The 142236-nt window shown below is 46.6% G+C and overlaps 3 protein-coding genes across 16 annotated transcripts in view; all 3 read left to right on the top strand.

Moving 5' to 3' along the window:
* Positions 1–8943, top strand: part of RABGEF1 (RAB guanine nucleotide exchange factor 1) — a 42929-nt gene extending 33986 nt beyond the window's left edge. For 7 of the 9 annotated variants that reach the window (XM_007485672.3, XM_007485670.2, XM_056819696.1 and 4 more), the window contains 6 exons: positions 582–748; positions 2163–2244; positions 2977–3109; positions 4510–4601; positions 5768–6024; positions 6936–8943. In XM_007485672.3, coding sequence (XP_007485734.1) covers positions 582–748; positions 2163–2244; positions 2977–3109; positions 4510–4601; positions 5768–6024; positions 6936–7334 — 1130 coding nt within the window. In that variant the 3' untranslated portion in view covers positions 7335–8943. Of the gene's footprint in view, positions 1–578; positions 749–2162; positions 2245–2976; positions 3110–4509; positions 4602–5767; positions 6025–6935 lie in introns of all 9 variants that reach the window. The other 2 variants (XM_016429265.2, XM_056819695.1) reach the window with 1 other exon arrangement.
* A 966-nt stretch (positions 8944–9909) lies between these two features.
* Positions 9910–52132, top strand: TMEM248 (transmembrane protein 248). 6 transcript variants are annotated; one of them, XM_056819699.1, is made up of 10 exons: positions 16788–17279; positions 18106–18181; positions 21599–21717; positions 28069–28121; positions 38176–38368; positions 42548–42833; positions 44694–44844; positions 45728–45911; positions 48103–48246; positions 49408–52132. In XM_056819699.1, exons 5-10 carry the CDS (start codon positions 38201–38203, stop codon positions 49426–49428), a joined length of 954 nt encoding a protein of 317 aa, XP_056675677.1. In that variant the 5' UTR covers positions 16788–17279; positions 18106–18181; positions 21599–21717; positions 28069–28121; positions 38176–38200; the 3' UTR covers positions 49429–52132. The 6 variants fall into 6 exon arrangements, with proteins under 6 accessions (XP_056675678.1, XP_016284753.1, XP_007485730.1 ...); XM_016429268.2 differs by having other exon boundaries at positions 16813–17113; XM_016429267.2 differs by lacking the exon at positions 21599–21717 and having other exon boundaries at positions 16702–17113.
* A 29133-nt stretch (positions 52133–81265) lies between these two features.
* LRRC75A (leucine rich repeat containing 75A) lies at positions 81266–138868 on the top strand. Its single transcript, XM_056819693.1, has 2 exons — positions 81266–82159; positions 135792–138868. The coding sequence occupies exons 1-2, from the start codon at positions 81875–81877 to the stop codon at positions 135939–135941; spliced, it is 435 nt and encodes a 144-aa protein (XP_056675671.1). The 5' UTR covers positions 81266–81874; the 3' UTR covers positions 135942–138868.
* Positions 138869–142236: the final 3368 nt, after the last annotated feature.

The raw sequence follows: 142236 nt of genomic DNA, 5'->3' as shown, positions 1-142236 counted from the left end.
CACTCAAGACCTCTGTAGTTGAAATTCAATTTCTTATTTTTGGTCAGCTGTATGTACGGTGGAGTGGGATGGATAGATGGACACTGAGAGAGGCCAGGGTGGCCCAATCATTTCTTAAACTACCCATAATTCTCTCTGGGACTTATGCACATCTGCCCATTGTCAGTTTGCCCATGGACTACTTTGTGAACTCCTGGGGGACTTTTGAACAACATATGCCTTCCAAATCCTCAGTGGCGTTTCTGAGTTAGTGATTAAAGGCACCAGGCAGAGCACCACAGTGATTTCTGCAGTGAGCAGCATGAGCTTAGTTTGCCCATAGTGGGGCCAGAGCACACACAGGGTCCAGCAGCAGTTTGTTCTTGACTTTGAACACTTCAAACTGTGTGTTCTGTAAGAACTTGGTCTTCATGACTTGTGGAAGCTCAGCTTGGTTTGGGTGAGTTATCTGATGTGTAGACATAAAACAGTCTTAATTCCATCCTAACCTGGATCATAAATAACTCCAGGGACCTTAAATTACAGGCCTTGAAACCATGGTTTCACATGAGAAGCCTGATGATGTTTGTTCTTCCCAGCAGAGATTCAAGAGGCAAAAGCCGCAAGCCCTTCCATAAACCGGCAGGCCAGCCTGGAGACGGACAGGGTGTCCAAGGAGTTCATAGAATTTCTCAAGACCTTCCATAAAACAGGCCAAGAGATCTATAAGCAGACTAAGATGTTTTTGGAAGCTATGCATCAAAAAAGGGTACGTGGCCAGGACTCACAATCGGGCACATCAGGTGTTGGAACTAGAAGGTCCCTCATCTTTCAGATGAAGATGCCACACATCAAACCAGAGGCAAAGTGAGAGGTGGAACCCTAGAATTCTTTGGCTTCTCCCCTTTTTGTCTGGAGTTAGCAGAGAAGTCGTGGGGCAGTGGGATGTTTATGCAGCCAACTCTGGACAGATCTCTGTGGCCCTTCCATCTGCTTTCTCTAGGCTGGTCTTGTGTTTGCAGAGTCTGACAGAGTCTTGGTTTGTGGCAGGCCAGGAGCAACAAAGCAAGGCTTTCTTTATGGCCTTCTTTCCATCATACCCATTGGAAAATTCAGCAGAACAATCAGCCCTTAGGGATAGAGTTTGAAAGTACTGGGGAGACCACTTGGCCCAGATCCTTCTTCTTATAGGAGAAGGCATGTGTGCTCAAGGTCACCCACGGAATTCATTGCAGAACCAAAAAAGAGTTCCCAGGATTCTTGGCTTCCAGCCCCAAGCTTGCTCCATTCCTAAGAATGTACTGGCTGAAGGAGAATGCCTTGAAGCGAAGAGACACTGCAGACAGGAACTGATTCACTTTGAGGTCTCCCACTAAGGACCCAGGAGCTTAGTGCTGTGAGGGAAGGGATGGAGCAAAAAGGGAGATGGCCCTGGCTCTCCTTACCCCCTGCACTGATCAGCCTGGTTTAGGGTGCTCAGGAAATGAAAAGGAGCTTATCCAAGCCCTCAAATCCTTCTGCAAAGCCCTGCCCAGGCTGCCCCCAGACCTGGAATTGGGTGCCTCTTGGAGTCCCTCACACCTTCCTAGGCTCAGTTCTAAGACTGCTACCTCCTTCCCTCCCTCCCTTTCTCCCTCTGAAGGCTGTTCCAGTTTTTATTATCACTCCCACCCCCAATTGTTGTCTTTGTACTCAGTTTGCATGGAGCCTATAGTTTATCTGTGAATGGGGTGCAGTTTACTCCCTTTCCTGTCTGTTTCCCCAGCATTTGGCAGGTGTCTGGCACCCAGGAGTCACTGAGCAAATAATTGTTCAGTTTTTCCATTTAGCCTTTGGCATGTCTCACTACCCAGAGAACAGACAATGGTCTGGCTCCCCTAAGTTTTGTCTGATTGGATGGCCCCACTTTGGTTTACCTCCCCATGAGCTGGTACATGCCTTTTCTGGAACATTCCTGTGTCCTGCTTTCCCTTAGAGTCTGAGGCCACAAGGCACAGGCTGTTACAGGAAGCCTTGATTATACCCAGACTGTCAGAGCAGCCACGTCCATCTCTGGAGACAGTGCTGAGAGGACAGCTTGGCTTGGCTTTGCTGAAGGAGCAGTTGTCAGAGGCTTCTGGGAATTCCTAGACTCACTGTCAGCACAGCCAGGGCTCATTGTATCTCATTGGCCTCTGTTGTAGGAATTTAGTATTGAGGAGCAGTCTGAGTGCACTCAGGACTTCTACCAGCATGTGGCTGAGAGACTCCAGACCCGGGGGAAAGGTAAGAGATCTGCTTCTGTCTCTGTCCTTCCACATTAGCCAGGACCGGGATGCTGGGAGACTCCACCATATGGGGCAGTTTTTCCCTGGCAGCTACCAGATCTGATTCCTGCTCAAGTGGAAATGGTGGTTGCTTTCTAGGGTCAGTATCAGACCTCTTAGTCCTCGAGGCATCAACAAATAAACTCAGCCCAGGACAACTGGATTTATTGTTTGGTCCAAGAAAGGACGACTCTCAAAGCAGTGCATCCAGGCTATGAAATCTGTTGAACCAGTGAATACTTAGAATATGTGACTTTCCATCAAGTATGCACACAGTCCGGTGGACTTTTGCTCCAGAGAAATGAGAGGAAGACCCCTGGGCTCCATGGGGGACAGCTGGGATGGGAGTTCAGGGCACCCATCCCAGTTATTGATAGGTTTTGAGTATACCCTCCAAGTAGACTTTGTATCCCAAGTTCATCTCTTTCTAATCCCATAAACCAACAGGCCAAGCCAGGAATAGACTCACTCTAAAAGTCAGTGCTAAGAGTTCAAATCATTTGAAAAAGGAAAGTCCACACATATGTATGTGTGCATGTATACATATGACTGTCAGATTTCTCCTTCAGATTTAATACTCCTTCATCTTGACAGTAGGTTGGTGATATCATGGCATTTGGGGGGGATGCTAACCAAAAGCCCCTCACTGCCCTGGGGATCTCTAATCAATGTAGACGTGTGTATTTCTCAGTGCCCCCAGAGAAGATGGAGAAAGCAATGGACCAGATTGAGAAATATATCATGACACGCCTGTATAAGCATGTGTTTTGTCCTGAAACTACTGACGATGAGAAGAAGGATCTTGCTGTTCAAAAGCGGATCAGGTGTGTGTTTCCTTGTTCTTATCTGAGTAAAAAATCTGAGATGGGTGGTGGAGGGAACAGAGGCTCTTAGAATGACTTAGAAGTTAGGAGGGAAAGCAGCAAAACAGCAGGCTCCTTTTTCCTGCCCTGGGTCCACTGTAAGGGAAAACATTAGAGGCTTAATACTTTTTTAATTGAATTTTATTTTTTTTCAATTACATGTAGCATTTTTAACAGTTGCATTGACATTTTGCAATTCAGATTCTCTCTCTCCCTTCCCTCCCCAAGGAGGTAAATAGTCTGATGTAGGTTATATCAAGACTTTCATGTAATACTTATTTTCATATTCCCCGTGTTGTAACTGAAGACATATATCACATATACAATAAAAACCTCCTGAAGGATATAAAATGAAGGATAGTGTGCTTTGATCTGCAATCCTATTTCTGGCTTACTATTGAAGGAATTCTGAAGGCCAGTAATAGCGATGATGGAAAACTAAATCCACCTGATCCTCAGTATCCCCTAACTAACACAAAGACCTATTGAAGTTTCGTCATATGCTTAACACTCTCCTCTGAATAAGGTACTTCAGTGTCCTGTTTCTTTGTCTTAAGCCCAGAAATCTTCCTCCAATGGCTGCCCTACTCCCAACAACTTAGAATGGAAACACAGAATGTAGAGCTGGGAAGGCTCTTTCTTAGAGATCATCAGGGCCATGGGTCTGTGAACTGCTTGGGAACTATTAGCATCATTACATTTCAACATAGCTGATCTCCTTACTCATCCCATGGACTTTATTTTACACACTAAAAACCATTACTCTGATAAGAGATCCATAAGCTTCACTGGACTGGCTGCCAAAGAGGGCCGTGGCAGAGAACAGATGAAGAACCTCCAATTTAGTCCAACCTCTGCATTTTATAAGAGGAGGAATTAAGGCCCCCAGAGTCCCAAGGACATGCCTGATGTCAGCATGTTGCTAGTAGGAAGCAGAATTGGCTTTAGCATCTGTTTTCTGAGTGCTGAGCCTGCATTCTCTCAGTTAACTGGGATCAGACCCATTTCATCGCCTCTGCCATCACTGGGGATGGAGAACAGGAGACCTCTCTCCTTTGTATAAGCCTTTACAAATGGCTCTGAAGGATGACTTCATTTCATCTCATAAATGTTCACTTTTATCATTCTCGTGGCAGGCATTTGCACCCTGATGAGAACACTGGTTGGCCAGATAACAAATAATTATTGAGCACCTACACTGTTTGCAACTCTGGATTTGATTCATGTTTTGCCTAATTAGACAATTTTGCTCCTTACTTTCCATTAACTGAACAAACTAGCAAGCTTCATGGCCCCCATAGGTACTTGGGAAATTTCTTCACTGGCCTGGTAAATTTTCATTAATTTCTTGCTTTTTCTAGAGCCTTGCACTGGGTCACTCCACAGATGCTTTGTGTTCCTGTTAATGAAGAAATCCCGGAAGTCTCAGATATGGTAGTGAAAGCGATTACAGGTCAGTAAAAGATAAAAGGTCTGGCTTGGCGGGAGGGTCCTTTCGAGGTTGCTGTTTGTTGTAGAACTGGAGTGATTCACATTCTTCCTTTTAGGAAGGGAGGCCTGAGTTGAATGCTAGCTATTATTTAAGTGCAGATTGCCTTGGCAAACAGGGGTGCAGTGACTCTGACCATGAGGAAGGGATGCCCAGTCCTGATCTTAGGCCTGAAATGCCCACTCCTTGTCTGTTGAACTAAACAGCTGGTAAATGTGGATTCCCAATGTGACCAGGGCACTCATGCTGCTCAACCTCTGGCACATACCCAGGGACAATGTACCATGTGTCAAGGCCATCTTCACAGGTGCAAATCCTGTTCCTTGTCCTTCATCAGGAGGATGGGCACTTGGCATCCTTTTTTCCAGTAGTGACTATGGTTATGGTAAGCCATCTCCAGCCTTTCTCAGCCCTTTTAATGTATCAGTCTCCTGAGTGTAGGATTGAACTTGTGATCTTAGTTTCCTTGCCAACACCATGATCCAGACCACCAAGTTCTCCAATCAGTCCAGCCTTCTAAAAGTCAAAGCCCTCTTCCTTTCCTGTTATTTGTCATACACAATAATATTTGTGTTGTGGAATTTAAGTTCATAGTGAAGAAAAGGAAAAAACTCATCTCAAATCACATTTTCAGTTTTGTAGACCACATAGTGACATACATGCTCCATGGGGCTCTGCCAGTTTAGATCTGAATGGGTAGATTACTGACAAAGGATTTTATGTGGCAGTTGGGTTGACTGCCCTTTTTATGTAGAAGCTGTGTGTAAATTGAAAAGTTGTCCAATATGATGTGGGCTGGTAGGCTGGGGAGAGGGTAACCTAACAAATGAGCCCTCCCTGTGTAGGTGGTGTTACTTCCCCTTCGTCTGGGGGCTGTGCACTTTACATTCTGAGAGTCAGAAGGCATTGGAAGAGCCCCTTAGATAAAGGGATTCCCCTTAACAACAATGAGCTCTAACTGGCCATTCATTCTCCTAAAGCAGAGAATTAAAGAATTCTCTCCTAACGTGTCTGTTTGACAAGTTGAGATTTTCCTTTACTTGACTTTGTTTAAAGTGGGTGTCCTGGTGTCGAGATGTAAATCATGTGGGGAGCTCTTGACTGAAGACCGCATCTTTTCTGCTCCGTAGACATTATCGAGATGGACTCAAAGCGTGTTCCCCGGGACAAGCTGGCCTGCATCACCAAATGTAGCAAACACATCTTCAATGCTATTAAGATCACCAAGAATGAGCCAGCATCTGCCGACGACTTCTTACCCACCCTCATCTACATCGTTCTGAAAGGCAACCCCCCACGCCTTCAGTCGAATATCCAGTACATCACCCGCTTCTGTAATCCAAGCCGCCTGATGACTGGAGAGGACGGCTACTACTTTACCAACTTGGTGGGTGTTTGGCTCAGCTGGTTTCCTTGGTATTGTAGACTGGGCTGGGCACTTAGTCCACTAGAGGGCCCCTGTAAGCTGGGAGTAAACCCCAGCCACCTCTCCTGGGAAGTCCATGACTGTCCAGGCCTCTCTGGACCAATAGGTTGCCACTAAATATAACTAAATAGTTTACCACTAGATAATAGCAAATCACTCCTAGGCCTGAGGCTCAGTTAGCATTCTCCAGGCAGAAGCCAGCAAGTGGCAGCATTTGTACCGAATATTGCTGCACAGAAGATGGCGGCCCTTGTTGGTTCTAATTCTCCGTGTCAGTAGAAGCTTCTTCCACCTCCAGCCACACTTCTTTATCCAGGATTTCGCCAGAGTTCATGTGTTTATTAGCATGTTCCTTAATCCCCAGGTAGGCCAGCCTAGCCTGGTGCTCCCAAATTCACTTTATTTCCCGAGACATTCATTGAGGTTGTGATTCTTAAGTTGAGGGGCCCATGTTCCAACAACACATAGGGCAAGCCTGGAACTTCAGTTTAAGGAAAATGGAGGTCACTTTTTTCATGATCTTCAAGGCACAATTTGAGCAGAGACTGCTTAAAAAAATACCCATTGAGAGTTGGAAGGAGGTGAACGTATTTTCAGCCACTGAGATCCCCATTGGTTTGGTTATTAATGATTCTATTAACAGTTCAATTTGTTTCCATCTCTATATGCTTCTATATAGGCCACGTGGGCAAAGTGGGCCTTGGAGAGTCTGTATTTCTACACTCTGCAGGCAAAGGTCCAATGAGTGGCTTCCACTCATTCTTCCAGCATTATGGGGCCTTTCCATGGCAGCCTTGTCCCTGGGCACTCTGGGCCTGTCCAGGCCACTGGCTTGTCTCCTGGGCTCACAGTCATTCTCTCTCCTTCCACAGTGCTGTGCAGTGGCTTTCATTGAGAAACTGGATGCCCAGTCTTTGAATTTAAGTCAAGAAGATTTCGATCGCTACATGTCTGGCCAGAGCTCTCCCAAGAAGCCAGAGTCTGAGCCCTGGGCTCCAGATGCGTGCCTCGGGGTGCAGCAGATGTATAAGAACTTGGATCTTCTCTCTCAACTGAACGAGCGGCAGGAAAGGCTCATGAGCCAAGCCAAGAAACTCGAAAAAGACCTCATCGACTGGACAGATGGAATTGCTAAAGAAGTTCAAGATATCGTGGAGAAGTACCCCCTGGAAATCAAGCCCCCGAGCCAGCCTTTAGCAGCGATTGACTCTGAAAATGTGGAAAATGACAAACTGCCCCCACCCTTGCAACCGCAGGTCTATGCGGGATGAGAGACACTGACGGGAGGATTGGCTGGGACCTAGGCCCGAGTTAGGCTGTTACTTCTGCTGACCGGAAGCCAGCGTAGGAAGACATACTTAGGAGGAAGGGTTAAAGAATACATGTCTCAAGGTACAGGTGGGGGAGGGTTAATGTGTAATAAATACTATTTATTTTAGTTATTGAAATAGGTTCCTAGGAGGCTTTGGTGTGTTTTTTTTTAACTGAACCTGCCTTTTCTACACAAAGCCACTGTCATTTTTAAGAAACACTAGCATCATTAACAGGTTTTCCTTCATGCTTCCTCCAGGGCATGCACGGTGGTTTGGTTTGGGTTCAATCATTACTTTCCATGTAAGAAGACTAGTGCAAGGTCATGTGTGTTCAAGAGGGCACTTAATGGTACTGCTGTCCCCAGCTTTGCGATGACTGTGATTATAAAGAGGGAGCCTCTATTGAGGAGTCAATGTGTAGAATTGTAAATATGTAAAGAAAATCGGTATTCTGCTGCGCATGGCAACGTGTGAGTTTTTGTTTTTGGTGAAAAATGATCTTTGATTGTCTGCCTTTTGAATGGTTTTTGGTGAGCCCTTTGAAATGAGCCCAGCAGAACGGAGAGGTTCGGGCGTCCGAGGAGGGTCCGGTCGGGTCCTGCACTGACCTCGCTATTCTGGCAGCCAGGAGGGTCACACCCAGACTAGACCGTATGGAGGCAGCCACCTCCTCGTCTCCTGCCATGCCATTGTTCAGTACCAAGCCCGGAACTCGGAACCGTTTAGTATGCGTTTCCCTTGCTCGGGGCAGCTGGGAGTAAGGCACGGAATGCTGTGCAGATGGGGATGCTAGGAGAGGAAAGTAGTGCTGGCAGGGAGATGTTTGGCCCTGGGGCCAAAGTGGCGTGGGCTCTGCCTGCCTGGAGAGAACACATTCCGTCGTCAGTCTGTCTGGCCGTGCCTGGCATTTGGGCCTGCACGCCCCGCTCTGAATGAGAAAGCAAAGACCTCGGCCTCCGTGCCAGCCACTGGCACTAACCACAGATGGCACCTTCTGGGCACTGTGTGTCTTCACCTGACAGTTGGCTCTTTTCTGAAACTATGAGCCCCCCCCCCCCATGGAGGCAAGTATTCCAGGGGAACGTTTTCTAACTTTTCCAGGTAAACCTCACCCCAACTTAGCTGTGCACCTGTCCGCCAGGTGACCTTCTGGAGCCCGGACGCGTCCCCATCAGTTAACAGCGACCCCCTTGTTCTCCCACAAAGCCTCCCAGTGGAGCTCCCAAGTTTGCCCAGCAGGGGTTGCCGGGAGGCGGCTGTTCCTCACCCCACAAGCACACTTTATTCTCTCGTTTAACCTTGTCCCAACAAGGACGGCTCCCTGTCTGTGCTAGGAAGGTGCGGGTGACTCGGGGCCGCTGGAGGGGGGCTCGTGCCTGCCGCTGCTCTTGGGTAATCCATGACCCCGATGACTCTTCTTTTCCTTTGGGCTGTTCGTTTCCTCTGCAGTCTTAGGTGCTAATCCAGGTACACGTGACAGTGTCTCACTTGCCCATAAATGTACCAACTTCTTCTGGCTGTATACTGCTTCTGTGGAATAAAGATCTGTCCATCACCCTCTCCTGAAGGCTAACGTCTTTCAGTGTCTTTCTCGCCTGTCGAAAAAGTGGGTTAGGATCTGGATTCATTTCAGACGCATCTGCCCCTTCTTATACCTTCTACCTCACTGCTTGGCTAATGACAGAGGGCTACCATGAGGGCAACTGCCTCATCTTTGGATTCCTGGCTCCTCCTTTCTCCCTTTTCCATTCCAGCTTCCAGAAGGTTGCCAAAATCATCTTCCTACAGCACAAGTGTGACCATGTTGTTCCTCTGATCACGAACCTTCAATGGTTCCCTATTACCTTAGGATAAAATACAAATTCCTTCTGTTAATATTGAAAACGATTCACAATCTGGCTCCAGCCTTACCTTCTTAGGTTTATTTCACAATTTCCTTCCCCAGTCACAGTGGACCATTTGCAAACTATCAAACTCAGTTCTGTCTCTTGTTGGTGGGATGCTCTCATTCCTCCTCTTTGCCTCTTCAGGTCCTTCAGCCTCCTTCAAAGCTCAGCTAGGGGGCTGCCTCTTACAGGAAGCCTTTCTTAATCCCCCATGTTGCTCCAGTAATCATGAGGGTGCTGAATCACCTCTGAACTGGATTGGAACCAGATGGCAGGCTGTGGTACAGCACCTCGAACAGACTTGTATTATTGTATCGCTGTCCATCTTCTTAGCACGGTTCCTGGCCCGTACTAGCTGCTAAATAAATGCTTATTGATTGCTTATATAACCTGCAAACCAATAAAAGTGCATCACCTCCGTGATTCTCATGCCCTTCTCAAGGAATAATCATTTACAGACAGCACACAGGAGCAGCCATCAAGCATGTGATAAGCGGCACCACCCACAGGTGCCACTCTATGGATTCAGCAATTCCTATGGTACACAGAATTTTTAGGAGTTTGTTTTGAAAAGGAATCCACTTATGAAAGCAGTTGCTGGGTATTGCCCATCACTGTTGCCAAAACAGAATGTGAGCTGTTAAGTTAGAACCACCCCTTTTCTGAAAAGGAGCCGAGATGCTGACGGCCATGGGGTGGTTCTAGGTATCCCTTTGCTGCCCTCTTATGCCAGAACTGTTCCTAGGAGTCGACATGGAATAACGGTGCTTAATCAAAGTCTATGAAGTAAGAAGAAATCTAGTTTCCTGCATTGGGAGGGCAGCCAGAGACTGGTAAGCATCTTTAGAAGCAGGTAAAGGGGGGCACCTGGGTTTATAGCTGTCCTGAGATATTTCCTAGCTGTGTGACCCTGGTCAAGTCACTTAACCCCAGCTGCCTAGCCCTTACAGCTTTTCTGCCTTGGAATATTTAGCATCAATTCTAAGATAGTAGATAAGAATTTTTTTAAGCAAGTAAAGGGACTCTAGAAATATATTAATTATTAATTATAATGACAGAATAATTATATTATTGTAATATTACTAATTATTACATAAATTAAATAATACTTATTAAAGATGTACTTACATATAAACCTATCACTGTAATGGCACTGACTGGTATTGACAGCCCTGGGTAGGACCCACAAGGAGTGTTGGGCACTGGGTGTTGCTTACTCCTAACTGAGCTCTCAGGGCAACAAGGCAATCCTTTACCCTCTTTTTAATGAATTCTCTCTTTCCATGTCCAGAAAAGCTGTTCCAGACCTCTTTTCTTTTCAGGCTTCTCCTACCCATCCTCTGAATCGAGGACTTCACTTCATACTTTGCAGAGAAAACAGGGGCTAGTCACTGTGGGCTTCCTCTTCTCTACAGTTCATCCCCTTTTCTCTTTTCCTCTAGTATTTAAGGAAATGATCTTGTATTTGCCTTTGCCAAGGCCAGACCACTACCCACACCCTTGATCCCATCCTCTCTGATTTTCTCTAGCAAATAGCACCTTCCATACCCCAATCATTCTCTCCAATCTTCAATCTCTCCATATCTACTGGGTCCTTCTGCCTTCATACATGCCCGAGTCTCCCCATCTTGAAAAAATTCTCCCTAGATTCTAGCATTCCCTTAAGTTATTGCCCTGTATTTCTCCTCCCTTTCATGGCCAAACTCCTAGAAAAAAGCTGTCCAGTCCCCTTTACCTCCACTTCCTCATCCCTTTCTTTTTAACCCTTTGCAGTCTGCCTTCTGAGCTCATCACTCATCTGAAACTGCCCTCTCAAATTACTGATGATTTCCTAATTCCCAAATCAGATGAGATTTTTTCAGCCTTCATTGTCTCTAGGGCTGTTGACCACCCTCTCCTGTGTTCTCTCCTCTGGGTTTTCATGACTCCCTTCTGCTTCTCCTACATGTCTGAGTCATCATCCTTGTCAGCCCCGTATTATTATGGGTGTACCCCAAGACTCTGTCCTAGGCCTTCTTCTTTCTCTGCTCTTCTCAGTTGGGTATCTTATCAGCTCCCATGGATTTAATGATCATCTCTCCATAGATGACTTCACAGCTCCAGTCCTAAACCTCTCTTAACCTCTAGTCACACCTCTCCATCTTCCCAGTAAATATTGCAAACTGGGTGCCTCACAGGAATCTCAACCTCAGCATATCCCAAACTGAACTCAGTTGGCTTTTCCCTCAATATCCACCCCTCTTCCAAATTTCCCTTTCACTCAAGGGCACTATTGCTCTTCCAGCCATCCAGGTTCACACCATCATCCTCAGCGCCTCACTCTCCTTCACCCCTACATCTCTAATCAGTTGGAAAATTATGTTTCTACCACCACAATATTCCTCTCGTCTCCTCTCCACTCACAACAGCCACCACCCTGGTTTAAGCCTCATTGCCTCTCACCTGGGCTATTTCAGTAGCTGATTTCCCAACCTCAACTCTCACCTCCACCCGAAGCCACCGGACAACTGGAGCTGCTCAAAGGAATTTCCTTAAGTGCAGATCTGATCATCACTTCCAAATCAAGAAACTTCAATGGCTCCCCATTACCTTTGGGATCAAAAAAGAAACCCTCAGTCTGGCTTTTGAGCAACCTAGCCCAAATCCCCCTTTCCAACTTTATCAATCAATCCTCCTGCAGATAGATGGCCCAATGGATAGAGTGCTGGGCTTGGAGTTTGGAAGACCCTTAGACACTAGCCGTGTGACCCTAAGCAAGTCATTACCTCTTCCTGCCCCAATTTCCTCAATTATAAAATGAAAGTAATAATAGCACCTACCTCCTTGGGTGGTTGTAAAGATCTAGTGAGATCTATTTGTAAAACCTGGCACATAATAGGCACTTGATAAATTCTTGTTTCCTTTTTTCCTCTCCTTTGTACTCTAGCACGACTCACTTTCTTACTGGTCCTAATACAGGAAACACTCTCATTTCTGTCCCCTGTGCCTGGATTCTGCTCCTTCCTTACCTGTTTGATAGAATCCTTCGCTTCCTTCAGAATTTAGCTACACCACCACCTTCCACAGAAAGCCTTTCTGGATTGGATTGCCGCCAAGTGACCCTCCAAATACCTGGCATTTCCTTTGTATAGACCTACCCAAGTACACGCCTCCCTTCTTAGAATGTACATTTCTTCAAGGCAATGACTTTCATCTTTAAACATGGCATCCCTGTTGGGCAGCTCCCTTCTTGGTGCATGGTAGTCACTTAATGAATACTCGCTATTGGATCGATTGACCTCTATGGGACACTCCCTGCAGTAAAAACCATTTAAAAAGCTTCTCCAGCTAAGACAAGTCCATTGGTAAGGTAAGCACCAATTAGACTATTTGTGAATTTAAACTTAATTGATCAAGCAGGGTTGGGCTGAATTCTAGAGACGGGCAGGATACGATTCCCCGCCTCCAGAAGTTTATGCTCTAGTGAGAAAGGCAAGACAGAGGTGGAAAAAGTCAAATCATTCAAGAAATACTATGAAACCATCATTGGAAATGTTCCAAGGTAAGGAAGGGCTACGTGATGCGTAGTTTGGAGGAAAGCTAGATAGGACCTACGATGCCTGGCAAAGCTGTCTGGAGGAAGTGAGATTTGATCTTAGCCTTCAAAAAAGAGGCAGGATTTGGAGTTACATTCCTGGAAGGACAAGCCACTGACCATCAGAACCCAAGACCTTAGAGATCATCCAGTCAACCTCATTTACAGAGGGAGAAACTGGTAGTATGGCAGTCAGAATTTAAACCTAGGTCCTTTGACTCCAAAACCAGTGTTATTTTTGTTGCCCCATAAAACACGCCTTAGTGTGTAATTATTCGGTTCAGATAAGTGTTTTTCACCTTGCCTTCTTACGTCCTTGGATGCATGGCTTGATCTTGGCTCTTCAGTGCCCAGCTCAGTAATGCACACAAGCTATTGCTTTTTTATCATCAGGTAATTATGTCCGCTCCTACATCAAATCTGATTTTATCATGTAAAATTAATTTGCTAGGTTTGATTCTGTGTACTCCCCAATAGGAAAAAAAAACAAAACCTCCAGCTGAGAGCCTGAAAGGTGATTGTTTCCGTCACAAAAATGCCCTCCTTTGTAGCTACTTCCCCATGAAGTGCATCGCCATGATTCGGGGAGGATGAGCCGACCACCGGAAAGAAATCTGAATTTTGGAACCTTATAGGGTAGACGTTTCCTGCTGCCCCTTTAAATCAGAACCAGGCCGATGCATTTCAGAGAGGAGTTTATCATTAACTACCTTCCCGAACAAAAAGAGCTGGTCGAACAAAGAAAGTTAGACCTACCGTGACCAGGGAGCCTTACCAATGGAAGATGGATTGGAAATGAAGATAAGGCAACTCTTGAATGAATGGGTAAGTGGGGAGGAGGGGGTCATAAATCGATCGATGGGGACTTGTCACGGATATGTTCACGATCTTGGACAAATCTCCCACTTCTCTCTGGAAGACCCCAAGGAGGTGGGATGGGGTGTAGCTTCGCTTCTAGCAGCACCCAGACTAAAAGTCTATTCACAAGGGCCAGGGTTCTTTGAAAGTCAGTACTGGGGGAGGGAGAGGAGAGGCAGCTAAGCAGCTCAAGGGCTGGTAGGGGTAGAGTACCAAGCCTAGAGTTGGGAGGACTTGGGTTCAAATATGACCTCAGATACTTTGTAGCTGTATGATCCTGGGCAAGTCACTTAACCCTAGTTGCCTAGCCCTTGCCTCTCTCTTGTTTTAGAATTGATACCAAGACATAGGTATGGGTTAAAGAAAAATGCGGTATAGGAATAGGAAGTCTATCCTTTGGGGGTTTTTTTTAAACACTTACCTTCCATCTCAGAACCAATACTAAGTATTGGCAGAAAAGCAGTAAGGGCTAAGCAATGGGGATTAGCTAAGAAGTGTCCGAGGACCTTGGAAGAAAGCCCTTTGGAGAGATGTTTGAAGGAGGTGGGAAAAGACTTTCTCCTTCAATTACTGAGAAGAATGAGGTCTTACATAATTTTCCATCCATCCAGTCAATCATAAGCATCAATGAGGTAATCAATCAACAAATACTTATAAAGTGCCCACTATATGCTGCAACACCAAGACAAAAAATCCCCCCAAGTCCCTGCTCTCGCGAGACTTATCAAGCACCTACTATGTGCCAGACACAACCTCTGCCTCTCAAGATAAATGATTGAGACACAAAGGGCAATATGGACAAATGTTGTACCTGCAAGATCTAAGGATAAGGGAAGCATTTATGACCAAACTAAGACAGAGAGGATCGTGGGAAGGAGCCTGGACCATTTTGATTACATGAAATTCAAAAGAGTTTGCCCAAACAAAACAAATGCAGCCAAAATTAGAAGATAAATCAGAAACTGGGGGGGGGGGGGGGATTTAACAGCATGTTTCTCTGATAAAAACCTCATTTCTCAAGTATGTAAATATAAAAGATACGAGCCATTCCCCAACTGATAAATGGTCAAAGGATATGAACCAGGCAGTTTTCAGAAGAACTCAAAGCTAACGATTGTCATATAAAAATGCTCTAAATCACTATTAATGAGAGAAATGAAAACTAAACCAACTCTGAGATGCCCCTCACACGATGAGCTTGGCTAACATGACAGAAAAGGAAAAGAAACAGACTCAGCAAGATGAAATGGTTGACTCTGGATCACACAGTATTTGACAGATGGAATTCAAACCCAGATTTCTCTTTCTGTAAAATGGGGATAATCATAACATCCAGGTCCTAGCATTGTTGTGAAGATCAAATGAAATAAATAAATATATATATTAATAATATAAAAAACAAAGTGCTTAGGAGCACATTACCTGGCACACAGTAGGTGCTAAATAAATATTATCTTCCTGACTCCATGTCCAGAAATAGTTTCTGCGCAAGAAAAATAAAAATGTAATGAAGGAAATGTAAAGAAAGGGAAAAAAAGTTAAAGGCAGGAAGGAAGGGAGATTCTGCAGGTGAAATGAACAGATAGTTGGTCTCAGGACTCAGGAAGAAAAGCCAGGTTCAAGTCCCATCCCGGATATTTAATGGCTGGGCACCCCGGGGCAAGTTAGTTCACCCCTCTGTGTCCCAGGCAACTCTCTCAGACTGGGACTTAGAGTGGAGGGAACCACTTTTCAAAGGATGAGTTCATTCCTTCAAGCAGATGTCTCTTCAGCCCATGAATAAACAACAAAAAAATTATTCAATCAAATAAATAAATTTATTAAGCCCCTTCTATGGGCCACGCTACAAAAAGAGGCAAAAGACAATTCCTGCCCTCAGAGTTTGCAGTCTAATGGGGGAGTCCACAAGCAAAGAGGGATGAACAAACCAGCTTTATACAGCATAAATAGTAAATAATTAACAGAAGGAAGGCCCCGGAAGAGACTTCTTGTAGAAGATGGGCTTCAAGGAGATGAGAGAAATCTGGGAATTCTCTGGGAAGTGGGGCAGCGAAGGCACCATTTTCAGCTGTGGAGTGCCTTTCCCTTTACTCTGATGAAATCACAGATTTGGTCCAAAACAAACAAACAAAAAACCTAGTTGGGCCAAGAGCTGGCAAACAGAGGAAAGTCTCCAGGGGGAGGGCAGGGATGAGAAAGAATTGCCCAAGAGGAGGGAACAAACGTTTTCTTTTAAAGTCTTTACTTTTATTAAGCTGCGCTTTATTAAGTCAACCCCCGGGGGGAGGGTGCCTGACACACAGTCAGTGTTTAATGCATGCTTGCTCCCTTCCCCTTCCCACTTAATTCTTTTGTTCCTCCAAAAATCTTCTGAGGGCTCTACTATTATTGCCTTCGCCTCTTCACAGAGGCACTAACGTCTGGACTTGGACCACCAACACTCCACTTATTTACTTTGCTGCTCTGTGAGACCCTGGGTTAGTCACTGCCCCTCTACCTCATTTTCCTCATCTATAAAATGGGTATAATAATAGCACCTCCCTCCCAGGGTTGTAGTGAGGAGGAAATGGGGTCATTGCAAAGTGCTTATCACAGTGCCTGGAATATAGTAAGTGGTATATAAAGGTTAGCTGCTACTTACTGCTTAGTAAGTGCTCTCTAAATATTTGCTATTATTATTACTATTACTACTACTACCACTACCTCCCAGAATGGTTGTGACAATCTAATAATAGTAGGTGCTATATAAATGTTTGCATTATTATTATTATTATTATTATTATTGCTGCTACTACTACCACCACCTCCCTGGGTGGATGTGAGGACCAACCGAGTTCTTCTTAGCGCATGGCACACAGTAGGTGCTTAATAAATGCTTATTTGGAAATGATTGAGAGAACTGGACGAGCCCGTGAAGGCAGCCGGCAAGGCTGCATCTATCCATTAAGCGTCAGGGCGGTTAGCTGAGGTGTCTTCCCTCCAAGGCGAGGAAACCGCTCAGTAGCTCCGCCCCCGGATTCGCCAGGTTCTCCGCCATTGGCTAGAGCGTCTCTCTACCCCGCTCCTCTCCGCCTCGTCCTGCCCCGCCGGCTCCACGGGGACCGAGGAGTCTTGTCTCCGCCCGGCCGCCGTCGGGGCCGGCAGGGGTCGGGGGTCACGACGGCGTGGTTACCCGGAAACTGCTGCGGCCCAGAAGCCGGAGCCGGAGCGGCGGCGTCTGGGGCGTAGGCGGCTGCCGCGGCCTGGGCCTGTCAGCGTCCCGGGAGTGGGGAGCGATAGGCAGGAGCGGGCCGGGGAGAGAATGGTGCAGAGCGGCCCTGCGCCGGCGCCCGCCCCGCTGCCTCCGCCGCTGCTGCTGTGTGTAAACGCGGCCCGTTAGTGGAGCCTCCAGCCCGGGCCACCAGCCAGCCAGCGGAGGGGTGAGCGCCCGGGCCCGGGGAGTGGGGGCGGCGCGCGCCTGGAGATCCCTCCCCTCCTCCCTCTCCCTCTCTGCTTGAAGGAAGAGCTGGAGTTGGACACGTGTCTCCTCTCCAGAGGTGGGGGGGACCCCAACCCCCTCCACCTGCCTCCCTTTCTCACTTGAAGGTAAAATGAGGTTAGGGAGGGGGCTGCTCTCCCCCTTGGGTTTGGTTACGTGGCGTTTACATGACCCAGAAGCCTCGAGGGCTGACCCCCATCCCCATCCCGTGTCTGTCCTATGCCGTGGGCGGGCTGCCGGGACCCTCCGGGCCCAGAGAGTCAGGCGGGTCGGCGAGGAGTCCCCTCCCCTCAGGGCCCTTCTTTCAAAGGCTGGGGGTGACCGGAGCAGACTGGAGGGAAAGGGGAGATCCTCTTTGGGTCTGGGCTCATTTTCCCTCTTGATAAGTCACTCGCCTAGAGAAGGGGCTGGAGAAGAAGGTAACTTCGAGTACAGCTGCAGGTGCAAGGGACCAGGAGTTGCCTAGATGGGGAACCTGCGTCCACTCACCTCCATTCTCCCTGGCCCGAGGCAAAACTACCTTTTGGTTCTAAGGTCCAAAAGAATCCTTTCCTAGCTATGAGACCCTGGGCACGTCACTTAACCCCAATTGTCCAGCCCCTAACTTTTTCTGCCTTGCAACCGATATAGATTCTAAGACAGAAGATTCGGGCTTTTTGGTTTTTTTAAAGGAGCAAAAGAAGAGAGATAGAGAGAGAATCCCAGGGCTGCCCTAACCCCTGGGCTCTGTGGATGACATAATGAAAACTTTTTCTAAAGCGGGTGCAATCCCGTGGTCTCATCACCAAGCTAGGTCCCAGGCATCCATTGTAATGGCCCAAGGCCCTGCCCATCTTTCTGGTGGCCAGGCTGTTTCATGGCCAGAAGAGGGATTGGTTGCCAGGAGGCAGCTTCTATCTCAGCTTTGGTGTTGGTTTTGGACCTCCTTTGCAGACGCCTTCAGAGAAGATCACAAGTTCCTCTTGAGAGACTTAATCCCCTGGACTGGGTCACTACTTGGATTTCAGAGGTGAGCCAGTGTTTGTGTGGGAAAGAAAGCTGCTGCTTGTGGTGATGTGGATTTGCTTAACTGGGTGGCCATGGGTCCAGTCCTCCCCTCCTGCCCCCCCAGTTTTCTCCCAAAGGTCAACAAAAAATGAGGATTTGATGGGTCTTAGGTGCCTGAGGCCTAGACACTTGTGTGGTCTGCTAGAGCTCACATTTCTTTCTGTGACTTTATAGGGCAAGAAATGACCTGATTTGCATTCTGTTCCCAGGCACCTCTTCTGTGGTTCATGCTAATGCATGATTAAGCAATGGGCTGCTAATCTTTTTAAACAGTGCAGCCTAGTCCACATCATGCACCCTTTTAGCCATCATATCTATACATTTTACTGCAAATAATAGTAAAAACTTTTGGAGGCACATATCTGTACGCCATGAGAAGAGCAGCCCTCCCATCAATTCTCCTTTGTAAAGGGCACACTTCTGAGGCAGCGGATCATAGGTGGCCACTCTGCACTTGCTTCCCCTTGCCCTGCATGAGATTTGAGAATGGTAGCTCTCCAGGCCAGATCCCTTCAGCTCAGAAGTCTGGGAGTAGAGGGGCCCATAGGCTACATGCCTTTCTGTGGAATGGTGAGACTATTCCCTTCTAAACAGTGGCCTGCAGTTGGTATTTTATAAATCTCTGAGTTCTTTTGAGTCCTTATTAAGTAGCAAATGTTGGGAAGTAGTACTTAAGCTGGTTTTAAGGATGATGAAAAAGATAGCAGATTGCTGACCACTCTTCTAATGATCAGGAAATTTAATTTGATCTCTTGGCGAGTCAGCTGCAGTATTTGTGTTTAGGTCAACAGAGTGAAAATATGGCCATCTATATAGTACCTACCCCCAAGGGTTTGAAAAGTTTGTTATCATCTACAGAACAATAATTTAGCTAGTGGCCTTGACCTTCCCAGGGCTATTTATCTCGACTGGTACTTGGAGGTTCTTTGAAATTAAGAGCACCTTCTAATTGTTTATGATCACAATAATGCCTGATGTAGGAAGTCTGTTTCCAGGCTCTGCTGGCTTTTCAGTGTCCAACCCGCCTGCTTCTTTTCGCTGCTTTATTTTTTGGAACCCAGAGTTCCTTTTCCACATTCTTTCCTTCAGATTTTTGCTTGTGGTTCAGTTTGGGTGTTAGTTGGGGTCTCAAACAGGCTCATAATTCTCATTAAACCGTTTTGGGATGAGCCTTCAGCCGGCTCTTCTGCTCACTACTGTAGCATTGGCCTTGTGGTCAGCATCCCTTAATAGATTATGTTAAATGATCTCAGCTGGCATTCTCTTCATCAAGCGATCATTAAATAACCGGCACATTCTTTTAGCATTTTCATTCCTTTAAAAAAGATGGGAATTTGACCAATCTTGGGTGCCCGAGGCCTAGACACTTGTGTGGTCTGCCAGATCTGACATTTCTTTGTAGTGACTTTATAGGGTAAGAAATGACCACCTGATTTACATTCTCTTCCCAGGCACCTCTCCTGTGGTTCATGCTAACACATGATTAAGCAGTGGGCTGCTGATCTTTAATAACAGTGCAGCCTTGGCCACATCATACACTATTTTAGCAGACAAATAAGCTTTTTTAAAATGGAGTCCTTGAAATTCCACAACAGAAGTTTCTTGCCACGTTTGCTGACCTTTCTCACCCTGTTGTCCTACTTAGAGGCAGCAGCTCCCCCTGCTAAGTTCCAAAACATTGGAGGCGCCTGTCTTCAAATATTTGGGACTTTACAGCCCTGGCAGAACTTGTAAGTGGGACTGTCGCGAGGCCCCAGAAGGTGCTCTGTTCTTTACACTTGACAGAATTTATAGGATTAAAGGATAGATGAAAGGGAACCCCAAGGTCATCTTGGCCAGACCTCTCATTTTGTAGATGACTTCTGAGGACAGGCAGCTAACAAGTGGCAAAGCCAGGCTTCTAACCTAGGACTTGTAACCCATGATGCTGTGCCCCTTCCAATCTGTCATAGGTTCAGAGCTGGATGGGACCTCAGAGGTCTTTGAGGCTAATCCCCTCATTTTACAGATGAGGAAAGCAGGGGTGGGGGCAGGCAGCCTAAGAGTTGGAGTCTTCCAGAGGCAATATGTATTTGATCCTTGTCACTTGTTTCTACCCACGATGGCACAGGGCCAAGGTTGTGCTTTACCTAGCACAAATGGTTTGAGGGTCGTAGGGTTCTTTGGACCTTCAGGATCGTCTTGGCCAACACCCTCCTTTTTACAAATAGGTAAACTGAGGCCAGAGAACACTTGCTCAACCTGCAAAATAAACACTGTTAAGTGGATCCATGTGTGGTTCCTGGCCCATCATGTGGAATACCTGGGGGCAATAGTAACACTTTATCTTCCTCCCACCCTTGTACCAAGCCTAAGGGGTCCAGTGAGTCACACATTACAGCCATACCTATTAATCAGTTGGAGGCTGAATTAGACTTTGGAGATTCTATATTTAGAGGCGCATTTTCCAGCCCTGGTAGTGTGTGCAAATGGAAGGGTTTGGGCACAAATAGACATTGCACTTAGTAACCAATTTCCCTTCTCCTATTTTCCAGTTCCCACTTGGACCAGGCTGGGGAGAAGTTGACAGTGAAATGTAACTTCTCTGAAGGCAGGGGCTATTTTCACCTCTCCCTTTTGCCCCAGCGCCTACTATAGCACAGGGCCTTGCCTAGCAAGCACAGACGAGGTGATTCAAAAGCCTGGTGGGTTGGATCTACTTGTGTTGCCCAGGGAGGATGTGTTTGTTCTTTGTGGGACTGCCTGGAGAGAGGTCATGATGTCTGTCTTTGGAGTGCATTGTTTTCTCCTTATATCCATTAAAGGAGAATTCCTTGCTCCAGCCTGGGGTGGGAGAGCCAACTCTGTATTCAGATTGTAGAGAAGTTATTAAACTGTGAAATTACCTTTACCTCCTCTCATGGGTCCTGCATAATGACCTGTTCTCTTTTCACTGAGTTCTTTGACTTCCGCATCTTGAACTGATGGACTGAAGTTATAGAGCCTCCTTGGCAAGTTCAAGTGCCCAAAGGGCAAATTCAGGCTGGCTGTGAGCCCCTGATTACTGGAGAGAGTTGAGGGAGAAAGTGCTTGCTTTGGGGGGCTGGACAAGGGAGGGAGGGGCATGCAAAAAATGTCTTTGGGTGCTGGGAAGAGGGGGAGCCAGAGTAGCTCCCTGAGTGCTGGCTCTGCACCTGTGCCATGTTTTTGCCGTTGCTGTTCTAGAGAAAGTTGAATTATCTTGAGATTACCTGCCCTCTTCCTTTGATTTACGTGCAGTGTTATTTCAGCTGTGAAGGGACCAAGAAGGCCTTCATTTCTTTCTTTTGGCATTTTATTGCCAGCACAGGATAGTGGCATAACCAACTTTAAAACCATTTTTTCCTTTTTTTTTCTTGAGACATATGAAGATCGGCCTTTGGCTAGAGCAGTGATTTATTTTTTAAACTACCTGTATACACTAAAGCAGTGATGTCTGTCTTTGGAGTGCAAGTGCCCAAACTGCAACCCTCATCACATGTGAGTCCTGCCCCAGTGCCGTCCCCTACCCCAGACAGGGGAAGGAGGAAGCACTCTTATTGGGCTGTTGGGCAGAGGGGTGGGTGAGGAATGTCCTCAGGCATGGTGAAGAGGGGGAAGGGAGCAGCCCCCCTCCAGCATTCATGCCACAGGCTCAACAACTTGGCTCTAAAGTATTGTTGGGTTGCCAAATGATTCAAGAAGTAAGGACTAGGGCTTTTAGAACAAGAAGTTGTTTAAAATTCCTTGAGACTTTTTTTCTCAAGTTTTAAATCTACTAATGTGCAGTTTTGATGCCTCACTAGTGTAATTAATGACACTTGGGCCTGTTGTTTTCACTTAAAAAAAAAAGTGTGTTAAGCATGTGCTTATGAGTGAGCTGATTTCCCCTAAGAGTTGAGAAATCTTTAAGCTGAATGGCAGTTTTGTGACAGTTTGTAGTCAGGTGAGTTGTTTAAACTTATTTTGGTCTAGATCACTGAAAAGAAGGCAAGAAATCTGGATTCTGACCTTGACTTTATTGATGAGTAACCAGATGGCAAGTGACCTTGGGCAAGTCACTTAGCTCTTCCCCTCAGTATTGTTCTCTTTAAGATGAGGAGGTTGGCTATGCCCAGAGGGCACTAAAAGACTGTCTACCCTTTGATCCATCCACAGCACTGCTGGGTCCGTACCCCAAAGAGATAATGGGGAAAAAGACTTGTACAAAAATATTCATAGCTGTGCTTTGTGGTGGCAAGAAATTGGAAAATGAGGGGATGCCCTTCAATTTGGGGAATGGCTGAATAAACTGTGGTATATGTTGGTGATGGAATATTATTGTGCTAAAAGGAATAATAAAGTGGAGGAATTCCATGTGAACTGGAACAACCTCCAGGAAGTGATGCAGAGCGAGAGGATCAGAACCAGGAGAACACAGTACAGAGACTGATACATTGTGGTACAATCAAACGTAATAGACTCCTCCATTAGTGGTAATGCAGTGATCTTGAACAACCTGGAGGGATACAGGTGAAAAAACACTGTCCACATTCAGAGGAAAAATTGTGTGAGTGAAAACACCAAAGAAAATCAACTGCTCAATGGCATGGGTCGAAGGGGATATGATGGGGGATGTAGACTCTAAATGATCATCCTAGTGCAAACACCAACAACATGGAAATAGGTTCTGATCAAGGACACATGCAATACCCGGTGGAATTGCGTGTCAGCTATGGGAGGGGAGGGGAGAAGGGAGGGAGGAATAGAAAATGATTTTTGTAACCAAGGAATAATGTTTGAAATCAACCAAATAAAAAATAATTTTAAATAATTTAAAAAAAAAAGATGAGGTTGGACTAGAAGACTTCTAATCCAAGGCCCATTCCAGCTCTACAATTCCTGTGATTTCAAAATGAAAAATGCTTGGGAAGAGACTTGGGAAGAGATGTTTTTTAGTTGCATCTGACACTTCATGATCCCATGTGGAATTTCTTTGGCAGAAATGCTGGAGTGATTTGTCACTTTCTTCTCTAGCGTAGTATTTTACAGATGATGAAACTGAGGCAAACAGGATAAAGGGACTTGCTTAGGGTCACACAGTTAAGTGTCAGAGACTGGATTTGAACTCTGGACTTCTGACTCTAGGCCTGGTGCTTATCCACTGCATCACCTACTTCCTCTGAAAGATGAATTCCTCAATTCAGTTCAACACACATTCAGTAAACAAGCTGGGATTTGTCAGGAGAGTCACAAAATATGGAGCTCTTTAAAAAATTCCCAATTTTCATATTTCAAGTTAGACTCCAATATGTTAACAGAAATCCTAGTTACACTTAATTTAGAAGTATCGGGTTGACCCCTGTTGCCATCTTTCCTGAGGGTCTTTATTCTTCCATTTGGAGCCTTTCTTTAGTATCTTCGAATTTCTCCTCAGCTCCCTTCTGGTTTCTGAACATTCTCAAATCATTTCTTGGTTAGTTTGTTTCCCGTTACCCATTTTAGCATCACACTGACTTTCCTCCCCTTTGTTGTCATGTTTTTCAAAGAGGAATAGACTCCCTTCTGCCTTCATTTCCTTACCGTACATTCCAAGCTTAACTCCTTGCAATCTGAATCCCATCTCCTGTCACATCATTAGAATTTCATGTTTGAAGGCTCATGTGGCTTCTTGCTAGCTATATCCAGAGACTTTGTTTTAGTGACCATTTTCCTTAACCTTTTAGCAGCATCTGACTGCCAGCTTCATGAAACTCTTCTCCTTCCTCCTATGACATTCCTCTCCTGAATATTCTTTTGCCTCTGACCTTTGCTTTTGACCATTGCTTGGCCAATCCTAGAATTTTAGGTCAGGAAGGGACTACAGCAGTCATTTAGTCTTGTCCTAAGGAATGATGACTTCTGCCCCTAAATCGATTTGGGACCACCGGTGACAGGGAACTCAGTCATAATCCCTTTCTTTTGGACCTGCTCTGTGACCTTGCCATCTGGGGACACTGAGGGCCCCATAGAGAAGGAGGGACTGAGGTGGGATTCATATCCAAAGTCTTCTTATTCCAAGGCCAGTGTTCTATCCATTACCCTGTGATGGCCCTTATTATCCCCTGGAAGTAGCCCACTCCACTTTGGGACAGCTTTAATTGTTAGGAAGATTTTCCTTGTATTGAACAGAAATCTGCCTCCCTGTAACATACACCTTTCTGTCCTGGGTTGTTCTCTGGAGATCAGCAAGGGGAAAAGTATAATGAGCCAGGAGACCTGAGTTTGAATCTCATCTCAGAAGATTCACAAGGCACTGAGAGTACACAGGACCTCAAAGTCCCTGTCTATAACATGGGGATAATATTTTAATTACATTTATATTACCTTTCCAAGTTCTTATAAAGAAAGCAAATATTTTTATTCACATCCAGAGGAAGAACTGTGGAAGTAGAAACCCAGAAGAAAAACAACTGCTTGATCGCATGGGTTGATGGGGATATGATTGGGGATGTAGACTCTAAACCATCACCCTGATGCAAATAGCAATACTATGGAAATGGGTCTTGATCCATGACATATGTAAAACCCCGGGAAATTGCTCATTGGCTATGGGGGAGGGGAGGAAAAGAACATGAATCATGGAAAAATATTTTAAATCAATTAAATAAAAATTTTCAATTCTTAAAAAAAAGAAAGCAAATATTTTGCCAACTCTAAAGCAGTATATAAATGTAAGTTGAGTTTATAAGCAGGACAAATTTTTTTCTTTATCATGATATTTGAAGACGTCAGTCGTGTGTTCACACTCTACCCTCTCCTCATCTTTTCCAGATTAATCACCCCAAATTTTTTCAACCAGTAATAATGACAATTGACAGTTACATTATTAGTGAGTCATTAGATATTTATTAAGAGTCTATTATGTCCCAGGCAGCTAGGTGATGCAGTGGATAGAGAGCCAACCCTGGAGTCAGGAAGACTCATCTTCCCAAGTTCAAATCAGGCCTCAGAAACTAGCAGTGTGACCTCGGCCAAGTCACTTGACCCTGTTTGTCTTAGTTCTTCATCTCTAAAATAAGCTCAGGAAGGAAATGGCAAACCACTCCAGTATCTCAGCCAAGAAAATACCAACAACCAGACACAACTGAAAAACAAATGTGCCCAGCTCTGTGCCAGTGCTGGAAATACAAAAAAAAAAGGTTAAAGACAGCCTCTCTTCTCAAGCAGTTTACAATCTAATAGGGGCAACATCAAGTAGCAAATATGTACAAATGAGCTCATTAAAGATCAATAGGAAAGAACCAAGAAAGGAAAGGCACTAGAATGAAAAGAGTTTGAAAGGCTTCCTGTGGAAGATGGGGTGTTGGAATTCAAAGGAAGCCAGGAGGTGAAGATGAAGAGGGAAAGTGTTCCAGGGTCAAGTGGTGAGGCTCTTGTTTGTAGAACAGCCAGGAGGCCGATGTCCCTGGGATCAAAGAATAAGGTGTCAAACCTGGAAAGGGAAGAGGGGGCCATGTTATGAAGGACTTTGGAGACCAAGCAGAGTATTTTGTTTGGTCTTGGAGGCAAAAGGAAGTCTCTGGAATTTATTGAGTAGGGGATGACCTGGTTAGATCTGTACTTTAGGAAAATCACTAGTGACTGAATTGAAGATGGATTAGATGGAGCCACTTGAGGCAGATAGACCCTGCCCCTGGGCTAGGGCCGTAATCCAGGCATGAGGTGATGAGGGTGGAGACAGCATCAGAAGAGAGAAGGGTATATTCAAGAGATGCTGCAAAGCTTGGCTATGGGGATGAGAGATAGTGAGGAGTCATAGGGAACCCCAAGTTTACTAGCCTGAAGAACTGGGAGGATGGAGTCCTGTGGGCCCCTCCCTGGCTGGCCACATCCTACTTGGGTTGCCTGCCTCCGAAGAATGGGGTAGTGGGACCAAAGGAGGGCTAAGGCCCTTTCTGGATCTAGCAATCTGATCTTGGTGCTTAATTGATGTTTGAGGATCAATTGGATTGACTCATCCAGGAGTAACTCCTGTTGGGCTTGTCATCCCCTTAAGCTCACTAGGTCTTTCCCGTCAGATAAACTCCAGTTTAGCTGTGGTAGCAAAGAGTACAAGGGAGAAGGAGCCCTGACCGGCTTCAGATCCTGCCTCTGATGCTTTCTGCCAATGAGACTTCCTGAATTTCAGTCTCTTCATCCATAAAGTGAAGGAGTTCGACTAAATAATGTCTGAGAATCTGTGGTCTTAGCATTCTGCAATTGTATAGTCAATTTAAAAAACTCAAGTTCAGGACATAAATTTACACACATAATTTCCTTCTTTCTCTTGATATATATGTGTGTATATATACACATATATGTATGTATATTATATAAATTTACACATACACATTTATACATTTCATTTCATCCTATTAAGCTTCAGCCCTCTCACAATAAAGTGTCTTGATCATTGTAGATCCTCATTCTGCTATAATTCTTCCAGGCTTTATGTCATTGCATATTTGATAAACATGCCCATTGATGCCTTAAATACATATTTTTCATAAAAAGTGTTAAATTGACTCGCATGCCACAGGGTTTTAGGAAAATCTCTTTGACAACAATGTAGAGGGCTGGTGTGGCAGAGAGATTGAGGAGAAGGAGACAGCAGCTATTGGGGGACAGGGGAGCTCATGAAGACCTTAGCTAGGATGGAGGCCCCATGTGAGTATGTTTGAGATGTGGCAGTAGAATAGACAAGAATTTGTCCCTACAGACTCTACTGAAGACTTCTCATTTTCGTCAATCCATTAGTCAATCCTTTTTGAGCCTGGTTGTTCAGTCATGTCCTGGTACACTTCCTTATGCTATCATCTGGTCCCCAGCTTTCCATCTTGTCTGCAAGGATGTTAAGGGAGACTTTATCATGGGTCTGTCAGGTCCATGCCTACTTAATCTGTGACAATCCTAGTTTATTATTTGTCAGAAATGGAAATGGGGCTAATCTGATATGATTGCTCTTAGTGGCTGCATCCTCTCTTTCCAAGTCCTCCTTGTCTCCTCTTAAATAATTCATCTCACAGGGATTTTGCCAGGAACTGAAGTTCAGTTCTCTAATCTGGTTTAAAAGACCCACCTCAGAATCATTGGCTCAGGAGGAGCTAGAAGTGACCTCAATGGTGATCTAGGCATGATTCTCATTTTATAGAGAAGAGGCAAGGTTCAGTGACTTGCCCAAGGTGACCCAGGTTAAAAGGGCTGAGATTCAAACCTAGATCCTTTGATTCCAGATGTAGGATTCTTCCCATAATATGCTGCCTTCTCAAGAAAATTAGTGCAACATTCACTCATTGGCCCTTCACCATACCTATCTCCTGTTCCCTGCAAGGTCACAGCAGTCGCATCCATGAGCTATTTTCAGTAACTTGGGATGTCATTTGTCCAGCTTAGGTGACTTTTTGCAAAAAGCGCTTTAAAAAAAATAATTGTCATTTCCCCCAAATTCCCACCTTCACCAAACTCTTTGTAGTGAAGAGAACCAAGCAAACTCATTTCTTGTTGGTGATTGCAAACTTTCCCCAGATGTAGTCCCCTGTACCTCTGTTGAGAGGAGGAACATCTTCAGAAGTCAAAATGGATGCTTGTATTAACCTGAATTTTAATCTTATTTAGTGCAGGCTTCCTTTTTGTGCCTGGGGTCATTATGTCTCTGCTCTCAGTTCATCCTTCCTCATTCTGCTTTTAGTTTGCGTAGCTTTAGGAGCATTTCTCCTCTTGGTTTCAGACAGGGTATTTTTACGTGTTTCTCTTCGATGTTATTCAGCCATTCTCCTGGCTCTAGAGATGTGAATGCTTCCTTATCTCTGTTTTCACTTTGCTAATAATCTTTTTTTGTTCTCTTCTTACCAGTCTGAAGAGATTCCTCCTTGCTGAAGAAAACCAGAACTGATTCAGGAGTCGAAGTAAGTTCTTCTTTTCCTTTATCATCCATTCTCACCTTTCTTTGTTCTTACTTACTGCTTGCTGCAAAGCTTTTTAAAAGTCCCTTTATCTTTGGAATTGATTATATAGCTCAGCATCTCTCAGGCCTTTGGGGTGTTATGCCCACAATTGAGGCCTTCCATTGTGACTAGGAATAGCAATTGAGCAGAAACATCTGATGAAGGCAGTGACCCCTTCTGCCTCTGTCCTCACTGACATCCCCCTCCCTACACCTGCCACAAGGAGGGACCCAGGTTCTGTTATCTATTCTACATTGGTCGTTCAGCTTCCTGTTAGTGTCCTGTCGTCTATATGTTGTTAGAGTCCTGGGATCCATTCCTAGGTTGACCTCTTGACATGGCATTAGTGTTTCCTGTGTCCCTCGTGAGTGTCCTTTTTTATGGAACACTACCAATGTTTTTAAGCCATTCCATAGTCAGTGGGCAGGCATCTGCTTTTCCCCAATTCTTTGTGCCTGGGAAGATTGCTGTGTTTGCTCAGTTGTAGGATTGCTGGGTCCAGGGCATGTGGCCAATGTAGTCTTTGTTTCCAGAAAGTCAAGTTCTCTTCAGAGTGATTGGACTAATTCATAGGTCCATCCTGAGCCACTATTCTCGTTTTAAACAAACTTTTATTGACCTCTTTGTTTTGAAATCATTTTCCGGTGTATCCCCACCCCCACCCCTTCCTGGAGGAGGTTCAGCAAGATGAATTTATGTCAGCAAAGACCAGACAAGCTATGGGTGTTTGATACATGTTATCCTCCACCTTTGAAGAGAAGGAGGGGAGAGGGTTCTCCTGTCTATTCTTTTTGGATCATTGCATTGGTGGGGTTCTTTCCATTTGTATTGGTGTTGTCAACATGTAGGTTGTGGTTTTTCTGGTCCTCCTGCTTCACTTTGTATCAGTTCATATCAGTCTTTCTATTCTTCTCTGTATTCATCTAGTCATTGTTTCTTACAGCACAGGAATATTCCTGTACCAAAGTTTGTTTAGGCAGCTGATGATACAGTGGATAGAGCACCTGGCCTGGCATTAAGAAGCCCCGAGTTCAAATCTGGCCTCAGTCATGTACTCTAGCTGTATGACCTTTAGGAAGTCAGTGAACTTCACCTGCCTCAGTTTTCTCCTCTCCCAGGGTTGTTAGAAGAATCAGATGAGATGGCACTTGTAAAGTGTTTTACATAGTGCCTGACTCATAGTAAATGTTATACAAATGCGTTTTTTCCCTTCCCTGTCACTCTTCATTCTTCAGGCAGTGGGCATCTGCCTTGTTACTACTAGTTCCTTGCCTACTACAAGAAGTGTCACGGTGAATATTGTAATGGGGGAGGCTTCATTTTTGTTTTTGATCTCCTTGGGGGGGGTATCTGAATGAATGAACTAATAAGTTCTTTATGCCAGGCACTGTGCCACCAAAGCAAACAAAGAAAAAGCAGAATAGTCTGACTTCTGTTCTTTAGAAGATGGGAAAAGGAGGTCAGAGATAGAAGGAACTGAGGCCTTAGAGATGGGAGGACCATGCTGGTCTCATTCCAGGTAGGCTGAGATGAAGGTTTACATGTTTAAATACATGGCCCTACTGGTCCAATCCACAGTCCTACAGGTGGAAGAACATGCAGGTTTGGGAATGGCCAGGAAGGAGTGGAATCTTTGTATTGGTCACTTTATTAGCTTAATACAAATAATTTTTCAGAGTGATTGAACAACTAGAAAGAAAATTTCTTTGGGGACTTGATTGCCTTCCTGTTTGCCCTCAGTCACTTGCCCATGCTTCCTTCCACAGTGCATTCTCATCTTTAAGCTGAGAGTTCTAAGCTCTGTGGTCAGCCTCATCTCTGGGTATCTACCCCACAGACACAGGTGATCATTTTGTTCCTGAGAACCTTCCCTCCTGAATGCCCGTTGTCACCTTGAGTTATTCCTGAAGCAGTTCTTCTCCCTATCACCTTCCTTCCCCATCTCTATGGGTACCAGGATTCATGCTATTTCCCAGGCTTAGTAGTTGGGGTCTGCTCCTTCTTTCCCTTCCATGTTTCAAAACTACCCATTGCAGTGGCATCACCCATTCCTTTGAAATACCTTGTGGATCTTCCCCTTCAGTCTCCTGGGCTAGGCCCTTCTTACCCCAAACTTGAATAATTCTGGTCATGGACATTAATGGGTTGTGTGACCCTTGGCTAGTCCCTGACTCTGAGTCTTATTTTCCTCATCTGGATTTCCTCTAAGGGAACTTGGGACTTTAAATCTGTAACCCAGTAGTCCTATGAATGCTGAGCTAGTCTCCCTGACTTCAAACCCTCTGTGATCCCTACCCCTGTCTTGTATCCTGCATTCTTCATGTCCCATTCCTGCTCAAGGACTCACAGTGACTTTCTTGTTTTCTAAATCCAGCCTGACCATTGATCCAATCTTATTCCCTCTGGATCCCAATGGGGGTCCTTTCCCCTTACTGTCTGTTCCATGTGTTGTGTTCACTCCAACCTCAGTGCCTTTGTTCTTTCTGTCTCCTCCCGTTCTTTCCCAGGCCCTTGCCTGAGATGCCCTCCCTCTTTTCTCCAGTTGTCTCCATTTTGCCTGTTTTTCAAGATCCAGGAAGTCCCCCTTTTCTGTGAAGCTTTCCACAACAGTGGCCGCCTACCTCCATGATTGCTCTCTCTTTTCTGTAACTCTTCGGGCACCAGCTGCCTTCACTGTTCTGTTTTGTATCTTCTTAGCTATTGTCTATTTTCTTCTAATCATCCCTTTTGTTATTAAATCTGTATGATTCTTTAAAGGTCAGGGGTTGGGGGCAGTGTTATTTTTTTTTCTTGTTTCTCCAAATAGATTGTGAACTCATAGACAGAGACTTTTCTTTTGTGCCCCCTGGTGCCTTGCAATGTGCCAGATATACAGTTTAGAACTGGAGTAGACTTCAGGTCTTCTAGTCCATCTTTTCTTTCCCCCTACCCTTTGTGGAGGAGGGAATAGTCCACAGTCATGAAGGGACTTAGGTGGGATTTCTCCCCAGCTTCTCAGACCTACCCAGTCTAATCTAACTTTCTTTCACCTACATGTTTAGTGATTCTATCTTGGATTTGATTATGAGTACTAGGTTGTTCTTCCTTTATTTTCCCCTCTGTAAAGTCTCGGGCATCAGACAAGGATCATTCTCTTGTTCCCTTGTAGGAATGTTAGAAGGGAGCATTGGATAGCTCCTGCTGGCCAACACTCTAGGAACCTTTCCAGAATAGCCCTGTTCCTTCCTGAGAGTATGAAGAGAGGTTTTTGAAGTTTTTTAACCCTTACTTTCTGCCTTAGAATCAATACTGTGTAAGCAGAAGAGTGGTAAGGATTAGGCAATTGGGGTTAAGTGACTTGTCCAGGGTCATATATCTAGGAAGTGTCTGAGGTCACATTTGAACCCAGGACCTGCCATCTCTAGACCTAACTCTCTATCCACTTAGCCACCTCGCTGCCCTTGAAGGGAAACTTTTATGTGGGTTTGAGTCCTGGCTTTGCCACTGGCCAGCTGGATGATCACAGCCCGTCCCTCCACCTTTTGGAGCTCACTTTTCTCCTCGGTGCATTGGGGACGATGGAAAGGGGCAGCAGAAACATGAGCCTCTCCTCTATGTTCTCTGGTGCACTTGGAGCTGTACTGACCTTAGGAAGCCCCACATAAATGTACTGTCCACTACCATCTGAGCTGTTCTTGCCTTCTGAGCACATGGCCCGGCAGGCAGGCAGGCAGGCAGGCTGGCAGGCAGGCAGGCAGGCAGGCAGGCAGGCTGGCAGGCAGGCAGGCAGGCAGGCAGGCAGGCAGGCTGGCAGGCAGGCAGGCAGGCAGGCAGGCAGGCAGGCAGGCAGGCAGGCTGGCTGGCTGGCTGGCAGGCAGGCAGGCAGGCAGGCAGGCTGGCAGGCAGGCAGGCAGGCAGGCAGGCAGGCAGGCAGGCAGGCAGGCTGGCTGGCTGGCAGGCAGGCAGGCAGGCAGGCAGGCAGGCAGGCAGGCTGGCAGGCAGGCAGGCAGGCAGGCAGGCTGGCAGGCAGGCAGGCAGGCAGGCAGGCAGGCTGGCAGGCAGGCAGGCAGGCTGGCAGGCAGGCAGGCTGGCTTCCTTTGATGGCTTCCGCCTGTAGAGGTGCAGAACCCTCTTTGGCTTGTTTCAGAAATGCTTGGGCTGGTCACCAGCTTAGAGAGCTCTCTTCTCAATAGGACTCTACAGAGGATTCCCCTCCTTGGGATTATCACTTAGGCTCCTGGAGAAGAACCTCTCATTTGGAATTGTGAGGCATAGCTCATTTTCCCATTCCAGACGGGTAAATAAGGGCTTTGGTGCCTCACAAAGGGCCCCACGGCCAGTCTCTATATAGAGGGCTTCAAACACCATAAAAATCTACGACTCCCAGGCTCTGAAGGTAGAATGTGTCCTCAGGATGGGATAAGACCTCCTTGGGAAGGGAGCTGCCATGCAGATGACACCTGCCGTGAGAGTGAAGTCAGGTGACTTGTCCAGAATTAATTACACAGAGTAGCCGAGGCAAAACTGGAATCCAAGACTTCTGGACTCTAAGGTTAGCCCTTGGGAGACAGCACCACAATACCTTTTGGAGTGCATCTACACTAATGAATACAGACCAAAGTAATCATCAGATGGGGTTGTATTTCCTATGTTAAGATTTTCATTCTTTGAATTGCCTTGCACATAGGAGGCACTCAATATTCTTAATCAATAAGCATTTATTGAATGCCTTCTGTGTGCAAGGAACTGTGCTGGAGATCAGAAGAAAAAAGTGAGGCTAGTCCTTACTCCCAGAGCTTCTGGTCTAGAGGAGGACACAGCCTGTACAGAAATAGGTCCCCAAATAAAGGTACATAGAGACAAAATCAGTGGGTGGGGTGGGGGGATTGACATCATCTGAAGGAATAAAGAAAGGCTCCATGCCATGTGATAGTTGATTCTGTTTCTTGAATTAACCTTAAGCTTCTGCCTTAACTTGCTGTAAGAAATCAGAAGGTGAAGGACACCTTCTTTAGGATCCTTAGATTAGGGTTTTAGTGACACTTCTGGCTTTTATCTCCCATTTATTCCCAAATGTGCTGGCTTGATCCAGACATTCTTTGAGGTACCTTCCAGTTTCCAATCTACAAACATGATCCCAGAATGAAGTGACCACCTAATAAGTGCCGGTGTCAGGGCTGAGATGGGGATCCTCCATCTGCTCAGACTTGCTGGGAGGCCTGGTATTTGCTGTGTGCCTGGAGTTCTAGAAGTGATATGTGGCTCTAACTGGCAAAGCTTTCTCCAGGCAGGAACTGCTTTAAGGTCATTAGGAAATCCTGAGTGTGTCATGACAGGCTGCTTCAGAACCCTCTCTCCTTGACGAAGTCAGTCTAATCCGGAATTGTGACCCCTCCAGAGTGCTCCTTTTCTGTCCAGTCCTAGTTAATGAAGGAAATGAACTAGATTGAGGACAGGAAGATCAGCTGGGAGCCTGTCTGCTTGCTCCTTGTGTCCTTGTTTACTTGGTTTCTTAGGAGAGTGGAGTTCAAGCGAGTAGGACTGATTGGCCTGCAACTTTAAGTTATCCCTAGCTTCACTCTTCGTTACCTAATTTCCATTTGATTCTTGCTTTTTGTTGAACTGACATTATGCTCCAGGCTCCATGGGAAATATATACTTGACAATCCTATGATTTCACGACTTCTTCTATGAACCCCCTTTGTGCAAAGGAGCCCCAACTTATAGGAAATGTTGCAGCCCACATCAGCTGAGGAGGTACAAGCTACCTGATTCTACAGTAATCATTTCTTTATTGTTGCCTTCTGTTTTTGTGCCATAGCCCTTTCTCCTTTGGCTCAGTGGATGGAGCACCAGGCCTAGAGTAGGGAGGACCTAGGTTCAGATCTGGCCTCAGACAACCTAATTGTGTGGCCCTGGTCAAGTCACTTAACCCTGTTTACCTCTGTTTTTTTCTCATCTATAAAATGAGCTGGAGAAGGAAAATAGTAAACCAGTCCAGTATTTTTACCAAGAAAACCCCAAATGAGGTTACCAAGACATGACTCAAACAACCAAACAACTACCCCCTTTCTCCTTAATACCTCCATTAATACCTTTTATTATAGAAGAAAATTACTTCATAAATCAATCATCAATCAAGTCAATGGACTGGGCAACTGTACTTCATCTCCTTTGAATTCTAAAATTCTATTCTTTGAGCATTTCTTTTCACTGGCTGCCTTCCCCTCCCAAAGAGAAAAAATCTCAACAACCACCCACAAACAATATTAATTTTTATTCAAGACATGTAGTAAAATTTTATCACACCAGTACAGAACTTCAAGTTAAATAATAGGTTTATTGGAGGAGGCCCACCTCACAATAAAGCTGGACCCTGGTCCCAACTGGTCAGAACCAGAGACCCCGAGCCTTAGGAGATGGCCGTTTTTATAAGAGAGAAGTCTTAGGACATTGTGATAGTGACACAAAAATAGAAAAAGATGCTAAAATCTTTCACATAGGTGGTACTTAATTAGTGGTGCAACTACTGATTAAGCAAGTGATTGTAAAAGATCACTTTGGGTGGTAACTTATGGCTATTATTATTGCTGACCTTTTAAAGGCCTTTTCTCTCTTGGTGTCTTTTACTGGAGTCAGCAGTTTAGAGAAATAGGAGGGGCCCTCCTCCTGTGTGTCCATCTTGGGCTTTCACCCAAAGCAGGCCTCCACCCCTTCACCATCTTGTGTTTGGGCTTGGTAGTACCTTTTGGTTATAAGGCCTAAGGTCCAAAGGATGTAAACAAGATTTGATACCACTCTAAACTGTAACTGTCTTAGCTAATCCATATACTTTTTTATAAAGCAAATATATCACTTTGGCTATTCACTCAAAACTAATGATTATGTTATTAAAATAATCAGAAAGGCTAATACTACTATAATAATAAAAAGAGAGGGTTTTAACGCTCACAGACATCAATTGCTGAGGCAAAAGTCAGTCATTGCTTGGTTGCAGAGGAAAAGAGTTTAGTTAGGGAAACATTTAAATTTGATGCTTCCAGGATAAATTTGCAAAGGATCAGTGATTCGCTGTAAGCTTCTGGGATAGCTGGTCTAGCTCTGATTTCATTTTGTTTAAAATTTAGTGTCACATATTGACATGTTCCCAAATGGCACTAAGCGATAAGCGACTGACTCTGGATAGACCTCTGAAATCTAATTGGCAGCTTAGTTTGTAGAGTCTCTTTTTTACAAAGGAGGGACTAGAGTCTCGTGCTGGTGAGGGGACTTGTCCAAGGTTAACACTAGTAGGCATACACCCCAAGGAGGTCAAAGACAGAAGGAAAGTCCCATGTGTACAGAAATACTTAGAGCAACCCTTCTTAGAGTAACAAAGAACTAGGAAATGATGCCTCCCCCAAATTGTTTTTTTTTCCCCAGTTTTCTTTAGTCTTGAGATGCTTGAATAACTCATGATCACAGGTTCAGGTGGTGAACTTCTTGCCTCTCTGTATTCATTACAGAAGGAGGTAGGGCCCCTTTGTTATGCAAGAACCAGCTCAGCTAAGTGGCAGATTGCACACTAGTCTGTACCAGCCTCCACCTGCTCGTATCATCTCTGCCTCTTCCTTCCCTCTTCTATATCAGACTAACCTCAGACTGGCTTCCAGTTAAGGCCATGCTTTTGTACCCTCTGGTTTCACTTACAGGTGTTCTATCTTCCTTTCAAAACTCCTTCAATCCTAACCTTTAAAATAGTTTTTTATTAGTCAAGAGAATTTTGTTGTTTTTTTTAATTCTGTTTTAATTTAATTTAATTTAATTTTCTGTTTTGATGCCTTTTGTTTTTATATCATAATTTCTGAACCCATCTCCTCCACACAGGGAGCCACCACCCCTGTAACAAAGATTAAAAAAGAAAGAAAACAGTTCAGAAAAACCAGCATTTAACAACCTCTCTCTGAAACAGTTCAGAAAAACCAGCATTTAACAACCTCTCAATAACTCACAAATAATCTTTATTTAAGACATTACTTGCCAAAGCAAAAATCGGACTATTAACCAATATCCCTGCCTGGGCATCCCCAAAAGAGGAGCAGGAATATTTGGCTTTTCTTAGTACAGTAAAGGGTGGTTTGGTGTTTGGGAGTGGTTCTAGACTATGAGCAGAATGTTGTGGACATTTAAACTAGTGATGGACAAGAGTGATCATCTCCTTGAACGTAGGAATAAGCCTTGTGGCCCTTTTACTATCTGGTAGTGTCTTACACAGAATAAGTAGTCAGTTATAGTTTGGATGGATGTGTGAATGAATGAATGAATTCAGTGCTTGCCTTACCGATTATTGACTAAACTTACCTTCTTACACCAGTCAGGCACTAGGTATATTATAAGCCTCTCAGGCTTGCTCATAGACCTCTGCCTTCCCTCCTCGTGGCTGCTCCTTTACTTTGTACCCCAAACAGCTTTGGCAGTGGTGTGTGGGATACATTTCTTTAGTAGGGAGGTTCCTCTTTATTGCAGGGTCCACAGTAGAAACTGAGGCCTAGGTGATGGTGGTGACCAACAGGAATGAAAAGGAAGAAGAATTAGGTAAATGGAAGAGAGATTTCAAAGGCCAACAGTGGGTTGGGATGGAGAGGAAGTAAGGAATTATGGATGACTAAGTTTTTGTGACTGGAAGAGAATAGGAGGGCACACAATTTTCAATTAGATTGCTAGTGCCTTTCTGTTTTTTATCATGGGCCTTATCTGCTAAGAACATTCAGCAGTACACTGAAAGTGAACCTACCACAGCCACACAGCTGGCAGGATCTCTTTCTAGAGAGGTTTGAATTTTATTGAAGAACCGTTGAGGTCTTGTCATCAAACAGCATATTTTCTCCCTGTCAGCACAGTTTGGCCACCTGGTGTGGATCTTTGAATTCTGAGAGCAGAATTGGAAATCTTGATCTACCAACAGAAACTATTGCTTTGTAGCCTTTGATCATTCCTGCAGTGGTAAAAATGTGTGCATTTGAACCCTCTGCAATCTTGTCCTGGTTCTCCTATGCACTGAGAACAACCCAGGCCTCTTGAATTTGGACTTTCTATTTCATAATATGCCAAACGGTAGTTACTGTCCCTTAAGGAAGGGTGGATGGTGGCTTCAGGGGCGGGAATGGGGAGAGAAAGAGAGAGGGAGACGGAGACAGAGACGGAGGGAGAGAGCTTGTGCATGCACACAGAGATGATAGATTTTTCTGTATCATTGTGTCTCCCCCCCCCCCCCCAGACTTAAAGTCTACCAGTTGGCAGCTGGCCTCCCCATGGGGTTTTGTCAGGGTAGCAAGAATATATTATTTAGTTTCCCTTAATGGAAACTTGCACGATCTGGGCCTTCTCATCCAGTCGAGGTCGTATTGTATTTACATTGGGGCTCAAGTTGCGGTTTTTTATGAAGACTATGCCATTGCTTATCCAGGTGAAGAGCTTGGTTCATTGGTCTGAATGAGGGCTCCCCTTCCCTCCAAAGAGAAATCTCTTTGAAAGAAAAAAATATGTATGAATAGATAGCTGTAGAATACTATAGCATTATAGATATTATTCTATATATTGAAAAATAACACTGATTTATAGACCAGTGATCATATATTTAGAGCCTCCGGGACCTTAGAGGTCATTTAATACAACCTCATTTAAAGATAAGAAAACTCAGGCTGAGCAGCTAGTGATGGAGACAAGACTCACACCCAGAACCTTCTCCCTCACACTGTGCAGATATATTAGGTTTTACACAGACCAGACTTTGTATGAAAGTGCAGCCTATATTTTCAGCCATAGAATAATTATTTTGGTGGGTGGAAATTTTGGTGGCAAAAGAAACCAGACACCTCTTATTTTGAAGATGTTTAATTCATGTCACCATGCATTTTGTATTGCACCAGTTGGCCAGCCCCTTTTCAAATGAGTTGGTCACATTTCTGTTTCGGGAGTGAGAAGCTTTTTTGATAGGAGATAAAATGACCTTTTGAGATGGTTTGATTTTCTTAAAAGTCTTTTCTCTTCTCTGCAGTGTATTCTCCCTTCAGGTGGAACTAATGAGAATAATGTTTACCATCAACCCCTTGGAGAACCTGAAGGCCCACATCAGCAGTCGCCCTCCACTGGTCGTCTTTATGGTCAGCGTGAGTGCCATGGCCATTGCTTTCTTGACCCTCGGCTATTTCTTTAAAATAAAGGAGATCAAGTCACCAGAAATGGCAGAGGTAAGAGAATACTTTAGATTCTTCTCTACTTGACACTAGCTAGGCTTTGTGGGAAGGGTTTGAAAAGTAGCCACTTTGGATGACACCTCTTTTTTTTTAATCCCTTACTTTCTGTCTTAGAATTAATACTAATATTGATGCTAAGTCAGAAGAGCGGTAAGGCTAGGCAATGAAGGTTAAGTGACTTGTCCAGGCTCACAGCTAGGAAGTATCTATGGCCATATTTGAACCCAGGACCTCCTCTCTCTGAGCCATGCTCTCTATCTACTATGTTACTCGGTTACTCTTGGATGGCATCTTAATTGAACTTTTTATCCCTAAGGAAGCCTCATTATATAAGTGTAATACCAACAAAGAGGTTCTTCTCCTTTTCCCCTTGCCAGAAAAATATTTCATTATGCTAGATAAAGAATGGTTAACTGAACTTATACAAAACAGTCATTGTGACAGGCTGGTAAAAAAATTGGAAGGCTTTTAATCTTTCCATGCCCCCATATGAAATAACAGAGGAGTAGCTAGCCTGCCTTAGTGAAGGGAATCCAAATGATGGAAGCTCCCTCCACTGATTAAATCACAGCTTTGTTCTCCTCCCTGACAGCAGAGTTCATGACTGCTTCCAGAGAAATGCTTTGGGGCATTAAGCAACTTCCACTTGGTATTAGCATCAAGAATATCAGGGATTGTAGCTGAGAGCTCCAGGCTTGGCCTTCCTTGGGTCAAGGCAGACTGAGAAAACTAAGGCCATTTGAACTTTTGGGACCATGCCCTGCTTTGGGGATTGCAAGTAGAAAGGTTGTTGCACTATTGCCCTATAAGTGTACTTTTTAAATCAAGAAAACAATCCTTCTCCCTTGATTATTACAAAGAAGGAAACCCAGTGACTTACCCAAGGTCATATAGACAATAAGTATAAGAATTAGACTTCAAACTCAGGTCTCTGACTCCAGATTCCTCTGCTCTCAATCAGTCCAGCCTGTTCAATAGTTTTTAGAGAAGGCTTATTCAACTTCAGAGGAAATTTACTGAGTTTTCTAAATTAAATAAGTTTTGAAAAATAAAATCCATTTGAAATACATTTACTTCTTATTGTTTTATACCTCATTGTTTATACTGGATACAGCTTTCTAATGGATTAAGTGACCTAGAAAGTGCTTCTTTAATATATGTAAGGACTTCTGGGTAAACATGGCTACAGTTTAGACATAAGAATCTACCTGTCCTCATCACCTACAGATATAGACTATTTCTTTAATATATGTAAACAAATCTCTGACTCAGTTTCCTTTAAAAACCAGTTGTCTCTTAAGCTGTATTCTTTGAATATGAAAAAAAGCCATGGACTGCAAAGACTTTGTAATGAAGAGGAGGGAGAGTCACCTTGGCTTGTATCGTCAGGATCCTGACTTCCTGGTGCCAAATGAGGTTCTAGATTCTTATTATAGTCAGCTTGTGTTGATGGTGATGATATTGTAGGGGATCAGAAGGAAGTAAGATAAATCAGTTCTCTGCAGTGTTTTAATCAAAAGTGTTTCAGCCATATCTACCATGAAATCTTTTCCCAGCACACTCTTAAGAGGAATTTTTAACTAGTTGGAGTTGTTTCTCTTCTTCCCTGTGATGGGAATCCTATCAACCTTGACCAAAAAGAAAACAGGCAGGGTCTGGGGGAGGAAGAGAACTGCAGAGCCTGGATTAGTTATAGATTGGAAAACTCACCCTGGAGGAATCTACACACTGGCTACAATTCACTAGGGATTTTCACAATTAAAGAGTTATGAACTCTTTAGAGGAAATTTAGAGGGAATTCCAAGGTTTTTCAGGTTTTAGGTATAGGTAATTGTGTTCCCAAATGGCCTGGAGCCATCATTTCTTCATCAGTTCAATTCAGTTCAACCAGCATTTGTTAAGCTGTTTGTGTGTATAAGGCCCTGTGTTGAAACATATAAGTTGGTAGCTTTTATTCCCAACTTCAGTCAGATCTAGCTGGTATATTCATTAGGGGCAGCCATGTTTAACTGGAGCTTCTTTCATCAAATCCATGGAGATCCAGTAACTGAAGTTAGGAAGAGAACAGTAAGAAGGTTAAATGCCCCATCATTTTGTCTTAGAGGAGAGCCAGCTGCTTTTGGTAAATTAGTGCCATGTAGAAGAAAATAAGCAAACTGTTCAAATGGGAATTATCACAGTAAGCAAGATGTCTTATTTTGGAGGTCAACATCGAGCTTCTGTTAAAATTAATATAGGGCTTGTGTCGTTTTCAAAATTAAGCCTGGATAGGACCCTTTATTGTGCATGTGTTTGGAAACCCTCAAGATCTTGAAGTCATTGGAATTTGTAGAGGGGCATCTAGGTAGCACAATGGAGAGAGTGCCAACATGAGAGGTCCTGCCTTCATATTTGGCTGTAGACACTGCCTAGTTGTATGGTCCTAGACAATTTCCTTAACCCCCATTGCCTAGCCCTTCATGCTCTCCTGCCTTGGAACTGATACTGAGCATTGATGCTAAGACAGAAGGTAAGGGTTTAAAAGAAGGAGAACAACTTATAGAATTTAAATGGTGTCCCTCTTCATGATTATAGTCCAGAGTCCGTTGTGGGGAGGGGAGGTAGACCCAGGTAAACAGTGTTGGTGTAAACACCAAAACTGTAAGGATAATTTTTAGTGTTTTGACTTAAAATCTAAATAAGTGGTCGCTATGGGAAATTCCCAAGTCAGCTGGGGATTTATGGAGATTTTAATTAATATAAATGAAGGAATTAAGGGAAGGAGAGAGAGAGAGAGAATTAATCTAAACTGCTCTGGCTCAGGCTGAGCCAAGCAGTAGTTAAAGGCCTAGGCCAAAGTGGCCTCCTTGAGCCTAAGGGAGAGCGAGTCAGTATTTATCACTCACCACAAGACCTTCTCCAAGCTCGGTTCTTCCACTCCGAACTGAAATTCCTGAACTCAGTTCAGAATCTAACTCGATTCTGACCTGAACTCAATTGAACTCAAACTGAATTCCATTGTCTCCTGACTTTTTACCCCTTCCTTTTAAAGAAATTTTCTCTTATGTCACCTCCCCTAAATTTTCATGTCTACCAATCACAGTAGACACTTTTTTCCAGGACTGCCCATTCTTAGTTTTCACCTTCTCTGGTTAGATTAAATCTTCTGAGAACTTCACACCTTTTTGTTAAGCTTGCCTTTTGTAAGTTACTTGACCTTTTTAGGTACTAATTTAACCTTTACAGGTACTTAACACCTTTTTGTATTAGATCTAAAAATAGATCTAACTTAAGGGTCTAACTTTACTATAAGGATTTTCATTGTTCAATCAGGAGTTTACAACTTTATCTTCCCTAAGGCACTGTCTGAGTAGGGTGGAGTAATTTTAAAAGTTCCCAATACATTCTTGATTCTTATCAGACCAAGTATCTCCATTGTTACAGTAAGGGAATAGCTAAAGTACAGTCTGAGTAGTTTTAAAGATGACATTCAATGAGAATTGATGGATGCTAGATCTTGGGAGGAACAAGGCTTTCAGGAGGAATTGCTTTTTACCATAGAGTCAAAATGATTTCTAAGAAGTTAAGGTTGCCACTTTGGTAGTACTATCTTTGTCCAAACTTCTAAGCTAATGATTTAGGCAGTTTTCAATTCTCCTGGGACTAAAAACAAAGTCCTTTCTGCTGTCCTATTTGGATGACAGGAAACTATGGCTTATCTCCCTAGTTTACTTAACAAACACTCCAGTGCAAGTAAAGAATTGCTTCCCTCTCTGGTCACAAACAGGAAAGTATTTTGAAAAGGTTCTAACTGCCTGGAAGATGAAAAGTGATGATGGTCTTGCTTGGAAAGAGCTGTGATTTTCTCAGTGTGGACACTTTTCTCTTGGCCAGCATAGATCATGGCCCTTTTGTGTCCAGAAGTAATTTTACCTCCTTGTTGTCAGCCTGGATGGATCTCCCTGAGCTTAGCTAGACGGGTTCTTGAGCCTATCTATTGTAAAGCTTTTCTAGCATTGAAAGGGAGACCTAGAAGAGCTCTGCCTCAATAATACACACTTTGGGACCATTGAGGTACTAGAATAAGAATTGAATGGAGATAAAGATAGTAATTTGGGGGATATCAGACACAACACACATCCTGTATGACTTATCACACTCAGGGCATCTCATGGTTTTGTTCTTTGTATAAAGGATTGGAACACTTTTCTTCTGAGGTATAATGACTTGGACTTGTGTGTTTCGGAGAATGAAACTTTAAAGCATCTCCTGAATGACACTGCCACCTCAGAGACTGCAGTGACCAGTGGGCAGGCTCGGTCAGCTACCCAGGCACCTCAGGCTGTCGAAGACTCTGGCCCAACCAACATTTCTGTTGCTATCACTCTGACTTTGGATCCATTAAAGCCCTTTGGAGGGTACTCCCGAAATGTCACGCACCTGTATTCCACCATTTTGGGCCACCAGATTGGGCTTTCAGGTATGCTGGAGACCATCTTTCCTCTCTATTTTCTTTTTTTCATTTTCCTTTCTTTCTAATAAGTGTTTTATTTTCCCAGTTGCATGTAATAGTTTTCTAACATATATTTTCCGAAATTGTAAGATCCAAATTGTCTCCCTTTCTTCCCCTCTCCCAGAGATGATAAGCAATTTGATGTGGGTTATCCACGTATTATGCAAAGCATACTTCCATATTGGTTATTGTTATAAAAGAATATTCATACAAAACCAAAACTCTAAAATAAAACCAAACAAACTAATATGGGAAATTACATGCTCTGATTTGCATTCTAACTCCCAACAGTTCTCTCTCTGGAGGTAGGTAGCATTCTTTGTCATAAGTCCTTCCAAATTGTTCCAGATCATTTGTATTGTTCAGAGTAGCTAAGTCTTTCACAGTTGATCATGGCACAATATTACTATTACTGGATACAGTGTTCTCCTGGTTCTGCTTATTTCACTCCGCATCAGTTCATGTAGATCTTTCCAGCTTTCTCTGAAATTATCTTGCTTATCATTTCTTACAGCACAATAGTATTCCATCACCACATACCCCTCTTTGTTCAGCCATTCCCAAATTAATGGACATCTCTCAATTTCTAATTCCTTGCCACCACAAAAAAAAAGGAAATATTTTTGTGCAAGTAGGTTCTTTCCTCTTTTTTTAATCTCTTTGGTCTTCTCCATTTTCCCATAGGCAGTAGTTAGCACAGGGCTGATGGAGCCCACACAAAGATAGAGCAGCTGTCCTTAAACTGCCAGACTCTGATTTGGATTCAGACTTTGTCTCTCTTTGAGGTCCATTCAATTCTGGTCCTAATAGCCAGTATTGGTCATAAATCCTTTTAAGACCGCTGCGTGTTCAGCAGTAAACTCCAGCATCAGCCTGTTACTCTGAGGGTCAAAAATATATTTCTGTGGTTGGTATTTAAGGCCCTCTAAAACCAGACAGTTTCATTGTTCCTGACTCCTCTTCACACATACTCTGGTTTGTCATACTAGCCTTCTTGTCATCCTTCACACAGGACACAACATCTTTAGCCCATGATGTCCCCCATGTTGCAAATGTTGTCCTTCTTTTCCTGAGTCTCCTTAGCCAGCTATTTGTGCCTCCCCTCCAAAATGTTCTTGGATTCATCCTGCCCACACTTGGTATATTCCTACTTATAAATGCACACACATCAGCTGTTTCCCCTGAAAGCCTTTGAGGGCACCTTTCTCTGACTGTATCTCTGGGGCCTCGTACATACACAGTGAAGGCTCATGGTTAGTCAGGGCCATGCGGGTCACTAGGGAAGTGCAAGACCTAGTTCCTGCCCTTGAAGTGCTTACGAGACAAGACTCAGCACATGAAACAAGCGCTGTTAACGCCTCATGGCCTCAGAGGCACAGGGATGTGGCCGAGGGATAGAACAGCCACGGGATGTGTCCTGGCATCTTAGGGCCGGGACCTGCCAAACAGGAACGGATACTTCCGGAGAATCCTGGGAACTCCAGTCTTTGCCTCTCCCTCACTAGTTGAGCTTAAGACTTGGGAGGCACCTTTTAGATCAGCTCCCACTCTTAGCAGGTCAGCCCCTTCTCCTTGCCAAAGCTTTGGGGGTTTTCTTTGACTCCTCAGACCCCAATTAAGAGGAAACTCTGTTCCATTTAACTTCTTTCTGTGGTTCCCAGTTGAGTGGATGCTTCTCACTTACATTTTATTTATTCTATAGTTCCACCGGGTTCCTAAAGCTTGCAGACTTGCTCCTCGGGTCCTGGGTGGGTGGCGGATTTATCTTTACCGAGTGAGAGAAACGTCACTCCAATGATCTCTTCCTTGACTGCTTCCCTTTTGCAGGTAGAGAAGCCCATGAAGAGATCAATATTACGTTTACTCTGCCTGCAGGTTGGAACTCTGATGACTGTGTTCTCCATGGTCACTGTGAGCAGGTGGTCTTCACCGCCTGTATGACCGTCACAGCTGCCACCACTGTGTTTCCTGTCACCGTGTAAGTGCCTGCCTGACTTGTCAGGACAGAAAACATGCCTATACAGTAGGTCTGAGAGATGACAGAGACGCTTGTTTTGAGGTCTGGAGCATCTTCCTAGGCCACATCGCTTTGAAGATCCCTTTAAGCACGGGAGGATTCATTTTGAATTCTCTCAGTGGAGCCCCTAGCAGTAATTGGCAAAACCCTAATAGTCATGCCTGCCAAGAGGCGAAGGCCTTGATAGCAGATCTGGGTGGACTGGCAGCCACAGACCCCTGGTATAGCCAACGCACACAGGTGTGGACCCGGGGCCCAAACCTATCAGGCTTGGCCTCTCTTGGGAGTGGTCTTTCTCAAAATGAGCGTGTCAGGAGCTGTTAGGTGGCTCAGTGGATTGGGAGTCAGACCTTGAGATGGGAGGCCCTGGGTTCAGTTGGGGCCTCAGACACTTGCTAGTTGTGACCCTGGGCAAGTCACTTAACCCCCATTGCCTAGCCCTTGATGCTCTTCTGTCTCCTTGGAACCAATCCACAGTATTGATTTTAAGGTGGAAGGTGAGAGTTTTTATAAAAAATGAGGGAGGGTGCCCTGTTACCATGCTACTTAGGGTAGGGATTGGGAGAACTGGATTTTCCCCTCAGGAAGCCAGAGTGGCTGTTTAGAATCCTGGGACGTGCAGCCCTTATTTCCCTTGGCCCAGGCCCCACGGAATGTGGCCATTTGTACCCTACAGACATACCCATTTGTTCACGTGCCTAACAAGCAATGAGTGACCTGCAGGCCCCGTGTGCAGGCAGCAATTTTCTTGGGAGGAATTGGGAAGGCCTGCCTGGCTGCCCCGGGGCTCCCAAGAGATTGGGTAGTGATTGGCACAAATCAAGGTTTTTTTCCGCCTTCCCAGACAACCACCACATTGCATTCCTGAAACCTACAGCAACGCCACACTTTGGTATAAAGTCTTCACCACAGCCAGAGATCCAAATACAAAATACGCCCAGGATTACAATCCTCTCTGGTGTTACAAAGGGGCCGTCGGGAAGGTCTACCACACTCTAAATCCCAAACTCACCGTCATTGTGCCAGACGTAAGTGCCAAAAAGCCTGGTGGGTTCTGTTCATCTTTGGGGTGGAGCCGTGGGCTTCTGTCGTGGAACATTTCTTTCCATTGAAGCACTCTGCAAAGTCGAATGCACTGAGGGTCAAAATAAGCTGAGCACTTCGGGCCAGATGACTTTAGTTCTGTTCTTGTGGTTCCCACCTGTCTTCATTGAGGCAGCAAGCACCTCATGCAGGCTCGCCTTGTCAGGGACACTCACCATCCCAAAAAACCCTTTCCTGGAGGGAAGTCACAGCCCGAGAGCCTTGCAGGACACTGATATTCCCCAAAGACCTCTAGATATAGAATGCACTGAAGAGCACGGGCTAGGCCCAGAGCAGCACACAGAGAGACAAGCTCCCCAGGCTAGCGTGGGTGGGGAAAGGCCTCCTAGTGGACAGGCCATTGGGCCAGGAGGTTAGGAGAGATGGAAAACAATGCAGGCAGGGATGTTGTAGACTTGCTTCCTGCTCAGTGAGCCCAAGGACCTACTTGATAAACCGTAGGATTCTTGTGCCAACCTCCAGGTGAAAAACTTAGAGTGGAATCATTGCAGAATCTCCAAATTGGAAGAGTCTCTAGTCCAGCCTACTGGCGAGGGATCATTCAGCCTTTCCCTAAAGCCCTCCACCTTCCAGAGCACTTTTATGTAGCTTTGATTCTTAGGAGCTTTCCTTGTGTGTTGGGCCAAAATCAGCTTTTTTTTTTTTCCATTTCTGTGTTGAAGAAGCGGCGGTCTCCCCTTTTACCACATATCTTGTCTGGTCAATGAGGCCCTCTTTTCTGTAGAGATGGAGTTGGTTGGAGAGCACAGACCGAATGGCTTTGGCCATTTTTTCCCTCTTATGTGACATTTAACATGCCTTGGAAAAGCATCTACCCTGTGTCACTTTATCAGGCCAAAGTCCAAAGCCTTGGTCCCAGACGCTTAGACAAGAGAAACTTTAAAACAGTATTAGAGAATGACCGTGTTGGACAGAGAAAACGAGGAGACCTTCCCCTGAAAGGTCCCCGGGCAAGTTTTCATATTAGAAGGGTAGGCTCTGGCCTTCAAGGAAGCGGAGGCAGCTGGTTTTGCATGTTTGGCATTCTCATGTTCCACTGGGACAAACATTTGGCCATGCTTGGTCTTCCCAGTTATGTGGGGCATTTCTGTGTGAACTGGGGGTGCTCAGACCCCTCGGGGACTGGGTGAGAGGCAGGATACCAGGGGTAGACCAGCCCCCTGCCCTCCTGCCACAGTCTCCCCCCTCTACCCTGGGCTGTGGGAATGCCAGGAGCTGAGCAGGGCTTCCTTCTGCTCTTGCCTGAGCTGGGGGGTGATTGTAGTCAGGAGAGTAGTTTGGCTTTCCAGAGAAGAGAGAAGGAAGAAGGGGGAAGAGCTTGGGCAGCCCAAGCTTTGGAATGTCCAAGAAGGCCAAGGAGAGGTTTTTCTGGGAGGTGAGGCAGTTCGATTTAGCTAGCACTCATTATGCACCTGCTGTATGCCAGACCTTACAGGTGCAAAGTTTAAAAATAGGAAACAGCTTTGCCTCGAGGAGCTTCTAGTCTAGTGCAGCAAAATAACATGAAGTAAATCGAGTTGTTTAGAGGGGGCGAGAGGAGCTCAGCGGCACTCCTGGCTTTGGAAGTGAGGAATGAGGAAAGGCTTTGGGCTGAGCTAGAGGGACTCTTTCCACCCCACCCCACCCCCGCCTCCTACTCCCCCCTCTTGCCTCCTGTCCCCCCTCCCCAGGTGTCAGGGAGAAGGGGGTGTATTCCAGGCAGGCCTGGGGATGGGAAAGGAGGATGCTGGCCTGGCAGCTGATTGCCTGGTTTGACTGGTTTGGGGTATTCGTATTTCAGCCACATGACTTGATTTCATCCTTTCAAGCTTTGGCCCTGTGGAAGAGAAAGAAAACTCTTCTCCAGTGTAAACTTTCAGAATATGGGAATTCTCAAGCTGGGCTCCCTGAACTTGTTTATTAAAAAATATTTTGCCATATAGCTGGTTTCTCTTGTACTTTCTTATCATTTACGCACGATTTCTCTCGGGGTCTGTGACACCAGAAGGATTTGGCACCCTCATACTGAGGCAGGCGAAGGCTCCTCCAGCAGGCTGAGGACAGGAGCCTCCCCACTCCCCCCACCTCAGATCGCCTGCCGCAGCTTGGTTTTTTCAACTCTTTCCCTTTGTGCAGGATGATCGGTCCTTGATAAACCTGCATCTCATGCATACCAGTTATTTCCTCTTTGTGATGGTGATTACCATGTTCTGCTATGCCGTCATCAAGGGCAGGCCAAGCAAACTGCGACAAAACAATGCGGACTTCTGCCCAGAAAAGGTGAGCGGGAGATGGGAGGGAGATGGCCGCCTTCCCCCATCCTGGGCCTCAGATAGCGGGTAGATGAGCATCTTTTTCCAGGCTGTTTGGGAGGCTTTCGTCTTTGCTCCCTGCCCGAGACTAAAGGAACAGCCTCAAGAGGAAGGGATTCCCTAAGCAAGAGGCCTCTGTGCCTTCATCCCTTCGTATCCCTTGTCTGTCGGTTTTCTTTGGTTCTCGTCTTTTCTGTGGCCCTGCCCATCGTCTGCCCTGGGTGAGTTCAAGAATCTGACACTGGTCCACGCTTGGCTTTTTAGATCATGTGACCCTCTGGATCGCTCTGGGAGCTCCCCCTCCTCGGCCTTTCTCCTCCTCTGCTGCATAGAGTTAGGCCACGGACAAAGCCCTGGTCAGCTCGGTCAGCTGTGTATGCCACAAAGGATGTCATGGTGGCCAGATTCCATTCCGGCCCCTCTTTAAGAGGCCCGTCCTGGCTGAGGCTTGTAGCCAGCTCCGAATGGAATCCCTCATCCATTTTGAGCCGCCTGTATGTGAGGCATTTTCCTGAGCAGTGGAGGAGACAAAGGCTGTCGTCCAATAACCCCTGCTCAGACTTTTATTCTGTTTGGGGAGTCAGCTTGTGCACAGAGAAGAAAATAAGTAACACTGGCTTGGTTTTGTTTTTTGTCAGGAGGAGGCAGTCATTTGGGAGCATCAAGATAGATCTCTTGTAGGAGGCAGCTCTGGAGGCGGCTAGAGATTCTAGGAGGGGAGGGGAGGGATGAGGGACTACATACAGGCCTGGGGTACAGCCTGGGCGAAACAAAGAGAGAAATGCAATCTTGTTTTTTAATGAACCCGTAACTTCCGTTGTAGAATCAATACTATGTATTTGTTCGAATGCAAGAAGAATGGTAAGAGCTGGGCGATGGAGTGACTTGCCCAGGGTCACACATCTAGAACGTGTCTGAGGTCAGATTTGAACTCGGGACCTCCCTCTCCAAGCCTTGTGCGCTATCCACTGATCTACCTGACTGCCCCTCAGGAGATGGAATCAGGGGGACAGGAAGCTGGCTGGTTGGACGTGGAGTGTGCCAAAGGGACATGAGTAATGTAAAAGGAACGAGAGCCCATGCAGGCTTCCCCGTTCTAACCAGTCCCTTTTCCTGTGCTCTGTTCCAGGTGGCTTTGGCTGAAGCCTAGTCCCGGGACTCCCCTTCTCTGTGAGTGACCGAAAGAACCGCAATCGTTGCCTGCTGAGCCCGGCCTGTATCTGGACACTCTGTGAATATATTATCTGGCAATGTTGGGTTATTCCAACCAAAGACATTTCAAGTGCCTGTTAATTGATTTGTACATATTTATAAAGAAAACAATATATTCAGAAGCTGGTCCGATAATGCACTCACTTCGCACCAGGGTGCGACCAGAACCTTTCAATCTTTTACCTGTGGACTTCACCACCGCTGCTGCTGCTGCGTTTGTGTAAATATGGTAATAATGTGGCTCGAGCTGGGGACGGCGCCTCTGCCCATGGCTCAGAGGGTCCAGATTTTTCATCGGGGGTGTTTGGGTTTGCTTTTTGTTTCGGCCCAACCGTCGTATGTGTACAGTGGGGTTTGAAGCTGTCTGCACCTTTGATAGGCTATTCCACTTCCAAAGCCACTGATCCAGGGTCTCGGTTCAGTGTGGTTTTGTGGCTTAATAAGGATAACAATAATAATAATACCTGTTCTTCAGTTTGCTCTTTGCTTGCAAGAAAAGCTATCCATCTTTCTAGATTTGTTCTTTTTCTTTTGGGGGGGGAGGAAGAAGAAAAATTAAAATACATATTCACATTTTAGTACTGTGGTAGTTAGGACAAACCTGTGCTTTTATCCCAAGTAAAGCAAATATCTTTAAAAGATGAATCCTTTGAGTCATCCCACGTTAAAGTGCTAAGTTTCATTTTTGTGTGTGTGGACTGTGGAAAGACATGGCCTTGTTGGCCTTTGCGACCGGATGCTTGCCAGTCATTTTTTCCTTCCTCTCTTGGCCTCTTTCCCCTTTGAAATGAAAAGGTGGCTTCCTTGTTCCAAGGAGCTGAGCCATGTCACCCTCTGGCCTGAGAGGCTGAGAGGAAATCTGGACCTGAACGAAACAAGAAGATAAGGAGTTGAGCTCATCCCTCCTCGTTCTCATCCAGGGCAGCTTCAGGAAGCAGAATTGCACATCATGAATTGGTAACACCGAAAAGAATGTGTTTGTGGCTGATTTTCATTCCTTCTTCCCTCGACAAAAGCCAGATGAGTCTTGGTTCTCCCATGACACTTTGTTCATCTCATTTTTCCCCTTGATTTTCCTTCTCTCATTGTGGTTTGATTTTTTTCTCCCGCTTTTTTAAAAAGAATTTTTATTACCTTTTTAACACTCTCTTCTTATGTTTCCTCCTCGGGCTGGAAGAAGGGAGAACATTTTATATAAACTTTCCCTACACATCTGAAATGTGGGCCACCTTGATGACCTGTCATAATGAAGGACCTTTAATGTATTGCTTTGGGCTTATGTTGCAGAGGCCATCCAATTAAAGCCTTGGAAAGAGCAGCCCATATTCTTTCCTTTAATCTTGGGTCCTCACACTTAGCTAGTTTGGCCTCGAGACTCTCTGTCCCAGACTCCCTTAGATGGAAAGCTGCCGTGGGCTTTTTCCCAGAAGACTGTTCCAACAGGCCATCGCAGGAATGTGCTGTTTCAGTGTTTCTCCTGAGTACATTTCAAGCACAATAATCATCTTTTTCTGATAGACAATGTTTTTTCTGTATGATATTTGTTGCTGATGTGACGCATGGGTAACTTGTTGAATGTAGGTTTCTTTCTGGAGACCTTGAGCTCCAGACAGGAGCAGATTTGGAAATCACTTTGGGCCTTGATTTCCAGAAATGTCTTATCATTAAAAGGCTTCCAGATTTTAGTTGAAGCTGCTACTGACTTAGAATCCTGATGAAGTGAAGCTATATGAATAGATTTATAGCTGGTGTGTGTATGTGCGTACGTGTGTGTGTGTCTCTCGTGTGTGTGTTTGGGGGTGGGAGATGCAGCCAGAAAAAATTGTTTTCTCTGATTTGTTGTGCTCTCGATTTTGTCAGATATGTATATATGTTGCTGATAATTGATGTTTTAATTGAAGGGAGTGGGAGGGAGTGGGGAATTGATAGCCAAGATAAGGAACGAAGTTAAGAGTGGTGCTAGGAAGTGCCAAAAAATACCCCAAGAATCCAACCTTGCTTAAGGTAAGAGTGGAAAGTAACCCATGTTCATTATTTAGTCAAGCAGGCACCTGGCAAAGGGTAGCAGGTTGGAGAAGACGGGCCCCTGAGCGGGGCAGAGGCAGCTTCCGGGCTCTGGCTGAGATCTTGAGGAAATAGAGGCTTCCTTAGAACCCCCCAAAGGCAGGGACACCCATTCGGACCGTGGGATTGACTCTCCAGGATGGCATCTCTTCTCGAGACTCGCTCCTGGGCCTGGTGGGGTTGGGGGAGGACATAGCCCCCTTGGAAGGACCCTCGAATTTAGTAAAGGCTAGGGGGTGTGTCGAGGACGTAAACGTCAGTGGTGGTTTCAGATCATATTGATCTCCTTGTGTGTTCCCTCTCGCCGTGTGGCTTGAATCCGGCTCGATCCTCTTGGTAAGTGTTTTGTTTTCCTGTAGTTAGCAAACCGCTGTCTATCCTTTGGCATCCTGAAGAGAGGCAGAGCCTTGGCTGCTGACCGTCTTTCAGGCCAGTGCCCCGACAGCCGGGTGACCCCATTCCCTTCTCTTGTTGCATGATGGCTACTAGTTGATCCGGTCATGGCACTCTGTTAGGCTCACTTCCTGTGTTTGTAAGATGTGCATATGTGCTTTACAGAATAAAAACATCCGCGTTTACTTGGGTTCTCTTGGTATTTGTTCTGCTTGGGTTGGTTGTGCTCTTTGAGGGGCATCAGAAGAATGGAAATCCTGCATTCCAGACCGTCGCGTCGGGAGGAATCGTCTAGAGAGTGACTCGTGGTCGCTGGGGGAGGGAGGCGGGCTTGGTTCCCCGGCTGCAGGCCAGGGCTCCGCGCGGACGTTTTGAGCCGGAAGAGACCTTGACGGCCCTCTCGTTGAACCAGAAGTTGAGTAGCCGGCTGAAGGTCATACTAAGTAATAAATGGTGGTTGGATTTGAACCCAAGTCCTCTGACTGCCAAGTCCAGTGCTCAGTCCTCCCTAGGCTTCTGCCTCCCCAGTCTGCAGCCTTCTGGGTCTGTTCTAGCACTTGTAGTAGAACATCTTTCACGTAGCTCAGCATTTCCGGTGGGCTGCCTCTCCCTGCTGCAGGCCATGTGTGCCCAGGGGGTCTTCTCTCGGCTGCTGAGGTGCTCTCTGAGCTTAGCAATGAAGAACAGACAGTGGCAACCCTGCCCCCCAAAGGTGAATCGGTCAGCCCAGCACAACGTGTCGGCTACTTCGCCAGTGAGAGCCCTGTGTCTTCGCCAGACGGGCCTCCTGCCTCGAGTGCCCGTCTGCCAGTCCAAAGACCCCCGTTCTTCCAGGCTCCTCCCAGCATAATGGGGTGTCCTGGTTCTCCCCTTCTCTTGGAGACGCCTCTCTTCTCCCCAAGAGCACTTTCCTCCATCCCCAGGAAGACGCCCAGCCGTGCAGTTCAGCACCGGGCCATCGGGATGAAGAAATCGCACAACGCCGCTTTGTGGGAAGCCAGAAATCCAACACCTCCAGGGTGCCCTCTGCTTCCTCCCATACTCCTGTCTGTCTTGGGGAAATTGTGTTCCCGTGGCAGGGAGGGGCCAGGCTTGGGGGTCCTGGGAGTGTTGGCAGAGAATCGGCTTAAAACAGGGAGACCGGACCGGTCCCTCCTCCTTCAGCATCCTTAATCATAGAGATGGGGCCGGCCTGTACCCGAGAGCCACCTCCACAGTGGCCGTCTCAGGGCCAGGCCTGCTCTCATCTCTACCGCCTGGCTGCCGGCTCTAGACATGACCAGCCATGAGCATTGAATGCCAGGCACAGCCCACGGGCCTGGTCACCGAGACGCGGGGGGCGAGGCGCCTCGTGTCTGCCAGCCCCAGCTTCCTCCTCTGAAATAGCGGAAGGAGCTATAACCCTCCAGGCCTGGGGAATGGGCTTTGTAGACCGAAAGGGTTACCGCAATGTCAGGTTCTTTAAAACTGGGGGAGAGCCGAGGGATGGGTCAGTGGTCTTTGCCCTCTTAAGACCGCAGCAAGCCTGACTTGGGCCCCTGCAGTCACGGTTAGACTCGGAGCAGGGGCTCTGTGCATTTCCCAGGATTCCTAGTTCAGCTCACGGACAAAAGTAACATTCATGGGCAGCGACGTGGCTCAGTGGATAGGGCACCTGGCTTGGAGATGGGAGATCCTGGGTTCAAATCTGGTCTCAGACACTTCCTAGCTGTGTGACCCTGGACAAGTCACTCAACTCTAGCTGCCTAGTCCTTAACCATTCTTCTGCCTTGGAACCAATACATGGTATCAATTCTGAGAAGGTGGGGGTTTAAAAAATAAAAAAAGTCACCTTTGCAGAGAGTCTTGGCGACGGGAAGAGTTGAGTTGTTCACATCATCCCCTCCAAGGTTACCTTATGTCTCCTTTATGTGTTCTGTATTTATACTTAGTCGTGTGTGTGTGTTGAGGGAGACAGACAGAGGGAGAGAGACAGAGAAGGAGACAGAGAGAGAAACAGAGGGGGGGAGAGAGAGAGAGGGGGAGAGAGGAGAGAGAGAGACAGACAGAGAAAGACAGACAGACGGAGAGAGACAGAGAGAGAGAGACAGGGAGGAAGGGAGAGAGACAGACAGAGGGAGAGAGACAGAGAAGGAGAGAGACAGATGGGGGGGGGAGAGGGAGAGAGAGACAGAGAAAGACAGACAGACAGGGAGAGAGACAAAGACAGAGAAAACACCTATTATGTATCTTTTAGAATTGAAGTCTCTTACAGGTAGGAACTTGTGATTTGGTGTTCCTGATTGCTTGAGTACCTCTTCCCGTCTCCCAGGAGCATACAATCCAGTTGGGTCCTGATAAGGCAAGGGAGCAGGGAGGGCCCAAGAGAGTGGTGCTGACTGGGAAGGGAAGGGACAGAGGAGCTAGAATATGAGGTGTGGAGGGGGGACGACCTCGGGTCCCTTCCAACTCTGAAATTCCACGAGGCCTCGGAGATTCTGGCTAGACGCGCTTCCCTTTCTGGATGGAGGTAGATATGAATGGGAACTGGGTGACTTGTTCAGGGTCAGATGACTAGGCGGGGGAAATCCTTACACTCAAACTCAAGCCCTCATTCTAAATCCAGCATTCTTTCCATTAGCCTCTGTTCCTCTCAAAATCTGGAGAGAAATTAGTTAGGGAGAGGGCAAGGGACAGGAAGTGAAGATCAGGAGTCAAGTGAGCATTGATCAAGAGCCTACTGTGTGCTGAGGCTGCAAAGAAAGATACAAGACCTCCTTTCAAAGAGCTCACGGCCTAACAGGGGAGACGACATGCAAACAACTCGAGACAAAATTGGCAAATCCTCCAAACCAAAAGTGACGCCATGACTTTTTTTTAAACTCTTTTCTTCTTAGAATCAATACTATGTATTGGTTCCAAGGCAGAAGAACAGTAAGCTGGCCATTAAGAGTTAAGTGATTTGTCCAGGATCACATAGCTAGGAAGTGGCTGAGGTCAGATTTGAACTCGGGACCTCCCGTCTTTTGGTCTGGTTCTCAGTCCCCTGAGCCCATGACTTCTTTTTAAAACAAACCATGACAAAGCCTTTCTTCCTTAATGAACTCTACTACTACTCCCACCTTTTAAAAATTCTACACTGTTCCTTAGCTCTTCCTCAGGAAAATGAAGGGATCTGATCCTTAAACCCTCTTCAGTTTGAGCAGGGGCAGAAGATCTGGTTTACCTGAAAAGTGCTTTTAATCCAGGAGCCAAAGAACAACTCATTGTTGAAACCAGCTCCTGCCTTGAGGTAAGGAGGACAGTAAAGACTGGCCAGGGGAGTCGCCTCTGCTTCTGCCCTCCCTCTCCTGCCCTTTCCCTAAGCAAATGGGCTCCAACCCCACTGGTCAGAAGGAGTCATTAAAGCTTGGATTGGGCACCTTGGTGGTCATTTAGTATCAAAGTCCTTTATTGTTTCCATTTGGAGTCAACAATAAAATTTAGAGCTGTTAAGAACCTTAGAAATCATTTCATCCTGGGAGTAGCTGGGTGGCTCAGTGGATGGAGAGCCAGGTCTAGAGATGGGAAGCCTTGGGTTCAAATGTGGCCTCAGACACTTCCTAGCTGTGTGACCCTGGGCAAGTCACTTGACCCCCATTACCTAGCCTTTACCACTGCTCTGCCTTGGAATTGATTTTAAGATGGAAAGTAAGGGAAGAAAGAAAGAAAAGGTAGGAAGGAAGTGAGAGAGAAGGAAGGATGAAACAAGGAAAGAAAAGAAAAACCATTTCATCCAAACTTCTACGATAAAGAAACAGAGGCCTGCCTAACCTTGCACAGCCACAAACAGGATTTGAATCCAGCTCTTCCCACCCCAAATCTAGAGTTCTCTAGTTGTCTCTATCCAGTGCCATATTACTCTGATAGAAGCTTCAAGAGAAGCACTAGAGATGACTGGTCACAGCCCAAGTTTGAGGCCCTGCACTCTTCCCCCTACCCGCTCTACCTCCCTGAGTGATGATTTACTACGAGAAATCCCTGGTAGTGGATGAGGAAGGGAGAGTATGCGGTCAGCCAGCAAAGCTCAGGCAGGCCATGGTTTTAACTGATGAAAACAATTCCATTAAATGGCTCCCCCAGATTGGCCCAGCCATGAGAAAAGTTCACGCCACCTGGTCTACCATCTCGAGTCCACTGAATATAGAGGAAACTATTTAAAGCACAGCACTATCTGGCTAATGAGATGTTGCTTCCTGAATGACATCTCTACTTCCTCTTACACCACCACCCCCGTCTTCAGGAGTATTTCGGTTCTTGTTGGAGAAAGAGAATGCAGAGGAACAGCTCTATCTGATGTTGCCCAGTGGGGATTTAGGGAAGCCAGCCTCATTCTCTTGCCTCCTCCCATGGCAGCTCCTTTCCTCAAATACCACCATGACCAGACTAAACTCCAGTTGGGCATCTGCTAAGTGTGCCTGGAGAGGCCTGGATCTCCCATTTCTGGACCTCTCGTAAAATGAATGGTTGTCATTTCCTCATTCCCTCAAGCTCTAACCTTGTAAGGCTTGGTTTGGGGGAACATGCTCCAGATTGGACCTGAACAATTGGGTATGAGTATCAGCCGCACCTCTTCTTCCCTTGATCATTCTTGCTTGGATTTCAGAGATCCGGGGAAGAACTAGAGAATAGTACAGAGTTCTCCTTTTTCCTCCTTGCTTGTCTACCACCATCTTCATCCACTACATATACCCTAAGGACTGTGGGACCTTTCCATATGACTAGCAGCTGAAACCTTCCATGTGTGAATCTCCCCATTAGATTGGAAGCTCTTGAAGAGCAGACACCCAACTGTCTTTGATTTGTATCCCCAGGACTTAGCTCAATGCTTTGCACATTGTAAGCACTTTTCCATCCATCCATCCATATCCATCTATCCTTCCACCCATCCATTCATATCTATCCATCCATATCCATCCATCCACCTATCCATCCATCCATCCATATCCATCTATCTATCATCTATCCATCCATCCATATCCATCTATCCATCTATCCATCATCCATATCCATCTATCCATCCACCCATCCATCCATATCCATCCATCTATCCATCCATATCTATTCATCCATATCCACCCATCCATCCATATCCATCTATCCATCCACCCATCCATCCATATCCTTCCATCTATCCATCCATATCTATTCATCCATATCCACCCATCCATCCATATCCATCCATCCATCCATCTAGCCACCCATCCATATCCATCCATCCATCTATCCATCCATATCTATCCATCCATATCCATCCATCCATCCATCTAGCCACCCATCCATATTTATCCATCCATCTATCCATCCATATCTATCCATCCATATCCATCCATCCATCCATCTAGCCACCCATCCATATTTATCCATCCATCTATCCGTCCATATCTATCCATCCATATCCATCCATCCATCTATCCATCCATATCTATCCATCCATCCATCTATCCATCCATACCCATCTACCCATCCATCCACCCATCCATATATCTATCCGTCCATGTCCATCCATCCACCTATCCATCCATCCATCCATCCATCCATCCATATCCATCTATCCATCATCTATCCATCCATCTATATCCATCTATCCATCTACCCATCCACCCATCTATCTATCCATCATCCATATCCATCTATCCATCCACCTATCCATCCATACCCATTCATCCATCCATATCTATCCATCCATCTCCATCCATCCATCTATCCATCCATATCTATTCATCCATATCCACCCATCCATCCATATCCATCCAACCATCCATCTAGCCACCCATCCATATCCATCCATATTCATCCATACATCCATACATACATCAATTCATTCCCCTTCTCTTTTTGCTACCTCCTCTGTCCAATGAGATAAAAGATAGAGCATCTATCTTAATGGGTTGTTACAACGATCAAATGAGATATTTGTAAAGTGTTTTGCACAGTGCCTGGCCCATAGCAGGCATCATAGAAATGTTTATTCTCTTCCCCTTCCTTGTTCTCTCTCCGATTCTCCTTTCTCTGTGCTGCTCTCACTTGAGGCAGGACATCAAATGGAGGATAAACTGAGGATCCAAGGAATCTTCATAAATGTAAAATACTTTAAAGCATCACATATGCCACCTAGATGGGTTACTGGATAGAGTGCAGGGCCTGCAGGTGGGAGGTCCTGGGTTCAAATCTGTCCTTAGATACTTCATAGCTGGGTGTCCCTGGACAAGTCACTCAACCCTCATTGCCTAGCCTTTACTATTCTGCTTTAGAACCAATACATAGTAACAAGTCTAAGATGGAAGGTAAGAGGGGAAAAAAGGCCCTGCAAAAATGTTGGGTATATTGCTCTTTCCATGTGGATATATCTCTATGTACAAACGTAGCTAGAGGGGAGGGACCACTGATTTACTTGGTCTAGAGAAAATTCCTTTCACTAATATAGAGAAGAAACTTTTCTGCAAGGCACAGACATGAGATGTGCTGAGGGCATCAGTGTTTGAAGTGACTTGTCCAGGGTCACATAGCCAGCACCCATAAGAGACAGGATTTGAACCCAAGTTTTCCTGACTCCGAGGCTAGTTCTTTATCTACCACATGAAAGCGCCTTCTAAATGTCAGTCACATACCCAACAGGGTAGGCACTACAGGTCAGATTATCCCTACTTAACAGATGAGGAAACTGAGACCGCTTACCAGGAATCACAGCAACTATTGCTGCAGGATTCCATCTCCAAATGCAGCCTTCTTTCCCCCCTGCCTCCCAATAGTGACTGAGCATCCCTGGGAGCCCTTCATGGTTTAACATCCATCTTCCCCTGTTATCTCATTGGAGCCTCCACCACTGGGGAGGAAACTGAGGTGGCCTTGCTCGCCATCACAGAGGAGTCGATTCCAGCTCCCAAATCATTCCCCTTGTGCCTTCCTCTAGGCTCTACCGCTGACAAAGTGCCTGAGCCCTGGGCCAGGGTTCTTGTCCACAAACAGCAGACGGTATTCACTGAAGCCCTGACATCCCGGGACAGGGTTCTTAGGCTGTGTGGTGTAAGGGCAAGGAGTCACAAGAGAGCCTACTTCTGACCCCTAGCTGACCATGTGGCTGTGGGCAGGCCAATCCCCTTCATTCTCTGGGCTTTATTCTCCTCTAGCCACGCTTCTGTCCTGGCCCCCAGGGTTGCTCCAGAGTAAGCTCTTTGCAAAAACCCTCCTGTGGGTTCAGTCGTGGCTAACTTTTTGTGAGCCCATTTGGGGTTTTCTTGGCAGAGATGTTGGAGCAGTTTGCCAGTTCCTTCTCCAGCTCATTTGACAGATGAGGAAACTGAGGCAAAGAGAGTTTGGACTTTTCCTTGCAGAGATACTGGAGTGATTTGTCAATTCCTTCTCCAGCTGATTTGACAGATGAGGAAACTGAGGCAAAGAGAGTTTGGACTTTTCCTGGCAGAGATGTTGGAGTGATTTGTCAATTCCTTCTCCAGCTGATTTGACAGATGAGGAAACTGAGGCAAAGAGAGTTTGGACTTTTCCTGGCAGAGATGTTGGAGCAGTTTGCCAGTTCCTTCTCCAGCTCATGTGACAGATGAGGAAACTGAGGCAAAGAGAGTTTGGACTTTTCCTGGCAGAGATGTTGGAGCAGTTTGCCAGTTCCTTCTCCAGCTCATGTGACAGATGAGGAAACTGAGGCAAAGAGAGTTTGGACTTTTCCTGGCAGAGATGTTGGAGCAGTTTGCCAGTTCCTTCTCCAGCTCATGTGACAGATGAGAAAACTGTAGTAAATAGTGTTAGGGGACTTGCTCAGGGCCACATAGCCAGTGTCTGAGGCTGGATTTGAACTCGGCAAGATGAGTCATCCTGATTCCTAGCCCAGTGCTCCATCCACTGAGCCCCTAGCTGCCCCTGAAACCCCAGTGATGTAAAAAAGTGAGCTTTTTCTTTTGTCCCAATTGTCTCTTAATTGATGTTCGATAAAGTTGCCTAGGAGGGCGTAGCTCTGCCCCTAATTCGCTCACTGCCTCAATTATGATGGAAGAGTTCCATTGGAGTGCCAAGAAAAGAAGGACTGCCGGAGGCGGACTGCCCGCTCTGCCCTAGAGATCACCAGCCTGCCAAGTGGAAGGGGGTCGTTCTCCCACCCAAGACGGTGTAATCAAAGCCAAACTCTGGCCCTTCATGTGGGGGTCAGAGGCCTGGGTTCAACTGGGATTACTATCATGGCGGCGAGCCATCATTTAGCCTTTGTTTGTTTCTCTGAAAAATCAATGGGGTGGACTAGATGGTGGGTCCTCTCCAGCTCTGAATCCCATGAGCCCATACTGAGGAAGAGGAGGGAAGAAGAGCTGGAGCTGGAAGGGCCCCCAGAGGCCATCCACGCCAACCCCCTCCTTTTAGGGGTGAGGAAACCGAAGGAAAGGCTTTGGCCAGGACGGCGCAGCTTGTAAACATCGGAGGTGGCTTTTGAACCCAGACCTTCTGGCTCTTTGGGAGAGTGGGGAGGAGGAGGAGGAGGATCGCGGGAGAAATCACCTTCTCAGCTAGGACAAGCTGGGGATAGGCACAGCCCAGTGCTCGGGGTCTTCAGCTCTGGTTGGCGTTTCCCTCCGCAGAGTACTTGGAGGTGCAGAGTTTCTAGTTCACCGGAAGATGGCGCCCCAGAGCCTTTCTGGCCCATCCTCACTACTACCTAACCCACCCAGAGGACCAATGTTGTCTGGTAACATTTTTATGTCCTCTTTAGAGGCTGCCAAGCCCTGGGCACTGGAAGCCGATCTTGGCCAGTGAAAGAGAGGGAAGACAGTGGCCCCACACCTGGGGAGCATCACAGTTAATGAGCAATTTGAGCCACAGAGAGGTTAAAAGGATTTGAGGTCAGAAGACCTGAGTTCTAATTCTGACTGCCATTTACATACTATATAAGTGACCTTGGTCAAGTCATTTCCTTTCCCCAGACCTCAGTTTCCTGTTCTGCACAATGAGGGGGATGGACGAAGTCTATGTCCACCTGTTATTATGACCCCAGAATCCTAAGAACTAGGGTAGGAAGCAACAGTTCTCTGAGCCCTAGGAGCTGCCCTCTGGGGTCCATAGACTTCTAGAAGTATTTCCAAACTTGGAAAAAGTCCCAAAGACCACTTGCTCCAGCCCCCTTGTTTTAAGGAGGAAACTGAGACCTAGAAGTGGTGTTAGCTCATGGGTCAAATGCTAGGCTTTGAGTCAGGAAGTCATGAATTCAAATCCAACCTCAGATACTTATGCGATCTGTGATCCTGGGACGTCAACCCCTGGAGGACTTCCATTGATAAAAAAAAAAAAAAGAATAAGAACAGCGTGAGCTTATATAACCAATAGGATATAGCCCAGACAATCAATGAGGAAGAATGGGAGGAAAGGATGTCATCAGAGGATTGTAAGACAGAAAGAAAACAGAGGCTGCTGTCTCCACTGGTTCCCCGTGAGCCCTTGGGAAGAGCCCCCGCCCGGAGCAAGCATTCGGGACAATACACACATGTGCACACAGATGGATTCATTTTACCTTCAAATAAAAATTCTAGAAATCGTGTATTTATAGTTTTATGTAATATAGAAATGCATAGAAAACGTATAACTATAGAACATCAACAAACATATATGAATATATACACATCTCCCTTACTGATTTTTTTAAATGAATGGTACAGAGTGATGCAGCTTGACCCTATGAGATGTCCTGGAAATTCTAGTCCTTCATAAAGCCCTACTGTGCTGTGCGCCAGTGCCTTTCCATGTGTGAGGGACACGAAGGGAGGGGGAAAGAGAACAAGCACTTGGGAAGTTCCCAGAAAAGGTGGTCTGAACTGACCTTGACCTGCTCAGTGAGCTCTCATGGCGCCCCACCACCACCACTGCCGCTGAGCCCGGTGCTTGCTACCTTCCCAGCCTTCTTACACACTAAGAGACAGTTCCTTCCAGCCTCAGCTCAGATCCCCACCTCAAGTGCCTCATTTTCCTTTCTCAGATCACCTATTTGGTTAGATAGATGGGTGGATGGATGGATGGATGGATGGATGGATGGATGGATGGATGGATGGATGGATGGGTGGATGGATGGATGGATGGATGGGTGGATGGATGGATGGGTGGGTGGATGGATGGGTGGATGGATGGATGGATGGATGGATGGATGGGTGGATGGATGGGTGGATGGATGGGTGGGTGGGTGGATGGATGGGTGGGTGGATGGATGGATGGATGGATGGGTGGATGGATGAGTGGGTGGATGGGTGGGTGGGTGGATGGGTGGGTGGGTGGATGGATGGATGGATGGGTGGGTGGATGGATGGATGGATGGATGGATGGGTGGATGGGTGGATGGATGGATGGATGGATGGATGGATGGGTGGATGGATGGATGGATGGGTGGATGGATGGATGGATGGATGGATGGATGGATGGATGGATGGATGGACAGATGGACAGATGAATAGATGGACAGACAGATGAATGGATGGATGGATGGATGGATGGATGGATGGATGGATGGATGGATGGATGAATGGACAGACAGACAGACAGATATAAGGATGGATGGATGGATGCATGCATGCATGCATGGACAGATGGATGGATAGATGAATGGATGGGTGGATGGACAGACAGACAGGCAGATGGATGGATGGATAGATAGACAGATATTCTCTTACCTTCTTAGAATCAATATTAAGTACCAGTTCCAAGGCAGAAGAGTGGTAAGTGCTCAACAAATGGGGTTAAATGACTTGCCCAGGGTTACCCAGCTAGGAAGTGTCGGAGGCCATATTTGAACCCAGGACCACCCATTTCCAAACCTGGTTCTTTATCTACCAAGTCACCTAGCTACCCCTACTCAGTACATATCTTACCTGTACCCCATATTCCATGTTATTTCTCCTATTGGACTGTAAACTCCTTGGAAGCAGGGCCTTTTTTCTTACTTTTTTTGGTACCCCAAATGCTTGGCAGCAGTCATCATCACTTAGTAAATGCTGGTTCACTGTTGACTCACTGATTTTGATCAAGCCATTTGGTTCCTCTGATCCTGTTTCCTCATCAACAAAGGCAGGTAACAATGGTCACACCATGTTTCCTCTAGGGTGGGAGTGAGAAAAGCACCTTATAAATCTTCATATAAAAGTGTTACTGTTATTATAAATGAAAAACAGTTATTAAGCACTCAGAATGTGCTAAGCAAGATTATTATTATTATTATTATTACCATTAGCCAGAGCCATAACTAGAAATTTGTAGTTAGGACTGTGATAAATTCAGTTGTAAGCAATGGAGCGGGGAGGACAGAGTGGGGAACAGAGTAGGGGATACTGGTTAAGGGTATCCTGGGAGATGGAGCTCTGGCCGACGTCCCTTTAATATGGCAAATGGACTTTTAACTTCTCCCCACCAAACTGGTGAGAGAAGTCACCAAGTTGGGAAGAGAAGTCACCAACCTGCAGGAAGATGTCACCAAACTGTGGGGAGATGACATCAAAGTGTGGGAAATCTGGGTAGAATCTGAGAGGGGCGATCCTAGAGGGGGCAGCCTTTGGCAAAGTGAGAAGAATCGGGGTGCTTAAGGGGATGTTGGGAGGACCCATCCAGGACCAGTGCCCTGGAACAAAACCCTGGTCAGTTCTCTTGGGAAGCTTCCCACCCATCTGGGATAGCAGCAACTCCCAGACAGCCAGTTGACTCGTGAATCAGGTGCCAGATGAATGGGACTGAGATTGCTGCTGGAAGGAGCTGTGATTGAGAGCTGGTTCCTGGCCCTCGCCCAGCCCAGCTGGAAGGAGGCTCAGCTCAGAGAGCAAGGAGAGCTGGCTGCCTCCTTGGAAAAGTCAAAAGCTCAGCTGGGGGAAAGACTGTCATTCTGGAGAGGGGGAGGAGGGAAGAGGAAGCTGAGCTAGCAGGTGTGGCTTTTGGCTTTGCCCATAAATAGGAAATGCACTGTCTGGCCCCAGTCCTAACTAACCCTTGCAGCTGTTGATTGTGTGCCAAGCTGCGGGATTCCAGGGGCTCCGACTTACCCCCTGGATCCTGAGAAAGAACAAGTTAGGAGAAGATATGTTTTGATTTTGTCGATATCTTGCGTGTTGATAGCGCCTACATTTCTCAGTATATCCCTGTCACCTTCCCTTCCCTGGAAGCCACTCAGCTAAGGGATAGAGTGGATAGAGCCCTGGAGCTAGAGGCATGAAGACTTATTTTCCTGAAGTCAAATTCAGCCTCTGGCTTGTACTAGCTGTGTGACCCTGGGCAAGTCATTTTACACTGTTTGCCTCAGTTTCCACATCTATAAAATGAGCTGAAGAAGGAAATATTCCAGTATCTTTGACAAGAAAACCCCAAATGGAGTCAGGAAGAATTAAACACGACTGAAAAATGACTTCACAACAAATCTACTCCATTTGTTACCCTGAGCCATGGGGGTCCCACTCGCTTTTGGTCCATGTACCACTTGGCTTTTACTTAGTCTTCCCACAATCCAATTTAATACAAAAGGTAATACATTCTAGAATTTATCTGCTTCTGCACATAAGAAATAATAACAATAATCATTTCTGGTATTAATAAAGCCCTTTAAGGTTTATAAAGTCCTTTATAAATATCTCATTTTATCCTCAAACAATTCTGGGAGGTCAGCACTAAGATCAGTATGATTATTCCCATTTTTACTGATGAGGAAACTGAGATAGAGGTTAATGACTTATTCAGGGTCACAAAGCTAGTTAGTAAAGGAATCTGGATTTGAACTCAGATCCTCCTTACTCCAAGATGTATGTGCTTTATTCATTGTGTCATCTAGCTGCCCCGGTAGATGATGAATTTGTTTCAATCGAATAATATTATTTACTGAATATTCTTGATGCCTTCTTGATAGGCTTCTCTTAGTAATAATAATAGTAACAATAGTTGGGGTTTGCAGAAACCTTGTGTGTATTGTCTCATTTGATCCTCAGAACAATCCTGTGAGGTGGGTGCCGTTATTGTGCCCATTTCACATGTAAAGAAACTGAGGCTGAGATTGGGAATCTATGCCAAAAACATGGACAGATTTTGAGAGCTGAGAGACAATGAATCCCTAGACATAGAGGAGGCAGCTTGGGCAAAGGAAAAGATGAAGGATTCGCCATTTGGACACCCAGGTGCAAGTCTTTAACTCTGCCAACTTACTCTCTAAATGATCTTGGTTAATAGACTTCACCTTACTCAGCCTTAGTTTTGTCTCTGGCAGGAATGGGGGTAACGATGATACCTTCCCTGTCCTGCCAATGGGCTGTTGTGAGGGTCGAATGGAAGAAGCGCTCTGAAGGGGTACCCACTGCTTTGCAGTTTGGAGGGAGGATGGAGCCATGCGGGACTCCCTAGTTGGGGGCCAGGTATTGGGCTGGATCGATTCATTTCACCTGGGGTTTAAACTCTGGGGTTTAAAAAAGACATTCATAAAGACAGACGGAGGCACTGTCCCTGCCCGCAGGGAGCTTACCCACTAAGGGAAAGGATAGGCAGAATACAAATTATGGGTGCAAAAAGAGCCGGGTGAGATGAAAAACCAGTCAGATCACTCATGTTTACATAACTGGGGTCCGTGAACTTCATGGAGAATCTAGCACTCAGAGCTGCAGAGGGCAGGAAGTGGCGGATGCTATCAAGAAGAAATGTGGGTGAGAGAGAGTCCAAGGGAGGCTGAGTAAAAATGGATGCAGATGGGACAGGGCAAGGTAAGTATTGGGAAATGGCTGGTGGTCCGGTTTGAATGGACCCTGGAGTACTTGGAGAAATGTGTTTAATAAGGCTGGAAGTTGGAGCTTGGCTGTGGAAGGCTTGGAATGCCAGGCTAAACGGCTTGCCTTTATCATCCATGGGAGCCACTGAAGGTCTTTGAGGAACATAGAAGAAAGCAGCTTGCCCATCTAAGGCTAGGGAAAGAATTCTTAGCTAAACAAGGGACAGTTTTAATTAAGTAAAACTGAAAATGCACAAATGAATGTGTGCTAGAATTAGGAGAGGAGTCAATTAGAAATAATCTGTATTAAAAACTCAGATAAAAATCTGATATCAATGTTATATAGGAAATTGATGTAAAAATAAAAGCTATTCCCCATTTAATGTTTTCAAATAGGTAGTTTTCTTTTTAATTAAAAAAAATTAAACCCTTGACTTCCATCTTCGAATCAATAGACATCTAATAGACAACTTAGAATCAATAGAATCTAAGACAGAAAAGTGTTAAGGGGTAGGCAATGGGGGTTAAGTGACTTGTCTGAGGTCACACAGCTAGGAAGTGTCTGAGGTCAGATTTGAACCCAAGACCTCCTATCTCTGGGCCTGGCTCTCAGTCCACTGAGCCACCTAGCTGCCCCCCAATAGGTAGCTATCAAAACAAATCCGTCAACAACCAACCATATAAAAGAATATTGTAACTCACTAGCAATAAAAGAAATGTAAATTAAAACAACCCTGAGGTTTCATCTGATACCCATCAGTTGGCAAAGAAGACAAAAGGAGAACTGTTGTAGGAGCTGTGGAAAGACAAGATGGTTGGTCAAGTTGAGAACAAGTCTGACCATTTGGCAAACCAATTTGAAATTATCCTGCCACAATCGTTTAACTCTCCATACCATTTAACCCACTAATACCATTAGGAATGTTCTCTGAGGAAGTCAAAGACAGAGGAAAAGACCCCTAGAAAAATTTATAGCAGAAATTTTTTGTATTCACAAAGTATGAGAAGGAAATTGCATAGTGATCAATCTGGAAGCGACTGAACAAATTGTGGCCTCTTAGTTTAATGGATAATATTTAAATATTAAGAAACAATGAATAAGAAAAATTTAAAGAAACTTGGGAATACATGCATGAACTCATGCAGAGGGAATTCATAAGAAGAAATGGAACAACTTATCAATGTCAATGACAAAGAAAACAATGCAAGACTTCAGCACTCTGACTTGTGAAGGAAAAGTGATCAAGGAAATAGGGAAGATAGATCAGGGTTGTGTATAATCTGGATATCAGAAGAGAGCAGGAGGCTGCCCAGGTGGCCATCAAGGTTTCTTTCAGTTCTATACCTTATGATCCCATAAGCAGAAGTACAGAATGAGGTGTATATTTTCAGATATGAACAACGTGTGATTTGCTTTGCCTTTATAGAGGTATCTCTTTGGAAGTGGAGGAAAGGAAGAAGAAATAGAAACTTTTTGGATGCTTTAATAGTTTAATTTTAAAAGATATTTTATTTTCACAATTACATGTAATAGCAATTTTCAACTTATATTTCCCAAAAATTATAAGATCCAAATGATCTCCCTCTCCACCTCACTCCTTCCAGAGATGGTAAGCAATTAGATCTGGGTTATACATGTATTATCATGCAAAACATACTTCCATTCTGGTCATTTTATAAGAGCAAACTCATCTAAAACCAAAACCCCAAAATGAACACACAAATAAACCAATGTGGAAAATAATATCCTTTGATCTACATTCTAATTCCAACAGTTCTTTCTCTGGAGGTGTCACAAGTCTTTAAAAATTGTCCTAAATCATTGTTTTGTTGGAACTAGCTAAGTCTTTCACAGTTGATCATTCCACAATGTTTCAGTTACTGTGTACCATGTTCTCCTGGTTCTGCTTATTTCACTCTGCATCAGTTCTTCTTCTGAAATCATCCTGCTTATCATTCCTTACAGCTCAATAGTATTCCATCACCAACATATACCACGATTTGTTCAGCTATTCCCCAACTGAGGGACATCCCCTCAATTTCCAGTTCTTTGCCACCACAAAAAGAGTTGCTATAAATATTTTTGTACAAGTAGGTCCTTTCCCCCTTAAAAATCTCTTTGGGATCCAATCCATGGAGTGGCATTTTAGGAAATGATAGTGATTTTTAAAAAATTTAAACCCTTATATTCTGTCTTAGAATCAATACTGTATAGAGGTTTCAAGGCAGAAGAGCAAGCAGTAAGGAGTAGGTAATAGGGGTTAAGTGACTTGCCCAGGGTCACACAGCTAGGAAGTATTGGAGGCCAGTATTTGAACCCAGGACCCCCCCCCCCATCTCTTGGTCTGGCACTCAATCCACTGAACCACTTAACTGCTCCTCAAATAGTAGGCTCTTCATAAACATATGTTCCCTCTCCCATCTACCTTTGGCTCTGCTCACCATTCTTGGGAGCCCTCTCTCAACTCACAAACCGAGAATTCCTTCCCAACAGTTACTGCTGTGAGACCAAGAATGGCACTTGATTTAGCAACAAACAGATCACTGGTGGCAGGGGGAAGAACATTTTCACTTGAGCTGCTCGGGATAGAAACCAGCATGCAAGAGGAGGAGAAGCTTTCCTTTAAAAAAATGGAAGCAGGGGGGTCAATTTGAAAAAACAAACAAACATATTTTAAGCAAGTGGAATCACTGAGTGTAGACACGTTTCAAGGAGTTTGGCTAGGAGAGGGGTAGGATGGGTAGTGTTAGACAGTAATAGGATTAAGAGAAAAGTTTTCATTTATTTTAGGATAAGGAAAGGCCAGAGGAGGAGCCAATGGATAAGGAGAGATTAAAAATTAGAGTAAGGGCAGCTTGGGGCTCAGGGGATAGAAAACTAGGCCTGGAGATGGGAGGTCCTGGCTTCAAATCTGACCTTAGAAACTTTCTAGCTGTATCACCTTGAGCAAGTCACTTAACCTAATCCCCTTACCCTAACCCTAACTCTTACCACTCTTTTGTCTTGGAACTAATGCACAGTATTGATTCCAAGGTGGACGATAGGGTTAAAAAATTAAGGGGATTCCCAGGAGAGAGGGTTGAATGTCTATAATTTTTGCTCCCAAGGAGGCTGGGGCTGGTGGATCACTTGAGCATAGGAGTTCTGAGCTGCAGTGGGATTTGCCAATTAGGTGTCTTCTCTAAGTTCTGAATTAATATGATAAGCCCCACCTCCTCCCCACCCCTCACCCAGGTTTCCTAAACAGAAGTAACTGACCCTGGTCAGAAAAAGAGGAATAACAGGCCTAGAGATTGGAGGTCCTAGGTTCAAATCTGGCCTCAGACACTTCCCAGCTGTGTGACCCTGGGCAAGTCACTTAACCCCCATTGCCTAGCCCTTACCACCACTCTTCTGCCTTGGAACTGATACACATTGATTCCAAGATGGAAGGTAAGGGTTTAAAAAAAAAGAAAAAAGAAAAAGAAGAATAAGTCAAAGCTCCCATGCTGCAATGGGACTGGCATCTGGCACATACCTGAGAGTCGGGCACATGTGGGAGAAGCTCCCATCCTTCCAGCTTGGGTAAGAGAGGGAGACCAATCTGTAAAAAAAAGAAGAAAAGAAAAGAAAATTAGGGAGAAAGAGGAGACGGTGGAAAGCGACAAGCCAGAGGAGACAAGGGGGTTTGAGGGATTGGCTCTGCCAAGATCAAGGGCACAAGTAGAGGGTTGGCCTTGGCAACCAGAAGGGCCTCTTCATCTTCTGGGGCTGGAACAAAAGAGGAGAGAAGCTGAGGCTCTCGAGGACTGGATGGGCTCATTTCTGAGTAGGGAAGAAGAGGCTCTCAGGTGAGAGGGAGCCAGGATGTGGTTTGAGAAAAGGTCTGGAGCCGCCACTAAAGGGACTGCAATAGGAAACCCATCCAGGAAGATTGAAAGCATCATTGGGCAGGAGTAAGAGCCCACTTAAGGCTATAGAACAGCCGCTTGCCATAGCCCCAGCTGGCGTGGCTGCCCCACTTCCTTCAGCACACAGACAGAGGCAGAGAAGGCAGAAGGCAGAGTAATCTAGGCCTAGGCTATGGAAGTGATAAATAAAGAGTAGAGAAATAAAGGATTGGAGGTGACTGAGGTCCCGGGGCTAGAGAGAAGAAGGCAAGGCAAGGGAGGGCAAGAGAAGGCAAGAGCAGGCAAAAGATGGCAGGGCACGGCAAAGGAAGGGAAGGGAAGGACCACTTGTACTTCCTGAGTCTAAGAGACAAATCTGAGGTTGTTCATCAAGAGAAGGGAAATGGATGCTGAAAAGGAAGCATCGGCTTGTCTCCCAAGTACTAATGGAGTCACGGACACTGTCGGATGAGACAGCACCTTGCCAAGGGAAAAGAGGTGACGGCACCACTCAGACTCCAGAGCAGCCGTTTGCGGTCCACGTAACCACAATAGATGTCTTGTCTTTCCCAGACCTGTTTCTAACCCAGAACTGACAACTTCCCCAGACTTGTCCAAATGGATGACTCCTACTCACTTCTGGTGATTCATATGGGCACAAACAACACTACCAGAAGCAATATAGAGAGGATTACCAATAACTACAAAATTGGGCAAGAAACTGTAGACCAAAGGGGCACAGGTTGTTTTTTGTCTTGAAGCTGCCCATTGTAAACAAAGGATGCATACAGAAAAATTCCATTGGAAAGTGAACAGCTGGGGTCAGCTAGTGGCTCAGTGGATTGAGAGCCAGGCCTAGTGATAGGAGGTCCTGGGTTCAAATTTAGCCCCAGACACTTCCAAGCTGTGTGACCCTGGCCAAGTCACTTAATTGCCTAGCCCTTGGTAGTCTTCTGCCTTGGAACTGACACACAGTATAGATTCTAAGACAGAACATAAGGATTTTTAAAAAGGAAGTAAATAGCTACCTAAGAAGATGGCTGACAGTGGGATCTCATGACAAGTTTCTGGCCAGGGATGAAGTAAATTTACCAAAGATAGATAAGAATGTATTTGCTGGGTAACTTGTAAAACTAATTAAAGTGGTTTTAAAATTAAAAAGAAAATAGATGAGGGGGAGAAATGACTCCAAACATTTATCAAGTTATTATCAAGTACTATTGCAAAGAAGGAACAAGAACCGTTGAGATACCCAGGAACTGGAGACAAAGTCCAAGAAAGAAGCCTTATCACTAGAAGGTTCTTGGAGTCAAATACTTATGTACAGATGTCCAAAGTTTGGGTAACAAGTAAGATGAACTAAATATTCTAATGCAAGGAGGCCAGAGATATCCTTGAGACTTAGTATTGATGATTTGGAATATGGCTCTGACTGGCTAAAACTTATTCCGAAATAGTTAAAAGGGAAAGGAGGGCATCAAGGTGGCACAGTGGATAGAATGCTAGGCCTGGAGTCAAGAGGATTTGAATTCAGATTTGACATCAGTTACTTCCTGGTTATGTGACCCTGGGCAAGTCACTTAACCACATTTACCCTGCTCTTCTGTCTTAGAGTTGTTATTAAGACAGAAATAAGGGTTTAAAAAGTGGGGTAGGGTAAGCATTAGAAAATAAAAAGGTATAGTCATGTGAGGGAAACCAGGAACCAGAGAGGGGAAGCATGATGGAGGCATTTGAGTGAAAATCAATGGAAAACTTTGATATAGCCAAACCACTGCTGGGTTTGTACCCCAAAGAAATAATAAGGAAAAAGACTTGTACAAGAATATTCATAGCCGCACAGTTTGTGGTGGCAAAAAGTTGGAAAATGAGGGGATGCCCTTCAATTGGGGGATGGCTGAACAAATTGTGGTATCTGTTGGTGATGGAATACTATTGTGCTCAAAGTAATAATGAACTGGAGGGATTCCATGTGAACTGGAACGACCTCCAGGAACTGATGCAGAGTGAGAGGAGCAGAACCAGGAGAACATTGTACACAGAGACAGATACATTGTAGCACTATCTAATATAATTGACTTTGCTACTATTAGCAATGCAATGACCCAGGACAGTTCTGAGAGACTTATGGGAAAGAATGCTATCCACATCCAAAGAACTATGGGAATAGAAATACAAAAGCAAAACATATGACATCACTTATCACATGTATATATGGGTATGTGATTTAGGCACAAGACTTTTTAAAAATCGCTCTATAGCAAAAATGAATAATATGGAAATAGGTATCAAGTGATAACATTTGTACAACCCAGTGGAATTGCTTGTTGACTCTGGGAGAGAGGAGAGGGAAAGAAAATGAATCATGTAAATAATAAATAAATAATAATATATAATATTAATAATAATAAATAATAATATATAATAAATAAATAATAAATAAATCATGTGAACATGGGAAAATATTCTAAAAATAAATAGATAATATTTAAATAAATAAATAAAATCAATGAAAAAATTGATTTTGTCATTGATACCAATGACATATTAGAGACCATCTAGACAGAGAGGGGATATAGATGATAAGTGTGGGAAACAGCTCAAAAGTATGATGCAGATATATGATATAGTAATTTTGGGAAACAAATTATTCAGACATCTGCTGGAGCTCTATCTCTGTCTCTGCCAAAACAGAACAGCTAATAACTTCTTAACTTCTTTCAAAACTAATCATATCCTTCAAAAGAATTTTAATATTTTCATAATAGCACATGTATAACCTATATCAAATTGTTTACCATCTCAGGGAGTGGAGAGGAGATGGAGGGTGAGAATCTGGAACATAAAATGTTAGAAAATAAATGTTAAAAATTATTTTACATATAATTGGGAAAGATAAACTATTGCTAAACCAAAAGAAGTTTAAAAACGAAAAAGGGGAAATTTAATTCTGGTTCTGATTATTCTCAGGGGAAAATTGGTTATTGGAATAGAAATGCTGAGAATCTTGGAGGGAAGAAACCATCCTAGAATTTATGAAAGAGTAGAGGATAACTGGATATAATTTGACATGAACCTTAGATTTCATGAGGGCAGTTTTCAAAAGATTCAAAAGAAAGTAAGGGCAGAGCCAATAGATTTAAATTCTTCATGGAAAGTCAGTTTAGAAAGGATTGGAAGCTCTTAAGAATGAAATTCTGAACAAGTTGTGGTATACAATTGTAAGAAATAACATAAGAATATATAAGAAATAATAAGCAGAATGATTTTGGAAACATCTGGAAAGACTTACCTGAACTGATGCAAAGTGAAGTGAGCAGAACCAAAAGGACATTGTCCACAGGTGCAGCAATATTTTTTGATGGACTGTGAATGACTTCATCATTCTCAGCAATACAATGATCCAGGACAATATCAGTGACCAGTGATGGAAAATGCCATCCATCCTTTAAGAAGGAATTGATGGAATTTGAATGCAGACCTTAAGATGACATATTTCACTTTCTTTCTATTTCTGTTGTTTGTTTGTTTGTTTGTTTGAGATCTCTTCCATAAAATGACTAATAAGGAAAACTTTTTTATATGATTGCACATCTACTGTCTCAGAGAGAGGGGAAGGAGGGAGGGAATTTGGAACTCAAAACTAAGAAAAAGGTGTTAAAACTTCTTTTTACATGTAATTGGGGAGCCTAACAGTACCAGATCTTAAACTGTACTATAAAGCAGAGATCATCAAAACAATTTTGTACTGGTTAAGAGACAGAAGGGAGGATCAATAGAATAGACTTGGGGTAAGTGACTTCAGCAAGATAGTTAGTATACGATAAACCCAAAGATCTCAGCTTTTGGACCAGAACCCACTGTTTGACAAAAACTACTGAGCAAATTGGAAGACAGTGGTGGGAGAGGTTAGGTTTAGAGCAACATCTCACACCTGACACCAAGATAAACTCAGAATGGGTGAATGACCAATAAAAAGAGAGAAATCATAAATAAATTTGATGAATATAGAATAGTATGCGAATAGTATGCGTGTCATACATGTAATTGGGGAAACAATAAAATATGTAGATTTAAAAAACCCTCACCTTCCATCTTAGAATCAATGCTGGGTATTGGTCCCAAGGCAGAAGAGTGGTAAGGGCTAGACAATGGGGGTTAAGTGACTTGCCCAGGGTCACACAGCTGGGAAGTGGGTGAAGTGTCTGAGGCCAGATTTGAACCCAGAACCTCCTATCTCTAGGCCTGGCTCTCCATCCACTGAGCTACCCAGATGCCCCCTTCTCTATCTCTCTCTATTTTTTAACCCCTCACCTTCCATCTTGGAGTCAATACTGTGTATTGGTTCCAAGACAGAAGAGTAGTAAGGGCTAGGCAATGGGGATGAAGTGACTTGTGCAGGGTCACACATCTGGGAAGTGTCTGAGGCCAGATTTGAACCCAGGACCTCCCGTCTCTAGGCCTGGTTCTCAATCCACTGAGCTACCCAGCTGCCCCCCAAATTTTTTCAAAAAGAATGAAATTCTGAAAAGATAAAGGGAAATCATTTCGATGAGGAAGAAAAACAGTAGTTATTTAAAGAGTCAAAAAAGGATGCACAAGGAACTCACTAACCAATTTAGATTGGATTTTACTTAAAATATTTTTTCCAAATTAAAATTTAAAAATAAAGTTGGAAGTGAAGGCAGGTGATATAATAGGAACATGAAAGCACGGAATGGTTCTGGGAAAATACAGAAGCTCGGGATGAACTGGGATTGCTTCAGAAACAACAACAATTTATATTTAATCTATATCAGAGAAAAGAAGAAGATTGGTGCTTATGATGGATGGGGTGGTAACTGACAACAGAGAAGCCAATCCTCAGTTCTACGCAAGTGAGCTCTGCAACATCCTAGAGGTGGCTAAAGGGGAATTGGTACCCAAGAGAAGAAAAGAGATAATGAAAGAATGCCCGTGACAAATTCAAGTCATCTGGTTCAGAGGAGCCATAGTCTAAAGGGGGGGGGGGGGGGGAATTGGGGAGGGAACTGACAGAAGTGATTGTTGAGCCACTGTCCGTGGTATTGGAAAGGTCAGAGAGGGAGACCACAGAGCTCTAATTCTATGACTGGAGAAGGGCAAATGGGTTGATTTTCAAGAAAGGTAAAAAATGTGTTTTTAGCTTCTAGGCATGGATCAATAAATCTGGGACTTGGAGGCTTCTTAGAAGTCATTCAGTCCAGCCCCATCATTTTACAGATGAGGAAACTGAAGCTGTAAATAACAGCTGGAGGATTTGAACCCAACACCTCTACATTCAGTTATCTGCATCTGCAAAATGACTCGGTTTTAGCTCTTCTTAAAATACCACAGTGTCTTGTTAGGCACTAGAATTGAGGATTAAGGGAATATGCAGAGAGCTCATGGAGATCCTAGGCTTGAACTCAGGAAGCCCTGGGTTCAGATCCTGCTTCTAGCTGTGGAAGCTTGGATGGATCACTGAGCCTCTTTGGTTTCCATTCCTTGCCTGCTAAAGGATCCTTCTGGATCAGAAAGTGCCAGTGATGTACCAAGTCATGCTACCAAGGGCAGGGGGCGGGACGAGTGCTCTTATTGCCTGATGCATTTTGTAAACCATGAAGGCCTTCAGAGAGGTCAGTGAGAGAGAGGAGGGGGACCGGAGAGCAATGGAGGCAAGGAACCGCCAAGAGGAACAGAACTGCCGGAAGCAGAGAGAATTTGCAGAGAAGCTGGTATCCGGGACAGAACTCGGACCTTGTAGAGAGGATGTTCAGGCAAATCATCAGAGATGGTTAGTATTCCAAAGGTCTGGGTGTGAAAGTCCTAATTGTTTCAAACTATTATAGCTTACTCATGCAGGAAGACTTTGGGGGACCATATATATGTATGTATGTACAGATATGCAATACATGTGTTATATATGTGCACACATGTATTATGTGTGCATATGTACAGCATTGTAAAGTGTTGTATTTATATACACATTGCACACATGTGAAGGCATATGTGTATGTTGCATGTTGGCTGATTATGCATGGATGTTGCATTGCATGTGTGCAGAGATCACATTGTGCAATGTAGATGTGTTCGTGTGGTACATGCTAATTACACATATATGCACCTGCATTGGACACATGTAGTATGAACATATTGCCATGTGCTGTTGGTCTATTGTTTCTGTGTTATATGTGCACCTGTATGTTTATAGGATGGTGTGTAATTGTCTGTGTTGTGTGTGCACATGTGTTGTGCATGTCTGTGTGCATGTGTGTACATGTGTGTGGCGTATATGTATTTACTATGACAGAGATTCCTGTTTTGTAATTTAAAAAAGTAACACCCAGCCAGGACTGTCTTCTTCATAATGGAAGCTGCATTTTGCAGGTGAAGCCTGGTTTGGCATGGAGTTAGGGGCACGGCAACAAGGCTTGTGCCAGGCTTACAATGGACTCCTGCCCCTGCCCCTGCCCCCCCCTCCACTGATTTGGACTTCTTCTGGGTCCTTTTCTGGGAATGCTCAGACCAGAATCAGGCTGGGGACCCCACCGAGCCCTTCCTTCTCTTCTCCCTGCCCTCTGTGGCCCATTCCGGGAGGCCTGCCCTCGGCTGTCCAGCACTCATCTCCACCCCAGCTCTGGCCCATCAACAAGCAAGGCTCAGCCCTATGCAGATCTTTGCATCTTAATCAGTGGCTCCTGAAGACCAAAAAGCCTAGAAAGCCCCAAGAAAGGAATCCATATCAGGCCCTGGCAGATGGCAGGAGGTAGGGGTAGAGGAGGGAAACCATCCTGGTACCGTGCCAGCTTGTCCTTAGGGTGGAGGTCACACTTCTCCCCTTCCAAACGGGGCTGTGAAAGATTGGTAGTGAGGGTCAGAGGAGAGAGGAGGGAGGGAGAGAGAAAAAAAAAAGAAGAGAGAGGAGAAGGGAAGGGAGAGGGAGGGAAGGAAGAAGAAGAGAGATGAGGGAGAAAGGAAGGACAAAGAGGGGGTGGAGGGAAAGAGAGAGAAGAAGAAGAGAGCAGGACAGAAAGAAAAAGAGAAGTGTAGGGATAGAGCGGGAAAAGGAGAGATGGAAAGGGGGAAAGGGAAAATGAAGAGAAAGGAAGATGGAGGAAGAAAAGGGAGAGAGAGGAAAAAGGGAAGGAGAAGAGAAAGAGAAGGAATGGGAGAAGAAGGAAGAAAAAAGAGGAGAGGAAGAGAGAAGAAGCAGAAGAAGCAAAAGGAGCAGAAGAAGAAAAGGAGTAGAAAGAGAAAGAAAGGAAGGAAGGAAGGAAGGAAGGAAGAAAGGAAGAAAGAAAGGAAGGAAGAAAGAAAGGAAGGAAGAAAGAAAGGAAGGAAGAAAGAAAGAAAGGAAGGAAGAAAGGAAGGAAGAAAGAAAGGAAGGAAGAAAGAAAGGAAGAAAGAAAGAAAGGAAGAAAGAAAGAAAGGAAGAAAGAAAGGAAGGAAGAAAGAAAGGAAGAAAGGAAGAAAGGAAGGAAGAAAGAAAGGAAGAAAGGAAGGAAGAAAGTAAGAAAGGAAGAAAGGAAGAAAGAAAGAAAGGAAGGAAGGAAGGAAGGAAGGAAGGAAGGAAGGAAGGAAAGAAAGAAAGAAAGAAGGAAGGAAAGAAAGAAAGAAGGAAAGAAAGAAAGAAAGAAAGAAAGAAAGAAAGAAAGAAAGAAAGAAAGAAAGAAAGAAAGAAAGAAAGAAAGAAAGAAAGAAAGAAAGAAAGAAAGAAAGAAAGAAAGAAAGAAAGAAAGAAAGAAAGAAAGAAAGAAAAGAGGAGGCAGAGGAGATGCTTAAACTAAATGACTTTCCACTGAACATAAGGAAACCTGGAATTAAACGAAGGAAAACCTGAATTTACATCAGTGGTATGCTGTTTAACAATCAGACCTCTGGAGGAAATGTACAGACACACTTTAAATCTGAATTATCAACATTTCCTCCATCACTTTCTTAAGTGTAAGCAATCAATAAAGCTGTCATGTATACATGACTTTGTAGTATCTAAGGTGTAAATGCTCATGTTGAAAATTTAACACCCCGCTCCCTTAAGCCCAGTTAGAGCTGGTGCCAGAGCACACCTGGTTTAGATCTTGTTTCTGATACTCATCATCCCTTTGACTCAAACTGGCCACTTTCTCTCTCTGGGTCTGTTCTTCTGTCAAATGGGGGGAGGGACTACTACAGACTGACTGCCTGACCTCTGAGGGTCCTTCCAGGACGAATGAAAAGAATGTCAGTAGCACCACTCAATGAATCCATCAATCAACAAGTGCCAGTGATGTGCCAAGCACTGAGGAATAAAAATTAACCGTCTTTGCCCTCAAGGAGCTTACATTCTAATGGGGTTGGAGTGGGAACAACATTGAATCACACTGGCTAGGGAATCAGAGGACCTGGGTTCAAATCCTGCTTCTGGAACTTACTACCTGTGTAACTTTGGGCAAATCACTTAACTCTCAGCCTCAGTTTCTTCATCTGTAAAATGAGGGGGTTGGATTAGATAGTGTCCGAGGTCCCTTCTGGCTTATAAAATCACTGTGTATTTGGACAGTAGATTGCAATTTATGCCTCCTCCTGATTATGAGCCAATCTGCCTCTGGCTCTGTGTGTGTTTCTCTTTTTTCTCCCTCCCTCTGTTTCTCTCCTCTCTCCCCTACGTCTTTCCTCTGTCTCTTTGCCTTTTCCTCTTCCCTTTGCCTCTTCGCCCTCTCCCCTTATTCTTCTCTGTCTGTCTCCCCCCTCCCTGTTCTCTGTCTTTCAGCCTGTTAAGTAGCAGGTGTCAGAGTGAGGTGGCCACCTCTTCCTTTTCTGGCTTTCTAAGCTGTTTGTTTCTCCCTCTCCCCTGAACAGGAAAGCTCTTCTTTGTATGTCGGCCATAGGCTTTCCCTTTAAGGCAAGAGGGGATATTGAGGGCTCTCTCACTAGTTCAATTCCATCATTCCGATGACTGAAGTCAGGGGACAGACAAGTCCAAGGTCACTGGGCTATTTAAGTAGCTCACCAGATGTGTGTGACCTTGGGCAAGTCCCTTAACTTGGAGATGTGATATGGGGATGTCTCAAGAGGATGTCTCAATGAGGAAGAAGAGCTGAGGTGGGCACAACCTTCTTTTGCCCAGGCTGGATGGGGGCCTGGGACTTCCCAGATGGCTTTTCCAGGGAGGTGAGCCTCCCAGCAAACAGGATCTCCTCCTTCCTAAGCCGGAAATGGGCTAAAGGACAAGGGGCCTTGAGTTGTTTTTTCCCTTTCCTGACATCCCTCCTTCCCCTTGGGGATGGTTTCCTCAGCAATGCAGGCAGCAGCTGTGGCTCTCAGCCCTCCCCAGAGCCTAGAAATGTTTCCGTCCTCTCCCTCAACCTTAATGAGCCATCAGGAGGGAGCAGCTTCCAGAGGGGCTGGGAGGGAGGGAGCGACTCTCCCTTCCACCTCATGCCCATTTCCTGTTCCAAAGACTAGCCACAAAGATAACCAGCAACATCAATGAAGACGTTAAGAGGAGCCTCCCCCTGCTCTCCCTTGCGGCTGGGAAGGCAGCACTCCTGGGTTCTCGCTCTGTCTAGGTGTAGATGTGGCTTTAGGGTCCAGGGCTTCTAGCCTGGGGTCTGTGAACCTGCTTTGGGGGGGGGCTGTATTTCAGTTTCCTTCCTAGTCTATGCATTGACTTCACTACACTGACTGTCAAAGGGGTCTGGGACACCCCAAATGGTGACGCACCCTTGGACCAGGAGCTCAGCCTTGGTCTCCCTCTGCCCTGGGGGTGTAGTGCCATTCTCCCCTCTAGTAGAGTGGAAGCTCCTCCAAGGCAGGAACTACTTTTCCTTTGAATACCCAGGGCTTTGCCTAGTGCCTGGCACGCTGAAGAAGCCTCTTAGTAAATTGTTTATTGCTGTGGGGAGGACACTGGGAAGGGGCTCTCGAGTTTTCTGGAGGGGAGGGGGGCCTCTTGGACTTTCGTAGAATGGGTGGAGGAAGGATGTGCTGGGAGATTTCTCTTCAGCAGTGGATGGGAATTGTGGGCACTTACTTCAGGCAGAAGGACACATTGGGAGCTAGGTAAGACCTTAAGGGGTCATCTAGTCCAGTCCCCTTATGTGACAGATGGTAAAACTGAGGCCCGGAGAGTTGACGTGGCTTATAGTGGCACTGATTTCCAGCTTTGAATCCCCATGAGTCCATCAGCACTTATGTAGTAAACACTCACAGTGTGCCTGGCACTGTGTTAGCCAATGGGGAAGCAGTAAAAGAATTTCTGCCCTTAAAGAAATTACATTCTTACAAGGAGAGATCCCTGCTCCAGGGACGCATACCCAAGAGATTCAAAGTAATTTTAGGGAAAGACACTAGCAGCTGGGGTGGGTGGGATCAGGTAAGGCTCTGGAGCAGAGGAGGGGCTCTGATCGGCCCCATAAGCCCCGGGTGACCTCAGGCAGGACAGTCCTTTCACCTTCTAGACCTCAGTTTCCAACTCTGGCCCCAAAGAGGGTCTGACCTCCGCTGCCGTGGATGGATGACGGGGATGCTTCCGCACAAAACCCGGTGTGGTTGAATCAAAACAGGATTATTTGAATTGAATTCTTCTGGAAACAGTGGCTTGCTCCAGGGAACCCACGTGTAGCAGCAGCAGCAGCAGCAGCAGCAGCAGGCTTTCTACCTGAGGGAAATGGCCTGCGGAGCCTCTTGCACACCGGAGTCCTTCAGGCGCTTGCCTGAGGGGAGATGGGAGCAGAGGGACCAATACACATCGCTGTGGTCCAGTTAGCTTTAGCTAAGTCCCTGCTTTCTGCCCAAGTGCGGGAGAGGAGCAGAGATTTAGCCCGGCGGAAGGAAGGGAACTTTAAGGCAAGCCCTTCATTTTACAGGTGAGGAAACTGAGGCCTGCAGCGGTTAAGGGGTTCTCTCAAGGCCACAGGGGAATTCTGTGAGCAGCTTTGGGGGGGGGGTGGTGTATGTAGCGATCAGGAGCAGAAAAGATATAGTCAGGCTACAGCTGGCTCACATTTCTGACGGGGGAGACTTCATCTCCACCCCAGGGAAGGATCTAGTGGGATAGGGAGAGAGGCACGGGAAAAGACGGAGACGGCTTCCGTCCCAGCAGATCTAGGTAGGTTGTGTGGGTGAGGCGTAGCACTGGGCAGACCTTCCTGGAGGAGATGAGGGGTGACCGAGGGTTTATTTCCTCGTTTCCTCAGAAGCAGAGATCTCTGAGCTGAGGCGGACCCGAGGGACGAGTCTGATTTTGACGGAGGGTTGGGCAAGGGTTTGGGGTCGGGAAAGGGTAGTGGTCGGCGGAGGAGAGGAGGATTGGGTCAGCCGGATCGATGCCCTCTGCTCCATTGCAGAGGGAGGGAGGCCTTTGCCATCCGAGGATTCAGTCCTCTCTTTCTCCCCGCCACCCCTGGCCCCTTCGAGAATAACCTCGGCAGTGGGGAACAAGGAAGAAAACACTGAGGGTCCAGTGAGACCCAAGTGCTAGAAGCGACAGCGGGCTGTGCCCAGTGGCTAGATGTCCCGGTGCTCGGGTACAGCGCCGCAGCCGTGGGAGGGCTCTAGTCGCCCTCCCTCCCCTCCCCCCTCCGGCTCCCCAGCTAAGTCCCGGGCGCCGCACAGCAGTGGGGGAGAATGACAGGCGCTCAGTTGGGGCGGAGTCTGCAGCTCCCCTCAGAGTCGGGGCACCCCTCAGACACCGCCCCTCTCTCGGGCAGCTGGGCCGCCAGCAGAGGGAGCGGCGAAGCTGGGCCAGCAGAGAAGAGGAGGAGGAAGAGCGGGGAGCGAGGCGGCCCCGGGGTGCCTCCCGCCCAGCCCAGCCCGCTGCAGCCGAGGCAACTAACATCAGCTCTGAGAGGCTCCTGAGCCCGCCGCCGCCGGGGAACCCGGGACCCCCACGCCCCGCCTATTCTGCGTTGGGGGAGGGGACCGCGAGGCGCCACCAGTAGCGTGGGGCGGCGTGGGGCCGAGAGCTCGCTCACGCGTGGGGCCCCGGCCAGGGAAGGGCGGTTCAGGGGGCGTGGTCTTCGGGGGCGTGGTCTCTGCCGCCCGGGCCCCGCCTGCCCCCTCCCCTCCCTCCGCGGCCCCGCCCGCGTGCAACAGTTTCCCCAAAGTTGCGGCCCCGGCGGCTGCCAGGGCTAGGTTGGGCAGGGCTCGTGGGCAGCGGGCAGCCCAGGGCGGGATCTGCGGCCCGGCTGGTGGCCCCGAGTCGTTGGGTAGAGCCCGAGAAGAGCGGAGCCGAGAGGCCGAGAAGGAGGAGGAGAAGGGGGAGGAGGAGGAGGAGCGGCAGCAGCGCTGAGCCGAGCCCGGGGATGGAGCAGCCGCCGGCGGCCCGGCGCTGAGGCGCGCCACAGGCATGGGCACCCGGCAGACCAAGGGCAGCCTGGCCGAGAGCCCTGGCGCGCCCCCCGCCGCCGCCGCTACGGCCACGGCCGCTCCCCGCCGCCGGAGCTCGGCCCGCGAGCGGGGCGACTTGTGGGCGGCGCTGCTGCTGCGCTCCGGGGACAAGGCGGCCCGCGCTGGGGCCGGGGCCGGCCTGCCCCCCTACCACCGGCGGGTGGGTATGATCCAGGAGCTGCTGGCGCTCGTGCGCCAGGGCCGCCAGGACGAGGCCGGCGAGCTGCTCCGCAACCTGCGCCAGGTGAGAGTCTGCGGGGGCCGGGCGGGGGGCGCACGGGGCGGGGGAGCCCAGAGGAGGGCGCAGAGCAGGGGGCGCCCGAGAAAGCGGCTGGAGGCGGGGCAGAGTCCCAGGCCTCGCGCTCCCGGGGTGGGGATGCCTGATGAGGATGGTGCTGGGGCCCCCCTGGTAGCGCAGCTTGGGCGGGGGGCGGGATCCCCTGCCCGCTGGCCTGGCTGCGCCCTCTCCAGGGGGATGCCCAGGTTTGCTGCTGTCGCTTGGCGCCTCTCGCAGAGGGAGGGGCGCGAGCCTTGGGGGGGGGGGCGGGGATCCCAACTGGTTGGGAAGAGGCTGTGTTCTCTCTCCCATATCGAAGGGCTCGGTGTGTTAGGCAGGGAGAGAGGGGGTGACTAGATAAGGACAGGCAGGGAGGGGGAGGGTTTGCCTTGGGGGAGTGGGGCGAGGTGGTTTACTGTCTACCCATTTGTCCAACCGGTCTCTGGGGTTCTTCTGGGCCCAGGGACAGGAGACTGAACAGGGAGTGGAGACCAGGAACTGGACAGCTTGGGGAGTTCTCATCACCTGGACCCTCCTGTTTTCTGGGTTCCATTTTCTCCAATTGCTTCTCCGGATAGCCGGCACAAGGCACTTGCGGAGTGGGCTCCGGGGCCTGAGGCGATCACAGATCTGGTCTGGTCTCTCTCTTGCCCACCTGTACTCACTTATACACGGGGGCTGGGAGCTGGGAGAGAGCTGGGCTTCAGTGCCCTCTAGGCTGTTCTAGGAAGGGATGAACAGAGAGGGAGAAAGGCAGGATGCTGCTGAGAAAGAAGTGAGCTAGATGGGGATGTCCCCCTCCAGCTGTGTATGTTCTGAGCTCACCCTTTGCACATTTTCTCTCTCCCTTTCTGCCTCTCTGCCTCCCCCCCCCCCACACACACACCCTCCTATTAAAAATGGGAAACCTGCACAAGATCACCTCTCCAATGGCTGTCTGGTAGCCCTGCAAGAGTATATGTGAGCTTCATTCACCCAGAGCTTGTGGTGCAGTGGAGAGAAGCCTTCCTTGGAGTCAGGATGGCTGGAGTCTAGTTGTGCTGGGTGACCTCAGTCAAATCCCTTCCCCTCTCTGGGCTTCAGGATGAAGGAGGATGTGGACTCGATGGTCTGAGTTCCCTCCTGCTCCTAGCCTTCTGTGGCTCCAACCAGAAAGGAAAGAGTTAGAGAAGGGAGGGAGAACAGGGAGTTCTGTTCAGAGGTGGGCTTCCTGCTAGAAAAAAGCACTGAGCCGAGCTCCCTTCCATGGCGGTTCTTAGAAACAAGGGCTCTGTCTGGGCTTCTGTGCTGCCTGTGGCTGCCTGACTGTCCTCTGAGCTCTCAGCTGATGCCTTTTGGTCCCAGAGCCCCAACCAGTGCCTGCAGGAGACATACAGGCTGCCGCTTCTGATGAGATGGTGTCTAGTCCACCCTGATGTGATTTGTCTGCTATTCCCTTCACTTCCTCCCGGAGGTGGAGGTGCTAGTGGGGTGAACATTATATGCCAGGAGGTAGCAGACAGGTCTTCATGGCCCAACAGTGGCAGGCAAATTCCCTGTCCTCCCCCTCTTCCCCTAAGCATACTGTTTTGGCTCCAAGGATTCCTCTAAATCCCAGTCCTGAGGGGAAGAAATCCCTTCTCCTTTCTGAGGTTCAGACCTCCTCTGTTGGTTGGGGGTTCTTAACTTGAGGGTCCATGTAGATCTTGGGGAGTCTGAGAACGTGGATGGGGGAAATGGCATCCTTCTTTTCAACTACCCTTTACTGAAACTTAGTATTGCCCTCAATTACTTAAAACAATTATTCTGAGAAGTCCACAGGCTTTAGCAGGCTGCTCAAGGGGTCCATAGGCTTTTTCAGGCTGCTAAAGAGGGAAAGGTCCGAGATATAAAAGAGGTGAAGAACTCTTGGCCTAGACGGTTTCTCAGGTTTCTTCCAACCCTGACTTTTTATAGTTCTGTGATATTATACATTTGTTACCCACTGTCTTCATTAACCACTGAAAATCTGCCCTCCTAATATCTTTATGAAAAGAGGAGCAAAGAACCAGAAGTCAGGAGATCTGGATTCTGTTCATTAGCTGAGTGACCTTGGGCAAGTCCCTTTACTCTCCTAGGGCTCAGTTTCCTTCTAATAGGGGAAGAGGGTTAGAGGAAGATGCTCCCTAAAGTCCCCTTCTATTTTCATGCCCCCTGATCCCATGGTTTTGTAACAGTTGTTCCTTATATGAGGATACATATGTTTATGTCCATTGAAACTCCACTGCCATTGGCACCTTTTAATGACCAGAGTGTCAGACAGGAAATTTGGGAGATGAGGTTCTCTCCGTGTGTGTGTGTGTGTGTGTGTGTGTGTGTGTGTGTGTGTGTGTGTGTATGAGAGAGAGAGACAGACAGACAGACAAACAGACAGAGACAGAGAGAGAGAGGAAGAGAGACAGGAGGAGAGAGACAGAGACAGAGAGAAAGAGAGAGGAAGAGAGGAGAGAGAGAGGAGGAGAGAGACAGACAGAGAGAGGTAGAGAGAGGAGGAAAGAGACAGACAGAGACAGAGAGAGAAAGAGAGAGGAGAGAGAGACAGAGAGGAAGAGAGAGGAGAGAGAGACAGAGAGAGGAGGAGAGAGAGAGGAGAAAGAGAGGGGAAGAGAGGAAGAGAGAGGAGGAGGAGGGGAGAGAGAGAGAGAGAGAGGAGAGAGACACAGAGAGAGGAGGAGAGAGAGAGAAAGAGAGAGAGAGAGAGAGAGAGAGAGAGAGAGAGAGAGAGAGAGAGAGAGAGGAGAAAGAGAAAGAGAGGAAGAGAGGAGGAGGAGGAGGGGGAGAGAGAGAGAGAAGGAGGGAGAGAGAGAAGATGCTTGATTTCCACTAGTGATTACTGTAAATAAAGATGTAACTTTTTGCCCTTTGGGTCCTCAGATACTAGGGAATCTTTGTGGTCTCTGACAGTCCTGAATCCTTCCAAATTGACTCTGACCTTTTGAAGTTGACTACAGGGAATCAGTCCTTCTCCACCAGGGAGTCTGGGTTGAGAAACCTGGGCTGGAAGGTCCAAAGTTGCCTGACCCAGACCCAGGATAGCATTTCTTTGTTTATACATCATCTTCATTTCCTAAAGCCATCACTGCTCCTGGCCCTAGTTAATGGGCCCTATTCCTTATTTAGGGGGAGGGGGAAGGACAGCTAGGTGACCCAGTGGATAGAGTGACAGGCCTAGAGATGGAAGGACCTGGGTTCAAATCTGACCTCAGACACTTCCTAGCTAAGTGACCCTGGGCAAGTCACTTAACCCCCTAATCATTGCTTAGCCCTTACCCTTCTGCCTTAGAGTTATTTATAGAAAGTAAGAGGTGTGTGTGTGTGTGTGTGTGTGTGTGTGTGTGTGTGTGTGTGTGTGTTTAAGGGGGAGAGGGGAATAGTTTGAGCACATCAACAGAGCGTGACTGTGTCTGCAGTGGTTCAGACCCGTAGCCCCCCGCTTCTGCAGGGGAGGGCACAGTCTGTTTGTACAGCTTTTCTTCAGAGCGGGTCGTGGCCATTAGAGAGACTCGATGTTCAGTTACAGGACAGCATGTTGTAGTTCTGCCTGCTGATAAGAAGGAATGTTATTTCTGGGCGCCCTCCTTGGCGAGCCATCAGAGTTCAGCGAGGCGGGCTCTGCCTGGCGGGGCTCTCCACAAAGGCAGAGGGATGGCCCACATGCCCTGCCCAGGACCTTGCCAAGCGGGGGATTTGTGGCTGTCGAGGCCGGCATTCCTCAGCTGGTTTCTGCTCGGGTTACTGTAGGCTCAGGTGGGTGTGTCTTGCTAAGCTCTGAGCTCCAGTGGTTAGAGGGAGGCAGGAATGCAGGGAGACCAGAGGCCCAGAGCCAGGAGTCAGATTCTGCTCTCAGCCCTGAACCTTAACTCCCCGGGGGACCCCGGATGAAGTCATCGGACATCTCTGGGCCTCGGGTTTTCCGCCCACTTCACACAGGCTTCTTCGGATTGCCCCGAGCCCAGAGGACTGCGGAATCACTTGCAAACATTAACAGTAAAAACAGAAAGAGGCTGGTCCTTGAGAGTGGAGAGTGGGTTTGGAATCAGAAGATCTAGGTTCAAATTCCAGCCGTGCCATTGACTGTTTGACCCTGGAGAAGTCATTTCCTTTCTCAGACCTTTGGTTGGCTCATCTGTAAGATAAGGGGATTGGGTGAGATTTTTTAAATGTCCCTGAGGATGGATCAAAGCAGTCAACTACGAGGGACCTTCGTGGTCATCTCGTCCAGCCCTGAAAAAAAACAAACCGCCCACAAGAAAGCCCTTGCCTTCTGGCTTAGAATTGATACTGAGTTTTGGTTCCAAGGCAGAAGGCCGGCGTGAGAATTAAACATCATATACAATAACTCCAAATATTATATTAATTAGATTTAGTAAAATAAGTAAAATAAAAGCTAGAGTAAAAAGGGTGCTAACTAAGGCACGGTCGCAAGAGAAGAGACCCTAGAGGGAGGAGTCACAGAAACTCATCATCAACAACAAAGGGATGCTGGGAGATACTAAAGGAATTTGGGGGAACGTAGTCCTGGGGTTCAAGATTTTCTAATAAATACACCAGCAAGGGTTAGGCATTCAGGGTGAAGTGACTTGCCCAGGGTCATAGAGCTAGAAAGTGTCTGGGGCCAGATTGGAACCCAGGACCTCCCAATTCCACTATTTGTAGGTATTCTCATTGCACCCTCAAACAACCCTCTGAAGTAGATGCTGTTATTATCTCTATTACTGAGGCAGCCAGAAGCTAAGTGACTTGATCAGGATAACAAAGCCAGTAAGCATCTGAGACCATATTTGAACTCAGAAGTTGATTGGAATCCAAGACTTGGAGCGATGACAGTGGCATGGGGAGCCAGGATGGGCAAAGACCCCAGGCCAGAGGAGTGTAGTTTGGCTGGCACGTGGGGGAGGAGGGGAGAACCTGGAGGCAGATGCTGACTTTCAGAGTGAAGGCTGAATAGCCCAGGGCAGTTTTAAAGCCCTGGTTCAAATCTCTTCTAATGCTACTCATGACTGGCCTCAGTTTCCTCATCTGTAAAATAGAGGGATTGATCAAGTGAGGTTAAGGTGCTCTCCAGCTCTGGAAACTCGGTGGTTCTAAGTGTTTTCTACCAACTGGCACTTAGGCATGTCTATGGGGTGGCGATTTTTGCTGTCCAGAAAGATGATCTCAAGATCCAACAAGATGCCAAAGTGCCTTCTGAATCCTCAAAGGAGTTGGAAGAGACCTAGAGGCTGTGGGGTTCAGCCCCTTCAGGTTTTCTGGCTCCAAATCTGAGCACTTTCCCTTGTCACTGGGCACGATGGTGCCCCTGGCTGCTGGCAGAAGTTGAGAAGGTCTGGGAAATTTCCAAGACCCCCCAGACCAGCTCCTGAGGCAGCAGATGGAGATTGGAGCCTTAGAGGTCCTGCTCTGAAATAAGAGCCACATGCCAGAGCTGAAATAAGACATGTCTGTGCCCTAGAGAAATTGTGCCGCTCACATGATACCATCCGCCAAAGGGGTTTTAGCATGAGCCATTCACAACAAAATTCACTCCCACTTGCCTTTGCAACTGGACTTTCCTACCTTTAAAGAATATGTGCATTTACTTTTACTCTTTAATAACATTATTAACTGTAGTTTATTAAGTGACCCCCTCCATGTGTCTTTGCCCTGGGCACCTGCCCTCATTGCCTACCCTTAGTCCCACAGTCTGGGTTGTCCATAAACCAGAAGTCCCAAACCATTGGATGGGCTCTTTTGTGGCAGGCTGTAACCTAAAGGATGGTGGTTGGTCGTGTGTGCATAGAGGAGGGAGGGGCCAAAAGGCTTGATGCTTTACCTGATTGGCTCCAATAGAAGGACCTGCTGCAAGCTTAGCTGCTGTCTGGGAGTCACCAGCTCCCAGCCTGCCTCAAGGATGGAGGCTGGATTGAATCAAACAGAGATGGGGTTGAGGCCCCCGGACACAGGTAGGAATCCAACCTCTGTGCCTCTGGGTCAGAGAGGTCTGGGCTTAGATGATCTCAAAGCACTCTTCCAGCTCTGAGTGCTATGGAGCCTGGAAGTAGTATGGGCAGCCTCCTTGAGTGAGTGTTGGAAGCCTTCAGAAAATGTGGAGGGCAAAAGAGATGCCAGTAGTCCCTGGAGGGCTTTCTGGAGGAGGCGGGCATTGGAAGATGAGCAGGATTTGGAGAGCATAGAGGATGGAGGGGTTCAGTCAACAAGCAAAGGACTGAAAGTAGGAAGGAGGGAGAGTGAGGAGACCAGCGTATCTGAGCAGGGGATGAGGATGGTCTGCATCAGGCTTCATCTGCGGTATTTGGTTCTGGGTGCCCCATATTTTTAACCCTCACCTTCTGTCTTAGAATCGGTACTGTGTATGGGTTCCAAGGCAGAAGAGAGGTAAGGGCTGGGCAATGGGGGTGAAGTGACTTGGCCAGGGTCACACAGCTGGGAAGTGTCACTTGCTCACTGGGGACCCTGGAAGTTAGGAGGCAGGAATCCTATCAGGCGCAGACACAGGCTCAATAGGGAGCCATTGTGGGGTTTGGAGCAGGGGAGTGACATGATGAAAGAGGTGCTTGTCAGCTCTAGGTGTAATGCTGGTACCCTCCATCCCCAAGGCGAGGTGGACACTCACTGCGTCTCAAGCAGCAGGGGAGTCCAGGGCAGCTAGTGGAGAGAGAGCCAGCCTAGAGACAAGAAGATCTGGGTTCCAATGTGGCCGCAGACACTTCCTAGCTGGGTGACCCTGGACAAGTCACTGAACCCTCATTGGCTAGCCTTTACCATTCCTCTGCCTTGGAACCAGTACACAGGATTTATTTTAAGATGGAAGGGAAGGGGTTAAAACTTTTTTAAGAGGGTGGGGGCTCTACCTTACCCAGAATTCCTTCCATCCCTGATCCCATTTGTCAGAAGCCTCCCCATCCTCCCAAACCCTGCTCAAGAGCCACAGTCCCCTCCCAGTGCCCCCCTGCCTCTCCTGGCAGGCGTTTCTTTTTCTTCTGGACTCCCTGCTTGGCCTTAGCACTTATCACTTTCTACCTTGCATTCTGGGAATGATGATAATAACGCCAGCTCATGTTTTCTTCAGCATTCTAAGGTCGGCAAAGTCTTTTAACCCTATGGGGCAAGGACTGCAAATCTGCTTACCCCCATTTTACAGATGAGGAAGTTGTGGCTCGGGGAGGCTCATGCATTCTCTAAGCATTGGAGCTGGGATTCAGCCCCAAGCAGTGTTTCCCAATGGTTAGAGCACTGGCCTTGGAGTCAGGCTGAGATGCAGTTCAGATCATCAGATGCTGTCCATCCGGCTTTGTGGGCTGGACAAATCTCTTTGATTTCCTCACTAGTAAAGGAAGGAAGTTGGGTCTTTCCAGTCTGAAATCTGTAATCCTGACACTCCCAAGCCTGAGGTCTGTTTCTCCCAGCAGGCCACCCATCCTCTATGTGGACAGTTTGCTGCTTGTTGTCTCTGATCAGCGAGGACACAAACCATGTTTCTGACGTTCTTTGGAGCCCCAGCACTTAGTATGCATTAGGCACATAGTAGGTGCCTAATAAATGTTTCTTGTGCCTCAGGTGGCCTTTCCTAGGCAGCTCCCCCACAGCTGGTAGGCAGGTAATAACTATTTGGTGAATGAATGAATTGGATGCCCAGCTGAAGTGGCAGAGAGAGATGAATGGAGGGAGGAGAGCTTTCTGCATTAAAATGGAAACATGGGCATTTGCCAGTGTGTCCTGGCGGCTGCCGGGCTGCCCAGTGACTGGTAGTTGGGGCTTTGGAACTTTGCCTCGGCAAGGCTAAGGAGGGCAGCAGAGGGGAGCAGCACCAAGCGGGGCTGAGGAGGGATGGAGTTGGGGCTGGGAGAGAGTCTGAAGAAGATGTTGCAGAGAGATGGGGGCTCGAGGCAATCTAGGATGAGCTGACCCAGAGTTGAGTCTGGGGACACCTTCACCAAAAATACTGAAGCTTAAAAGTAGAAAGCTGGAAAGTGTCCGAGGTTGGATTTGAACTCAGCTCTTCCTGACGCCAAGCCCAGCACTCCGTCTGCTACACCAGGCCTGTGCTTCCTGAAGAGGCTGATGGATGTGTCCAAGTCGTGATTCACAGAGGGGGCAGATTTCCCTGATCTTGAGTAGATCCCAGAATTCCCTGTGGGAAAAGTAGAGTATTTCCCAGAGCTGGCTTCCTGAGGCCATGTTGTAATCTGTGAATCTTGAATCTGTGAAAGTACTTGGGGGATGGGGTAGGAGACTCCCTCCTCTGGGATAGGCACAGAAATAGACAGGATTAGTACCTCATTTTTTAAACCCTCATCTTCCATCTTAGACTCAAATCCTGTGTATTGGTTCCAAAACAGAAGAGCTGTAAGGGTCAGGCAATGAGTTTTAAGTGACTTGGCCAGGGTCACACAGCTAGGGAGTGTCTGAGGTCAGATTTGAATCCAAGACCTCTCTTCTCTGGGCCTGGTTCTCTATCCACTGAGCTGCCCCATCCTTCAGAAGAAACTGAGGTCCGAGAGAGGAAGTGGCTTAAGGTATGTTGGTTGGTAAATTTCTTGGATTGGGGGTAGGGGTGGGAACGACACCTTTATTTCAATGTAACTGGCTTCCTTTGCAGTCCTTTGAGTTTATATTTTAAGTATTTAATAAGATGGTTTTGGGAAGGAGTCCCCGGCATAAAATAAGATCAAGAACCCTTGTTCTAGATAATCTAGTCACTGAAGATCACAGCTCTAAAGCTGAATCGAGGAAGACTGGGATTGGCAAACCTCCAGCCCACTGCCCGTCTTTGTCGCCCCATCATCAGATCTCTGGGATCAGAGAGTGCTTACAATTGCAAGGGGCACCAGTGAGCTCTTGTTTTTTAATCTGTTCGTTTGAATTTTATTTTTATTGTGAATTCAATCATTAAGAAACCCAAGTACTTTAATAGACAAAGAACAAAAGAGAAGATTCTGTAGGAAACCAGAAACTTCTGTTCTGTGTAGCTTGTTTGTTGTAAAAAGTACATATTAAATTGAGCAAAGTAGCAATAAAATTGTCCTGTTTGTTTTTGTTCCCCTGAGAAGTCATTTGGCTTTTTCAGTGCATTTTTTTTTAGTATTTTATTGACATTCTTTTTTTTTTCTATCTCTAGTGATACTTGATAACTCACAAAAGCCCCCATTTGCAACAAATACCTCCACCCCCATTTTACAGACGAGATGACTGAGACCTAGAAAGGGTAAAGGACTTACCCAGGGTCATTAATGTACCAGTGAGTGGGAGAGGCAGAGTTTAAAACAAGATCTTCTAAGCTGAGTGTCTTCCCCTCTGCCCCAGTTGGTTGAAACAAAGGAACTTTCATAGTGTGAGTGAGCTGGGCTGGGGAGGGTGAGAGTGTGGAGAATAGTAGAAGAACCATTAGCCATTGCTCTAGCAACAACCTTTGAGGGCTCATGAGCTGTGAGGGTGGCCATGACTTCTGGGAAGAGCAGAGTCCACTCTCCAGGCCCCAGCAAGAGTTTCGAGAAGTTTCCAGGAGTGATCCAGAGCACACAGTCCACGAAAGTACATCTCTCTCCCAGAAGACAGTTTCCTTCATTTCCTTCCAGGGGAGACTGTGCCTTAGTGCAGGTTTGGTGATGATTATAGAGGTGATGAGGGGCCACTTAAAAGAAAGATGCTTTTTTAAGTGGGGGTGGGGGAACCACACGTGACTCTAGAGTGTTGGATTCAGTCAGGAAACCCTGGGTTCAAATCCTCCCTCAGATACTTGCTAGCTGTATGATGCTGGGCAACTGACTTAAGCTGTCTGTGCCTCAGTTTCCTTCTCAGTAAAGTGAGGAGATTGTACTTGCTAGCATCTGAGGTCCTTCCCAGCATTCCCTCAATGTCATGATCAAACATCCTATCTAATAGAGCACATTCTCATTGGCTGGGTGACTTTGAGCAGCAAGTCACATTCCCTCCCAGAGTCGTATTTTAGCTGCCAAATGAGGGCATTGGCCTAAGGTTCCTTCTGCCTTCTAGCTCTAAACCTTTGTTTTCTAGGCAGCTTTGCTCTCCTTTAAGAAAGAGACGGGTTCTTTGGGGTCCCTTGGGTGGGGAATGTCAAATGTGTTGAGGTCCCTTTAGCTGGGAGTTCAAAATAGCTGCCACCATCTCCCTCTACCCCTCTAGGACCAGGGCGATGAAGGAAGTGTCATGGTACAGTGAGAAGAGCAGAGTTTGGAATCAGGAATTTCTTTTGTCATTTTCCCAGTTTCCTTTAATTTTCTGCTCAGTACCTATCATGTATCTGGCACATAGTAGGCTCTTAATAAAAATAAAAAGGAATTCATATGATTTATTTAAAACCCTTACCTCCTAGAGTCAATATTAAGTATTGGTTCCAAGACAGAAGAGCAGTAAGGGCTAGGCAATGGGTCATACAGCTAGGAAGTATCTGAGGTCAGATTTGAACCCAAGACCTCTCTCATCTCTAGTCCTGGCTGCCCCAAGAATTCAAATTTATTTAGATTGGGGGCAAGGGCAAGGATAGGGGAGATGGGGGAATCTTGGTGATTTGGACTAGCTAAGCCCATCTTCTTCAGATCTCAGCTCTGTCCTCTTTCTACCTGAGGGATCTTAGCGAGGCACAACTCCTTTGGGCTTCAGTTCTGTAAAATGAGAGGGTTGGGTTCAGTGGCCTCAAAGGTCTCTTCCAGCTCAAAATCTATGATCTATAATTGGTTTCCAGAAACTGCTTCACTACTGGAGAAAGTTGGGATGGCTTCGAAGGTCAGGACCACAGCTTCAATTTAAGTCAGGCAGGATAGAGCTGGGTGGGGCGAGTCGAGGCAGCTCAAGTGAGGCCAAACCACCCCTCACTGGCTTCAGATTTTTGTCTCTTGAACTTTGGACATCTAGTGAATTCCAGAGGCAGGGTGTGGTTTCACATTATGGGAGTGTGGACTTCCCGGGGACCATGGATACAGACTCCAGGCTTGTCCTCACTCTCCCTCAACTTCCCTATCTACTCAGTCTCTCTCAAGGTCTAGCCTGGCCAAACCATCCCTTTCTCTCTCCGTTCCCCTTCAAGCCACTGCCCCAGACCAGGTCCTCATCACCTCGCTATTGCAGTAGCCTCCTGGCTTCAAGTGTCTCCTGCCTCCCATCCATCCTGCAAATGGCTGCCAAATGGATATTCCTAGAACACAGGTCTGGCTGGGTCATTCCCCTGTTCAAGAGACTCCTGTTTCCTGTGGGAGCCAAATCAGATCCTTCGAGAAGCCTTTTGTGCCACTTTTCTAGGCTTCTGGAGCCCGACTCCTCTACATACTCTTGGATCCAGAGGCAGTGGCCTCCTCTCCGGTCCTCCCAATGATGCTCCAGCATCCATCTTCATTGCCTTGCACACTTTCCACACACACACACGCACCTGGAATGCACTCCTCACCGCCACTGCCGCTTCCTTGCTTTCAAAGATCACCTCCAACACAACTTCCCACATAAAGAATTTCCTGACTTCCCCAGATGCTAGTGACTCCCTCAGCACTAAATTACCTTGTCTTTATTTTGTACAAACTTACACAGCAGCTCCCCTTATAGACCAGAAGCTCTTTGAGGGCAGGGATGGTTTCATTTTGGTCTGTGTGTTGCCAGGACCTAGCACAATGCCTGGTCCACAAGAGTTTGTTGTTGTTCAGCTATTTTGGTCATATTCACTTCTCTATGACCCCATTTGAGGTTCTCTTGGCCAGGATCCTGAAGTGGTTTGCCATTTCTTTTTCTAGCTTATTTGACAGATGAAGAAACTGAGGCAAAAAAAGGTTAAGGGACTGGCCCAGGCTCACATAGCTAGTAAGTAGCCGAAGGAGGATTTGGACTCAGGCTGTGGCCTTACTCCAGGCCCTGCACTATCTCTTGCACCACCTAGCTGCCCTTCATTTTCCATAAAAATAAAACATAATACATAATAAAACCTTGCTGATGGATTGGTTTCCTTAGCATTTTGAGGTTTGCAGAATACTTACCTTGAAAAAACCTTGAGAAATAGGCATGATAACTATTATTTCTCCTGTTTTACAGATGAGGAAACTGAGGGCTAAACTGGCTGTAACTTATTTCTCTAGAGGTTTAAAGCAAAGGGCTTTCTCTACAACAACTCTGTGTAGTGGGTTGGGGACTATATTATTTCCCTTCATTTTATAGACCAGGAAACAAACTGAAAGGAGAGTGAATGGCCTTTGATCAAGCTAGTGGATGTCTGAGGCTGGATTCAAATTAAAGTTTCCCGATGGGGACCTTAACAAGCAGCATGAGGGTTGTAGGTCACATCATTGACAGTAGCATAAGGTAGTAGCAGGAGTTCCCTGAAGAAGTAGGGAAATGCTATTCACTTTCTTTTAGGAATTCTGCAGTGGAAAAATTGGGGGTTCAGGAGACCTTCCTCACCATCCTCCTCGACCACCACCCCCAGTTCCCCTGGCTGGGTGCCCTTGAGCCCTCTCTTTTCCCAGGTCTTAGGAGATCAAGAATAAAACATTCCGGAGGCCCAAAGAGCACTGGACATGGAGTGAGTCTCAAGTTCAAATACCACCTCCGACACTTAGGACCAGCAAGTCACATGACTATTGTCCACCTCAGTTACCTCATCTGTTAAAAGGGAATCAGACCCATCCCCCAGGTCGGTTCTAAGGGTCCAGTGAAATAATGGGCAAATGACTATGTAGAAGTAAGCAGTGGTGCTGATGCCAATGATGGTGACTCCGTGGCCCCTGAGGGTGAACTTTCTGGATTCCTGTGATCAGCAGAGTTGGGGGGGGGATCAGGAACTCGGCCCGACACCCCTCCCCCCCCCCAAGCTCAGAGCTGCCCTGTCCAGCTGGCCAAGGTACCTCCCTCCCTTCCTTGCTGCCCCTCCCCTGAGCTGTGGAGCTTTTTGAACCTGATGCACAGGAGGCTGGAGGCTGGGGGAGAGGCTCCCCCTCAGCTCTGTCGGCAAGGTCAGGCTCATTCTGGTGCCTTGGGGAGCCAGCCTGTGGCTGCTGCGGGGGCGGAGAGCCAGAGCCAGGGAGAGGGCTGGGAAGGAGGCGGCGCTGCTAATGCTGCTGCTGCTGCTGCTTGGCTCCCCTCCCCCCCCACGGGGGAGGGGGCTGCTGAGACAGCAGGGGAGGGGGTTCCCCTCCCCAGAGGGCCTCACCTCCCCACCGTGCCGCCACGTGGCTGAGGCTGGCTCCTAGGGAGGCTGGAGTCTGCGGTGCAGAAAAATAGGTCTAAGAATTTGCATTTGTTCCTTGTACCGCTGAAGAGGAAATCCCTTTTGTGTGCTTCCTGCACTGGAGGGGACTGGCAGGGCAGCCTGAGGGAGGGGGTGCCGCTAGGGACATCCCTTCTGCCAGATCGTGGGCACGCAGGCTGTGGCCTCGGGGGGAGGGAGCTGCCATCCAGCTCTCCTGCGCTCTCTCGCTCGGTGCCCCCAGAGCAAAGGCGAGGATGTTTCCCGCCTTCGCTGGGAGAGCTCTCCAGCTGCTGACCTGAGCCGGATTCCTCCGCCCTTAGCTCTGGGGGCCGGCGTTAAGGGGCGGGGAGGGGGCTGGGGCTGCTGGAACCTTGTCTAGGCTTTCAGCCCGTGACTTTCCGCTCCTTCCCTTGGGGATCTCCGTCATCCTGAATGCCCCTCTGTCAGGGTCACTGTCTGCTCCAATGGGAAATCAATTGCGTCCTGGCCAATAAGGATGCTCCCCCCCCCCCACTACAAAAGGAGGGCCTTGGCTCCCGAGGCCATCCAGGCCCCTCCGACTTGACTCGGGCCCCTTCCAGCCTCACTGGGCCTCCTTCCTCACTGCCGCTTCTCTCTGCCTGCCTCCCCTTTCGCCACCGTCTGTTCGGTATCTGCAGAGTTCTTTGCAGGCCTGGCCTCGTTGAGGGCCTTGGAATCTGGCCTCAGCTGGGATTTAGAACCTGGAAACCTGTGTTAGTTGACAGACTGAATTTCCTTTACTAAAGACCTTTTAAGAATGGGAGAAACCAGGGGCACCTAATGGGCTCCACAGATGGAGAGCCAGTCCTAAAGACTGGGTTCAAATTTGACCTCAAACACTTCCCAGCTGTGTGACCCTGGGCAAGTCCCTTAACCCCCATTACCCAGCCCTTACCCCTCTTCTACCTTGGATCCAATACGTGGTATTGATTCTAAGACCAAAGGAAAGGATTAAGAAAAACAAAACAAAATTGAAGAATCCCTATTTGCACTGGGGGAAAGACCTTCCTTTTAGGAAGAAGTGGGCCACCCCCTTTAACATTGGCCTCCCCTCTTGTCTGACTGCAGGGACAGTCCTAGGAGCAGGACAGAGGGGGCCCCATAGTTGAAAATGACCTTAGACAGCCCAGCAGACTGTCTCTGCCTCTGAAACCTTGTACTCTGTTGGCTTGAGCAGAAAAAGCCAGTCTGATGGACAAGCCCTTGGCATGACTAGCAGGAGGCTTGGGAGTGGGGAAAGCAAAGAGGAATAAAGATCCAGCTGGGCAGGGGAGCCACAGTCCAGCCTGATCCAGTGGCAGAGCTGTTCTCCAAAGGGCTGAGCAGGTGAAACAGCGGCCCTATTAAAGTCTGCCTTCAGAGCCCTCTCTGAGGACACAGGGAGGCCCAGATCCATGTGTGGCTAACTTGATCTATTTTTTACTCTTTGTGGGCCTCTGTGTTTATATAGAAGTAAATGCTTGTGTGCGCTTCTTTGTGCATGTGTGTGTGTGTGTATGAGTGAGACAGACAGACAGACAGACAGACAGACAAATAGAGACAGAAACAGAGAGAGAGACAGAGACAGAGAGAGACAGACAGACAGACAGACAGACAGACAGAGACAGAGAGACAGAGAAAGAGACAGAGAGAGACAGAGAGAGAGAGACAGAGAGAGACAGAGAGAGAGAAAGAGAGAGAAAGAGAGAGAGAGAGAGAGAGAGAGAGGGGGGGGGGGCAGGTGAAAGGGAAAGGAGAGCAGCCAGGTCCTTGGAAATGATGAGAATGGGTTGCCTTCATTGAGTTAGTGGACAGGAAGGGGAAGCCAGCAGGAAAACCTGAGTTAGATACTCAATCTTAGCATGCCTGCCGGCTGTTCTAATGCAAATTCATCTCATTGCTTAAACTAATATAGAAAAGACCAAGTCAATATCATTCCAAATGGCTTTCAAACTAATGATTCCTTCCTTCCTTTCTTCCTTCTTTTCTCTTTCTTTTTTCCTTCCTTCCTTCCTTCCTTCCTTCCTTCCTTCCTTCCTTCCTTCCTTCCTTCCTTCCTTCCTTCCTTCTTTTCTCTTTCTTTTTTCCTTCCTTCCTTCCTTCCTTCCTTCCTTCCTTCCTTCCTTCCTTCCTTCCTTCCTTCCTACCTTCCTTCCTCCCTTCTTCCCTACTTCTCATTCTCTCCTCCCTCTCTTTCCTCCTTTCCTCTTTCACCATCCCTAGCTGCTTAGACAGGTCTAGGTCCAGTCATTTTTCTAGGGAGAGGATTAAGGAACAGTCTGATGCTTACTCTCCCCACCCCCAGATTACTATGATGCCTAGCAAAGCAGTGGGAGAGGACATAGCAGCTTCCCCAGCAGCTTCAGGAAGTGGCCTCTCCAAATACTTCTGACTTCAGGATCCAAGCTATATTTTCTTGGGGAGAATAGCTCACTTCCTCCATGGAACCTTGAACTAAAGGATCATAGATTTAGAACCAGTAGGGAAACTTGAAGATCATGTAATCCAGTCCCCTCATTTTACAAATAAGGAAACTGAGGCTGTCAGAGATGATGTAACCCACCCCAGGTCCTCTGGCTTTCCACAGTCTCACACTGACTGTGCAGACCCATGCTGTTCTTTCCTCCCAGCCCTCTATGGGCTGGAACCTGATTGATTGGCTCTTGTCTTGCATTGTTTTCTCATTATTTCATTGATGCAGTAGGAGCTTGAAGGGAAAAGGCAGCTTCTGAAATTTTCAGTTCTTTGCAGGGTCCTTTGAAGTTCCTCTAAGATAGGGTCAAGCACATAAGCCTTAGAGGAAGAAAATAAGGCCAGGAAAAGGGAAAGATCTCCCCTAAGCTAATATGATTTGAACCCAGGTCCTCTAATCCCAGATCTACAATTCTTTACTCTCCAATGTGTTGCTTTAATTGTCAGTACCCCACCCCTTCCCCCACTACTTATTGGACGGAATTGAATCCTCTGCTCTGTGTCCCAAGCTAGTTTCCCTTGAGCCTCTTTGGTAGGATGTGTTCTCCTTGAGATGTTTAGAGCCGCTTTCAGAACCCCCCTCCCACTAATTCTGCTTTTCCCTTTGATCACAGGATGGGGTCTAACAAATCACCAGAGTACAGGTTTTAGATGTGGAGCTGGGAGGGATCTTAGAAGGACACCATAGGCTTAGAAATGGAAAGGGCTTGAGGAAGCATCTAGTTAACTGATAGGAAATTGAGAGTCCCAAAGAATTAAGCAATCTAGAAGCTGAGGTCCAAAGAGGGCAAGGGTTTTAGGATCATAGATCCAGAGCTGGGAAGGACTTCAGATTCCTACTTGTCCAACTCTTATTTTACAGGTGTGGAAACGGAGGCCCAGGGAAGTAAAATGACTTGCCCAGAATCACATAGATGATATGTAGCAGGACTGAGATTTGAACCCAGAACTGTGCCCCAAAGCCTAGGGTTCTCTTTGAATTTTGCCTTCTTTGGTACCCAGATGCCATCTCCAAGTGCCACCAGCTGCTGAAGGCCCATGCCCCTCACACATCAGGGCTGGGGCAGGATGACTGGTGTTTTGTTGTCCAAACTGGCAGCTGCCATGGACAGGATATTATTCTGCTCTCCAACTGCTCTCCACTGTTCTCTAATGAAGCTTCTAGACTGGCCCCAGCCCCAGCAGTGGGGCCCTCTTCTTTATGGCCTGCCCTCACCCCCACCTAGACTCAGGCCTGGGCCTGGGCCTGGGCCTGGGGCAAGCAAGGCTGTGTGGCTTTGGAGGAGGAATTTACAGCTTTCTATCTGGCTCCTGACTTTTATTACCTCAGCCTGTGCCTGCCAGAGCCGGAAAGAGGGCCAGGCAGAACCCCTGCCATGCCTGGGGCCTTGGAGGAGGCTTCACCACAGGACTTCTTCCTCCCTGGATCACCTTAGGTACCCTTGGGCCTCAGTTTCCTCATCTGTAAAGGGACAGAAGTGGGGTAGACCAGCTGATCTATCTAGCTCTGAATCAGAAGTTCTCAACCTTCTATGTGTCCTCAACCCCTTCTCAGAGTCATCTTTTTAAATGAATTTTTAAAAGACAGGATTACAAAGGAAACCAATTATATTGAAATAATAATAATAATCATTATTATTATTTAAAAACCCTTATATTCCACCTTAGAATCAATACTATGTATTGGTTCCAAGGCAGAAGAGTGGTAAGGGATAGGCAATGGGAGTTAAGTGACTTGCCCAGGGTCACACACCTAGGAAGTGTCTGAAACTAGAATTGAACCCAGGACCTCCTGTCTCTGGGCATGGCTATCAATCCACTGAGCTACCCAGCTGCCCTCTATTATTTTTTCAAAGCATGTTCCCAGACTCCAGGGTAAGAGTCCCTGCTTTAAATCAATTATCCCATGATCAGATGAATAAGGAAGGATCAATGCTTAATTGACTCTGGAAACATACTCATTCCCCATCTGCCCTGGCTCTGGAGTCACAGGGCCTGGGTTCAAGTCCCACATTTGATGCCCCCTCCCTATGGGCATTAGGCAAATTACCTCCACTCCTTTGGACTCGGTTTCCCCATATGCCAAAATGAGGCAGTTGGATTCTACGACTTCTGGGGTTCCTCCCACCTCTGAACTATTTCCAGCCTCCGAAGACCTTTCCAGCTCTAGACCCAAGATCCCACAATCCCAAGTGGCTCCTTCCGTCTTGGCCTCAGTTTCAAAAGATTCTTCCAGCTCTTTGTCTATGATCAATAAATGAGGGGTTTGGATTGGACAGAGAAGACCTATGGCAACTCTTCCCCCATGATCCTCTGAGCTCATGACCTGGAAAGTCCGTCCCAGGGCTACTACTCTTTTCTAGTTAAATTATGTACAACTAAATGTCATTAAAATTATGTTAAAAATTTAGATAATGTATATCATTAATTTGTAGAAAATGTATATTTTGCAAAAGTTAAAATCATAGAAAAGTAATCTATAATTATAATAATAAGTATCATTGAATAATCAAATTATTGCACCTAAATAGAACACATATTATATATGTAAACATGACATGGAGTTGTGTTACATATAAATATAGCATTTCTATAAAATCATGTTTGCATATAAATATGCTACTCATTGGAGACTGAGCATCACGTGCGAGAGCAGAAGGAAAGCCTGTTTGACTGGCTTACAGACTAAACAAAGGGGAGTAAGACAGACAAAGCCTAGGAGGGCTGGAGCCAGGAGGCTCACATCTCTAAATTCTGAATGGAGGCATTTGTATTTGATCCTTGAGGGAATAGGGAGCCACTGGAGTTCATTGAGGAGAGGAGTGAAGGGGCCAGAAAGTCCCTTGGGCTGGTGGAAGATGGCCTGGGCTGGGTGGAGGCTTGAAGTTGAGGCTTTTGCTGAGACGTGCCCTTTCTTCCCTTTGGTGAACAGGTCAGTAAATGGGAAGGGGGAGCCCCTTATTTACATTCCCCTCAGCCTCCCCACACACCATTCAACTCCCCTGGGACATCACAGAATGCCCCATCCGGAAGGGACCTTCAAGGCCATTTTACAAAGGAAGACATTGAGAAACAAGGTCAGAGGCTGCCTGGGCTGGGAAGCAGAAATGAGTGCAGAGGTCTCCAAAATGGGCCATTTCCTCCCAGTGGGGTGGGTGACTCCAGGCCTGGTGTGGGGTTATCTGGCTTAAGTGGGCAGGAGCCAAAGGAGCCTGGAACCTCAGGAAAGAGAGGGGTCCCCTCGGAGGTCCTGAAATATTGGAACTAAGATCACTCTGGGGCACCCACTTTTGGGGGTGATAGTCTGCCCTTTAAATGCTCCCCCAGCCCTGCTTGGTTCCATGACCTTGATCAAGTCACAACTTCCCTGGGCCTCAGTTTCCCCATCTGTAAAATAAAGAGGTTAGTCTAATGGCCCGTGAGGTCTCTGCCAGGTCTGTAACCATGATCTGACCCTGGGCTCTCCCAGAGATTCTCTTTGCTTTTTCACTTCCTCCTTCCTCCTTCCTTTCTTCCCTTTCTTCCTCTCTTCATTTTCTCACACCTCCTCTTCCTCCTTCTCTTCTTCCTCTTCCCCATTACTGTTGTAGAAGACCTCAAGATTATGTATGATGGGCAGCCTCTCCCTGGGGCCTCCAGCTTCCCCGATGGTGCTGTCCTTGGCCAGCTGCCATGGCATTGGCCTTCGAGTGGGCCCTGAGACGTATTCTCCCTGCGTTCCTCACTCCACTCCTATGAGGAGGGCGGGAGGCTGGCTTCTGTCTCTCTCCCTGGTGCCCTGATTGTCTTAATGCTGCTTCTCCCGCTTCTTTCTTGGGCTCTGGGGATGCCTCAGTGTTGGCCTCAGGTTGGGACACGGAGGCACAGATTCTCTTTGGTGACCTCTCAATGGTGGCCTTGGGACGATGCCCACACTCAGATTTCTTTGGTTGAAAAAGCTTCCTTCCCTCTCCAACGTGTTGCTTCCAGGATCCAGGGCAGAGAAGCCTGTATGAATCGTTCCTCCAGGCTGCTGGAGGCAGATAGAGGGTCTAGCTGAAAGAGCTCTGGCCTTGGAGGAAGGAAGATCTGAGTTTGAATTCTGCCTCAGACTGTATGACCCTAAGCAAGTCATTGAGCTGCTCAGCCTCAGTTTCCTCATTTGTAAAATGGGTAATAATGGTCTCTCCCTCAAAGGATTATTGTGAGGAGCAAATGAGATAAAATTGAAAGTGTTTTACAAGCCTAAAAGTGCCATATCCATATCAGCTGTTATGATGGAACGGCCAGATTCTCCTGATCTAAATCATTCCTGAGTCAGCTGGAAGGAGGGAGAGGGCGAGGGAAAAGAAGCCTTAGAAGATCCCTCAGTTGAGGCTGAAAGGCAGCGTGGTGTAAAGGTTAGAGCAGATGAAAGCCTGGTCAAGGCTCGCCTCTCCCACACACTAGCCTTATGACCCTGAGCAAGTCACGGAATTTCCCCCAGCTCTAGGGAACTCTTGAAGGCAGAGAGAGGGCCAGCCTGACCTGGCAGACAGTCTCCCGGCTCAGGGTGACCCATACCAGTGAACCCCCAGGCCCAGCCCTTGTCTCTGGTCTTTCCTGTTCTGGCACAGTCAGGACTCCCCGATCACCCCTCATTGAAGTGAATGTAATAGAATAGCGTAGGGTACATTCCAATGTGTCCATAATACATCAGAGTCATTTCCAGAGTGCCAACCCCTCTTGCACACACCCCATGAGTGGGTAACAGAAACCCCTGACTGACGGCCACATCTGGGGGCTTCTGTGGCCTTCTTCACCCCAACTTCCCCCATTAAAGACAGGCCGTGCCTTCATCTCTCTCCAGAGCCATGGGGGGGGGGGGAGCATTTCCTTTTTATTCCTCTGGGGTCCACTGAGTAAAAATATCAGGAGGGGTAGGCTGGGGGCGCTACAAAGCAGCAGCACAGCTGTTGTGTCTGACGCTTCCTGGCCCCATTTAGGGGTTTCTTAGCAAAGATCTGCGAGTGAATTGCCATTTATTTCTCCAGCTTATTTGGCTGATGAAGAAACTGAGACAAACAGAGTTAAGTGACTTGCCCAGGGTCACACAGCTAGGACGTGTCTGAGGTCAGATTTGAACTCAGGGGTCCTTCCATCTCTATGCTGGGTTCTCTATCCACTGGGCCACCCAGTGGTCCCCAGGAAGAACTCTTGAGTTTGTAATGATTGTGCTCACACCAAGCACCAACTCCCCTTTTCAGCCAAACCGAGTGATTCTGACCCCTGCCCCACTTGAGCACACAGTGTATATGGTCACACATCCATGCCTATGCTCATACAGTTTCCTCTGCCTGGAAGGTCAGTATGATGTAGTGGAAAGAAAAATGGACTGGGAGTCAAGTGACCTGGGTTTAGGAAGGAAAGGAATAAGCACTTATTAAGCACTTACTGTATACTATGCACCATGCTAAGTGCTTTATAAATATTCTCTCATGTGATTCTCACAACCACTCTGGGAGGTGAGTGCTCTTATTATTATTATCCCATTTTGCAGATGTGGAAACTTAGGCAGGCAGAGGTTACGTGACTTACATCTGAGGCTAGATTTGAGCCTGAAGCTCAACCATGCTGAAACTCCCTAGTTTTAATCAACCAACAGGTATTTCTCATGTGCCAGGTGTCATGATGTTAGGTCCTTGGGTTACAGAGTCAAAAATGAGGCAGTTCCTGCTCTTAAGAAACACACATTCTATCAGGAGAAACAACAGGTCTGCATAGAAATTTTATTATTTTCCAATTACATGTAAAAAATTTAACATTCATTTTTTAAAATTCCGAGTTCCAAATTCTCTCTCCCCCCACTTCCATCTCCCCTCCTTGAGAAGGCAAGCAATTTAATATAAGTTATCCACGTGCAGTCATGCAAAACCCATTTCTATGTCAGTCATGCTGTGAAAGAAAACAGAGACCCAAAGCAACAGACTAAACAAGAAAAATGAAGAAAGTCAAAGAAGAAGGATTCCAGCTGCATGGAGACTCTGTCTGGATTTTTCATCAGGAGGCCTTTGGAATTGTCTTGGGTCATTGTACAGCTGGGGATGGCTAAGTCATTCACAGTTGATCATCTAACAGTATTGCTGTTACGTTTCTTCTCGCCTCACTCTGCATCAGTTCATGTAAATCTTCCCAGGATTTTCTGAAGTCTTCCTGCCGTTATTGCTTACAGCACAGTAGTGTCCCACCACAGTCATATACCACAGCTCGCTTAGCTGTCTGCCAGTGGATGGACATCCCCTCAATGTCCAATTCTTTGCTACCACGAAAAGAGCTGCTAGAAATATTGTTGTACAAATAGGTCCTCCCCTTTTCTTCATCTCTTTGGCTAAAGACCTGGGAGTGTCTGCATACAAGTTAGAACAAGATCATTCTTCTTAGACTAGCAGCTGCGGAGATTTGGTCAAGCTGCATGTAGTGGATGGCCTTTGAGCTGAACTTTGCAGGAAGTTGGAGCTTCTAAGGGGGAGAGGATATGGGACACGGTCAAGGCAAAGCCCTTTGTGAGGGAGAGCAAGATGGTTGGTTTGGCTGGACCACAGAGGACGAGAAGGAATCTGGACCAAATTCAGGCATCAGGAATAATCCCTGCTGCTTTCCTTGCCCAATCAGGAGTCAAGTTCTTCTCTAAAACTTAGACCTGGATGGTCAGTCAGTCGATAGTAAACATTTATTAAGCATCTACTAAATGCCAGGTACTGCAAAACAGGCAAGAGACAGTCCCTGCCCTCCCAGAGCTCACAGTCTGATGGAGGAGACAACAAGCAAACGAATATGTACAAACAAGCTAGAGCCAGGATACAAAAGGAATAACCTGAGAGAAAAGGCCCTGGAATTAAGAGAGGCCAGGAAAGGCTCCCCATAGAAGGTGGGCTTTTGTTTGCCAAATAACCATGCATTAATTCATGCTAAGATTGAAGGAAGATGGTGAGATCTAGTGGTAAGAACACGGCATTTTGATCCAGGGGACATAGGTTCAAATCCCAGCTCTGCCACTAACTTCTCATGTGACTTTGGGCTCAGTTCTTGGTGCCTCAGTTTCTTTGTCAGTAAAGTGAGGGGTGAGTAAACTGTGAGGCTCAGGAAAGATTTCATGTAGATAGAAAGTGGCACTCAAGCTATTATTTTATTGAAAAGAATGATTTTCACAGGGATTATGAAATTATTCCCCTCGCACTCTTGAATTCAAATTAACTTTTATTTACTTAAGTTTAAATTTAAGAATGTAAGGGGAGGATTTTATAATTCCTGGGCTAATTGATGATGCCCTAGGGCAGAAATTCTTAACTGGAATATGTGATCACATTTTAAAAATTAAATTTAAAAATTAAAAAAAATTTTGATAACTGTATTTCAGTGTAATTGGTTTCATTTGAAGAAAGAAAGGAAAAGAATGATTTTTCAGGCAGTTAGGTGTCTCTGTGGATAGAGCACCAGGTCTGGGGTCAGGAGGACCTGGGTTCAAATGTGGTCTCAGATACTTCCTCGATGTTTGACCCTGAGCAAGTCACTTAACCCCCATTGCCTAGCATTTATTGCTTTTCTGCCTAATTGATTCTAAGACAGAAGGTAAGAGTTACAAAAAAAAAAATCTAGATTGATGACCTCAAATCCAGCTAACTGTACCATCAGCTTTCTCCCTTTTCTCCATTCTGTCCACCATATATTTAGAACTGGAAAGCACTTGAGAGACCATCTAGTTCAAATACCCCATTTTATGGCAGAGGAACTGAGGCCCAAGGAGATAAAGTAACTTGCCCATTCCCATATAGCTAGTAAGCCATAGTGGTGAGATTCGAACCTGTTTTTTTCTTTCTATTGTGCCTGTGACTATTACGAGACCCTTCAAGAACTGCCTTGGCATGCTAGGCCTTAAACTTTCCCCTGATCCACCATCTAGTAACCCTGGCAAAAAAGGAAATGAGGTCAGTCTGGCATAACTCATTCTTAGTGAACCTATGCTGGCTCCTGGTAATCCCTTTCCTTCTCTGGAGTGCTGACAAGCTATCTGTGGAGTAAGATCGCCTAGAACTTTGCCAGGGACTAATGCTAGGCTCTATGACCTCTCCTCTAAAGCATCCTTCTTTCTCTTTTTAGTGACCTTCCCCCAGGCCCTGTGACTCTCCTCCCTGGGCTCCAGGCTGATTTCCTACTATATTCTGAATTTTTGTCTCTACCACATTTCTGCCTCTCCTCCCCGCTTCAGCCCAGAGCAACCTGTTCATTTCTAAAAAGCCAGCAGCTTCCACCAGGGTGCTAGGAAACAGCATCAGAACAACCAAAGATAGCTAGCCTGCCTGGCCTTCCGCCAAAGGATATTGGGGATGGGGGTTGAGAGAACCCTAGAATGAATCGCTGGGCTCCAAGCAAGCTGAGGCTGGTGGGCCGTTCTCAGCTCTGTGCCCTCTGGTCTGTTGCTCGGTCTCTGTCGTATTTTTCATCCTAGCCAATGGCCCAAACATAAAGCAACGCTATTAATTTGCATTGATATTTGGAGATATATTTTGGATCTTGTTGTTCTTTAACCAGAAAATTCACACCTTTCCTTTAAGTATATCATTTCAAACTCTTTTTTTTCCATTTCCAGGCAGCACGATTAGGCCAGTTAATTTGCCTCAAGTGAACATATCTCCAATTTGATACTGAAATTAAAGGGAAAATAGGATGCAGTATATAGAAATTTGCCTTATGGGCAGCTTTGCTAAAGTAAGGGGCACCTGTATTGCCCAAAGTGCCAGGGGTCCCATACGTGGAAGTCTGTGGACTTTAGAGATACGTCTATTTGGATAACTCCATTTGGTTTCCTTCACAATCCAATGCATTTGGGGAAATTATTCTGAGAAGAGGACCATTGGCTTTCCCAGATGGCCAAAAGGGGTCCATGATCCAGAAAAGGAAGAGAAGTCCTGCCTGATAGATTCCGTCATCCCTGTTTAATTTCGTTCTAGTTCCTCTGAAGCAGAATGGGATGATGGATACAATACAGGATTTGTGTCACAGGGCAAGTTTCTGCCACTTACTGCCTTAAAGGCCCTTTAGTTCAAAGGATCTTAAACTTGAATCTAAAGGAACCTTACTGGCTATCAAGCACAGCCCCCTCATTTTATAGATGAGGACATGGAGGTCCAAGAGATGCCTGAGTCACTCAGGAAGGTGATGAGCCTCTAGAGGCTTCAATTTCCTCCTCCATAAAGTGGAGGGGTTCAGACTAGGTCATCTGAAGCAGCCTGGTACAGTGGGAAGAGCCCAAAGTGCCAGGGGTCCCAAATATGGAAGCCTGTGAAGATTTCTGGAAGATCATTGAAAATTTGAAGGGCTTGAGTTCAGATCTTCCATATGATCCTATTGTTATTGTTGCGCCAATCTTTGTGACTCCATTTGGGGTTTTGTTGGCAGTGGCTTGCCATTTCCTTCTCCAGCTCATTTTCACAGATAAGGAAACTGAGGCAAACAGGGTGAAGTGACTCACCTAGGTTCACACAGCTGGTAAGTACTTGAGGCTGGATTTGAACTCATAAAAATGAATCTTCTTAACTCCAGACCTGGTGCTCTATCCACTGTACCACCTAGCTGCCCCATGGGTGACTTTTCCCAGTTTCCTTGTCTATCAAATAAGGGTTGAATTTGATGATCTGTGGAACCCTTTTCAGCTCTCAGTCTCTGATCCTGCAGTAGGTAGAGCTGGCCTCTGGTCTTCCTCTGACACATATTAGCTCAGTGGCCCTGGGGAAGTCATTAACCTCTCAATGGCTCAAGACTTCAGAGTACAGACCAGATGCATTTGCTAGAGGGGCTTCTTTGCTGGGAGTGAAAATTTTGGGGGGGAAACCCACATGATCTCTGAGGTCCCTTTCAATTCTGTCAATGAGTTCCTGCCTCAGATACATACGAGCTGGGTGGCCTTGGGAAAGTCATTTTGCCTCAGTTTCCTCATCTATAAGATGGAACAGATACTTTAGGTCCCACTTACCTCACAAGACTGTTGGAAGCCCTAGTGAGAAATCAGTTATGATGGTGCTTCAGAAGATCCAGCACATTCTACCGAATGGCTGGGCAGTGTTGGAAGGGCAGACGACATGCCCTTAGAGATAGGACACAAGCTTGGCAGCTTGTAGGGCCAACCCAGGACAGCTGCTCCTCTGTCCCTGGGCTACAGAGCTCAGGGAAGCAGCAAGACATCACTGATGGCACCGGCAGACGCCAGTTTTGTCTGGCTCCATCGGACTCTGCCCTACCCTGCCCTTTTCTCGTTGGTGGTGGCCACGGGCCAGCTCATATAACTGCCGACTGAGAGAGCCTAGACCGGGTGATGTCCAGAGACTTCAAGTCAGTTGGTGGTTCTGACTCCTAGAGAAGACAAAAGTGGCCCTGTTGGCACTGGGAACCAGGGCTGGCACCTGTCACTTCCATGTACAATCAAGGCTAAAACAAAGCAAAAAACAGCCCCGAGGGGTGGGCAGGGTGCTTCTCTGCAAGCTGAGGAGGGAAGGCGTTTGAGCCCAGGCAGGGACTGGCAGATGCCCAGGTGGGCTGGGCAAACCCTGTGAACAGATGGCACTGTTTGGAGGGAAATACACTCAAAATCAGAGTCACAGAAGGCTGGACCTGGCAAGGAGACATTAGAGATCATAGCAGCCAACCCTTTCATCTTATATAAAGGGAAACTGAGGCCTCGAGGTGTTCTGTGATTTGCCAAAGACAAGTAGGAGTTGGATTTAGACTTGGGTCTTCTGACACTAATATATGGGATAGTATATAAGTATATGTATATAAATACACACACACCTTCTTCTTTGAGGATCCTGAGGGTCTACTACCAGACAATTGAGGCCTTTTGCTGAGAGCTCCCTCTTCTTTCTTCCTCCTCATCTCACATCCCTCCAATATCATCCTCTACTCCCCTTTTTGCTGTGATCTACGATAAAGAGGCAGCCCTTCTTCTTGCCAAGGCCAGTTCCTTTCTGTGTACCCTTAACCTACCCTTCCTTTCTTTTCTATCTAATTGCCCCCACTATTATCTCCTCCCTCTCCCTCCCTCCCTCCCTCCCTCTCTCTCTCTCTCTCTGTCTCTGTCTCTCTCTCTCTCTCTCTCTCAACACTCCCAAGTCTCCCTCATTAAAAAAAAAATTAAACTCTTATTTTCCGTCTTAGAATAAGTACTAAATATCAGTTCTAAGGCAAAAGAGTGGCAAGAACTGGGCATTTGGGGTTAAGTGACTTGCCCAGGGTCACACAGCTTGAACCCAGGACCTTCCAACTTTAGGCCTGGCTCTCTATCCACTGAGCCACCTAGCTGCCCTGTTTCCCTCATTCTTTAAAATGTCTTGCTAGATCCTACCATCCTCTGCTAGTCATCATCCTTCTCTCTCCTCCCCTTCTCAACTAAATACCTTGAAAAAGCCATCTGCATGAGGCCCCCCAACTTCCTTTTCAGCCCTTTATAATCAAAATTTAAACAAAATTTCCCTCTTCAAGGTTATCCGTGCTCTCAGAGTTGCCAAATTGACTCCAAGAGTCTCTTCTTAATCCTCTTTCGTTACCTCTTTACAGCCCTTGACCGTGTTGGCCACCTTCTCTTCCTCGGCTCTTTTTTCTCTCTGGGTTTTGGGGAACGCCATTCTCTCTTGCTTCTCCTACGTCTCTAGGAAAGCTGCCTTCTCTAGATCTTCTTCCTTGGTGCATCCATGAACACTGATGTAGACATGCAGTACGTTGCCTTCCCGGTTCTGTCTGCTTCACTGCATCAGTGGATGTAACCCTTCTGGTGCTTCTCTGAATTCTGCATATTCCTTGTTTCTTGCCCTGAGGTCTTATTCTATTCTGGCCATGTTGGTTCAGTTGGCCACCACCCCTTGGTCTACTACAGTTCTTTGTCACCCTGAATCATGCCATTGTGAATATTCGGACATAGAGAGGTCCTTGGAATGTGTACGTAGCTGTGACATCGCTGGGCTGAAAGGTACGACTTTTTAGTCACTTTCTTGACATAATTCCAAATCACTCCTCAGATGATTGGACCAATCCAAAACTCCATCCACAATGCATTTGTGTACTCTTCCCTCAGTCAGGGGAGGGTTTTCTTACAGAAAAACAGTGATCATCAATGATCAGAGTACGGGAGCTTAGTTCAGATCATAGGCTTACACAGTGTTGGAGCTGGAGGTTGCCTTAGAGGTCATCTTGTCCAAACTGAAGGCCAGAGTGGTTAAGCAACTGGTCTAAGGATGCACAGCTAGGAACTCAATAAGGAAGAAATAAAATGGGAACCTTAAGTTTTTGTGACTCTGTCAGCATTGTACAAGGAGAAGTGGAGAGCTGGGCGAGATTTGGACAATTATGATTCGAAACAATAATGAAAGCTTTACCCTTCTCTCAGTTACCCCAAGCAATTTCATGATAGCCTGGATTTTGCCCTTGTTACCCAGGTTCCTGGGGTGGAGTCTTTGCCATAGGATCCCTCTGTACCTAAGGCACTAACCCCTGCTTCAGAATACCAAAGAAAGGAGCATCCAGGTGGCCCAGCAGATAGAGTACCAAGCCTGCAGTCAGGAAGACTGAGTTCAAATCTGGCTTCAGACTATTCCTAGCTGTGTGACCCGGGACAAGTCACTTAACCTCGTCTGTAAAAATGACCTGGAGAAAGAAATGGCCAACTATTTCAGGATCTCTGCCAAGAGCACTCCAGAAGGGGTCACCAAGAGTCAGACACGACTGAAATGACTCAACCATGACCGAAAGGTGGAAAGGAGGATTAGAATCGAATCTGTCTGTTGTCAGAGGGATGGGCTGGATTCTAAATCCTCCCCGAGCCAGAGGCTGGAGGCCCAAGCTGAAGGACCCTCCAAGTCATCTAGTCCAACCCCATCATTTTCCTGAGAGGAGAAGGGAGGCGATTCGCCCCAGGTCACAGGGCTAGTAAGTGTCTGAGAGGGATTTGCAGCCCAGGTTCTCGATTCCAAGCCCAGTCTGTTGTCCATTGTGCCTGGCTTTGGGGGCCGTGAATTGGAAAGAGTCAGCACCTAGAAAACAGGGTGATGGGGGATTGTGCTTGCAGTGTCTTATCGCCTCTGGTCCCACCATATCACCATTCTACAGATGAACAGAGTGAGGCTCTGAGAGTTTAGAGGACTTGGCCAGGGTGACTTGAACCTGGGACTCCCTGAGTGTAAGGCCACTATTCTTTCTGCCCTGTCCTCCTGTCTGTCAGGAGAGAAAGCCTTCAGGTCCAGAGACACTGACTGGGAAGAGGAGCTGCGAGACTATTGAGACTCGAGTTCTCTTCTCTCACTGAACGCTTCTCTTTCCCATTAGGCTGCGAATGAAGCAGCTCTCTGGGAGGCCCTTGGGAATTATAACAGGGTGCACCCACGGGATCCTATGTTTGTCTCTTTAGGCAGGGAGGTTGCGCTACTTCTGTCTGCAGGATGGGCCAGGGCTGGCATGGAAGAGCGCTTGGGGCCGCCATCTTGGAGGCCACCCCCTTCCGCTTGTCAGTAGACGCTTGTTAATGGACTAATCCAGGAACTGGGAGGGGAACTACTGCTCAAGGTCATTCAGGCAGCCAGTGGCAGCAAAGGTCTGAGGCAGCCCTCTCTCCACTCCCTGAGGTTGGAAAAGAGAGGAGCTGGAGAACTCCCCAAGACTGGTCACTAGACTGGCTTGTTCCTCACTCCAGGGCAAAGAGACGTTGTTGTTCCCTCCTCAAGGAGGGAGAGAGTTAGAGAGGAGAAAAAACAATCCAGGGCTGGAAGGGCATCTTGGCCTAACCGCCTTACTCAACTGAGGGGGAAACTGAGGTAGGGGAGACAAATGACTTGGGTAAGGTCATCTCCCACCTTTGTCATTTCCTGCCTGTATGACCTGTCACTCAAAAATATAGACACCTTTGGCTCTAAGGCCCCTTCCAGTTCTAAACCCGGGTCCTGTGATCCCTACATATGGCCAGACACCCAGCCTTTGCTTGAAGGTTCACAGTGAGGGGGAACCACTAGTAAAAAATTTTAAAAAGAGGAGGACCTTGTTTTATGGGAATTCAACCCACACGAATTCAGGCATATGTGATTGGCAGAACCTTCCATACACGCAGAATGGGCGCCATTTCCCCAAGCGGTGTAAAGTCTACCAGTATCTCATCCAATCTCGAGCATCCTTGCTCGGAGAAGCGTCAGCCTGAATCTTTGCATTGTTTTGTGCCAAATGTTACTCCCCATCAGTCTTTGCCCCGAGTTCTGGCTCGTTACAAGCCGTGTCCTCGTCCAGGCAGGGCTTCTCTCTGTCTCATGAATGCTGTTTAGTCATTGATGAAGGCCCCAACGTCCAAGAGGAGTGATGCTGGGAGCTCTGAGGAGCCAAAGAGAAGCCGCCAAGTGGCTGGGTATATTCTTTAAGAAATACCTATTAAGGGGGCAGCTGGGTAGCTCAGTGGATTGAGAGTCAGGCCTAGAGACGGGAGGTCCTAGGTTCAAATCTGGCCTAAGCCACTTCCCAGCTGGGTGACCCTGAGCAAGTCACTTGACCCCCATTGCCTAGCCCTTACCACTCTTCTGCCTTGGAGCCAATACACAGTATTGACTCCAAGACGGAAGGTGAGGGTTTAAAAAAAAAAGAAATACCTATTACATAATACAGTTTGTTATTATGTGAGATTTTCAGCTTTTGAGAAGGGTCTTGGAATGTATTGGCCACGTAAAATGAACTCTTACTCCAACAACAACAGCTTTCAAGAAGGGTCTTGGAATGTATCGGCCACATAAAATGAACTCTTACTCCAACAACAACAGCAACAATAATAATTACAATTTGTGGAACTTTAAGGTTTGCAAAGCTCTTTTTGATTATCATCTCATTTGAGCTTTAAAACAATTAGGTGCTATTATTATGCCCATTTAACAAATGTGAAAATGGAGGCAGGTAGATGAGATGACTCCATCAGAATTACACAGTCAGTTAAGTGTTATATGGCTGGATTTGAACTCAGGTCTTCCTGACTCTACATTCAGTGTTCTAGCCACTTTAATGACTAGCTTCCCAAGCTGTGTACTTCCCCTGCTTAACAGGGATCACCCCTTGTTTGGAAGCTTTCTCAGATACCAATCCAAGACCAGCCTCTTTGCAGCTTCTGCTCAGAACAAGTACAAATACTTGAACACTGCTCTCATGGCTCCCGGGATCCTTCAGGCTTTCTGGGTTGGTTCCTTCCCAAGATCCTCCTCCCCCAGAGGCTGGGCCACAGTCTCAGGCCTTCCTGCTACTGGCCTCCCCTTGGATGCCCACCTCTCCTCCAGGCCTGGCATCGGGGTTCCTGAGTCCCTCATCTGTGCCCTTTGACCAAAGATCATTGTCTGAGCTCGTCAGTGGCTGCTCCTGCCTGCCTGACAGTCCATCGCCACCTCCTAGGCCTTTCAGAGTCTGGATGCCCATCTTTGGGAGGAAGGGGATGGAAAGCCTCCCAGGACCCTGCGAACTTTCCCCGGCTACTAGACAGGGCACTGTTGTTACCAGCATGGCAGGAGTTAAAGGAAACGGGAGGAGCGAGAAACCTGTCTAAGCCCTGGAGCAGGCAGGAAAGGTGGGGTTAATGGTTTCCAGATGTGCGACTTCAGCCCCCCTTCCCCTTGTCGGTCTCTGGGAGTCTGGTGAGACAAAGGGCCAGACCCCCCAGGTCTTGGGGAGAGAAGGAGCTTTCCAGGGGATGTAGGGCTCCTCCAGCCCTAATTCTGCCATTTACTCCCATGTGACCTTTGCCAAGTCACCTACCTCCCTTCTTTGGACCTGTTTTCTCTTCTGTAAAATGAGCTCCATCTGTGAGCCTCTGGCTTCTTCCAGGGGGAGTCTTAGAGGGAGCCATGGGGTTGGGTGGGTCTGCTTGCTTCTTAAATTTCCTCCTTGGGCAGCTAGGGACTCAGTGGATTGAGAGCCATATCTGAGTTGGGAGGTCCTGGGTTCAAATTTGACCTCAGTCAGATTTGTGTGGTCCTGAGCAGCTCACTTAACCCCCATTGCCTAGTCCTTACTGCTCTTCTGCCTTAGAACCAATACTCAGTATTGATTCTAAAACAGAAGGTGAGCGGTAAACAACAACAACAACAAAAACTCCCTCCAGTGGGTGAAACATCTGGAGGTGAAGCCCTTCGGGGTTCAGGAGCTCCACTGAGGTCTTCACTGGGCCATCCCCGTCCCCCCAGGCCTGGCATCCTTCCCCATATGCCCAGAATACAGATGACACAGCTTCTAAGGGACAGAGCCCTGAACCTTGGGTTGGAGCATCCTCGATAGCCCTCACCAGCAGCTAGAAAGCCTGCCTCAGACGTTGACGAAATCACTTGTTGGAGGAGATCTTGGGACCTGGCGGGAGGTGGGGGGATCCCAGGACAGCAGAGCTGGAAGGTGGCCGGAGGAAGGAGTAGGGCAGAGTGGGCCGGGGAGCGGCTCACCCAGGAATGCGAAGGAAGCCTGGCCATCTGCTGCCTTCCTAGTCTAACTAATTAATTGTGCTAGCTAGGTGCGAAGCTCATTTGTTTCTTCCTGCTAAAGGAGGAAAGGGCTCTGAGTGCCCTTTCCATTTTGGCACCCTGGAGCAAAGTCAAGGCTACCCGGGCATCTTCACAGCTCTGGCTCCTTAGGAGCTATGTGGCTGCAGGCTAGTCTTCCTCTGAGGTTCCTCCTCTGAAAAATGGCCGGGTTCGAGTAGGCGATTAATTGTTAAGGTTTGGGCCAATCTGGGGGGAGTCTGGACTTGTGATTTCTGGGAAGTCTGGGGAACTCCCTGTAAGAAACATGCCAACACCAATGCATATCGGGAAGTCTTCTGCAATTTCCAGTCTTAGAGAAATGCCTAGGGAAATGAGAGGGTCAGTGACTGTCCCAAGGTCACCCAGCCAGGAAATGCCAAAGTGTTCCCGAGTTTGAAGTCAGCTCTCTTTAGCACAGAGACAGAGAGAGATAGAGGGGGGGGGGGAGGGAGAGGGAGAGGGAGAAGAAGAAGGAGAGGGAGAAGAAGAGGGAGAGGGGGAGGGGAGATGGAGAGAGAGGTAGGAAGGGAGAGAGGGAGGAAGAGAGAGAGATCACTGACCTTGGAGAGAGGAAGATCCAGGTTCAAATTCTACCTACCACATGCGTGCATATATATACCCTGGCCATGTGGTCCTGGATAAGCCATTTAACTGTTCACTTCCTAGCTTGCCCTCTCTGGGTCTGTCTGTCTCTGTCTCTGTGTGTGTCACCAGCACAGTTGGGATGGAGGGAATTGGCTTTTGAGTGTGGGTTGGACTTAATTGCCTCTGAGAATCATACCAACTCCCCAATCCTTGATGTTGTGATTCTCAGTTGAACTTTAAAGGGTCAAAAGGAGTTCAGCAGGTGAAGAAGAAGAGGAGCAGGAGGAGGAAGGAGGATGTTCCAGGCACATAATGATAATCATATAGTGATTATTATATATCATAACTATATATTTTGTATAGCACATGTTATATATAATTATACTATGTATTATGCTTATAATTTTATAGATGATGATTATGTATTTACATAAATAACCACACCTAGAGTGCTTTAAGGTTTGTAGAGCCCTTTCTATGTTGCCTCATATGGTCTTCACAATAATCTAGGGATGCATGTGCTCTTACTGTCCTCATTTTCCAGATAAGGAAATTGAGGTTGACAGAGTAAGTGATTTGCCCAGGATCACACAACTAGTAGGTATATGAAGCCAAATTTTAACTTGGGTCCTCTTGATTCCAAGACCAATTCTTCGTGTTACCTAAATACCCAAGGATCAACTCATCGAAAGTAGGAAGTGGAGGGGGGGCGCGAATGGGACAATTCAGTGTGGGTTCAATACTTCAGAATTATCCAATTTGGCTGAACACAGGGTATTAGAAGAGAATAATTTGAGATTAGGCTGGAAAGTTGAGACTACCACAGTGTAGAAAGTTTCAAATGGCAGCCACAAGATTGTGCATATTACTCAGTAGACAAAAGGGAGCCCTTGAAGTCTTGTGAGCAGAGGAGTGACATGAAAAGATTCATGTGTAAGAAAGAGAATTCTAGTAGTGAGATGAAGGAAGAACCAGAATGGGGGGAGAGAATGGAACTGAGAAGAGACTTGTAAGGATGCATCATTTAGGTGGATGCCACTGAAGTTCTTAATTGAGGTGGTAGCTAAAGGATTAGAATGAGGAGATGAAAAAATCTACAAATGAAAATGAGTTATTGGGAGCTCTTGGGGATTTGAGAAGTGATTGGTGATTAAATATAGAGCTGACAGATAGGACCTCAAAAACCATTTAATCCAGTCCTCTTATCTTAAAAATATTTTGGTTTTTTCCAATTACATGCAAAAATTTTTAATGTTCATTTTTTCAAATTTTGAGTTCCAAAATCTTTACCTCCCCCCTTCCCCTCACTGAGATGGGAAGCAATTTGATATAAGTTCTACATAGGCAGTGATATAAAACACATTTCCATATTGTCATGTTATGAAGAACCCCTTCCTTCTCCCTACCCCTTAAAGTCTAAGGTCTTTAGAGGCTTAGACCAGGTTATGTTGCTATAATGTTAATAAGCCTACTTGATACTCAGCACAAACTCAATTTTTGTTGATTTGGCTCCAAATATCCCAAGGGTCATTGGGAAGAAGGATTAGTCCACTGTGCTCAGCACCAAAGGACGGGATGGGGAGCTAGGGCCCCCACTCTCCGCCATAATTAGAACCCATTCTATACTGTTCCTTTAGTGCTCAGATTCAGTGATTGTTTATTGCCAGACCTGGGGAGTGGGGGTGGGCAGAGAGTACAGCAACAAAAGACGGGGAAGCTGTCTTAGGGTTGAGGAGATTCAGTTCTGGATGGCCAAGGCCTTCCACCTCTGTCGTGGCCTTCTGTCCTCTTTCGGAGCCTCACCTCTCCATGCTAAGGACTCTAAAGAAGGAATGCTTATAATTGGCTTCCTGGCCTAGTCCCTGGGGTCTCCCAGGAGTTCCACAGTCCTATTAGCAGGGCCACTCAAAGCCACTCTTCCAGTGGCCTCTAATGTCAGGTTTTTTCAGCCCAACCCTCTCATTAAACCCAATGATCCAATTTCATAGAAGTTTGGGGAGAGAAGGGGATGACAAGGGGTGTGTTGAGTGGAAGAGGCAGGAGCTGCAGGCTCGGGGTTATTTGTGAGGTTGGGGCATGGGGGCCATTGGCTAGCTCCAATTCGGTTTTCTTTCTCCCCCTCCTCTCTGTCTGGAGAGGGGAGCAAGTTAGCTTCTTTATCCAGCATGACTCATCCTTGCTTTGCAGAAGTGAGAGCCAGAAGTCTGGGCCCAGATTCCTACAGATTTAAGCCAGCTGTGCAGCCAGTCACTGGCCTGAAGGCTTGAAACAAGGGGAATAGGAAAGAGCATGGAGCTTTCTTTTTCTCTCTGAGCATTCTAGGCTAGGGGAGGGAGGATGGCCAAAAATAGGACCCTGGCATCCTGGTTCTAGAGTTGGAAGAAACCAGAGGCCATTGAGCATGACCCTCCCTCCTCCATTTTAGAGATGAGCAAACTGATATCTAGAGAAAATGATTTCACCCAAGGTTGCATGGGAAGTAAGTGACAAAGGCGAGATTCGAACCTCTTTCTCCAAGTCTAACAATTACTCTGTCTGCCTTTTCCCTCTGGAATTAATCTTTCCCATCTGGGAGCTAAACTCAGTAGGATCCATTGACAAAAGTTTTGAAGGGACTTCAAAGGCCATCTAGGCCAACCTTCTGATTTTAGGGATAGGGAATCTAATAGGGAATAGGATAGGGAAACTGAGGCCTAGATCATTTTCATGACTTTTTTGGATCATTGATCTAGAGAGGGACTGTAGAAACTGTCTAATAAAATGAGATAATAATTGTGGAGCTTGTAGCCAGTGCCTAGCATGGAGTAAGCACTATCAAAATGTTAGCTAATATTACCATTATTATCTAATCCAAACTCTTTATTTTACAGAGGAAGAAACTGAGCACCAGGGAGGTAGAAACAACTTGCTCAAGGTCACAGAGATATTAAACATCATAAGTGGGATTTGAACTCAGGTCCACTCTACAGAATGGAGGCTGTTAGGATTTTATAGAAGTCAGCAAATCTCTCAGCCTGGGCCAGCCTTTTCCTATTCCTCTAAAATATTCCTCCCTGCTTACCTCTCATTGCCTAAATCTCCCTTGACAGTCTTTCATTCTCCAGGAAAAACTCAGATTTAAAATTCTCTGACTCATGATACATTCTTTTAAAAAAAGTATTGATATCTTTTGGTTTCATATTGCCTTCCTTTCCAATTATAACCCTCCCTTCTCCCATTCCCAGAGGGTCATCCCTTGTAACAAAGAAGGAAGAAAGGAAGGAAGGGAGGGAGGGAAGAAAGGAAGGAAGGAAGGAAGGAAGGAAGGAAGAAAGAAAGAAAGAAAGAAAGAAAGAAAGAAAGAAAGAAAGAAAGAAAGAAAGAAAGAAAGAAAGAAAGAAGAGAGAGAGAGAGAGAGAGAGAGAGAGAGAGAGAGAGAGAGAGAGAGAGAGAGAGAGAGGGAGGGAGGGAGGGAGGGAGGGAGGGAGGGAGAGAGAGAGAGAGAGAGAGAGAGAGAGAGAGAGGGAGGGAGGGAGGGAGGGAGGGAGGGAGGGAGGGAGGGAGGGAGGGAGGAAGGAAGGAAGGAAGGAAGGAAGGAAGGAAGGAAGGAAGGAAGGAAGGAAGGAAAGAAGGAGAAAGAAAATAAGCTCAATGAAACAGACCATAAGCTAGTTCTGCCAGTGGATGCAGTGTTTCCCACTCAAAGGTCCCCACCTAAAGGAACAAGGCATACTGTCCCATCTCTTCCTCAAGACCAAGCCTAGTGCTAGTTATCCAGTGTTGTTATATCCTTTTGTTGCTTCCATTTACCTTGTAGTTAATGTATTCTTTCTGGAATAAGTAACATTTTGATTTAAGCCCACCCATTCCCCACCTAGCTATCACTAATGATCCAGTTTCTTTCTTGGAGGCATGTTTTGATAATGGGGCAGTGAACACCTAGAAGGGACATAGAATGCCAAGGATGGGAGAAAAATCTCCCAAAAAGGGATGCTGGAGGCCTCCCTTTGCCTTTACCAATATGGCAGCCTTCAAAATTGACATGCTTCTCACTTTTGTCCAGTGGAGACCCTGTCTCTAGCTTTGGGACTGTTAGGATATTGGGAAAGAGGAAGTTCACAGAGAGGATACATTTCTCAGCTCCTTCAGTAGTAGAAGGACTTTGTTTTAGAAGAGGCAGCTTGGAGCAGTGGAAAGCAAGCCGGATTGGCATCAGAAGACCTTGTTGTCTTTCATGTCTCTTTTTCTTACATCCTGTATGACCTTGGACAAATCTCCTCCCCTCTATAGGCTTCCATCCTTCCAAAATGGCAGGGATGGACTGGATGGCTTCTGATAACTCTTCTGGCCTCCCATTAATTATAGGATGAAAGGGACCTTAGGGACCATCAAGGCCAACTGCTTCCTTTTTATAGACTGAGAAAGGAATGGATTTGCCAGTGGGATACAACTGTTGCTTAGCCATCAACTCAGGGCTAGAGAGCCATGCCTTCCTGCTCTCTCTAACCTCAGGATAATGACAATGGCCTTTCACCCTGACAGGGTCCTCTTGTTTGGAGCTAACAGCAGGTGGGGAAGTCTCTCCTCTGGAGTTCAGGAGGGATTTTGCTCAATTCTTTCTAAACCAAGTCTAGGCTGAGGCTTGCATTGGTCATTGTGTTCTTTTCTCCAGGCCAGTCCTTCCAGGTTGCTGTTTATTTGCTGCACCTGCTGTTTCTGTTTCATGTATTTTAATTAAATTACCTTCTGGGGTGGGTTCAGAGGCCCGTTTCATGCAGGAGATTCTGTTTCTTTGAGCACTTTCAGACTCAGTTAAGAAAAAACTCAGCCCAGCAGCCCACTTAATAAGAGCCCTGAAGGGAAGTGGCTAAGGCTGCTGGTAGAGGGCTCTCCACAGGCATCAGGAGGTGTTTGCCTGCTCATTAGCTCTGGTGAAGGGCAGGGGGCAGGAGGGCATCAGCAACAGTGGGGCAGGATGTGTCCATCATCAGCTACAGGCCCCTGTAGCTATTCCATTGGGTGAGCCCTGAGTTAGGAATTCTGGCTACTCATAGGGAAGCTGGATCACTCCATGTGGCATGATGGGAAAAGCAGGAACATGCCAGGGACCACCCTATCTGTGTGAACCTGGGCAGAAGAGGAGAAGAGAAAAAGCATTTTAAAAGAACCTACGAAATTCCAAGCACTGGGCTAAGTGCTTTACAAATATGATCTCATGGGCCAGCTAGCTGGTACGATGGATAGAATACTAAGCCTGGAGTTGGGACGACCTGGGTTCAAATGTAGCCTTAGACACTTCAGAGCTATGTGATTCTGGCCAGGTCACTTCACCCCCTTGCCCTTACCTTTCTGTATGGAGCCTTTGGATGAAAGGAAGGGAAAATACAAAGTAGCCAGTCTATCAAGCTGTGACCCTGTCCTTTAATATGGTGTGCCTGGGTAGTGTGTCTGGGTAATGTGTCTCTGGATATTGTGTCTCTGGATATTGTGTCTCTGGATATTGTGTCTCTGGATATTGTGTCTCTGGATATTGTGTCTCTGGGTAATGTGTCTCTGGATATTGTGTATCTGAGTAATGTGTCTCTGGATGTTGTATCTCTGGATATTGTGTCTCTGGGTAATGTGTCTATGGATATTATGTCTCTGGGTATTGTGTCTCTGGGTAATGTGTCTCTGGATATTGTGTCTCTGGATATTGTGTCTCTGGGTAATGTGTCTCTGGATATTGTGTCTCTGGATATTGTGTCTCTGGATATTGTGTCTCTGGATATTGTGTCTCTGGATATTGTGTCTCTGGGTAATGTGTCTCTGGATATTGTGTATCTGAGTAATGTGTCTCTGGATGTTGTATCTCTGGATATTGTGTCTCTGGGTAATGTGTCTATGGATATTATGTCTCTGGGTATTGTGTCTCTGGGTAATGTGTCTCTGGATATTGTGTCTCTGGATATTGTGTCTCTGGGTAATGTGTCTCTGGATATTGTGTCTCTGGATATTGTGTCTCTGGATATTGTGTCTCTGGGTAATGTGTCTATGGATATTATGTCTCTGGGTATTGTGTCTCTGGGTAATGTGTCTCTGGATATTGTGTCTCTGGATATTGTGTCTCTGGGTAGTGTGTCTCTGGATATTGTGTATCTGAGTAATGTGTCTCTGGATGTTGTATCTCTGGATATTGTGTCTCTGGGTAATGTGTCTCTGGGTAATGTGTCTCTGGATATTGTGTATTTGAGTAATGTGTCTCTGGATGTTGTATCTCTCTGGGTATTGTACCTCTGGGTATTGTGTCTCTGGATATTGTGTCTCTGGGTAATGTGTCTCTGGATATTGTGTCTCTGGATATTGTGTCTCTGGGTAATGTGTCTATGGATATTATGTCTCTGGGTATTGTGTCTCTGGGTAATGTGTCTCTGGATATTGTGTCTCTGGATATTGTGTCTCTGGGTAATGTGTCTCTGGATATTGTGTATCTGAGTAATGTGTCTCTGGATGTTGTATCTCTGGATATTGTGTCTCTGGGTAATGTGTCTCTGGGTAATGTGTCTCTGGATATTGTGTATCTGAGTAATGTGTCTCTGGATGTTGTATCTCTCTGGGTATTGTACCTCTGGGTATTGTGTCTCTGGATATTGTGTCTCTGGGTAATGTGTCTCTGGATATTGTGTCTCTGGATATTGTGTCTCTGGGTAATGTGTCTCTGGATATTGTGTCTCTGGATATTGTGTCTCTGGATGCTGTATCTCTCTGGGTATTGTACCTCTGGGTATTGTGTCTCTAGATATTGTGTCTCTGGGTAATGTATCTATGGATATTATGTCTCTGGGTATTGTGTCTCTGGGTAATGTGTCTCTGAATACTATTTCTCTGGATATTGTATCTCTGGGTAATGTGTCTCTGGATATTGTGTATCTGAGTAATGTGTCTCTGGATGTTGTATCTCTGGATATTGTGTCTCTGGGTAATGTGTCTATGGATATTATGTCTCTGGGTATTGTGTCTCTGGGTAATGTGTCTCTGAATACTATTTCTCTGGATATTGTATCTCTGGGTAATGTGTCTATGGATATTGTGTATCTGAGTAATGTGTCTCTGGATGTTGTATCTCTGGATATTGTGTCTCTGGGTAATGTGTCTCTGAATACTATTTCTCTGGATATTGTATCTCTGGGTAATGTGTCTTTGGATATTGTATTTCTGGATGTATTTCTCTAGGTATTGTGTCTCTGGATATTGTGTCTCTGGATATTGTATCTCTGGATGTATTTCTCTAGGTATTGTGTCTCTGGATATTATGTCTCTGAGTAGTGTGTCTCTGGATATTGTATTTCTCTAGGTATTGTATCTCTAGGTATTTTGTCTCTGGGTAATGTATCTCTGGATATTGCATCTCTGGGTATTGTGTCTCTCAGTAATATGTGTTTTGGATATTGTATCTCTGGGTAACATGATCCAGTGTCTATTCCTTGCTTCTCTCTGCTTCCCTCTCCCCATGAAAGACATTGTAGTTGTGCTACCAGCAGAGGCCCAATGGCCAAGAATTTTCAAACAAGTTGAGATCCTCACCAGCCAAGCTGGCTGCCCTGTGGAACAGTAAATCCCCTGTGAGTCTGCCAGGGAGAGTTGGAGCCCAGGCCTCCGCCCACCTGTCAGAGATACTGCAGTGGGTTTGGTTGGTTGCATTAAGGAGGAGGTCTGGCCAGGTTGCTCCTCTCCTGGCTCTTTTGCTCTGGAATAACAGTTTTACAAACTTGCTTGGCTCGCCAATCTGGGTCACCTTAACTTTCCCAGTGCTAGCTAGCTGCCCTTTGAACTCTGCCATTTCCTTCTCAGGGCCTTTGGAGAGGCTGTGCCCCATATCTGGAGAGCTCTTCTGTCTCACCCATACATCTTAGAATCCTCAGTTTCCTTCAAAGTCCAACTTGGATACCATGTTTGATGCGAAGCGTTCTCTCTTGTTTCCAGACATTAGTGCTTTCTCCTTAAATGAATTCCCTTTTATGTACTTATCTGTGGGCATGTTTCCCACACCCCAAGCGTAACGTAAGGGCTTTGGAACCAGGGCTGGCTTTTGGGCTTGTATCCATAATACCTTGAGCATTATAGGTATTAAATGCTTGTTGACTTGGGGAATCTCCAGTGATCCTTTCAGCACTGAGAGTGAGGCCTCAGTTAGAGGCCTATTTTTGGCCTTCTCCCCTCTCCCCCGACCCCGGTCCCAAAACCAACAAATAGAAGATACAAAGGCCTAGTCCCTTCCATTCACATGGAAAAATAGCAAGTTATTATAAGGGAAAATTGGCCAAGGAATGACTGAAAAGGAGGACAGACCCCGAATGCCCTAAGAGACTGGAGAACAGAGAGAGAACTCGCTATGAGGCATAGCTGTCATTAGGAAGTAGAGACTTGCTGGGCCCTGAAGGATGAGCTCAGATATTTTTATGATGGGTGTGGGTTCATCTATTTAACAAATACTTATTAAGCTTTACAGTGTTCGACTTGTCCTTTAAAAAAAAAAACCTCCTCACCTTCTGTCTTAGAAGCAATACTGTGCATTGGTTCCAAGGCTGAAGAGCAGTAAGGGCTAGGCAGTGGACTTGCCCAGGGTCACACGACTAGTATCAAGGTGTACTTTTTAGGATACTACTGTGTAATAGAGCCATAAGGCTCCCCTGAATGTAATCTTAATAACAAATGCTAATTGGGCGCTTGGCATTCCTGAGCACCCACAATGTACCAGGATCTTGGTCACCTCAGGTGGGGTCACCCAGCAGGGTGTTGTGTCCAGAGAGAGAGAAATTTGAATCCCAGATTTGCTACTAGCTTCCTGTATGAACTCAGGCAGGAACCTATTAAGCACTTATTTGCTAAATGCTGAATAAATAATAATAAATTATTAAGGATTTACTCTCTTAGGTGCTGGGAACCCAAGAAAAGGCAAGTACACTTCCTGCCTTGAAGGTGCTTACATTTTAATGGGGGATCTCCCGCCGCCGCCGCCGCCGCCTCAGCCCCAGTTTGCCTTTTATGTCCCCATCTCTGGCAGGTCTGTTTGGCCCTACACTGAACCTGGCAGACCAAAACAGTCCTTGCCCTCTAAAATGACCCTTCGGAGAGCAAACTGCAGAGGAAGTGGCTCTGAGCAAGCACATACCAACATACACCCACATACCGGGCCTGGGGAGGAACATGACAAATCAACTTCTGGCAGCATGTTCCTGGGTTGTGGACAGCTGTTACCCTGGCTGCTGGCAGTGCCACAGACCCAGCTGTGCCTCTGGCTGCTGTCTCTGACTCTCCTAGACTCAGTGTGTCTCCTAGGGAAAATATTCCTTCTTTGTGTCTGATGTATTCCTCTCAGGGCTTGTGAAATGCCCACCTCTGGCACGTCCACTGGATCCATGCCCTGCTCTGCCCTTTGCCTTCCAGACCTCTAACTCTGGTATTTAAATATTTTTCCATAATGCACTAATAGATTTATTCCAAAATATGTTTTTCACCACCTTTTAAGTGCTGGGGTAGGCTCTATTAATACTAGATGCTCTAGGCTATGGGACTTCCTTTGGCCTCAATTTCCTCATGTGTAAAGTGGGGCTTATAATACTTCTAAGGATCATAGCTTTAAGGCTGGGTTGGAAGGGACCTTGGGATAGATCATAGAATTGTAAGACTACAGCTGGAAGGGACCCTAGAGGCCATCCAGTCCAACTCTTTCATTTTATGAAGGAGTAGACTGAGCCCTCAGTTGCTCATGCCTTCCCCTCTGGGGATGTCTTATCCCTACCTAGTTACTTCTTGCCTTCCTGATTAGAATTCAAACCAAACTGAGGAGACTGAGAATTTTATAGACTGCCATGTTGGTGAAGGTTTGCATTTTCTAACTCTAATCTGCCATATTGGTAAAGATTTGTGTCTTCTTTCTCCAATCTTCTGTTTTGGTGAAGGTCTGTGTTTCCTGTCTCCAGTCTTAAGGGCAGGGTTTGTTTTTGCCTCTATTTGTATCCCCAACACTTAGCATAGTGACTGGCATATAGATGTTCAGTTGTTTCTGACTCTTCATGATTCCATTTGGGATTTTCTTGGCAGATACTACCGTTTCCTTCTCCAGTTCATTTTACAGATGAGGAAACTGAGTCAAACAAGGTTAAGTGACTTGCCTAGGGTCACATAGCTACTAAGTGTCTGGCACTCTATCTGCCACACCACCTAGCTGCCCCTTGGCACACAGTAAAGATAGAATAAATGTGTGTTGACTGACTGTAAAGTTATGTTGTGTCTAAGGTCACAGAGATGGTAAGTGATGGTGACAGGCCATGACCTCACTCTTCAGACTTTTGAAATGTCCGTTTTTGGCAGGTCCTTTGCTGGGTTCATCAGGGGACAAGTCCTCCCCCTCCTTTCCCACTACTTCCTGCACATCCTTCTGAGCCCTCTAGTCAATCTCATTCTGGCTGGATGGCAGCCCAGTTAAGAGACCCTTGGTGCCCATCCAGGCTCGGTGGTGGCTTCAGTACTGACTGGCCACCTTTGCTGGTAAATATTCATGCCGTGTTTCCTCCTCTCCTCCCGACTGTTTGTGTAAAAGCAGGCAGTCGTGTCTGGAAGGGAGAGGAGAGAGAGGGGGGCCCACAAGCTAATTTTCCCAGCTCTTCCATTCGGGCTTCTCAGGGGGAAGGCAGTTTAGAGCTCTTCAGGGTAAAGATTAAAATGGAGGTGGGAAGAAAAACCTATTATTTGCCGAGGAGCAGCTAGAAATCAAGGCTTTGGGAGATTCGATTATGGAGAGCATGTCAGCAGGCAGTCTGGGAAGGGACAGAGAGAAAGGAGAGGAAGAAAGAAAACACATCAAGCAGTGTCAGCCCACGTAGCATCTTAGTTTCAGAGGCTGTGAGCATTGGGAGGGACTTGTGGAAATGTCCTCATTTCTACAGAAAAGGAAACCGAGTCATAGAGGAGAAGCAACTTCTTGGGGTCACAAAGCCAGGATGAAAGTGCTAGCCTGCCACTCTTAGGGCACATGGCATTTCTGCCTGGCTCAGGGCTGGAAAGAAATCAGGGGCAGGCCCCAGGGACCTTGGGCAGAGGGCCAAAGAAAAGTTCAGGATGGCCTTTCCCCTTCTCATCTTCTTTCCTTGGCCTTGGTAAAGGAGGAGCATTCTGCCTCGGGACAGACTGATGCCTGGGCTGAGGAGATGGGATGCAGGCTCCCCCGCCCCTCCAAGCTGTGGCTGCTAGGGAAGACTCCAGGGTATATGAGGGAATGCAGGCAGAGCCAGTGTGGATCCTGAAGCCAAGCTGACTTGTTGCAGCCAAATTGGAAAACTATTTAGAGGTCTGGCAAGGGAGAGGGAGAGGAGGAGGAGGAGAGAGAGAGAGAGACGGAGAAAGAGAGAGATAGAGACAGAGACAGAGAGAGGAGAAGAGGGAGATAGGAGGGAGAAACAGGCAGAGGGGGCTTGGGAAGAGAGAAGGAGAAATGAGAGAGAGAGTGAGGGATAGAAAGAGAGAGAGAAGAAGGGAGAGATAGAAAAGAGGGGGAAGGAAAGATAGAGACAGAGAGAGGAAAAGAGGGAAAAACAGGCAGAGGGTGCTTGGGAAGAGAGAAGGAGAGGGAGGGAAGGAGAAATGAGAGAGAGGGAGGGAGGGAGAGAAAGAAGAAGGGAGAAATAGAAAAGAGGGGGGAAAAGAGGAAGAGAGTAGGGAGAGACACAAGGGAGGAAGGGGAGAGAGAAGGAGTGGGGGAGGGAGAGAAAGAGAGAGAAGGAGAAGGGAAGAGAGGGGGAGAGAGAAGGAGGAGGAGAAGGGGGAGAGAAGAGGAGAGGGAGGGAAGGAGAGATGAGAGGGAGAGACAGAGACAGAGACAGAAAGAGAGGAAGAGAGAGGAGATGGGGGAGACACTCACAGAGAGATAGAGACAGAGGGAGGAAGGGGAGTGAGAAGGAGAAAGAGGGAAGGGAGGGAGGCAGAGAGAAAGAGAGGGGGAGGGGAGAGGGGAGGAACAGAGGGAGTAGGGAGAGGGAAGGAGAGAGGGAAAGGGGGAGAAGAGGAGACTCCTCCCCCCTCCCCCTTTCCTTTTCAGCAGGCAGGGTACTCATTGTGTGAGCAGTCCCAAAAATATTCTGCTCACAAGATCGCTTTATCCCAAACCTCCAAACACCTCCCCAGATGAGGCTTCCACCTCTCCTCTCCCCCAGACTCCCCCCATCCCTCGCGAGCTCCCCCTGCACAGTAGAGAAATCCCACGCAGTCCCCAAGCAGTTGTGTCCCCAAGCCTGGAGGAGGGCTCCCGTTTATCTCTCCCTTGGCAGGAGAGCCTCTTCTCTTCTTGCCCCTGCATGACAGTTGGGTGTGAAAGATGGAGAAACCTCCCAGACTTGAGCAAGGGCCCCCCTGGAGCCTGCTGAGTGCCAGCGTGCTAGAGTGATGCAGCTTCCATTGGCCTGCCCTCAGGCCCAACATCTGGCCCAGGGAGCCCCAGGAGCACACACCTCCCCCAGAGGACACATCCTTGTGAAGAGAATTTCCCAGCATTCTCTGAGGAAACCTCTGGCTTCTCTCCTTAGGGCTCATCTCTGCAATAGGAGCCTTCCTGAGTTTACCTGCTTGCTTTTCCCCATCCTGCTGGGCCCAGCTGTCCCTAGGCTATGGCAGCCCACTCTGGGAGGCCCCCTGGGCCATGTAGCCATGCTGGGAACCGACAGATAACAGAGTGGAGGAAGGAGGGGCATTGCGTGCCAGATTCCAGGGGCACAAAGGTCCAATAGGTCTGTCAGAGGCAACACCACACACAAACACTGGGTGTCCCAAAAGTGTCAGAGCAGTCTAAAGCAACAGCACCCTAAGACTTGTGGGATACCCTGCAGAAGCGTGTGTCTGTGTGCACCCCCTCCTCCCTCTGTCTCTCTGTCTCTGTCACACACACACACACACACACAAGCCAATGCATTCAAACGCTCACTCTCATAGTCAGGAAAGCTGGTATTTCATTCAGCTGTTGGAGGACTAGCCAGCTGTGTGACCCTGGAAGGGTTGCTTTGCCTCTCTGGGCCCCCTGAATCCACCCTTACAGCCCACTCTTCCTCCTTCCCCAGCAGGAAGGAATTTGGTGGTTTGGCCTCTAGGGATTGTGCTGGGAGGAAGCTGCTGACTCAGAGTTCAGGAGGTATTTTCCAGCCCTTCCAGAGGAGGCTTCATTGCGTCCTTCCTTCATTCATGGGATCAGAGATTGTAGAGCTGGGGGGAAGGGGGAGACTTGAGAGGTCATCTATTCCAACAAAATAGTTCCTTTTACAGAGAGGGAAAACTGAGCCACATTCAAGGGAAATGACTTGCCTAGGGTCACGCAGGTAAGATGCAACAGAGATTGGAAGTAAACCCTCAAATCCTCTGATTTCATATCCCTCTTTTCACACCATGCCCCATCTTCTCTCCCTCTCCTCCTCTGCTTGTCTTCCCTTCTTCTCTTCTATCTGCTTTGTCTCCTTTCTTTCCCATGGAGCACAGGAGAGGTCTGAAGTCCTTGTAAGGGTGAGGATAAGCCTCTGCCCGATGGGCACCTCCCATCATCTCTCCCCCACCCCTGATTCCTATGGCAGAGACCTTTGGCTCCCCACACCCCAAGTCAACTCAGCCGAGTATGACTCATTGGGCCCATGAGCCATTAGCTAATGTGGCCATAAATCTCTGGTGAGGACAGCCTCCCCCTTTTTATCGCTTCCTGTCCCTCCTTCTCCCCCTCTCCCTTGGTTCCCCCCTCCCTCCTCTCTCCGTCTCTTCATTCCCTTTATCTTTCTCTCCTCCCTCCCTCTACTTCCCACTCTCCTGCTCCCCCCCCCACCTCCCTTCTTTAGCCAGGAATCCACTGGAGAAAAATACATTTAAAAAACAAACAAACAGAGATACTTGTTGGGGAGGTGCCATCTGCCGGAGCTGAGCACAGCAAGGAGTGGCTGCCAGTCAGGTTGGCAGGCAGTGCCAGCAAGCAGCACCCTGGAGTTAGCCTGCCCTCCCACCCCCTGGGGCTCTTGGAGACCCTCTTTCCAGGTTATCTTGTTCATCCTCCTGCCTTCAGAACCCAGGCCAGGCAGGGGAGAGATGAGGGAAGCCTCCTGGGACCTCCCCACTCCAGCCCAGGCCACTTTCTGCTTTGCCTCCAACCCTTTCTTGCATTTCCTAGATGAGCTCCCCATATTTTCTGGTTCATGGCTTATTGAGTTCCCTGGGGCTGCAGAGACACGATTAGGGAGGACATCAGGGATCCCAGGGCCTAGAGCTGAAAGATTATTTCGTCTTATCCCCTAATTTTATAGATGATAAAACAAGCCCATAAATCACATTTAAGCATTTGAGACAGGATTTGAATGCAGCTCTTCTGAACATCCAGTGCTTTGCTAATCTTTTACTTTAAAATTTTTCTAAAGATTCATAAGCATTTTGGCTGAACAAATTTTGGTATATGTTGGTGATGAAATACTATTTGCTCAAAGGAATAATAAAGTGGAGGAATTCCATGTGAACTGGAACGACCTCCAGGAATTGATGCAGAGCAAGAGGAGCAGAACCAGGAAATCATTATACACAGAGACTGATACACTGTGGCACAATCAAATGTAATGTACTTCTCCATTAGTGTCAATGCAATGTCCCTGAACATTCTGCAGGGATCTAAAAAACACTATCCACAAGCAGAAGACAAACTGTGGGAGTAAAAACTCCGAGGAAAACTAACTGCTAGCCTACAGGGGTTGAGGGGATATGATTGAGGAGACTCTAAATGTACACCCTACTGCAAATACCAACAGCATGGAAATGGGTTCGAATCAAGAACACTTGTGATACCCAGTGGAATCGTGAGTTGGCTATGGGGGGGAGAGAGGAAAAGAAAATGATCTTTGTTTCCAATGAATAATATTTGAAAATGACCATTAAAAATTTTTTTGAAAATAATTTTTAATAATTAAAAAAAGTTTTTTTGAAAATAAAAATGAAAATGACCAAATAAAATAATGTTTAAAAGGGGAAAAAAGATTCATAAGCATTTATTTTCTCTCCCCCTCCTATCTTCCCCTTCTCCCAGCCAACACTGAAAAACCCATGTAACATATATTTTTCATTTCACTTATCAGAGTTCCCCAGTATTTCAAAGTCATTTGTCTTTGCAGTGTTGTTGTTATTGTACAAATTATTCTTCTGGTGCTTCTCTAGTCACTTGGCATTTTTTCAAGTCTTCCCAGATTTGATCCTTTCTGAAGGCCCAGCAGCATTCCATTCCGTTCACATGCTATCATTTGTTGAGCCATTCCCAAGCTGATGGGCACCCCCTTAGTCCCTAGCTCTTTGATACCCCCAAAAGATTTGGGTATCAAATTTCAGTAATCAAATCCCACCTCTAAACTCTTCTGGAAAGAAGCACAGGGCAGGGGCTGAGGGGAGCCTGGAACAAAGTGGGAGTATCCAAGGAAGAATGACTTTGGATGAAGAATCTGCTTAATAAGAACAATTGCTGAGTGAATATATAATAATATGGCTGCTCCCTTTGTGGTGGCAAAAAACTGGCAACTGAAGAGATGTCCATCACATGAGGAATGGCTGAACAAGCTGTGATATGTGGCTGTAATGGAATATTGTTGTGCCATAAGACATGGCAGACAGAATGAGTTCAGAAAATCCTGAAAAGACTTGCATGAACTGATGCAAAGTGCAGTGAGCAGGACCAGGAGGACACTGTATACAGTAACAGCAATATCTGACACTTATCAGCAACGCAAGGATCCAAGACCACCCCAAGAGAAAAGATGAGGAAAAGAGCTATCTACAACCAAAGAAGGAGCTGTAAGAATGCGGATGGAAGAATGCCATTTCTTGCCTTTTTTTCTTACACATGTAACGTCTTTTTTTTTGCCTTTTACAATTTTTATTTGTAAGGAAAAAATCATACCAGATTAGAATGTTTTAGATAACCTCCAGCCTAAAATGCACCGGATGGTAGCGATATAGGTCTTCTTTCATGACATGAGGAATAGGGAAGTTTGTATTACATAACAAGACTGGAATAACCCACATCAGATTGTTTATTTTCTGAGTAGAGAGGAGGGAGGGAAGGAGAGAATTTGAATTGCAAAAGGCCAGAAAGCAACTTTTAAACAATTGTTTCTACATGTAATCAGAAAAAAAAAAGAATAACAAGTGAGTGGATAATAGCTCATATTTATATAGTTTTTTTTTAAGGTTTACAAAGCACTTTACAAATTTTATTTTATTTTAACCTGAAAGGTAACTATTATTATTATCCCCATTTTACAGTTGAGGAAGTCAAGGCAGACTGAGGTTAAGTGACCTGTTCAAGGCCCTACAGTTAGGACGTGAATGAGGGCAGGGGAGTGGTAGGAAATGGGAGATGGGACAGGAGAAGGCTGATTGTTTTAATGGAAAGTGGATAGCCTACAAATAAAGAATCAGCAGCTAGCTCATGCTTCACACATAGGAAAATTAAAAAAAAAATCTCTATTCTTTCTTCTCAAATGCACCCCGGTTCAGGGCCAATAAGGAAGCTGAATTATTATGGCTTCCTGATGGGCGATAAGGCTACAAAGAGAGGCCTGGTGTCTGGTGCCCCAGAGGAGCTGGGGAAGTGGGAAGGGGGCCCACGCGGAGGCTTGGTTGGCCAGAGGCAGGCCCTGTGCCCTAGTGAAGTGGAGGAAGGGGACAGGGCAGGGCAGGGAAGTAATCAGCTTACACAGAAATTGAACAGAACAGCTTTTAAGGCCACCTGAACTGGGAGAGAGTATTACAGGGGGAAATGATGTCAGGAGGAGGAAGTGAGATGGATGGTGGGGAGAGGGTGTCACCAGCTCAGCTTTGAAGCCTGCCTTTCCCAGCTGGGATGCACGCCAAGGCAGGGGGGCCAGCACATTTCCCCATAGTCCCACCGAATCACAAATTCAGAGATGAACTGAATCTTTGAGGTTACCTAGTTCAACCTTCTTATTATAGAGATGAGGAAACTGCCTGGCAAAGAGTCTGGCACACATCGTTGTTGTCCTTGAGTCATTTTCATCGTGTTTAATTCTTCATGATTCCATTTAGGGTTTTCTTGGCAAAGATAGTGGAGACGTTTGCCATTTCCTTCTCTAGCTCACTTCATAGAAGAAGAAACTGAGGCAGGCAGGGTTAAGTGACTTACCCAGGGTCACACAGCTAGTGTATGGAGTATTTTGCCATTTATTTCTCCAGTTAATTTTACAAATGAGGAAACTGAAGCCAACAGAGTTAAATGACTTACCCAGGGTCACACAGCTGGTGTCTGGAGTGATTTGTCATTTCCTTCTCCAGCTCATTTTACAGATAAGGAAACTGAGGCCAACAGGATTAAGTGACTTACCCAGGGTCACACAGCTGGTGTCTGGAGTGATTTGTCATTTCCTTCTCCAGCTCATTTTACAGATAAGGAAACTGAGGCCAACAGGGTTAAGTGACTTACCCAGGGCCACACAACTGGTGTCTGGAGTGATTTGTCATTTCCTTCTCCAGCTCATTTTACAGATGAGGAAACTGAGGCCAACAGGGTTAAGTGACTTACCCAGGGCCACACAACTGGTGTCTGGAGTGATTTGTCATTTCCTTCTCCAGCTCATTTTACAGATAAGGAAACTGAGGCCAACAGGGTTAAGTGACTTACCCAGGGTCACACAACTGGTGTCTGGAGTGATTTGTCATTTCCTTCTCCAGCTCATTTTACAGATGAGGAAACTGAGGCCAACAGGGTTAAGTGACTTACCCAGGGCCACACAGCTAGTAAGTGTCTGAGGCCAGCTTTGAACTCAAAAAGATGAGTCTTCCTGACTCTACTATGCCATCTAACTGCATATAACAGGTGCTTAATAAATGCCTGTAGATCAACTGATTGCTGATCCCTCATATACCATACACCATTTCACAGCTCTTCTGTTTTAGGAGTGAACCCCAAGGTTATACCTGTCTAGAAGAAAGATGGGCCCAGGGAGGGTATCCTGAGTTCCTTTTGGTCAGTGCTCAGACCTAGTATGGAAGAGACTCTCCTTAGATCATTTCTTGACTTCTCAATTGCAAATAGATGTACAATAAAGGAAACCAACAAAATTGCTGGTTGTTGTGTGCGATGAGAGTCCCCTCATTCAGCCACCCTCTCCAAGTTGCCATCACATCATGATTGTGCAAGAGACAAGGGTTGGGGGCAGTTACGTGGCTCAGTGGATTGAGAGCCAGACCTAGAGATGGGAGGTCCTGGGTTCAAATGTGACCTCAGACACTTCCTGGCTGGGTGACCCTGGGCAAGTCACTTGACCCCCATTGCCCAGCCCTTATCACTCTTCTGCCTTGGAGCCAATAACAGCATTGCTTCTAAGATGGAAGGTGAGGGTTATAAAAATAAAAAAGACAGAGACAAGAGCAGTCCAGCAGAAGGAGCCGGAGAGGCTGGCAAATGAGACCAGGGCTTTCCCCTCCTCTGCCCCAAACTGGCTTTTTTCTTTAGACCTTAGTTTCCTTATCTGTAAAATGGGAATAAGAATGTTTTGCCCACAAGAGCATTGTGCTGAGAGGTTTCACTGAGGCCCAGGGATGAAGAGTCCTGTTGGAAAGCACTTTTGTCTAACAATGGACAAGCAGCTTCAAGGCCAAAGTCCCTCAGAAATATGCCCGGCCTCCAAAGCCCTCCTATCAGCAGTCCCTCTGGAGGAGGCAGAATGCTGGGAGAGGCCCCACACAGCCTCAGTTCTGCCCAGCCCCTTCATTTGAAAGGACGGGGCACTGGGGCCCCAGAGAGACAAGCCAGAGGACTCCTTGGTCAAGGCAAGTCAAAGAGGTAGGAACCTGTGCCTTTGTGGGGCTGGAATAAGAAGAAGCAGAAAGACCAATTCATGTATATAGAATGCTTTACAGTTTATAAAGCCCTTTACAGCTACCATCTCATTTGACCTTCACCAGTGGAAAAAGCTTTGGGTCTAAAGTCAGAAGTCATGGGTTCAAATCCTGCCTTGGATTCCTTCATACCTGTGAGACTTGGGTGAATCGCTTAGCAACCTGGGATCACTTTTCTCATTGGTCCATGTAATGAGGGGTTTGGTCTCAGTGGCCTCTGAAGCCCCTTCAACTCTAGGTCTAGGATCTTAAGAATACTGTGAAACATTATGTTATAATAATTATTATTGTATAGGATGATAATCCCCATTTTACAGATGAGGAAACTGAGGTTCAGAGAGGATCGCAGAGGTAGTTAGGGTCCAAGACAGGGAGTTGGAGTCAGAATGAAGGATTCAACTCGTCCCAGGCCCCTTCCCCAGGGCAGTGGGAGGGAGCTGGGGCTGTCATTTGGATGTCCAGGCATAGAGTGGGCATCCTGGGCACATTGCCAGTTCACACCATCTCCCTCCCACTGAGAAGCTTCCCTGCTTCCTGGCCGCCCTCTCCAGGGCTTCAGCTGGTGTTGGCAGGGAGATGGGGGAGCCCGCCACAGAAAGCTCTGATCTCACCCGCTCCCCTACTTGTTCATTCTCTGAGCATCCTTGGGAGAGGTGTGTGGGTGGGTTTGCTCTCTTCTCCTCCCTCCCTCTTCTTCTCATTCCCCTCCAGGGTGAGACCAGCTGCTGGATTTTTTTTTCACTTGTTCCTTTGGTTGCTATAAATCCAAGCAGTAGATTTCTCATCTCGGGGGGACGAGGGCTCCGAGGAGAGGCTTCCTGGGGGTGGCAGTGGGCTAGATGGGAGTTTGAGGTCTCCGCTGGGGACAGGGAACCAGAGCCTTCGGCCTTGGTGGGGTGGGGTGGGTAGTGAGCAGAGAAGGAAAGGGCTGGGGAGGCTCTCAACCAGAGGTCTGATGGCCCCCAGGGAGGCTCGACGTGCAGATTTCAAGGGGTCGAGGACCTTGGATGGGGAAAAATGGCCTCTTGGTTCTGTCTAACATCCCAGTGAAACTGAGCATTTCTGGCAATTCCTTAAAGCAATGGTTCTGAGAAGAGGTTCTGGGCTTCACCGGATGGTCCAAGTCAGACAGGGAGGACCAAACCCGCCTCGGGACCCAAAGAAGTGAAGTCCTTGTTTTTGAGTAAAGGATCTTACCAAACATCCTGTCCCCCAGCCCAGTGTGGTAACCAGTGTTGACACCAGCAGGGAGGCCTCCTTCCTTCTACAAGCCCATTAACCCTTGCATATTCTGAGCCAACCTGCAGCCAGGCTTCTCTGGGCCAGTGGTGGCGAGGAGAGGAGGCTGAGGCTGAGGCTGAGGCTCAGGGGAAGTCTGCCAGGGAGCCAGGAAGGTAGACTGAGACAGCCATTCATCCAGTTTCTTAAAACAGAGGAGATCTGAGGGAAATGGAGTGATTGTCCCGGTTCCAGGGTACAGCTGGAGGGAACCCTAGAAGACATTTCACAGAATTATCCAAGCTCACATACATTTTATCTGGCACAGCAGGAGTTGAACTCGGGTCCCCTGACTTCACATCCAGGGCTGACGCTTCCTAACTACATCCTTATCTTGCTTTAGGCAGAGCTGCTTAGAGGATGTTGTAGGTGAGGAATCCCAGGCTCTCCCTGGCTTGCTGCAAGTGTTTCCCCTCTCCCCTGCTGGCTCAGAGGGAGCCATCCTGGAGGGAGCCCTCGGCATCCCCTCTCCCACTCCTTGACTGCCTGCCGAAGCCTTACTGTAGTCGGGACTCGGCACACCCTGGGAGAACCCAACAATTAGTTTGTCCCTGGCTGAATGAACCAGGAACTGGCCAGTGACAGACCTCGCCAGTTCAGAAAGGGTCCTCTGGAAAGGCTGCTGCCCTCACCTCAATTCATTCCTTTACTCCCACAGGACTTGGGCATGGAGTCGACATCCCTGGATGACGTCCTCTACCGCTATGCCAGCTTTCGGAACCTGGTGGACCCCATCACGCACGACCTCATCATCAGCCTGGCCCGATACGTGCACTGCCCCAAGCCAGTAGGTTACATTGTCTCTTAGGGTGGCTAAATTGTGTGTGGGGGGGAGGAATGGGGTAGTTTGGGTTTTTCTTTTCACTCCTGATGGAAGATGGAACCCATCTGGTATACCCAAGGAGAATGATAGGACCAGAGCTCTAGAGCTGAAAGGGGCCCTGGAGGCCATCTTGTCCAACCTCTTCCCATTTTATAGATGAAGAAACTGAGGCCCAGAGACTTCAAATGACTTATAGGGCCACAGGTGTAGAGCTGGAAGGACCCCCATTTGCCATATTGTCCAATCCCTTCATTTTACAGATGAGGAACCTGACGACACTTATTGAGGGAGGGAGGGAGCCAGGGATGTGGGGTACGTTGACACAGAGAAGCCTGGCTGAGAAATCTGTACCCCTTCCAGCTGTCCTAAGGCTTAGAGCCTGGGGAAGAGAGCCGACCATTTCCCAGACAAGAACTGTGGGAAGTTGAGGGTTCAAAGACGTGGATGGGGTACAGCTTAGGCCGGCAGCTAAGTCTCAAAACATTTCCCAGCTTCTGGAAATAGCCTTTGCCTGCTGGGAGGTTCCAAAAGTTTTAGGGCCTGAAAGAGAAGCAGAGGGAAGACATCTGCCCTTTTCCCTTGTGGCTGCTGGGGACTGCTCTGGACTCTTTGTCTCCATCTCAGCAGTCCCTCGTCACCAGTGGGGAGTCCTCTCCGCCAAAGAGACGGTGACTGGGGAGGATGGAGGGAAGCCATGGAACTGGGGACTGGACTTGCCCTGATAAAGTGGGCTTTGTTTTCCCAGCTCTGAGGAGGCGCTGTGCTTGGCGAGTTGGGCTCCCTCCTCTGAAGATTTCCCAGCCCCCTTTCTCCTTTACCCTTCTCTTCCAGAAGGGAATTGCCCACAGCCACCAAAAGAAGCAGCTCCTCTTCGGGGAGAGGAGGAATGTCAATACAAATGGGTCCCTATGTTCTCGTTGGGGTAGGGGAAGCATGCTGGCCTTGGAGCCAGAGAACCTGGCGTCTGCTCCCAGATTTGCTGTTTTGATCTTGAGCAATTACTTATCTTCTCTGGGCCTCAGTTTCCTGATTGGGCATTTATTTTGCTGCTTGTTTTTAATTATTTTCCCATGGTTCCATGGTTCATGTTCTTTCTCTCCCCTCTGCCTCCCCTCCACCCCTCCTGGAGCTGACAAGCAATTCCTCAGTTTCTTCATTAGTAAAAAAGGTTACAAGGCTTCTGAGGTGTTTTCCAGTTCTAAGCCTTTGGTCCTAGAAATTTCTAAATGATTCTCTCCGGGCCTCATTGGCCTCCTTTGTAGATGAAGGGATGGGGCAGCTAGGTGGCTCAGTAGATAGAGCTCCAGGCCTGGAATTGGGAGGACCTGAGTTCAAATGTGGACCTTAGGCACCTTATTTTGTGACCCTGAATAAATCACTTAATCCTTTTTGCTTGGCCCTTGTCCTTCTGTCTTAAAGTTGTTACTAAGATGGAAAACAAGAGATTAAAAAAAAAGTAAATGAAGGGCTTGAAAACTTAAAAAAACAAGCCAACAAGAAAATAAATAAATAAGCAGAGGGATGGATGAATGAGTGAATAAATGAATAAATACATAAATAGAGGGGTTGGCGGAAAGGACCTCAGAGATTCCTTCTAGTCTTAATCTTGGAGGGATCCTGGGATCCCTAGGTTGTCACTGATATACCAGTTTAGCCCTAGAGAATATAGAATGAAAGAACCTATCCATCATTGGGGGCAGCTGGCTGACTGGCTGGCTCAGTGGATTGAGAGCCAGGCCCAGAGATGAGAGGTCCTGGGTTCCAATTTGACCTCAGACACTTCCTAGCTGTGTGACCCTGGACCAGTCACTTAACCCTCATTGCTTAGCCCTTACTGCTCTTCTATTTTAGAACCAATACACATGATTGCTTCTAAAATGGAAGGTGAAGTTTAAAAAAAACAACCACCTATCCATAATCAATTAACCAGTCACTCAGCAAGCACTAGATAAGGTCCTACCCTGTCTCAGCCTCTCTGCTACTGCTGGGGATACAAAGTTGAAAGGCAAGCAGCCCCATAGGAAAATGACTATATGCAGAATATGGCTTACTCCTACCCTGGGCACTTGTGTCCAGATGCCCAGGCCCCAGAAAGAGGGCTGTCCCTCAAGCCACCACTGTGTTCTCCACATGCTCCTCTGGCAGAAGGCAAGGTTTTCCTTTTCCCATGAAAGCAGGAAATGGCCCCTCCAGAGGACACTGGAGCTGATCAGAAGCTTTCCCAGAGAACAATTGGTGGCTCTGTCAAGAGAGAGCCCAGCCTGGAGATGGGAGATCCTGGGTTCAAATTTGGTCTCAGAAATTTTCTAGCTATATGACCCTGGGTAAGTCACTTAACCCCAATTGCCTAGCCCTTATCACTCTTCAGTCTTAGAACCAGTACATTTGGTTCTAAGTATTAGAACAGTATATAAGGTAAGGGTTAAAAACAAAAAAGGGGGGCCTTCCCATAGACTTCTTTCCTGTTCTCTGTCCTAAGCAACAAGGGGAAAATTATCTTAGCTTGGTCATGGGACTAAAGGCAGGGGATCCTCAATACCCATAGTTCCCAGCTACCATAATCCTAAATGTAAGGGGAGGGAGGGAGACAGAGAGAGACAGACAGACAGAGACAGACAGAGAGGGAGAGACAGAGAGAGGAAGAGAGAGAGACAGAAAGAGAGAGAAGAAGAGAGACAGACAGGGACAGAAAGAGACAAAGAGAGAGACAAAGAGACAGAAAGAGAGAGAGGGAGAGAGACAGAGAGAGAGAGAGGAAGAGAGAGAAAGAGTGAGAGAGACAGAGAGAGAGAGGAGACAGAGACAGAGAGAGAGAGACAGAAACAGAGAGAGAGAGACAGAAAGGGAGAGAGGGAGAGAGACAGAGAGAGAGAGGGAGAGAGAGACAAAGAGGGAGAGAGACAGAGAGAGAGAGGAAGAGAGAGAGAGAGAGAGAGGGAGGGTGGGAGAGGGAGAGAGACAGAGACAGACAGAGAGAGAGAGAGAGAGAGAGAGAGAGAGAGAGAGAGAGAGAGAGAGAGAAGGAGAGGGAGAGGGAGAGAGAGAGAGGGAGAGAGGGAGAAGGAGAAGGAGAGGGAGAGGGAGAGGGAGAGGGAGAGGGAGAGGGAGAGGGAGAGAGAGAGGGAGAGGGAGAGGGAGAGAGAGAGGGAGAGAGAGAGAGAGAGGGAGAGAGAGAGAGAGAAGGAGAAGGAGAAGGAGAAGGAGAAGGAGAAGGAGAAGGAGAAGGAGAAGGAGAAGGAGAAGGAGAAGGAGAAGGAGATGGATGAGACTTGGCAGGTGGTTAGCAGGAAGGGCTCCTGGCCCATATGAGAAGCATTCTTCTGTCTCCAGGACTTGTTTTTAATTAACTGTCGGAGTGAGAGCTGAGTGGCACAGTGGTAGGCGGCGGGGAGGTGATCAAACAATCATAATGACTGGCTCCTGGTGACAGGGCTGGGAAGGGAAGGGATTCCACTGGACTGCCTCTCGCTCCCTTCTTGTTCGCACATTCCCTCTGATAGGAGGGGGTGTTTTGCCTGGGGAAGAAGAGATACCAGGAAGACTTTATAACTGCCTTCAGGTATTAGAAGGGCTATCATTTGAGGCAGAGATTCAACTTGCTCTACTCAGCCCCAGAGGACAGAACTCAGATGGGTGGAAGTTGCCGGAGGCATCTTTAGGGACTTTGGTGTCAAAAAAGCTTCCTAACAATCTGAACTGGCCTAAAGTGAGTTGGGCTCCTCTGGAAGGGAGTGAGTTCCCCTTTACAATAAATCTTGAAGCAAAGGCTGGATAAGCAATTTGTGTGTGTGTGTGTGTGTGTGTGTGTATGTGTGTGTGTGTAGGGAGGGAGGGAGGGAGAAAGTGGGAAAAATGAGTTTAAAAATATTTTTATTGATGCAGCTAGGCAGCTTTGTGGTTAGAGCATGAGGCCCAGAATTGGGAGGATCTGGGTTCAGATCCAGCCTCAGACACTTCCTAGCTGTGTGACCCTGAGCAAGTCACTTAACCTCCATTGCCTAGCCCTAACTACTCTTCTGCCTTGGGGCCAATATGTAGTATGAATCCAAAAACAGTAGGTAAGGACTTAAAAATACTTTTATTGGTAACTTCCATTTTATAGCACCTACACTTTCTAATATATCTCTTGCCATTCCCCCTCCACAAGAACTATCCCTTATAACAAAGGGGGGGGGTCAATAAAACTCACCAAGGCATCAAATAAGTCTAACATTATATAGAGAGTTCTACTCTCAGAGTCCCATTCCTCTGCAAAAAGAAAGAAGGGTACCCTTTCACCTCTCTTCTTTGGGAGTGAAACAATCATTGTAATTGCATAACCTTCACTTTTGTTTATTTTGTTGTTAATGACTCTTTTTCTCTAAGTTGTTGTGATCTTTCCTGATCTAGCTGACTTATACTTTGCATCAGTTCACACAAATCTTCCCATGCTTTTCTGAATTCATCACATATATTTTTTCTTTTTTTTTTTAAAGCCCTTATCTTCTGTCTTAGAATTAATACTAAGCATCAGTTCCAAGGCAGAAGGACTGTAAGGGTTAAGCAATTGGGGTTAAGTGATTGCCCAGGGACACACAACGAGGCCATATCTGAGGCAAGATTTAAACCCAGGACCTCCCATCTCCAGGTCTGGACTTCTATCCACTGAACTCCCTAGCTGTGACATATACATTGTTTCTTGGAGCACAGTAATAACCATTGCTCCATGTGCCACCATTGTTCATGTAATGGTGCCATCTATTGTTTCCTCTTCTTTGCTACTATGAAAAGTACTACTATAGTTATTTTGGCATGTGTGGGACCTTTCTTTTTTCTCATTGACCTCCTCAGAGTAAATGCCCAGCAATGAAAAATCTCTGTACCAGATGATATGGACACTTTTCTTAGCATCATTCCAAATTGTTATTGGTTGAATCAATTTGCAGACTGGCACATAGTAGGAACTTAAATGTTTCTTTTTTTTAACCCTTACCTTCCATCTTGGAATTAATACTAAATATTGGAGCAGTAAGGTCTAGGCAATGGGGATTAAGTGATTCACCCAGAGTCACACAGTTAAGCAGTATCTGAGTCACATTTGAACTCAGGACCTCCTGTCTCTAGACCTGGCTCTCAATCCACTGAGTCATGTAGCTGCCCCCAACAAATACTTCTTTTTTTTTTTAGTTTTTAAAACATTATTTTATTTGGTCATTTTCATACATTGTTCATTGGAAACAGATCATTTTCTTTTCCTCCCCCCCCAACCCCCCACCACCCCTTCCCTAGCTGAGGCGCCTTCTGGGTATCACATGTGTCCTTGCTCTGAACCCATTTCCTTGTTGTTGGTATTTGCATTAGGGCGCTCATTTAGCGTCTCTCCTCAATAATGTCCCCTCAACCTCTGTAGTCAGGCTGTTGCTTTTCCTCCGTGTTTTTACTCCCTCAGTTTGTCCTCTGCTTGAGGATAGTTTTTTTTCCCCCTAACAAATACTTCTTGACATGGCTTAATGAACCCATCTCCCCTTAGCCCTTCTAATATTAACCAACCCTATATTTTACCATTGATAATTTTCTTTGAAATAAAAACTCAGAGTTCTTATACTTACATTTCTCATATTAGTTATTTGGAGCATACTTTCATATAATTAATAGTTTGTTCTTTTAGAACTGTTTGTCCTTGACCTTTGATCATTAATCTATTGGGCAATGGCTTTTGATCTTAATTCAGTTATGTTAGTTCCCTGTATGTATTGGGTATTGAACCCTTATAAGAAATAGTTCATGCCATAGTTTTCTTCCTAATCAACTGCTTCTTGTCTTATTCTATCTGCATTAATTTTGTTCATGCAAAAACTCTTGAATTCCATGTAATTAGAATTACCTGTTTTATCCTTTTGATCAATTTTATCCCTTTTTTGGTTAAAAATTCAGCCTCCCACTCCCCAGCCACACTTGTGAAAGGTCTGATCCAAATCTCTTGTAATTTTTAAAAATACTGATATCTTTACTGTTTGGGTCAATGATACTTCTTGAGCTTATTGTGATGAATTCTATAGGATATTGACAATCTCAGCCTAATTTCTGCTAAATGGCTTTTCAGTTTTCCCAGGCATTCTTGTCAAATAGTTCTTTCTCCCAATTGACTCTTTTTCTCAGGCTTATCTTACAGCTTGTCTAGTCCATTCCACTGAACTACTCTTCCCATTTTTTTTAAACCCTTACCTTCCATCTTGGAGTCAATACTGTATATTGGCTCCAAGGCAGAAGAGTGGTAAGGGCTAGGCAATGGGGGTCAAGT

Source organism: Monodelphis domestica, chromosome 2 (genome assembly GCF_027887165.1).
Source record: "Monodelphis domestica isolate mMonDom1 chromosome 2, mMonDom1.pri, whole genome shotgun sequence".
NCBI classification, from domain to species: Eukaryota; Metazoa; Chordata; class Mammalia; order Didelphimorphia; family Didelphidae; genus Monodelphis; species Monodelphis domestica.
The sequence above is the reverse complement of the archived record's forward strand: the minus strand, read 5'-3'. Positions and strand labels throughout refer to the sequence as shown.

Coding starts and splice junctions, on each gene's coding strand:
- LRRC75A (XM_056819693.1), top strand. CDS start 81,875: ATGGGCACCCGGCAGACCAAGGGCAGCCTGGCCGAGAGCCCTGGCGCG. Junction 82,160..135,791: donor TGCTCCGCAACCTGCGCCAG/GTGAGAGTCTGC, acceptor TTACTCCCACAG/GACTTGGGCATGGAGTCGAC.
- TMEM248 (XM_056819700.1), top strand. CDS start 38,201: ATGAGAATAATGTTTACCATCAACCCCTTGGAGAACCTGAAGGCCCAC. Junction 38,369..42,547: donor AGTCACCAGAAATGGCAGAG/GTAAGAGAATAC, acceptor CTTTGTATAAAG/GATTGGAACACTTTTCTTCT. Junction 48,247..49,407: donor CGGACTTCTGCCCAGAAAAG/GTGAGCGGGAGA, acceptor GCTCTGTTCCAG/GTGGCTTTGGCTGAAGCCTA.